At 44.3% G+C, this 144,179-nt stretch overlaps 1 protein-coding gene and 1 pseudogene across 1 annotated transcript; one reads left to right on the top strand and one right to left on the bottom strand.

Annotated features, from left to right (window-relative positions):
• Window positions 1-48,325: 48,325 nt before the first annotated feature.
• Window positions 48,326-124,717, bottom strand: LOC144326264 (ras-related GTP-binding protein A-like). Its single transcript, XM_077922816.1, is given in 11 exon segments — window positions 48,326-48,558; window positions 49,196-49,311; window positions 50,495-50,586; window positions 51,656-51,778; window positions 56,120-56,215; window positions 60,470-60,559; window positions 60,561-60,693; window positions 89,805-89,871; window positions 96,637-96,736; window positions 98,686-98,719; window positions 124,609-124,717. Coding segments are annotated over 10 exon segments (942 nt in total). The 5' UTR covers window positions 98,713-98,719; window positions 124,609-124,717; the 3' UTR covers window positions 48,326-48,460.
• Window positions 53,816-56,050, top strand: LOC144326425 (uncharacterized; annotated as a pseudogene).
• Window positions 124,718-144,179: the final 19,462 nt, after the last annotated feature.

The following is a 144,179-nucleotide window of genomic DNA, read 5'->3' as shown; positions in this document are numbered from 1 at the left end:
AAAGCTTTCTGGGAGACGATATATAATGAATTGAAAAAGGTATTTAAATATACCTTCTTGAAGAAACCAGAGGCCTTTCTCCTGGGCATAGTCGGCCAATTGCTGTTAAAGAAGGATATAACTTTCTTTATGTACGCTACAACAGCAGCAAGAATACTTATTGCAAAGTATTGGAAGACACAAGACATACCCACTCCGGAAGAATGGCAGATGAAGGTGATGGACTACATGGAATTGGCGGAAATGACTGGCAGAATCCAAGACCAGGGAGAAGAGTCGGTGGAAGAAGACTGGAAGAAATTTAAAGACTACCTACAGAAATATTGCAAAATTAATGAATGTTAGAATGATGTTGGATTGTAATTAAGTGGTTTCTAGCTGTAATGGTATAAAAGAATATGAAAAAATGGTTTTTTATAAGTAAAAATTTAATGTTATAGTAATTTAAGATTAAAGATCAGGATAAAATAAAGAGGGAAAGAAACTGCTGAACTAATAAATTGAACTGGAATACAAAAAAGGGAGGTACGAGGAGGTCCGGGAAACAAGTAAATGAAAGATAAGTAATGAAAAGATTGATTTGTTTTTAACTATTTTTCTTTTTTCTTTTTCTTTTTGTAATATTGTAAAAACTCTAATAAAAATTTATTAAAAAAATAAAAAATAAAAATAAACTCGCCCTTTTTCTGGCAGGTTAAACGATTAAAGTTGACTTGATTAACTTCATCCGCCAACTACCCTTCTAAGCAACCAGAGCAATTACAAATAAAAGGCTCTCCAACCGTGCGCTATCCCTATCTGCAAGCAAGCTCTCCCACAAAGTGTCTATGAGACACATGAGCCAAATAGCCGAGGAGACAGTTTTTTAGCTGCCTGTCATTCATACACTTTATACTGAAAGGATTTCAGGGGCAGATGCTCTTTTTCTGCATGGAGGGTGGGGGTTTCCAAAGGAGCACTATTCAGACCTGCATTCATGGCTTATGAGTCGTAGCCGTGTGACAACTGCACATCATGCTGATGTGTTGAAGGGCTGATGTTGCACTTCCAGGTAGAAGAGCTCGTTGGCATTATTTTAGGCTCTGTGTCAATTGACTTTGTGACATGATGGGGGGGGGGAGTTCTTATTTTTAGAGTATTTACCTGCAACCAGGGGCGCCGACTTATAAAAAATATTGGGGGGGCCCATACCGGGGTCCTGCCCCGGGAAGTTTTCTAAGTTCCAATGTCAGCGGCGCCCAGCAGAGCAGCCCTCTCGGCCACGGCAGCCCGGCTCTCCCAGCCCCCGGGGGCCGCCCTCCTCCCTCACGCACCCGCAGCGTTCCCGCCCGGGGAGGCGGCGCCCCCAAGGACTCAGGTTCGGTTGTACCTGAGAAGCCGAGCACCTTGGCTCCCAAACAAATCGGCTTCTGGACAATCGAAACCCGGAAGTGAGTGTTCTGGTTTTCAAATGATTTTTGGAGGGCGAACATCCGGTGCGGCTTCCGATTGGCTGCAGGGGGCTCCTCTGGCAGAAGCCGCACTCTGGTTTTCAAATGGTTCCGGGAGTCGAATGGACTCCCGGAACGCATTCTGTTCGAGAACCAAGGTACAGTGGACGCTCGGGTTGCGAACGTGATCCATGTGGGAGGCACGTTCGCAACCCGCAGTGTTCGCAACTCACATTGCTGCGTCTGCGCACACACAGGTTGTGATTTAGCGCTTCTGCGCATGCACAAGTGCCGAAACCTGGAAGTAACCCATTCCGGTACTTCTGGGTTTCAGTGCATCCATAACCTGAAAATGCTTAAGCTGAAGCATCTGTAACCCGAGGTATGACTGTATGTACCAGTCCTAAGGAACTGGCCAAGTAAGGCAATCAGCATCTGCAGGTCCCTTGACAGACAGGAGAGAAGCCACACTCTTGGATTTCTGTTGGTAGATGCCTCTTCCTGAGATGCTTGTATTATGCTAATCATAGAATCATAGAGACAGAAGGGACCCCAAGGTCATCTAGTCCAGCCCCCTGCAATGCAGGAATCTTAGCTCAAGCATCCCTGACAGATGGCCACCTAGCCTCTCCCAGGGAGCAGAGACCGTCTGAACAGCTCTTATTGTCAGAAAGCTCTTCCTGATGTTGAGCCGGAAAAGTCTTTCAAAGCTGCTGCACACCTTTGTTTGGGGTCCTCCCCTCCTTGCAAATGTCAGTGGGAAGGAGGGCTCTGTTTCAACAGAAAAATAAGATTCCCCCTTTCTTCCAGCTTCCACTCATTCGTCTCCGACTGATAATGGACTTTGGAGGCTTTGAGCCCCTTGGGGAGCTGAGCTGTAAAGGACAACCTCCAATGTTCATGCATCAGAAGGAGCCCAGGAGCCCCATCGGGGCTTACCCTGCGCAGGCTGGTTCCCCCCCCCCCACACAAACACACACACTGGGTTGCAATTTTGTGGGTCAGCTTTGGCTGGGAGAGGCAGCCCCCCGTTAAGTCTCTGCCAGCCCAATAGCACAGCCCCCCCCCCGCCAAGTCCATGGCAGGAGACAGGCAGCAGCACCCAGACCCCAGAGGCTGCCCTTGGGACTGGCGTTCCCACACTGCCGCCTCCGCAACAAAGGCCAGCGGCCAAGTCCCCCCCCCCCAGCCGCTTCCTTGGTCCCACAGGAAAGCCAGGCAGGGGCTGCACATCCTGCCCTCTGCCTCTTCCTGCTGCCCCCAACAGACAACCAGGCCTGCAAGCTTCCTCTTCTGACATCGCCCAGGCCCCCACGCAGCCCCCCACCAGCAAAACGCCCAGGAGTTTGAAGGGACCTGAGGGCCACGCAGCCAAGGGGTCTAACTCTGCAGGGAAAAGCTTCCTGTCTTTCCTCTGCCCCCTCCCCACCGGAAAGGGATGGTGGCTGCAGGCTCTGCCCCCCCCCCTAACATCTGCAAAATGATTAAGGCTGATACATTGTGTTACAGGATTTTATCTAGGTAACTTCCCTGAGCTGTCAAGTTGAAAGGGTACATTCAGGCATAATATTTGCAACATTTAACAACTTTAAAGATGTGCCCCCCCCCCCTGTAATTTCCATAACAGTTGGAAGGACAAAAATATAACCTCCTATGACAACTCCTGCAACCCATGAGCTTTCAGACAAAGATCATGCATGGACAAATGTAAAGATCTTTGGAAAGTATTGATCGAAACCACAGTAACAAACGAATCAATGTATCTTCAAGGGAAAGAATAAGTAGATCCATTTGCATATATAGCTCTGTAGGCTTTAATGAGATTCCCACAAAACATTAGGAAGGCCTTTCTGGTGGTGAGAGCAGTCAGACAGGGGAAGGGGCTTTTAGGGAGAGGTCGGGGGGGGGGGCATCTGCCAGGGATGCTTTAGCTGTGAGTCCTGAATTGCTGGGGGTTGGACTGGATGACCTTTGGGTCCCTTCCACCTCTATGATTCCATGACCTTTAAGGGAAGTCACCTCCATCTTCCTCTCAGAGCAGATGCCCACAAGCCCTGGGCGGGAAGAGCCCGAGAGAGAGAGAGAGAGAGAGAGAGAGAGAGAGAGAGAGAGAGAGCCCGAGAGAGAGAGAGAGAGAGAGAGAGAGCCCGAGAGAGAGAGAGCCCGAGAGAGAGAGAGAGAGAGACCGAGAGAGAGAGAGAGAGCCCGAGAGAGAGAGAGAGAGAGAGAGAGAGCCAGAGAGAGAGAGAGAGAGAGCCCGAGAGAGAGAGAGAGAGCCCGAGAGAGAGAGAGAGCCCGAGAGAGAGAGAGAGCCCGAGAGAGAGAGAGAGAGAGAGAGAGAGAGAGAGCCCGAGAGAGAGAGAGAGAGAGAGAGCCCGAGAGAGAGAGAGCCCGAGAGAGAGAGAGAGAGAGCCCGAGAGAGAGAGCCAGAGAGAGAGAGAGAGAGAGCCCGAGAGAGAGAGAGAGAGCCCGAGAGAGAGAGAGAGAGAGAGAGAGAGAGAGCAGCCAAGCCCCCTTCACCGCCTGCCCCCCCCCGCCAGCCCCCTCTCCCCTCCTCCCTAGGCGGCAGCTCCGCCATGACCACAAACGGCGGCGGCAGCAGCAGCAGCCGCGCGCGGCCCGGGCTCCCCTCGCCGGCCGCAGGAGCCAAGGCGCGCGATAATTTGCTTAAATTATGTCAGCGGCGCCCGGCAGAGCAGCCCTCTCGGCCACGGCAGCCCGGCTCTCCCAGCCCCCGGGGGCCGCCCTCCTCCCTCGCGCACCCGCAGCGTTCCCGCCCGGGGAGGCGGCGCCCCCAGGAGAGGCGGCGGCGGTAGCAGCAGCCGCGCGCGGCCCGGGCTCCCCTCGCCGGCCGCGGGAGCCAAGGCGCGCGACGAGGGAGCCAAGGCGCGCGAAAAATTTTTTAATTATTGGGGGGGGGCAGAGCCCCCCCAATAAAATTTTTGAGGGGGCTCGGGCCCCCTCAGGCCCCATGGAGTCGGCGCCTATGCCTGCAACCTATTATGTGGGAATCTCAAGGTACTTTACAACTAGCTCCGAAAATAGGCAAACATTGAAATGCAGCAGAATAAACAGGCCTACAGTAAAAAAATATCCTTCAAAGCCCATATTGGCTGGCAGCAGCATCCCCCCAAATCCATGATGGATAAACACTTTCCCCACATGGAGCAGAATTGCACCCATGTTGGCAAAGGCCTCCTTTCTAGAAGGGGGAGCAGAGGCTGCCCCCACCCACTGCTCTCTTCTCCCAGGCATCTGAAGAGACAAACAGCTCCCCTTCTCTACCTGTGTGCCACAAGCCTGAATTGCAAGACAGTTCCCACTTTGGGGCAACAGGGAACAAACATGCAGAGGACGAGTTCTGAGGCTCCCCCAACAAAGCCATTTCCCTAGGCCCACCTGCCAGCCTGCTGCTGGCTGGCTGCCCACCCACAGGAAAAAGGCACGATTCTCCCCACCAACAGGACATAACAAGAAGATGGGCACTATAACATAGGACTTCCTAACTTGTGAGTTCCGATGAGCCGCTGCTGCTTCCCCAGTTTAAAGGATGGCGGCTCAGGTGAGCCATTAAGCTAGAAGCTGCCTTTCGGAAATGTGGCACGCAGGAGGAAAAGGACCGACCCCGGGATGGGCTGTCTGCCTTCCTTTTGCCTTCCACCTCACGACATCCCCAGCCTGGTGCACTCCAGGTGTTCTGGGGCTCCATCTCTCACCAGGCCCAGGCGGTATGGCCAGGGGTCAGGGATGGGGGCAGTTGTCCAAACCAGCTGGAGAGACTCAAGGAGGGCATTACAGCCTCAAAGCCCTTTCCCTACCTCTCAATCTGGACTTACCTGGCCTTGCCCCTGCCGCCTTTAGCCAGATCAGCTGTGCTCGGAGCTGGGACAGACCCCTCTGGAGACTTAGAGGTAGAGGAAACAGCCTGGGTCCCCTGGAGAGCACTCTCAAAGGAGATGACAGCAAAGCTGATCATACTTTTCCTATTCCCCGACTGCAAGCTAGAGAACGTCGCTGCACGCTGGTAACCCATTCCCTGGGAAGAAGAAACCTCATCCAGAGATGGGAGGGAAGCACTTTGGCCAGTGCCATGGGGCCTTTCTTCGGAAAGCTGCTCGGGGACCTGCAATGGAGCACTGCCCAAGGAGGAGGAAATGTGGGAGGCCTGCTGGGAAGGCTGCTGGGACCCCGACTCTTCCTGGCTAAGGGAAGCAGCTCTTCCAGTGGTATCTCTGGGAACAGAGGGCATCGAAGTGAGCTGGCAATGAGAAGGCTCAGCCAGGTGGGAGCCGGAGGTCTCTGGGGTCGCACCCAGGAATTCATTGGGCGAACTTTTCTTCTCCATTCTGTGGACACGAAGGCAAGTCTTCTGACCACTGTACCAGCTGGTTTCAAAGGCTATTTTTTATGAAAGCTTGAAAAACAAAGAAAACACAATATACAGAAATCAGTGTCAGATATCAAGCATTTTGAAAACATAAAAATGAAAAGAAACAGAAGACGAAAAGCTTTGTTCTTTGTTGCAAAGTAGTTCCCAAGAATAAACCCAGAGTAGGTAGGCCTTTTTACTCCTGGGGAAATCACCGGCAATCACCAACAATTGCTAAGGAAATCCAGAACAGTCACATTTGACTTCAAAAGAGGAGACTTCCTCAAAATGAGGGATTGGGTAAAAAGGAAGTTGAAGGGGGAAAGTCAAGGATGGTGAGCCCTTCTGTGCTCCAGAGGGCCTGGGTGGCCTCATTCCCCTCTTGTTCTGAGCACTGCAGAGGGAGGCAAACATGTCCTTCCTGGGGGCTGGTCCCTCCCCGCCCTGTTCCTGGAGGGCAGCAGGAGGAGGGGGCTGCTGCAGCTGCCTCCTTTGGGGGGCATGGCTCACCTTGCCTGCTCCTGCCCTCCTCCAACACAGACAACCTTACCTGCCTCAGCCATCCATGGGGGCTTGAGAGTGTGTGAGCAGACTTTGTCATGGGAGGAGGCAGGCCTTGCAGAGGAGGAATGCTGGGGGCAGGCATTCAAACTCAGCCCTGAAGCTCACTGGGTGACCCTGGGCCAGGCACTCACGCTCAGCCTAACCTACCTCAAAGGGTTGTTGTGAGGATAAAATGGGGGGGGGGAGAACTCTGCACACCAACTTGACCTCCTTGCAGGAAATGGGGGCTATAAATGTAATTGTGTTATTTGTACCCCACCCACCTCACTGGGTTTCCCCAGTCTCTCTGGGCGGCTTCCAACACATATTAAAACAACAAACATTCAAAGCCTGCCTATAAAGGGCTGCCTTCCAGAGGTTTGATAGCTGCTCATCTCCTTGTCACCTGTAGGGAGGGCGTTCCACAGAGAGGCTGCCACCACCGAGAAGGCCCTCCCTCTGCCTGGTTCCCTGCAACCTCGCTTCTCGCGGGGAGGGAACCACCAAAAGACCCTCGGAGGAGGACCTCCGGGCTGAAGGATGGGGGTGGAGATGCTCCTTCAGGTATACTGCGCTGAGCTTCCTGACCTAACATTTGCCTCGCTTAACATAATTAATTAGTAAGTGAATTTTTTCTCTTCCATTCAAACAGTACAGGAAGTAAGAACGTGCAAAAAGGAGTACTACTTCTAGAATTCCCAACTCCTGACATAAAACACCACAAAGGTTGCCTTTTCTTGACCATCGATCACCGGCGCAAAGTCCCTACGCCACCCCCTATTGTGCTTCAATACAGCCCCATCAGTCAGCCCGGACACTGAGGTCCAGCGCTGAGGGCCTTCTGACTGATGTTTTAATGTATTTTTTATCTTTTCCTGGAAGCCGCCCAGAGTGGCTAGGGAAACCCAGCCAGATGGGCGGGGTAGAAATAAAAAAAATTATTATTATTAAATCATTGTACGTGTTAGAAACAGAATTTGAAGGGGCAGTCTTTTCTGGCAGTGCCAAATGAAGCTACTGACCCATTTCTAACTCCTAAAATCCACAATTTATCTGAATACTTGAAAAACCCAGTGGTGCAGGACCTCCTAGCATGCCATCTGCTGGGGAACATTTCCGAGGACTTGGCTGGGAGCTGCTGCAGCGCTATAGTCAGGAAAGGCTTTCTGTATATCGGCAAGTCCCAACAGTTGAATAGGAACCTTCAAAAACAATGTATGTATTTGTATCTCATGTTTTAAGCTATTTCACATGTCCACCAAGCACGAGAAAATGTCCCTTCATCTTCTTGACATTTCCAACAAACATTTGGTATGTTTTCATGTATTCTAAATAAATTCTCGGGAGTTAGATACTAACAATAATTATATATATATATATATATATATATATATATATATATATATATATGTCTGCAGGTTTTGGTGTCCTCGGGTGTCTTCCCGTGTAAAAGTTGGGGTGTCTAGGCGACGTTTCGACGAGGTCTCACTCGTCATCTTCAGGCTGGTGCTTTCGGCTTCTTGTTACTGGAACAGAGCCGGATCTCAGTGTTTGAGTTCCTATAAATACTGTTGAAGGTGTGGTGTATAGCCTCCAATGTTCTGGGCAGAGAGGAGGTTCCCAGGCTAGTGTGCCTTTTCTTCTTTTGTTCCTTAATTACTTGAGGGATATCTTGAGTGATTTCTTGAGTGATATCCTGAATCCCACTTAGGTGGGTCATTAGGTGTGGATTAGTTGCTCAAGCCTTTGTGTCTTGAACTCTTGAACTTTGTGAAGAGTTTTTCTGAGAAGATGGCTGTACTGCATTTGGTTGTGCTCTGGCTTGGCTTCGTGTATAGGGGCGAGCTGTGGTTTTGTGGCCTGTGCCAGCCAGATCTGTGTAGGGGTTGCGGGGGGGTGCAGCATCCGGAGGTGCCACCATGGTTTGGCTACTGGATGGTGTCTGTAATTTATCTGTGGAGAGGGTCTGGGTTTGGGTCTGGTGTGGTTGATTGGTGATGGCGTTCTGTGTGCCTCTGGATCTGGTGTCAGATTTTGTGGGGAGGGCTAATTTCCAGATGTCTGGCAAGCGGGATGTGTCGTCACGCTTGTTCATGTTGTGAGGGTGTTTCTCTATCTCGATGGCTTCCATGATTATTCTCTTGTGGTGATGTTCCATGTTAAAGAGCAATTTGGAATCTGCAAAATTAATTTCGTGTCCTGTTTCTTTCATGTGTTGGAAAAGAGAGGAAGTTTTTTCTTCTTTTTTGACGGCATTCTTGTGTTCTGCGATACGTGCATTTATTCGTCTGTTTGTTTGTCCAATGTACGTGGCTGGGCAGACTTTGCAGGGTATTTCATAGACCCCTTGGTTTTCCAACTGGATTTTATCCTTGGGGTTTCTGAGGATATTGGCTATTTTTTGGTTGGTGCAAAAGGCTGTTTTGATATTGTGTTTATGGAGGATTTTGCTAATTTTATCTGTAGTGCCCTTGATATAAGGAAGGAGGGCCATGCCATTGTTTTCTTCTGTGTCTTGGTTTTTGGGGGGTGTTTCTTTTTGGATTAGCTTCGTAACCCTGTTTTGCTGGTATCCATTGGCAATTAACACATTTGAGAGATTCTGTAACTCAGTTGTCAAGTGGTCTTCGTCAGCCAGGCGTTTGGTTCTGGAGATGAGAGTCTTGGCTACGGAGTTTATTTGTGCAGGGTGGTGGTGTGATTGTGCATGTAAGTAGCGGTTGGTGTGTGTTTTTTTCCGGTAGATAGTGTGTCCTAGGGAGCCATCAGGTTTTTTGTAGATTAGGACGTCAAGGAAGGGAAGTTGGTTGTTGGCTTCTATTTCCATAGTGAATTGTATTTTGGGGTGTAGGCTGTTGAGATGTGTGAGGAAGCTATCCAGTTTTTCCTTCCCGTGTGGCCAAATTACAAAGGTGTCGTCAACATATCTGAGCCAAAGTTTGGGTTTGTGTTCTGACTTGTCTAAAGCATTGGTTTCAAAGTGTTCCATGTACAGGTTAGCGATGACCGGTGAGAGGGGTGATCCCATAGGTGCTCCTTCTATCTGTTTGTATCTTTGTCCATTGTGGATGAAGTACGTGTTGGTTAGGCAGTGGTTGGTCAGGTCCAAGATGTATTCGGGGGGATTGTATTTGTTTTGAATGGCTGTCAAGGCTTCATTAATGGGCACTTGTGTGAAGAGAGATACAACATCGAAGCTCACAAGTAGGTCATTGGGTTGTAGGTTTTGCTTCTTTATTGTTTCTATGAACTGGAAGGAGTTTGGAACGTGTGAAGAGATGGATTCTGCATAGGGCTGAAGTTGCTTGGCGAGAAATTTAGCGAGATTTTGTAGAGGTGAGCCTATGGAGCTGACTATTGGTCTGAGTGGTGTTCCTTCTTTGTGTATCTTGGGGAGGCCGTAGAGTTTGGGGCATCTGGATGATTTTTCTCTGGGGATGATTCTTAGCTGGATTTCTTCACTGATAGGAGAGGCTTTTATTTTGGATTTGGTGGTTTTTTCCAGATAGGTGGTGGGATCTGTTTTTATAGGTTGGTAGGTAGGGTCTTGGAGTAGATTTGATAGTTTTGCTTGGTAGTCCGATGTGTTCATCACAACAGTGGCATTACCTTTGTCTGCTGGGAGAATGATTATGTTGTTGTCTTTCCTCAGGTTGGTGAGTGCTTTCTGTTCTTCTTTGTGTAAATTGCTTCTGGGTGGTTTGCTGGAGCAGAGGATGTTGGTGACTTCAAGTCTGATTTTATTGGCTTCATCTGGGTTGATTTTGGTTAGGCTAGCTTCGACTCCGCATATGATGTTTTCCGTGGGGATGCGTCTCGGGGCGACTGCAAAGTTGAAGCCTTTGGAGAGTACTTTGGTTTCAGTTGAGGTGAGGATCCTGTCTGATATGTTATGTACTGTTTGTTTCATGGGTTGTTGTGGAGGGTGGCTGGGCTTCTGGCGTTTCTCTAGTTTGTGGAGTTTGTTGGTGTGTGTGTCTGTCTTGTGTGAGGTCAATATCCTCAGAAACCCCAAGGATAAAATCCAGTTGGAAAACCAAGGGGTCTATGAAATACCCTGCAAAGTCTGCCCAGCCACATACATTGGACAAACAAACAGACGAATAAATGCACGTATCGCAGAACACAAGAATGCCGTCAAAAAAGAAGAAAAAACTTCCTCTCTTTTCCAACACATGAAAGAAACAGGACACGAAATTAATTTTGCAGATTCCAAATTGCTCTTTAACATGGAACATCACCACAAGAGAATAATCATGGAAGCCATCGAGATAGAGAAACACCCTCACAACATGAACAAGCGTGACGACACATCCCGCTTGCCAGACATCTGGAAATTAGCCCTCCCCACAAAATCTGACACCAGATCCAGAGGCACACAGAACGCCATCACCAATCAACCACACCAGACCCAAACCCAGACCCTCTCCACAGATAAATTACAGACACCATCCAGTAGCCAAACCATGGTGGCACCTCCGGATGCTGCACCCCCCCGCAACCCCTACACAGATCTGGCTGGCACAGGCCACAAAACCACAGCTCGCCCCTATACACGAAGCCAAGCCAGAGCACAACCAAATGCAGTACAGCCATCTTCTCAGAAAAACTCTTCACAAAGTTCAAGAGTTCAAGACACAAAGGCTTGAGCAACTAATCCACACCTAATGACCCACCTAAGTGGGATTCAGGATATCACTCAAGAAATCACTCAAGATATCCCTCAAGTAATTAAGGAACAAAAGAAGAAAAGGCACACTAGCCTGGGAACCTCCTCTCTGCCCAGAACATTGGAGGCTATACACCACACCTTCAACAGTATTTATAGGAACTCAAACACTGAGATCCGGCTCTGTTCCAGTAACAAGAAGCCGAAAGCACCAGCCTGAAGATGACGAGTGAGACCTCGTCGAAACGTCGCCTAGACACCCCAACTTTTACACGGGAAGACACCCGAGGACACCAAAACCTGCATTCCTGTACCCGTGAAAATCTACGAAAGCAAATATATATGTCTATTTCAAGTCATAACTCAATGTATATTTTAACTCTTTAGTCCACATATGTTACCACTATTCCAACTGTACAATATAACCAAAAAAATAGAAAATCCAGCCTCTTTAATCATGCACTTTTTAATCTGTTCCTCTTCCATTTAGGATTTCAACAAAAGTTTGTACATGTTTGATATCACATGATGTGCACAATTGTATCTCAAAACCCGTCTCACACTCTTCCATACCCCAAGTCTTCATTTCCAACTAGAATCTCTCAATCAATCAATCAATCATTTATTTATTTGTATGTTGTCTTTCCAAATTTCAAACCATGTGCAAGGCAGCTTACAAGAAAAATAAAATATTAGATAACTGCAAACATAACAAAACTAGTCGTAAACAATGAACAAAATATCAAAAAGTACACAACGAAATTGAAAAAAAAATTCACATAAATAATAAGATTCATATAATCCAAACTAAAGAGGAAAAAAATTAACATCAGCAACAGCAAACCCCCCCCCCCCCGGAAAAAAAACCCATTAACAACACCCCAACCCTCTTTTATTAAGTGTAAAAGAGAAACCCCTTGTTTAAATTTTACAATCTCCCCGTTTCCACTTTAAGAACTCTCAATAGATTAACCATTTCTCTTTATCCGTCACCCTTTTGTCTATAAAAAGTGTCTTCTGGTGAAACCCAAAATAGAGTCTTTGTGTATAAACTAACTTTATATCTATTTTCAGATTCTTAATACGCCACACACATCTAATACAGTGGTTCTCAAGGTGCGCATTTTCTCTGATTTTATCTACCACAAATATCCAAGCCATCTAACCGTGAAATCCTAACCTTCTAATTCCAAGTCTCTTCTTTCTCAATATCCCCCATTCCGTTAACCGCACCAAGCAACAAGCTGTAAAATGCAAGTTTAAAACGCAAGCTTTCCTTTGCATCTCGCAGAACTTTAAATGTAATTTGTGGGTTTTTTCACCTGTCCTCCAAACTTAGGTCTTTTTGCCATCCTTTAAATGGAAAATCGGTAGTCGAGCCATCCTTTTTGGTAAAACGTTCGTCTGGATCCCGGAATCCACTCCGCCACATGCAGCTGCTGTGCGACCTTGGGCCAGTCACACTTCTGTGAAGTCTCTCAGCCCCACTCACCTCACAGAGTGTTTGTTGGGGGGGAGGAAGGGAAAGGAGAATGTTAGCCGCTTTGAGACTCCTGAAGGGGAGTGAAAGGCGGGATATCAAATCCAAACTCTTCTTCTTCTTCTTCTTCTGGGCTGCCTCAAAGCCCATCAAGACCACAGGCTGCTAGCATGACTCATCCCGGCTTTCTCATCTGAGGGGAAAGGGTGCATGGTCTAAAAGCTGGCCTTGGCAACTTGGCTGAGCTACCTTGGGCCAGTTCTTGGGCCAGCTTAGCCTCCCTCACAGAGGGTTGTTCTGAAGATACACTCAGGAAAACACCCGAGGCATGGAGAAGAACGAGAGTGGGGTCTGGAAAGGGGGGTGGGGAGCGCCCCCCCCAGCCGCTCCAGGATGGGAAGTGCGTCCCAGGGGAAGCGGGATTCAGGCGGAGGAGGACGTCGGGTTGGGTGGGGGTTGTCAGGAGCAGCACGATGTCCCTCCAACCCCCGGCTTCCACTCTCCAGGCAGGCGCCCAACGTGGCCAGCTGGCACTCCAGCCTTGGCGTTCAGATCCCGGGTTCAGCCCCAGATCCAGGTTCTGATATTATGAGGGAGAAAACATCGCTCTGCACCTTTCCCACATCATGCATACTTCTATGATGTCCCCACTTTCCCCCCTCTCGCAAAGCCCCAAAGCCTCCTACATTGTAAGCCTTCCTTACAGGGGAATCATCAGAGCCACCTGTGCTGCAGAGCTTCTGGCTGAAAGGCGACTCATGGAGATTTGCAATGACTGCTGCAATGCACCCCTAATGATTCAGATTGTATCATTATAGCCTTATTGTGTTTATTTGTTATTGGTATATTAATTTTTTTTAAAAAATTTTTTAATTCAAAATTGTAACAAGACATATTATCCAAAAACGTATCATCCTTGTCCCCCCCCCCCATTTTTCCTCCCTCCCCCCCTCCCACACAGAACCCACCCACCCCCACCCCGGACTTCCCTCAGTTCCAGTCTTTGGTTTCTCTAAAAATGCTGTTTTCTGCATGTTACAAACTATTTAGCTGATTATTATCAATAAAAAGTTTGTGAATGTTTATTCAAAACCTGCCAAGGAGTCCAGTTCGCTTTGTTGCGTCTTCAGATACTTTGTAAAAGGTTCCCATTCATCCTTAAAGTCACAGTTATCCTTGTCCCGTAGCTTATATGTCAGTTTTGCCAGTTCTGCATACTCCATCCATTTTTCTTGCCATGATTCTTTAGTTGGGGTTTCTTCAGTCTTCCATCCTTGTGCTACCAGAACTCTCGCAGCCGTTGTCGCATACATGAAGATGTTTTTCAATTTTTTTGGCAAGTCTTTCCCTACAATCCCCAACAAAAATGCCTCAGGTTTTTTAACAAATGTTAAATGGAACATTTTCTTCAATTCGTTGTATATCATTTCCCAAATTTTTTAAATTACCTTACAATCTCACCACATATGATAAAATGTCCCCTCCTTTTCACTTCCAACATATATTTAAACTAGTTTTGTACATTTTCCCTAACTGCACTGATGTTGTGTACCATCTGTACATTATCTTCATGTAATTCTACTTCAGTAGGGAACAATCTGTAAATTTTAAGTCAGTTTTCCATAATTTAACCCAATCTTCCATCATAATGTTGTGACCTACATCTTGTGCCCATTTAATCATAACTGATTTTACCTCTTCATCTTTCATCTCCCATTCTAATAATATGCTGTATGCGGCCTTCAGTAGTTTCACTTTCCCTTCAATCACTTCCGTTTGAAACCTAGATCTAGTATAACTAAATCCTTTCTTGCTGTCTTCTTTATGTGTTTCATATAGTTGTCGATAATGCAACCAACTCTGAAAGTGGTCTTTGATCTCAAATTTGTATAATCTTAGAAGCGGTGTGGCTGTGAGTACCATGAAGGGAGCCTGCACTTTGTGATTTGCCAGGGCACTACTGCAGGTTAGGAAGGAGGAAGAGGCAAAGATCCTTCCCCCAGTAAAACATGTTTGCACCCAGGGTGTTTCCAGACTGTCAGTATTTTGTGGAAGGGATTCAGGTCCAGCCCGGAACTTCAGCTTTGCCAATGAGAATGGATTAAAGCACTCTGACCATTCCCTTAGTAGAGTCTAACCACTGTTGTAAGTTTTGGGTAAGCAAGACATGAACGCAAAACAAACAAGTGGTCGTCTCCTCCGGAGGAACCCCTGCACTGTAAATATATTGACAGCACACTTCCAGGTCTTTGGCATTGGCATCCCAGAACTGTGAAGGTTGCCTCAACTGTTGAGCAACACAGCTAAGGAAGAAGGAGTGGAGTGTCTCCGGGGGGAGCATAGCTCCCATTCCCTTCCAAACACACAGACAGGACAGTGTGGTGGCACCCAGGGAATAGTTGCAGCAGCCGGATGGCTGGCTGAAACACACACCACTGCACTCTTTTTGAATGGGATTCACTCTGAATCAGCCAGTTAGTGAACTTGGTGCTCCTGTGCAACAAACCCACTACAAAATTGCTCTTCCCCGCACACTTCCAGGTCCCTCCAGCTGGGCTTTTTGCAAGAAGAAAAGTGATAGGTAAATGCCCTGGAAAACTTGACTGCATGTAGTATCACCACCCCACAAACAAATCAGGATGAATGCTCAAGAAACAGGTCTCCTGGAATGATCTTTCTGCATATTCTTCCTTCTGAGCACCTCACAAGTAGCATACTGCACGCACTTTGTCCCCCGAACCTCTATGTTACACACACACGTGTGAGTCTAGGCAACCCTAGTCATTGTTGGAATGGGGTCATCCAGAGTTTTGGAGTACATTGTCAGCAATATGTTGCTGATACACAGCTCTGCTTCATCTTGACACCTGTGGCTGTGGCAGAGGGTGCAATGTTTTAATCTAATCGTCAGCTCTACTTGGAGAGACCGTGGGAAATGAGCTCTCTGCATTTTCTTCCTCCTGAACACCCAGAAGTAGACCCAAATTTCTATATCCTGCGCGCAAGCACATATGCACACACACGAGGTTCCAGGGCTTCCAGGCACTTTCCCAGGATTCCCGTTTCCTTCAGAATGAGGCACAGCAGAGACGTGCATTGTATATTACATTGAACTCTTTTAATAAAAATTGATTTTTAAAAAAGAACTTTGAGAAAGGGTTAGCGTCCTTGAGGTCCTGAACATCTGCAGGTGGGCGGGTGCTGTAGCATGAGAAGTTTTTATCTCACTCAGTTTCCAGACAAAACAAAATCAGGCAGAAGCACAAGAAAGATGTTGTACAGGAATAGCAAGCAGAGAGTTAGACCTTCACCACTTTGGATTCAATTTCAAGAGAGTTCATTTCAATTTAATGTAACTTAATTCAACCTAGAACATTTCTACCCCACTTGATTGTCAAAAAAACTTAAAGCAAGTTTACAAAAACTCCTCATGGAACTGTTTAATGATCCAGTGAAATACAGGCACACATTTCAAAATATTGCCATGACAATTAAACTCAGCAGTAAGCAAAAGGCTTTCCACACCCTGCAGCCTTCCACATGTCTTCCAAAGGCCCCTAAACCTGAAGGCTTTACGGAGGTGTGGGGGAGAGTACAGTGAAGGCAGCTGCCTGGGGTCCCTAGGCAGGGAGTTCCAAAGTGTTAGCGCTGTTGCACTAAAATAGAGATTTCTTGCAAGTGTGAAATGAGTCTTACGTGGCAGCTAGAACAGTCCTACTTGTGCAGGTTGAATTGGTTGAGTAGGCACACAAGGCGTAAGGCGATCCCTCAAGTGTAGAAGATGCTTGAAATACCTGCAGCGCCACATCTGCATCTCCTCCACAGGTGTCTCAAAAGACCCCTCACCTGTGCTATCTGTATATCACAAATGACCAAGCATCAGCAAAGCCTGCACACTCTCTCCATCCCTGGAAGTCACATTTCACCATGACACCAACCTGGGAAGGGTAGCTCATGCTGCAGAATGAATTTCCAAAGCTTCTACACTTAGGCAGGAATAAGAAGATAGATGCACAAATATAGGATGGGGACACCTGGTTTGACAGCAGCGCATGTGAAAAAAATCTAGGGGTCTTCTTGGGCCTCAAGCTTAACCTGAGTCCTCATCGTGGAGCAGCAGCAGAAGCGCTAATGCAATTCTAGATTTTATCCACAGAAGTCTAGCGTTCAGATCAGGAGAAGTAACAGTACCCCTCAATTCTGAGCTGCTTCCCTTCATAGCACTGAGCTCCAGTGCAACTCCTTCCTGACCCAGGAAGCAGACGCCAGCTTCCCAACAGCCCTGGAACTGCCCCCATCTCCCCTCCGATCTCTTGTGGGCCTGGCCCAGTTCCATGCTGTTAGGACCTCCGTGTAAAATTGTTGCTCCAAGACACAGAATGCCACTGGAGATGAGTTGTTGGGGAGAAGCAGCATGTGGGGAGGTTGCTTTCCTGCCTGGCTTGTGGGCTTCCCAGAGGCATCTAGTCAGCCAGTGTGTGGAACAGGAGATTGATGTGTTTTATTACATCATCTCCAATGGCTAGACTTCACTCCGAAGGGGGCTCCCAAGCCAAAGTGGATGGGCATTGCCCTACAATTGGTGTGTGTGATTGATTATGCAGGGAGGGGCTTAGCTCTCCCCCCCCCCCCCCATTTTTTTATTCATGTTAGCAACCCTGGTGGAGGTCAAGCATTATTCTCCCACCGTTCCTCCATGGAGCTCAAGGGTCTTCCCCCTCCTCATTTTATGCTCACAACAACCCTGTGAGGCAGGTTAGGCTGAGAGGCAGGAACTGGCCCAAGCTCACCCAGACAGCTTCATGGTTGTGTGGGGATTTGAACCCTGGCCTTCTAGGTCCCAGCCCAACACTCTACCCACTACACCACACAGCCAGTCAGGAGTCCAATTCCCAGAAGCCTCAGCCAGTACTGCCCTGTGATGCTGGAGCTGTGGAAATGCATTGCCACCCATTGGGACTCTTTTTCTGCTTCAGCAAGACGGTCTCCTAGGTTCTCCTTGAGGGCTTTTAGGCCAGAATAAAGGAAAGTCCAGTGGACAAATAACAGCAGGAACCTAGGCGAATGGCTAGAGGAGAGGATTGCTGATGGCTCTAGATATAATGACTAGGCTCTGCCTCCATTGCTGGAGGCAGTGGTGCCTCTGCATCCTAGTTGCTAGAAACCACAGGAGGAGAGAGCGGTCTTGTGTGTGAATCCTCCTTGTGGGTTGGCCTCTGGGTGAACAGGATGCTGGACTGAATGGGCCACTGGCCTGATCCAGAAGACTCTTTGGATGTTCACTGCTGAGGATCTCATGAGAGATCTTCCACGATGCAGCAGGAAGGGTTCTGGAACTGGGATGAAGGACATTGCAAGATGTTGGCCAGTACAAACGTTTAGATCATCATGCACTTTCCCAGCTGCACACAGATGGTGAGGTTTAACTCTGCTGAAAACAGATCATTTGCATTCTCCCACAAATGAGAAAGAGGAAGGATAATGGCAAAATAAAGTATCTTCTCCTAGTTCTCTAAATCCGTCCAAAAGATTATTGGTATAGGAGCTCCAGAGTGGCTGGTGAGAGCCATGTGGTTGAGCTGGAGCAACTAGCTCAACTCTCTCTGCAAGCTGAGTTTCTCAGGTACACCAGGGGTGAGGGGACAATAGCCTTGACTACCTATTTCCTCCCAAGGTAAGGGGAAGAGGCATGGCTAAGATGGCAGGACAGCTTACCGTACTCTATGATGTTAACCCCTTCATGCACTAATTAGACTGAAGCATGTTGGTTATATGAGACTGGTTATCCCACACAACATGTTCTCACGCAACCCATGCCCTCCAACTGAAAACCCATTTCCTGGACAATATCAACATTGTGTTTCCTGCACAGTGAACTGCACAGTGAATATTTTTATTAGGAAGGAAAACAGCCCGGTGTTTCAGCTTCTCAGAGTTGTTTTATTCAGTGCGCTGCTACAGCTTTGTTGTTGTTGTTTAGTTGTTTAGTCATGTCCGACTCTTTGTGACCCCATGGACCAGAGCACGCCAGGCACTTCTGTCTTCCACTGCCTCCCGCAGTATGGTCAAACTCATGCTGGTAGCTTCGAGAACACTATCCAGTGAGCACTCAGAGCTGATTTCCTTAAGAATGGATAGGTTTGATCTTCTTGCAATCCATGGGACTCTTAAGAGTCTCCTCCAGCACCATAATTCAAAAGCATCAATTTTTCTGCTACAGCTTATCACACCCAAATCCTCCAAAGGAATCTGCCAAAGTGCTTTTCCAGGCAAAAGGGGGCAGAGGGAGAGAAACCAAGAACCTTAATTTCACTAGACCGGGGGGGGCTTCCGGTTTCCGTCGCGAACAGAAAGGGAGCGTGTTAACCCTCGGAGAGGTTTTCAGAGTAATACAGGGGCTTGGGGGAGCCGCAAAGGCACTGCGCCCCCCCAAAAATCTCAAGGGGGATACCCTTGAGGGATAGGACATCCAGCCGCGCGGGAGCGGTTTCGCTGCTTTTTCGAGTTTTTTTTTCCATGGAAGAACCCGAGGGCGGCGAGACTGCAAGCGCAAAAGGAAAAGTATCGACCCTGTGTTACGATGCCTCTGGCTCTCTCTGAAGAGTGCGACTGTCAGAGCTGCCTCAGGTCCCAGCTCACAAAGGACCAACGCCAGTGCCTCTTTATATACAGAAGTCTTTATTGAAGATCATTATTGGTTTGACAGCCGTGGCGCGCAGCCCTACGTCTGAAACTCTAGACCGTCGAAGCTCCATCTGAGTCTCCTCCCCCCATACACCAGTTTAAGACCCTAGCCTTGCTCCACCTCTTCCTCTGCTCCCTCTTCCTCTGGGTCCGCTTGTCCGCCGAAGTCTTGCCCTTCCTAGACTCTTCTGAGGCTGACTCCCCTGAGTCTTCCCCCTCCCTCCGGCGAGCTTTAGGACCTGGTTCCCAATCCGTGCTTTCTGCTGTCCCGCGCGCCTGTACATTTGAACTTGGCGCGCGCGCCCAGCCTGCCACCTTCCTCCTGACCGTTATACTGCTCCTGTCGCTGCTTCCCTCTTCGGGGATGCCAGCTGGGCTAGACTCCGCCTCCCTGCTTGCCGTAGGAGACGCTGACTCTGTCCTATGAGACTCTTCCCCCCCACTACGCTCCGGTGGGGAAGCTGGCCCTGATTTCCAGCTACTGCTCTGGGAGTCTCCGCTGGCCCCCTGCTTCTGGTGTGTCCCCCCTGGGACCCCCCTAGCCCTGGCCACCGGCGCTCCCTTCTGGGAATCTTCTGATTCACTGGAGAGGCTCATAGAATCTCTCGGGTCACTGTCATTCTGCCCTCCGCTGCCCTCAGATTCTTCCCCTTCGCTCTCCATTTCCTCTCTCCCCTGCGCCTCTGCCCCTGAGCCCCTGACAGCGACGAACCTCCAAAATTGCAAGAACGGAACCCTTAGTGTGAGTAGAACCTTTTCATACCATAAAATTGGAAAATACACTAAGAGAACGTCGTATGTTAAAGGATTTAAGCAAGGAATTCAGTTCAGTAGAGGATTAAAATGGTGCAGGATACAAAGTTGCAGGGAGGAGGAGGAAGTACTATTTTGCCTGACTGAGTGAATACAAAGTAAAACGTTCTTGACATTATCGACGAGACTAACGAATTTGAAATATAAAGTAACAAACAGCAGACCGTCTGGAAACTTTGTTATACCTTTTTGGGGGAATAAAGATTAAGGAATAGATATGGAACTATATAGAGCCGTTTAAAAGAACAGCTTGAAAGAGCAGGGAAAAAAGAGAGATAGAAGGAAAGTTTGAAAAACGGCTCTAAGAGACAAAAGAGAAATCTGGAAAAGGACTTCTTTTTTCCCCCACTCCGGGATATTTTTTTACAAACGTTGGAGCGGCTTGGATAGAAGATTTAAGAACCTTTTGAACTTTAAAAGACATCCAGAACCCATTGCAAAGTTTTCAGTCTTGCTTGGTCTCCAAGGATTTGTCTCCTTCCATTTCTTCTCTCTTCCTTCTCTCTCCCTCTTTATTCAACTTACAATTTTCCTTATATAATTTTTTGAATTACTATGTTACCCCTCTTTTCTTGTTGGTACCAAATTTGAGAGGGGGGTAAATTTGTTCTCTTCTTTTTCTTTTCTTTCCTCCTTTTCTTCCCCCTTTGTTTTCCACCTTTGTAACATAATATTAACAACTCATCTTTCCTACTCTCAGTCTTGACAACAATACAAAGATTTATAAAATTTAAGTTGATCCCACCAATTTTGGCAGGATTTGCATTCAAGCCAGGACATCTCTTTTCATTCCAAGTTGAACTATTATTTGAACTTTAATAAATCTGAAAGGCTGCAAATAACACTCATGGAGTCTATATTACTGAATAACTTCAGGTCTTGAAAGCTGTGCCTTATCTGACTATCTACTGGAGATTTATTTAAATACATTTTCTCCCCCAGGATTACAAAGATTGAAAATAAGGGACTAGATTTAATAATAAAACTTGGGACTTGAGATACAAGACTGTAATAAACGCTGGAAAACTCCTTTGGACTAAGCCGACAAGTGGCTGAAGATTATAAAAACTTGATTGGGACTGGACATCCTTCTTTAGACTTTTTTTAAAAAACGAGAGACCACTACTTTTGCTTTTTTGCTTTTTGCGTTTGAAAACTTGCTTCCTTTGCTTTTTGCGTTTGAAAACTAACATACTAACATACTAATATAATTAGATTTAATATGACATAAGGCCATTGACAAGGCTACTGAGAGTTGAAAATATTTTAAAGGGTATTGAAGGGCTTCTCTTTTCTTTTGGTTGTGAAGTCTTGATTGAAATCAAGGGGGGTACGATATTAAGAAAAATAAGGTGACATAAGGAAAGTGGTAAGAAAATAGATTTGTAAACGTGTTAAAATCTGTTAAAGATACAGAAAGGGTAAGAGAGAGATTGTGCGCCCTCTAGGGGAGAGAGTGGAAGTTAAAACTGATAATTGAGAAAATAACCGCAAAATGTCGGGGGGAAATGGAAAAAAAGTAGGAGGGACGCCAGGAGATAGAAAGGCATTCCGACAAGAGGAAATTAAAGACTTAGACATTCTGTGGTTAAAAATTAAGGAGGAATTTAAGCAAAGTGAATTACATATGGAAAGCAAACTAGGAGAGATCCAGGAACAGATAGATAGAAAGATAGAAGGTGCTGTAGGAGAACTCTCTAGTAAGATACAAGATTTGACAGTTAAGTCAAAAGTTATTGAAGAGACAAATAAAAAAATTCAAAAAGAAATGAGAGACCAAAAGAAAGAGACAGAAAAAATAAAGGAAGAGATAAAAGATTTAAATAAAACGCAAGATCAAATTTGGGATAATTTAGCCATGGCAGAAATGCGTCAGAAACAACTTAACTTGAAATTTAGAGGTGTGGGAGAAGAAGTGAATGAGAACATAAAAGAAAAAATGATTAAAGAACTTGCAAAATGGCTGGAGATAAAAGAAGATCAGGTAGCATACACGGTAGAAAATGCATTCAGAATAAGAGTGAAATCCCAACAAACTAAGTCAAAGAAACTTCCTGGTGACTGTTTAGTCATATTTAACTCAATTGAAATGAAAAACACAATATTAAGAACAAGCTATCAAAAAAAATTAATGATTGGAGGCCGACCAATTATTATTTTTAAAGAAATTCCAATTAGGATTCTGCGCAAAAGGGAAGGATACAGACAAATAACAAGTGTTCTAAAAAGAAATGTAATACAATATAGATGGGAGTTCCCAGAAGGAATTTCCTTCTATTACAAGGACAAAAGATTTAAACTGACAGACACGCAAGAAGTGAAAAAGTTTTTGAGAAGATATGAAAAGGAACTTGGAAAAGAAGAAGAAAGACCTGGAGGAAGAGAGATAAGCATGGAGGAGAAGAGAGGAAGAAAGGGAAGAGAGGCTGAGGGGATGGAGAGGAGAGAGAGAGAGGCAGAGGAAGACGGAGAGGAGGTGGAGACAGGGGAAGGGGAGGAGGAAGAAGACGAAGAAACCGTAAGAGGCGGGGCCAAGATGGCGCCGGTAAGGGCAGCCCTGCTCTAAGCGCTATGCTAGTAGTGCAGCTTTTATCAGTTTTTTAACAGTTTTATTACTTTTTTTTTTTACCGGTTTTAATTGCTACCTAAGGTATTTAAACCTTAGCATTTTATCTATAAGTGACTCAGCAATTTGTCTCCCTTGCTGGAAGGACACCGAATCACCGGATACGCAAGGAACTAGAAGGCAAGCGTTGGTTAAAATTACTCCCGGGCGCTGGATCACCTCTGCTGTAGCTGTAGCTGTAGCTGTAGCTGTAGCCTGGAGACAGGGTCTGAGCGGAGTTTCAATACTTGGGGAAGGGAAAGAAGCCAAGCCGAAGTTTTGAAGCCAGGCCAGAGAGGACCAGAGGAGACCATAGGAGTCCTCAGGTGCCTGGACGGGCAGTTGAACCCGACGGGCTTGAGGACCCAGCCTCCCTCTCGAGCCGTCTTCTCCAGCTGCACTTCGTCATCCTAACAGCGAGTGTGGAAAGCTGCGAGGCTGCGAGGCTTCACGTTGCTGAAATTACACTCTGAGAGGCGAAGAACAAGTCTTCGGCAGAGAGAGGTGAGGAGAGAGGAGACGGAAGTTTAAATTAAACAAAACAAAAGCCTGGAAGTTCACAAAGCGGTGAGACCCTTCTGTTTTAAGTAAAGCCTGCCTGCACTTTTCCCGGAGACCGAATAGGGGAGGGACGGGGGACTGGATAAAGATTCAAATTGAGAGCCCTTCCCTTGAACAATTAATCGTGAAGAGGGCTGAGCTGAGATGATCTACTTGAGCCCTCACCAGGGGTAAATCTTTATCGGAATTTGACTCTTATTATAGCTCTTCAACGAACTGCGGAGAAATCCCTGGAGTTAAATACTCAGCTGTATAGCTAAATCATTGACTGTGGTAGGAAGTCCCCTTCTTCTCTCCTGTATTATTTACATTATTTAGCTCATATCTACTGTGGCGATGGGCAAGAGGAAACGCCTCAGAGAAGCAGAGGAATTACTGCTTCTCCCTAGCCCCAAGCTACAAGCTAAAGAAAGAAGAGACCAGCCAAATTTTCAAACAGCAGTTACTACATACAATAGATTTCTTCCACTAAGTGACTTGGATGTAGCTAATAACATTCCCAAGTCCCAAAATACCATCTTACACACTTGTAATCTAATGAGCACTCCCATCAAGGGTGGGTCCGATGTGGAGGAAAAAAAGATCCAGGATAAAGCGAACCAGCTGGGAAATGAGTCCTCCCATTTACAACTAGTCATTAGGACACTGGACTGTATATTTAAAAAGATAGACTTTCTGACGTGCTCAATTTCCAAGCTAACTGAAAAAGTGATGGATATAGATGCCAAAATTGCCCTCAAAAACAACTATCAGAGGGGACCTCCAGTGATAGCCCCACCAAAATCTGGGGCAAAGGGGACGAGAAAATACAAACTAAACAATCTTATGTGTAAGCAAAATCTAACACTGCAACCAAAGAAGGTGTGCCTAACGATAAAGTCTGAGATATGGGACTGGTCAAACTTGGAAGGAGCTAAAATTGCCCTAAGTAAAATCCTGAGAATAAGCAAAGTTCATATTGATCTTTACGCTTTACTTCCGCTAACTCAATCAAATGGCCCTTACAAAGTTATTTTAGCCTTCCGTTCGCTGAGATTACCCTTATTAATAATAAGACAAAAATGGAAATTCATAAAAACAAAAATCATACCCACAAGGGTTTTTGGGGACAGCATAGTAAAACCACTACTTGTGGAAAAAGAAAAAGAGATATTAGATTCAGAAACAAGCTCTACAAAATCGCCAGACAAAGAGATGTTGCTTTCCCCACAGAGAACGGAGGAGATCGCCTGCAGTCCACAACCAGGAATGAACTTGGGTAGTTCCAGAATATCCAATGATGAAAGTGCCCTTATGAATTCATTTGACGAATTGCAATCACAAGAAAAAGAAAAAATAATAAATAAATTAGATAAATTAAGAGAGAAGATGTTTCAGGCCAAAAGTAAAATAGGAAACAAAGAAATTCAAACAAACAGGGCCATTGAAGGCTCAGTGGACCTTCTCAAATTTAGCCCACAGCCCCAAAATACGTCTATAAAATCCAAGGCAACGATACAGACAATCGTCCAGCCACCCTTATTAGTTAATCTGGAACCAGCTCTTCCTGCACCAGCCGGAATGGTTATACCTACTAAAGAACAGCAAAATGTAAACAAAATTTCGACACACTCCTCAATGCCTGACCTGGAGTCATCATTATCGGACGGAGAATCCCTAGCTGATGATTTAGAAGTTCAATCTGTTATCGATACGGACTGGACAGAAGACCCCTTGGGCCATATAAATAAGATGATATACCCACAGAAGGATAATCTAATAATAGTTAAAACTTGTACCGACTTAATCTCTGCTCCCTTAGGTGATAAGCTCTCTGATAAAACAAGGGATTTCGGAGAGGAGACCAGACCAAACCAGGACACTATCCCTACAGGTTCGGGTGAGCAGAGTAAAATTACAAACAGCTCAAGAGGCATACCTGCGTCAAAAGGAGAGAAGTCATCTACTATTAGTCAAAGGAAAATTACTGACTTCTTTAAATCTGACAACCCACCAAGATCAGTGTTCCCCCCTTCTCCATTGTGACTACCCAAACCTCAGTCAAATCTCCCCCCATTCTCCTTTTTAAGCTGGAACATAGCAGGTTGGAAGGGGGAAAAATCCGACCCGGACTTTGTAAAACTAATAAACTTACACCAAGTAATTCTCTTGCAAGAAACATGGGAAGAGGGGAGGGTAGATATTAATGGTTTTGATGTTACATCATTGCCGGCATGCCCGTCTACTAAAGGAGGCCGGCCCAGTGGAGGACTAGTTATAGCAATTTCCTTGAAAATACAGGCAAAACTTACGCTTGTAAATGCTTCCACCTTTGCAATTACAGCCCTGATTATGGGGAAAAATTTTGAACTTGTTATAACAAATGTCTATCTTCCTCCTGGAGGCAACACTGCAGACTTATACAATAAATGGGGAATTCTGGAGGAACATCTCACTCTTTGTCAATCCAAATACCCCAATATACCCAATGTTATAGCAGGGGACTTCAATGCTCGCTGTGATGGCCTGGGATTCCGAGTCTGAGAGCGAACCGGAGGAATCCCAGCCGGCACAGGAGTCCCCGCCTCCAGGGCCGGCTGAACTGGGGCAAGGCCTAGATGCTGAGGAGCCTGCACCTGTGCCAGATCCTCAAGAGCAGGCACCAGGTGAAACCATTCTGGCCCCAGAGGTGCTGGAGGACTCAGTGTCTACAGGTGAGCCTCCCCCGGGGCCCAGTAACCCTTCGGCCTCTCCTGAACTGCAGAGGCTTAGGGCAGAGAGGCGAAGGGAACTGGTGTCTCCCAGGAGGAGTGCTCGCCTTAAGGCCAAGAGAGGCAGGGCTTCTGGGGGCCGGGACCGCCCCCGGCCTTAGAAGAAGATAAAGGTCAGTCAGCCCGGTCCCAGGTTGCGGGAGCAACGTCGTTGTGGAGTACCTGCTTTACCCAGTCCTAGATCTGCACTCCCAGTGTGCCTGTTCCTCGCCCGGCTTCCTGTTTCTGACTCTCCGGTGTTCCTGTTCCTCGCCTGGATTCCTGCTTCTGCCCTACCAGCGTTCCTGTTTCCCCGCCCGGCTCCCTGTCTCGGACCTCGCGTCTCATCTAGTGATCGTCTACCCTGCTAGAGACTCTGGACTGAACTTGGGCTACGGTAATAGTACCTTTTCCCCCCCTGGGACCAGCACACTCGCATTGCAACAAACTGGGAGTCTTTAATCAAAGCCAAATGGTGGATAACCCCAGAATTCATTAATGACCTCGCCCTCCATACTCAAAGACTTTCCAAAGACAAAAGGGTAAATGAAGCAGGAACCCTTCTTTACCAACTGGTACTACGTCTAAACTTAGTGATTCTAAACGGGAACTGCCCGCCAGACGTACCGGGTGATTTTACACACATAAGCTCCTCTGCAAACAGTGTCCTGGATTACATGTTAGTATCTCATGACATATTCCCCAAATTTTTCCATTTTAAAGTTGAAAATACTCAACTGAGCGACCACCTACCGTTGGTCGCCACAATGACTATAGATTGGACCCCAGATGGAGACAGGCACCCAACACATCTGATTACGAACTCAGTATTGCAAATCAAAAGTGTAAAATGGTCCGAACTACAGGCCCAAAAATACTCAGCATACTTCCAACAAGGGCTAAAACAAGTATATTCAGGCTTAATCGAGGATCATTACGATTATGACCAAACTCTAAGACTATTCTCGAATCTGTCGGAAGATCTAACGTCTTTTTTCTCTGTCCCGACGCATAAAATAAATCGAACACAAAGGAAGATAGGTGCATTGTGGTTCAATAGTGCTTGTAAACAGGCTAGACAACTTCTTCGTAACATCTACAAAGAGTATAAAGCCTCTGGGGCAACGGTCCTGCCAAAAGAATACTTCCAAGCAAAATCGGCCTACAAGCAAATTCAAAAGGGAGCTAGACAGGAATGGCAAGCGAATCAATGGCAGGCAATCATAGAAGCCTCATCATTACGGAACTCCAGACAATATTGGCTTCCGGAGGCGGCGCGAAACGGCAATGGTGGTCCTCCTCAGCTGCCGAAGAGGGGCTCCGCGGAAAAGGGTCGTGCGCTGCGGCACAGCGACGACCCATCCAGAAAAACCACGGGTAGAGTGAGCCCGTGGCCGTGGGACTCGGCGGGCACCAAGAGCGACCTCGGAAGCGTAGAAGGGACCCCGTAAGGGGCTCCGGAACGTGGAGGGGGTAGCGGTGCTGTGAGTTCATCGCTCTTTCCGCGGAAGTGAAGCCGCGCGGCTGCTGCTGATGAGCGCTGACCTTTCTTCTTTGACCATTTGATTGAAAACAACATACTCGTGAGTAAGAGACCTAAGATCTTTGAGACTTTGAGACTTAATTCTGGAAATTCGGCTGAAAGCGGGAGACGTTAAAAAGGAAGTCCGTCTCCCGACTCTGCTTAAAATAGCAAGCAAAGAGCTGTCAAAGCTGAAGCGCTGACAGGGGTTTTAAAAGAAACTGGAATTTACCCTGCAGATTCGGACTGGAATATTTAAATATTTAAAAGTATTCCTATAAGTGGATACAAATCGCAACCTTTTTTCCTTCTTTCTGTGGATTATAAAGTTCTGAAACCCAGCTCCCGGGTTGCCTGGATACAAAAGAACCATCAGACTGCGGTAACTGTGTATAAGGTTTTAAAGTTACTTTGGGGCTTTTCTGTAAGATACAAATAAGGAACTGTTGCATGCACCATTGTTAAGAACTTTCACTCTCTGCAGTTTAAAGTGAGTTTTGAAGGTTCTCTCCTTCGTTTTGTTTTCTTACTGGGTTTTTATCTGACTGTGCATTGGGAATTTAATGGCGGAAACTTTTTTCTCTCTTTCCTTTCTTTTTTGTTAATCTTTGGGGAGCTCCCCCTACTGGATTGTGGAATTGCTAGTCTCTGAGAACTGCTGGCTGCTTTGCAAATTTTGTGGTTGGATGTTTACATCCTGGATTGCTTTTCCCATGGGATTTACAATTTGACCTTGACACTTGGACAGCTGTGGAATGAGTGGTGTACCAAAAACAAGGGCTGCCAAAAAAGCAAAACAAGCTGAGCTGTTGCAATTAACTTTGCCTGTGCAGCCACGTAGATCATCGGTCCCAATTGTTACAGGCCTGCAAGAAGGACAACCAAAACAGCCAGCTTTTGGGGATATGGCTGCAGGAGGGCTAGACCCAGTTTCTAAAGAAATATTGGACCAGCTGGCTGCTTTAAATAAGAAAGCTGACGAACAAGCGGCTAAATTCGACCAAGTGACAGCTACAATTAATAAATTGACTGACCAAGTTTCTCAAAATACACAGGCCATAGGAAATATTCAAACAACAACAACAGAAAATCGAAAATTAGCCGAAGAAGCAAATTTAAAAGCGGAACAAAATAAAAAGAGAATTGAGGAATTAAGAGGGGAAGTAAGACCACTGGGCAGACAGATCAATGAACAGCAAGCTTATCTGTCCATGGCGGAATTGAAAAATCGGGAAAGCAATCTCAGGCTTAGGAATATCCCAGAATCTGAGAAAGAAGATTTGATCGGCTTCCTGACAGCAGAAATATCTAAATTCTGGGGTTTGGCAGAGGAGAAGGACTATAAAATTGTCACCGCCTTTAGACTGGGAAGAGTGGTTAAAAAAGATAAACCAAGGGACTGCTTGATCATCTTGAGATCAAAGCAAGAAAGAGACAACATACTCGGCCTACACTTTAAAAACTCATTGGTGATTCAAGGAAAGACAGCAGAAATCTTCAGAGATATACCGAAACAATTGTTGGATTTAAGAGTAACATATAAAGACCTCGCAAGTCTACTGAGGAACAACACAATTCCTTATAGGTGGGAATTTCCTCAAGGATTGTCTTTCAATCTGAAAGGGAAAAAAGTAAGAATCAGATCAGCAGAGGAGCAAGAAAAGTTCCTAAACGACTACGGGGAGGACCTTCGGAAAGGAGTAGCAGGCGCTTGGTCACTACCTCCGCCTGGCCCAAAACCGGATCCACCTCCAGACATAGACGACAAGGGAGACAACCCTACCGGTTGATAAATTGATTCAGGATGTCTCTGCAGCTTCTTAGTTGGAACATTCATGGCGCAAATTCCCCCGAAAAAAGAAGAAGGATCTTTCATATATTGAGGAAAGAACAATTGGATGTTATCTGCCTGCAAGAAACACATGTGACTAGGCTCCACAGGAGGGTGTTAATCAATAAGAGACTAGGCCAAGAATTTATTTCATCAGACAAGGTAAAAAAAAGAGGAGTAGTGATTTATGCAAAGGAGAACCTAGCACCGAAGTTTGTTTTTAAAGATGAACATGGAAGAATTTTGGCGATTGAAATACAATCACAAGGAGAAAAATTTTTGATAGTAGGAATATACGCACCAAACGAGGGGAAATCGGAATTTTACAAAAAGCTGCATGAGATAATGCTGGACCACATTGACTATACTAACATCATTTTGATGGGAGATATGAATGGGGTTGTCTCCACATACATGGACAAGTCACAAAATCAAAACTTGACTAAAGATGGCAGACTACCTAAGACTTTCTTCGAATTAACAGACAATATGGATTTGATTGACATTTGGAGGATAAAAAACCCTCTAGGAAAAGAAGGGACATTCTTTTCTGAGGCCCACCTATCATGGACAAGAATCGACCAAATCTGGATAACTAGAGGACTGGCACCTAAGACAAAAAAAAATAGAGATCTGCCCCAAAACCTGCTCCGACTATAACGCCCTGAAAATGGACTTGAGACTTACACCAGCTGGATCCTTCAGATGGAGAATGAATGACACTTTGTTTAGAGATCAGGAGATTGTGAAGAAGGCCCAAAAAACGCTGAAGGATTATTTTGAAATAAATTTGAACACTTTGGTGGAAAAGAAAACAATCTGGGACGCGAGCAAAGCAGTGATGAGAGGGTTTCTGATACAACAGAACGCTATTAAGAAAAAACTCTGGAATGGTAAAAAGGATAAGATTTTGGAGAAGATAAGAGATGGAGAGAAAAAGTTGAGGTTAAATCCAAAATCAAAAGAGATTTTAAGAGAAATAAAATTCCATCAGGCACAATATGCGAAATTGATCAATCAAGAAGTTGAATGGAAAATCAAGCAGATGAAACAAAGATCATTCGAATCGGCAAATAAATGTGGGAAGCTGCTGGCGTGGCAGCTGAAGAAGAGGCAAAAATTGAATTTTGTCACCAATCTGGAGGTCGAAGGAGAATGTATTCAGAAACCAGAAGAAATTAGAAAGTGTTTCCAGAGATTTTTCAGAAAATTGTTCACTCAAGGACCTCAAGTAGAGACTGAGATAAACCAATTTATAAAAAGTCATGGTTTACAGAAATTATCTCAAGATAAACAAACAATCCTGAATTACAGAATAACACAACAGGAAATTGAAAGTGCCATTCAGAATATGCAATTAGGCAAATCCCCAGGACCAGATGGACTTACTTCCAAATATTATAAGACATTGAAGGACTATTTGATCCAGCCGTTAATGGAGGTGTGTAACCAAATTATGGAAGGGAAGGGGGCACCAGAATCGTGGAAAGAAGCCTTCATCACTTTGATACCAAAATCGGAATCTGAAAAGACTCAACTCAAGAACTACCGTCCCATCTCACTCCTAAACGTGGATTACAAAATCTTTGCTGACATTTTGGCAAGTAGATTTAAAAAAGTACTAAAGGAAGTAATTCATAAAGACCAAGCAGGCTTTCTCCCTGGTAGACATTTGTCTGACAACACCAGGAATATTATTGATGTTTTGGAGTTACTGCAGACAAATTTGAATACGAAAGCAGTTTTGATTTTCATAGATGCCGAGATGGCCTTTGACAATATATCTTGGAGATTTATGAAGAAAAATTTGGAAGGGATGGGTGTGGGAAGGGCGTTCCAAAATGGGATTGAAGCAATCTATTCAGAACAAAAGGCCAAATTGATAGTGAACAATGTGGTGACAGAAGAGTTCAAAATTGAAAAAGGGACACGACAGGGGTGCCCCTTATCACCCTTGTTATTCATCTCTGTCCTGGAGGTGTTGTTGAACTTGATTAGGAGGGATCAGCTGGTGGAAGGAATACAGGTCGGAGGAAAACAATACAAACTGAAAGCCTTTGCAGATGATTTGGTTTTAACATTGCAGGAGCCAGAACCTAGTACAAAAAGAGTTTTAGAACTAATCTATGAGTTTGGTCGGGTGGCGGGATTCAAGCTAAACAAACAAAAAACTAAGGTCTTGGCAAAAAACTTGACTTTTTCAGAAATAGAGGGGTTTCAGAAGGAAACGGACTTAAATGTGGTTAAAAAAGTGAAGTACCTGGGGGTTAATCTGACTGGGAAAAACTTGAATTTGTTTAAAGATAATTATGAAAAATGTTGGTCTGAAATTAAAAAGGACTTAGAAACTTGGTCAAGATTGAAACTTTCCTTGTTGGGAAGAATTGCAGCTGTAAAGATGAATGTATTGCCAAAGGTGTTGTTTTTGTTTCAAACCCTGCAGATCGTGGACAGAGTGGAATGTTTTGGAAAGTGGCAGAAGGACATTATGAAGTTTGTCTGGCAGGGCAAAAAGCCCCGGATAAAATTTAAAATACTAACAGATGCAAAAGAAAGAGGGGGATTTGCCCTGCAGGACTTAAGGTTATATTATGAAGCTGCGTCCTTCTGCTGGATGAGGGACTGGTTTTTACTAGAAAACACTGATGTCCTAGATCTGGAGGGGTTTAACAATGCGTTTGGGTGGCATGCATATCTGTGGTACGACAAGGTAAAGGTTCATAAACTGTTTAAAAACCATATTGTCAGAAAAGCTTTGTTTAATGTCTGGATCAAATATAAAGACTTACTGGAAAATAAGATTCTGAGGTGGCTATCACCAATGGAGGCTAAGGCCTCAAAAACACTTAACATGGGGGGTGGCTGGGCAAAATATCGTGAGATAATAGAAAGAGATGGAGACAATTGGAAGTTGAAGAGTTTAGAAAAAATAAAAGACAAGGTGCGAGACTGGTTACATTATGCCCAAATACAAGAAACTTTTAAAAAGGATAAAAAAATTGGCTTCCAGGTGGAGAAATCGAAATTAGAGACAGAATTACTTGAACCTAAGACGAAAGTGCTTTCAAGAATGTATAACTTGTTGCTTAAATGGAACACACAGGATGAGACGGTTAAATCAGCCATGATAAAATGGGCACAAGACATTGGGTACAACATTATGTTTGAAGACTGGGAAAAGTTATGGACCACCGGTATGAAATTCACGGCATGTACTGCCCTGAAAGAAAACATTATGAAAATGATATACAGGTGGTACATGACCCCAGTCAAACTTGCAAAGATATATCATTTGTCTGATAATAAATGTTGGAAATGTAAGGAGGCTGAAGGAACATTCTTTCACCTCTGGTGGACATGCCCGAAGGTGAAGGCTTTTTGGGAAATGATTTACAATGAGTTGAAAAAGGTATTTAAGTATACCTTTCACAAGAAACCAGAAGCCTTCCTCTTGGGCATTGTGGGCCAGAGAGTGTCAAAGAAGGATAGAACTTTCTTTTTATATGCAACCACTGCAGCAAGAATCCTTATAGCTAAATACTGGAAGGCACAGGAGTTACCCACGCTGGAAGAATGGCATACGCAACTGATGGACTATATGGAATTGGCCGAAATGACTGGCAGAATACGGGACCTGGGAGAAGAGGCAGTGGAAGAGGACTCGAAAAAATTTAAGGATTATTTACAAAAACATTATAAGTTATATGAATGTTGAGAATTTGCTAAGTTTTTTTTGGAATAACATGCTTCAGTATTGAGATTTGAAAATGGTGGAAATTAAGTTATGACTGTGAAAAGTCCAAATTTCAGAGTAAATGTTCCTATTTTTGGGATTGATGATGGAAAGAAGTTAACCAATAATACGTACTCTAAATCTAAAATATAATTAGATGAAAGTACAAAAACGCATGAAACAAGGTATTAATTTGCTGATATTTGTTTATTACAAAGAATGCAGGGTGCGGAGGATGTGGGGAAGTCCAGTGGATTATGAAAAAATGTTTGAAATTGTGAATTTTCTTTTTTCTATTTCCTGTTTTTTCTTTTTGTAAAACTGCTTTCGCTGAGTCATTGATGATGTATTTGACCTGGGAAAAAAGCAATAAAAAATATTATTAAAAAAAAAAAATAAGACTATTCTCGAATCTGTCGGAAGATCTAACGTCTTTTTTCTCTGTCCCGACGCATAAAATAAATCGAACACAAAGGAAGATAGGTGCATTGTGGTTCAATAGTGCTTGTAAACAGGCTAGACAACTTCTTCGTAACATCTGCAAAGAGTATAAAGCCTCCGGGGCAACGGTCCTGCCAAAAGAATACTTCCAAGCAAAATCGGCCTACAAGCAAATTCAAAAGGGAGCTAGACAGGAATGGCAAGCGAATCAATGGCAGGCAATCATAGAAGCCTCATCATTACGGAACTCCAGACAATTTTGGCTCCTGGTAAATAAAAGAACTAAAAGATACCCTTTAACTACTATTCCTGCCCCGGTTTGGGAATCTTACTTAAAAAATTATTTTGCCACAACTGACTGTATTGCTAACACAAGAGATGAATTTCAAGAACAGCTTCCTCTCTGGCCCCCCACCGATCCGGAAGACATCCATGATTTGATCGTTAAACTCAAAACGGGGAAAGCGCCTGGGCCAGACCTGATCCCGGCAGAAGCTATAAAAAACCATGCGGACTGGTGGGCCAAAGTCCTGGCGACCATCTTCGATGCCGTTAACAACTCTGGAATGATCCCGGAAGTATGGAAGGACGCTATTATCGTTCCAATCCACAAAAAGGGCTCACCAGATGACCCGGGGAATTACAGAAATATCAGTCTGCTCTCAATAGTGGGGAAACTGTATGCCCGCTTCCTGTTGAACAGACTTAACCAATGGGCCGAAGAGAAAAAATTAATTGGGCCCGAACAAGCTGGATTCCGCCCAAAACAGTCAACAATTAATCATATTCTAATTTTACAGCATCTTGCCTGGAAATATTCCACCCCAAAGGGTGGCCAACTCTGTGTGGCATTCATTGACCTAAAGGCAGCATTCGATAGTATCCCCAGGAGCATCCTCTGGGAAAAACTCACCCGCTGGGGCATCGACAGAAGGCTTCTCTGGCTAATAATCAAACTCCATGAGAACTCAGCGGCTAGAGTGAGACTCACCCCGGAGGGTGATCTCACCAATCCAATTCCCATTAACAGAGGTGTCTGACAGGGTTGTATATTGGCTCCATTCCTGTTCAATTTGTTCATAAGCGATATGAGGACTCCCCTAATGGAGGCTCAAGAAAGGATCCATGCACCCCGCCTAGCACTTTATCGCTGCCCTTTGTTACTATATGCGGATGACGCAGTCATACTTTCCTTTTCTAGAGTAGGTCTCAGGAGGGCCTTAAATTTTTTGGATCATACTGTAATGCAAATTCCCTCACAATTAATTATGGAAAATCTAAGATCCTAATTTTCTCAAAGAGCCGGAAACTCCATAATTGGAGAATTGATGGGAGAGTCATCGAACAAGTCTATAGATTCCAATACTTGGGAGTTTGGTTACAACATAACCTTAGATGGAAGGCCCATGTAGCTTATGTTACAAATAGAGCTAAAGCTATCTCCTTGGCGATCTTGCGATTCTTCTTCACCGATGGGGCCCTTCACATCCCATTGGCGTTGAAAGTGTTCAAGGTCAAGGTGATCCCGACAATTGCTTATGCCATCTCATCTTGGGGGACTTTTGTCAACCTATCTCACCTAGAGGTTATTCAAAATCAGTTTTTAAGAGGGATATTGAAACTGCCCAACTGTGTAAGTAATACAGCATTACGCATGGAACTTAATACTGTATCCCTGGAAAGTGCCCTGTGGAAGTACATACTTTGTCACTGGTTATCTTTATGGCACAATCTCCCAAACTTGTATTTGATACAATGTATGTGGAGGGATGATTTCCAGAGCCCATGGGTAAAAAATTTACAGCTGAAAATTACGGCAATGGGAATCTCCCCATCCAAATTACTAGAGCAGGACATAGTACCAGCTAAAAGAACAGTAACCTGTAAACTAGAGGAGATGGACTTGCAGCAGAAAATGGTGTTGGGCAATGGTACCTGCTCACCTCTAAACCTTGGTTTATTACCCCTCTTAAGGCTCCCAAATTATTTGAATTCCTTAACTTCTTCGGCTCATAGATATGCCTTTATAAAGGCAAGATTCAACACCTTCCCATCGAACGTGCTGAGAAATAGATTTTCCAATGGGCAGATATCGCTCTTATGTGACTGTAATTGTGGGGCACCGGAATCGTTGCATCACATAATTATTGATTGTGCTTTTCACTCGTCGGCCAGGAGCAAGTTTCTTGCTCAATATCTAAAGGGAATCGCCGATGATACGAATGAAGCCAAACTGAGATATTTACTAAATGATGAAGACCCCCTAAGATCACTCACAGTTGCCAGATTCTTGATCAGCGTCCTATCCCTAAAGAAGAAAAATAGACTCCTGTGCGGCTCGGATAACCCTTTTAATCCATGATCTATGTTTTAGGATGTAATTAGGTGATATCACCATTGATGTCTTTTATTAATTTAGGAGCAGAGGGCGATGTTTATGTGGCAAATTTATTGTAATGCATGATGTTGGTCTTTTGTTTTTGCTTTGCTTTGGTTCTTGTCTGGTTGTTTGTTTGTTTTTTGTAAGTTTTGGGCGGTTTTAAATTTGGAGGTTTAAGTACATATATGTTGGTATGGGAAATTGTCGTGTAACGGGCCAATGGCCGTAATAAATATCAAGTCAAGTCAAGACGAAGAAACCACTGAAAATAGAAGTACTAGAATATAAGTCAGGAAAATAGGGTAAAGTGAGCACTGGTTAAATTTAACAATGACTCTTAAGTTTTTGTCCTGGAATGTGAATGGTTTGAACGAAAAGTCTAAGAGAAATAAAATTCAGAAGGTTTTAAAGAAAAAGAATATTGATGTGATTTGTTGTCAAGAAATGCATGTAACCAAAAGACACAAACATATTTTAATAAACAAAAAGTTGGGAACAGAGTTCATTAATTCAGATACAGAAAAAAAAGAGGGGTAGTGATCTATGTGAAGGATAAATTGGAACCTAAATTAATATGTAAAGATGAGGAAGGAAGAATTTTAGGAGTACAAATTAATCATCAGGGAGAAAAATTCAATGTGGTAACGGTCTACACGCCAAATGCAAATAAAATGGACTTTTTAAAGAAATTGGAACAAATATTATTAGATCTAGAGAATAATAAATTGATTCTACTTGGAGATTTAAATGGAGTGCCAATACCAGAACTAGATAGAAGCTCGAAAAGGAAGAATTTAAACCAGGGGAAACTACCAAGATCGTTTAAGGACCTCGAGGAAAACTTAGATTTAATAGACATATGGAGGCACAAAAATCCTATGATGAAACAATTCACTCATTTTTCAGAGCCACATCAGAGCTGGAGTAGGCTGGATCAGATAGGGATCTCAAGAGGGGGGCCACCAGGTGGCGTGTTGGAAGATGGCTGACAATAACATCTCTCTGACCCATACGAGGTACTAAGGGGCTGCTATGGGAAGTATGCAGCCTTCCTAAGCCCCCCCCCCAGGATGCGGGGGGGGGGGGCTCTGCCCTGCCAGCGGTGTTCACAATGCACCCCCTGATACAAGTGATGGGGGTGCCGAACACTTGGCAAAAGGCCCTCGGTGAAGTCAGATCTTCCTGACGCCGATTCCAATCAGCGCGTGCTGGTTGCTTCAGCTTGGAATTATAATTGGAAACGTACGATTGGAACTGAAGCTGAAAGCACATACATCAAGTAAAGCTCGAAGATAAGACTGCTGATTAATGGATCTCTGCGACCAGGAGTGACGGACGGATAAGTAAATCTTCTGATGAATTACCACAAGGAGACTGTATGTTTGGAACGAAGGGGGGGGTGGAGGAAAAAAACTCTTCCCCCCCCCGCATGATGTGACATAAATAACCCTTCACCCCAGATAGAAACAAGATCGTTGCGTTTTTATGAATCACAGGCAGGATTTTAAGAACTATGTGGGATGGATTAAGACTGGAGAATGGTGAGAAAAGTGGGAAATTCTTATGACGCAGTTAAAATATGGCGTCTCGCTAAGACAGGCTTGTCGGAGGAAGAAGGACTGGGGGAGGAGAATCAGGAATGTTCGAGCGAGAAGGAATGTTGGAATGCAAGTTTGACGTGACAGAGCCCCCAGACTCATTTGATTTATTTGAAAAATAAAGGACAGATCGGAGACTAATCTTGTGTATGGAAGCGTTGTACAGAGGCTGTCCCTGATTGATATGATTTTTGGAGGAGTACAAAAATCCACATAGAATGCCAGCTTTCAACCTGCTTGTGTAAATCATCAGAGATCGCAAAGAAAGGAATTTATGATAACAACAAGAAGAGAAAGGAAGTAATAAAGGACTATCCGGATCAAACTGGACAGAACTGTCTAATGAAAGCAGTAAGATAAGTGATGCTGTTTTGGACTCGAGCCGAGCTTGATGTATGGGCACCCCCAACAAAATTTAAAATTTGGCTGTATAATTTGGAACTAATGTGATATGATAATGTGATGTGGTTGGCCTGTTAATAAAAAATATATTTTTTTTAAAAAAAGATATGGATCTCAAGAGAATTAACAATAAAAGTGGTGAATTGTGAGATATACCGTATTTTTCGCACCATAGGACGCACTTTTTCCCTCCTAAAAAGCAAGGGAAAATGTGTGTGCGTCCTATGGAGCGAATGCAGGGGGGAGGCAGGCGGGAAAAGCCCCCAAGAGCCGCACACAAGCTCCGTGCGCTCTTGCGGGCTTTTCCACAGGAGGGAGAAGGGACTGACTGGCTGCATCAGTCCCTTCTCCCACCTCCCAGGAAAGCCAGGAAAAGCCGCGCAGCCCCTTTAAAGAGCTCACGGCTTCTGCGGACTTTTGCGAGAGGTGAGGGAATCCCCCCACCTCCCAGGAAAGCCAGAAGAAGCCGTGCAGCCCTTTTAAAGTGCGCGCGGCTTCTGCCGGTTTTGCGGGAGGTGGGGGAATTCCCCCACCTCCCAGAAAAGCCAGGAAAGCCCTGCGCAGCATCTCCCGGCAAGGAGAGGCTCCGCGGGGCTAAAGGGGAAGGCAAAACAGCGAGCGGGATCCATCCCGCTCGCTGCCTTGCCTTCTTCCATAGCCGCGCGCAACCCCTCCGCAAGGAGAGGCTGCGCGGGGCTAAAGGGGAAGGCAAAACAGCGAGCGGGATCCATCCCGCTCGCTGCCTTGCCTTCTTCCATAGCCGCGCGCAACCCCTCCGCAAGGAGAGGCTCCGCGGGGCTAAAGGGGAAGGCAAAACAGCGAGCGGGATCCATCCCGCTCGCTGCCTTGCCTTCTTCCATAGCCGCGCGCAACCCCTCCGCAAGGAGAGGCTGCGCGGGGCTAAAGGGGAAGGCAAAACAGCGAGCGGGATCCATCCCGCTCGCTGCCTTGCCTTCTTCCATAGCTGCGCGCAACCCCTCCGCAAGGAGAGGCTCCGCAGGGCTAAAGGGGAAGGCAAAACAGCGAGCGGGATCCATCCCGCTCGCTGCCTTGCCTTCTTCCATAGCCGCGCGCAACCCCTCCGCAAGGAGAGGCTCCGCGGGGCTAAAGGGGAAGGCAAAACAGCGAGCGGGATCCATCCCGCTCGCTGCCTTGCCTTCTTCCATAGCTGCGCGCAACCCCTCCGCAAGGAGAGGCTCCGCGGGGCTAAAGGGGAAGGCAAAACAGCGAGCGGGATCCATCCCGCTCGCTGCCTTGCCTTCTTCCATAGCCGCGCGCAACCCCTCCGCAAGGAGAGGCTGCATGGGGCTATGGCTTCTTTAGCCCTGTGCAGCGTCTCCCGGCAAGGAGAGGCTGCATGGGGCTAAAGGGGAAGCCAAAACTTGGCTTGCTCCATAGCTGCTCGCAACCCCTCCGGCAGGGAGAGGTTGTGCGCACCCTGTACGCTGCTCTTTGGGGCTGGGGGGGGGGAAAGATTTTTTTCTTGATTTCCCCCCCTAAAAACTGGGTGCGCCCTATGGTCCGGTGCGCCCTATGGTGCGAAAAATACGGTAACCTAGAACCCTATCTGATCACAGTGCAATAGTGTTACAGTTAAAATGTGAAACCCAGGGTACGTACAGATGGAGAATGAATGATTATCTATTTCAGTGTTTCCCAACCTTTTTTGGGCAAAGGCACACTTGTTTCATGAAAAAAATCTCGAGGCACACCACCATTACAGCCCCGTGACGTCAGCGCGCAGCGTCACGCCGGGAGGGACGCACGAAAGTGTAAGATTCAATTTTTCCCCTCCCCCTTGCCTTCCTTCTGTGCCAACCGCCAAAAAGCCAAGAATCGCGGGACCGCCGGCGGAGGGGGGGAGGGCGAGCAGAGGCAGCGGCGAGCCCCGTTCCTCCCCATCCGCCCCATTCCGTGCAAGGAGCGCGAACAGGTGTGAGAAGGGGGTCAAACCTGCGGGTCGGCGCCGGGGAACCTCCAAGCTTTGGGGGTGGGGGGGAGGAGGCAGCAAAGCGAGGCAGGAAGGAGAGCGCGGCTTGGCGAAGTACTCGGCGGCGAAGGCCAGCAGGTCTGGCGGCCGGTGCCGCAGCACCTCCACCGTGTAGCCCTGCAGCAGCTCAGTCAGACCCGGCGGGATCTCGATGCTCATCTTGTAGCCGAGGCGCGCGGGAGACTCAACGGACGGGCCCGGGAGAGAGAGAGAGAGAGAGAGAGACACGACGGAGAGAGAGCGGGAGTCCCTGCTCGCCGTCGCCACCGCTACAACTACTGTGGCGGTTGGTCGTGGCCGTCGCCGCCGCCGCCCACCTCTATCTATCTCTCCCCCTCAGCTTTCTACGCGGGCCTCGAGCCGGAGGTGGGGGGTGGCCGCCGCCGCTTTCTCCGCCTCCACGTCCTGCCTCCTCCTCCTCGAGCCCTCCGTCAGCCCTGAGGGAACCGCCGCGCTCGCGCCGCCGCTCTCTGACACGCGAGAAAGAGAAAGGAACGGAGCGGCGGGGTAGTCGGGGGAAGGAGGGGCCGGAATGGAAGCGCGAGGCGAGCTGCGCATGCCCAGCAGGAAGCGGCGGAAAACGCCACAGAGAGAGAGAGAGAAGCAAGGGAGGGCGGGGAGTGGGCGGGAACACGCTTCATGCGTCACAATAACGGACAAGAGGCGCTCGAGGGATAGATTAGGACCTAATTTGACTTTTACAAAAAAAAAAAAATCTTTCGAATTTTCCCCACGGCACACCAGGCAACATCTCGCGGCACACTAGTGTGCCGCGGAACAGTGGTTGGGAAACACTGATCTATTTGAAAATGAGGAGGTGATTGAAAAAGCCAAATCCACCTTGAAAGAATACTTTGATTTAAACATTAACAAAGAAACAAATATGAATATAGTTTGGGACGCCAGCAAGGCAGTGTTAAGAGGTTTCCTGATCCAACAAAATAGTTATAGGAAAAAGGTTAGAGAACAAAACAACAACAACAACAACAACAACAAAATAGATACTTACTCAATTAAAAGAATGTGAAAAGAGTTTAATAATGAAACCGAATGAAGAAAGAAATAAGCAACTGTATATGATGTTACAAACACAGTATTCAATATTAATAAACCAAGAGGTGGAATGGGGAATTAAGTCAATGAAACAAAAAATTTCCGAGTCAGCGAATAAAACTGGAAAATTTCTGGCGTGGCAATTAAGAATAAGGAGAAAACAAAATGTGATTAACAAAATAAAAACAGAAGAACAACTCTTGGAGGATCCTAATGAAATAAAAAAAAGCTTCCTTAAATTTTATGAAAAATTGTGTAAAAAAGAAGAAGATGTAACAGAAATAGGAAGATATTTACAAGACAACAGAGTTAAATGTTTATCGGAGGAGGAGAAAAGTCTATTAAACAAACCTATAAAAACAGAGGAAATTCAAGAGGTGATAAAGAAGATGAAATTAGGGAAAGCTCCGGGGCCTGATGGTTTATCGGCCAAGTATTACAAAGTCCTAGAAGAACTCTTAACTCCGGTGCTTTGTGAAGTAATGAATGAGATTTTAAGAGGAGGAAGAATACCAGACTCCTGGAAAGAAGCATACATTACGCTAATACCCAAACCAGACTGGGATAAGCTTAACATTAAGAATTATAGACTGATCTCATTATTAAATAATGATTATAAAATCTTTGCAGAAGTAATGGCGAATCAGTTTAAAAAGTGTTTAGTCAATTTATTCATAATGATCAAGCCGGATTTCTACCCAATAGGCAATTAAAAGACAATATAAGACATATAATAAACATTATCGAATACTTGGAATTCAAAAATGAAATTCCCGCGGTGTTAATGTTTATTGATGCCGAAAAGGCTTTCGATAATGTATCCTGGCAATTTCTAATTAAATGTATGGAAACAGCAGGGATAGAGGGCACATTCCTGGAAGGAATAAAAGCAATCTATTCGTACCAAAGAGCCAAATTAATTACTAATAATAACCTAACTGACTCTTTTGAAATTTTGAAGGGTACAAGACAGGGGTGCCCTCTGTCACCTCTTTTGTTTATTATGGTGTTAGAAATAATTGCAAATAAGATAAGGAAAACTTCAGAGATACGTGGAATAAGAATTGGAGTAAAAGAATATAAACTCAAAGCATATGCTGATGATTTGATGTTGTCATTAGAAGATCCACAAAAAAGTGTTGGTAAAGTGTTAGAATTGCTAGAGGAATTTGGAAAGTTATCTGGTTTAAAATTAAACAAAATAAAAACTAAAATGATGACTAAGAATATGAAGGAAGAATTAAGAAATCATCTTGAATTACAGACTGGGATTAAAGTAATAAAAAAAAAACCAAAATATCTGGGAATTTGGCTAACTACGAAAAATATAAATTTAATGGAAGATAACTATACAAACACCTGGAAAGAAATAAAGAAGGACTTGGATACTTGGAACAGGATAAAACTCTCTTGGTCGGGAAGAATGGTGGCAATTAAGATGAGTCTGCTGCCAAAATTATTGTTTTTATTGACAGATGCCGAAGATGGCGGCTGTAACAACTTCTCCTTCGTGAATCCTCCGGATTACAAACCTTTTATAGCCTTTTATAGCCTTTTACAGCCGTCTTTATAGCTGTTTTTATTAGACTTTTAAATTATTTTACCCCTGTTAGAAGTTTTTAATCGTTTTACTTCTACAGTTGGCCTGTCGGGGCCAATATACGTATCAACAAGGATATTCAAACCTTCTGCTGAGAAAGCCTGCTGTTGATTAGTAACGCCGCCTTGAAGACTGGGTTATGTTGAGCAGTGGAGGAGGAGTAGCAGAGGAGTTGCGTCCATAAAAGATAAGTTCTCTTTTATCTCCGTTTATCTCTACTTTGAACCTCCGTAGTTAGTGAGACAGAGACAAATGGGTCATGGCAAGCGACCAAGATCTGCTGAGAAAGGTTGTTCACCTCCAAGAGTAAAGCAGTCAAAGCTTGAATCTCCCCCACCATCTACTAACAATAACAGCAAAACAGAGCAAGTAATTGTTCCTGCGGTCGAAACATACAACCGCTTTTGGCCTCTGTATGATCAAGGAGAGTTGGAAAAGCTAGCTGATCCAGCGGGGGATGGAAGCCATAGGGAAGCCCTCCTCCCTGACACCTTAATTACACCTCCGTCACTGAAATGGGACGCATTAGGGCAAACTGCCCATGAATTAGTACCTGATCAAATACAACTGGTAATCAGGACTTTAAGCTTCATTTTCAAGGAATTGGAGGGGATTTCTTTGTCATTGAACAAACTTTCACGGGCCCTTCTGGCTCATCTACCTTCCTCAACTGAGCTATCTAATTTGCATCAATCTCCTGTGCAGCTTGTAAGTGCCTTAAAGAGACAACTTGACCAGAAATCTCACCTTAAGGGCTCAAGATGCAGGCTGCCACTGCCCCAAAGGAATAAGCAATCCTTGATTTTTCAACCTAATAAAATATGTCTATCCATTTTTTCCCGTGACGCCCCCAGACTTAGGTGGAATAACCTGAGGATGGCTAAAGGGTACCTACGTGATTTGTTAAATATTCCTTTTTTCCAGATAGATCTTACATCTGTAGTACCCCTAAATGCCACGCCCTGGCCAAGGAAATTTATGCTCTCCTTCCAGTCTGCAAGGATCCCACATCTTCTTGCAAGACAAAAAGATCGGCTGGCACCCTGGGAGATTGTAACAACAAGAGTCTTTAAGGACACAAGTGTTAAACCTCTTTTTGCCAACATCTTAACCGGCAATGAACGCTCGTTTCCTCCTTCTGTTCCCATAATAAAGGGAAAAACACCTAGCCGGGTACCCCCTATTCCACCTGCGATCCCAAGTGCCCATCTAGTTACGCTGAGGAATGATCCAATTGCAAGCGGAGATTGCGATAAGTATTCTTGCTGCTGTTGTGGCATACATAAAGAAAGTTCTATCCTTCTTTGACACCAATTGGCCGACCATGCCCAGGAGAAAGGCCTTTATTTAAATACCTTTTTCATTTCATTATATATCATCTCCCAGAAAGCCTTAATCCTTGGGCACGTCCACCAAAGGTGAAAGAATGTACCTTCAGTTTCTTTACATTTCCAACATTTATTATCGGGCAAATGATAGATTTTTGCAAGCTTGACTGGTGTCATGTACCACCTGTATATCATTTTCATAATACTCTCTCTTAAGGCATTACATGCCGTAAACTTCATACCTGTAGTCCATAACTGTTCCCAGTCAGCCATCATAATGTTTTGTCCAACATCCTGTGCCCATTTAATCATAACAGATTTCACTGTTTCATCCTGAGTATTCCATTTCAACAGCAAGTTATACATCCTTGACAAAATCTTAGTCTTGGAATCTAACAATTCTGTTTCCAATTTTGATTTTTCCACCTGGAATCCAATTTTTTTGTCCAAGTTGTATGCCTCCATTATTTGATAATAATGAAGCCAATCTTGCACTTTGTTTTTTAGTTTTTCATAACTCTGCAATTTCAGTTTGTCTCCCACTTGTTCCAAAATTTCCCAATATTTCGGCCATTTGGCCTCCATATTGAGCTTTTTCTGAGCCTTCGCTTCCATCGGTGACAACCACCTTGGGGTTTTATTTTCAAACAAGTCCTTATATCTTATCCAGACATTAAACAATGCTTTCCTGACAATATGGTTTTTAAATGCTTTATGTGCTTTGACCTTGTCATACCACAGATATGCATGCCATCCAAATACATTATTAAAACCTTCCAAATCCAAGATGTCTGTATTTTCAAGAAGTAGCCATTCTTTCAACCAGCAGAACGCTGCTGATTCATAATAAAGTTTAAGGTCTGGCAGGGCAAATCCACCTTTGCATCCGTTAATATTTTAAATTTTATTCTGGGAGTCAGTTTTTCCCTGGACCCTTCTCCTTGTATCCTCCATTTTCACCACCTTTCTTCCCCACTCCAAGACTGCCATGTCCACACAAACCCAACACGTTTCATGTCCAAGATTACAAATCGAACAGCGACATCTTGATTTTGGAATTGTCAACATGGTAAAGAAAGGGTCGTTAGATGGCCTAGGTGACTTTGACTTTTGCTTGCTGGAAACCCGTGTCCTCCTTCGCTATTCCGTTTTACCGACCCTTACAGCCCATCAGACCTGGGAACTATTCATCCGCTCACCAGCTTATACCCTCCTTGGGAAACTTATCCTCACCCGAGATGGCACCTGGAATCGAGCCCGCTGCTTAAATGGCTCCTACACACTTTTCTCTGACGCCGTTACCCTCCAACCACTAAACTGGACAGTATTGGATAACGGTGGAGGGGAGTCAGTATATATGGACCGCAATCACCCAACAGACCGCCTAATCCACGGATTCTATTGTCAATGTGTCGACTCCATACCCCGCCCCACCACCCTCCAAGGAGTCTGTCTACGAAGGTACTGTTGCGTATGGGACATTGGCCTCGCCTCCACATGGGGCGGCAAAGCCTATCTAGAAGGGTGGCACCACTCCACCACACTGCCCACAGAATGGGACACTACCGGCCCACAAAAGTGTGGAGGACTAGCTATAAACCTTACCTACCTACACCATCAAGACTCTCTACACCCTGCAGGTACAGCACCTTGACAAAGGAAATCACTAAACAAACAACCTCGGACAACTGCTGGATTTGTGCAAATGCCCCAGCCCAACTCCGAAGTGTCATCCCCTTTCTTGGGGTGCCCCTCACCCTACAACAACATCTTTCTGCCTACGTGGAATTCTGGAACTTAACAGCGGTAAACTTGACCCATCAATACATTTACTTGACTGGACCTACCAAAGGAGACCTGTGCCGGAAATTCAGCAGCGAAGACAGGGTGATCGGAGACAGTACTTGTAAGTACATCATTGATATTACCTTGACCGGTAGAATAACTTTGTGGCAACAAGACATCCCCACTGTCCACCCAGACCTACTGTCCCCTTGGAAACGAGTAATGAACTTGCCCAATTCCTGGACCCCCTCACCTATTTCCCAGTGTTTTTTCTGAGCATTCGTCACGGGCCGCATAGGCTCTTGCCTACAAGGACTGTTCTGGGTGTGTGGCCATCGTGGCTACGTATGGGCTAGCCCTCACTCCCGTGGCACCTGCTACCTTGGGTTAATCTTACCCGGGGTCAGGGTCACCCATGACGTTCCCTCAGGAAGGAGATGAAACAAGAGGGAGAAGGACCTGTCAGAAATGTCAGATGTGTCTGCAAATGGAGAGACCTATGGCAGAGCCCTCTTCCCGGTCTACGAAGAAGGTCTAACCATGTAGATATTCTTAAATTGACTGATATTCTGTTAACGTTTATGGAGGAGTCCATTGCAGCCACCCAGTCTATTTTAACGGAGCTAAGAGAAGTCAGGTGAATGACGATTCAGGACTGACTTGCTTTAGATTATATTTTGGCCTCGACCGGAGGCGTTTGCACCCTTGTGGGGACAGAATGCTGCACATATGCCTCTGACCAAGCCTTAGACATCAAGGGCCGTTTAAACAACATTCACAAATTGACCGACGAACCTAGGAATATCCAGCATGAAGGCCTCTCTGACACCCAATTCTGGAGCTGGTTACCCGGGTCCGGGTGGATAAAACAACTTTTAGGAAACAGCCTCATGATCTTGATCGCTGTGGCAATTTGCATTACTTTGTTCTGCTGCACTATTCATTGTTTTCCGCTCTGCTGTCAAATGTGCAACACTTGCGCTCCAGTCATTCAGCTGTGCACGTCCACCCGCCCCAGGACACTCCCTCAGCCATCAGGTGTCCCTTCTGCCTGCATTGAAATGAGACCCTTCAGAACCCAGCGGAACACAGACTTCGGTTATGACATGTCAGATTTTTACTAACTTGTGTGGAGAAAAGGATTGCATGGTGCCCACCTTTGCAATCTTATCTCCAAAGGGGGGAACTGTTGCAGGAGAAACGCCCCCCCCCATGTTCCTTTAGTGTTCAGTTCTGCACAAGCACAACACACACACACACCCCTCTCAACCACTCCCGACCCCGGGGATGTCCCTTTTAGAGAGACATCCCCGAAAAGCCTTCCGTAAATAAGGAAGCGCTTGAATTGACAGCTCGCCTCAATGACAGCCCGTTATAGCCCTATGTTTGCCTGGGTTGACCAGTTCCCTGAACTTAGGTGAACAAGCTGCCGCTTCAGTCAATCAGTGTTACCGAACAGCGCCCCTTGTGGTGACTACGCAGGTACTGCAGGGGCTGCACCTACTTCCCAATGCTTTTGACAGCTGTTAATACAATGTATCTGGATTTAATTGACCGTGACTAATCCAATCAAAATGTATCAAGGTGCTTCCGCCAAGTGAATGTGCTTTTGACTTCTAACGGGTTTCTGTTATAAATTCATAGTAAATCAACTGTACATCGGATTTGCACCGGACCACTTTTATTTTGCTCCATGAAGGAAGGACTATCAAAGGGGGGTGGTTTGATCCAGGACAGCCATAATCCCTTGAGCATACCAACACGTACACAGGAGCCCTGCCCGGTTGGCATGCCAACCTTAATGGTCCTAGACAGAAGACCATCAAGGACACAAAGAGCCTGCATATGGGAGTGGATTCAACTCAGACTGAACAACAAAGGACAATGATCAGCTCTTCCCTCTGGGGGCAGGAAACTGCCACTTCCCTTTGTCCCCTGGAAAGTACTCATGGGGAGGGGGAAAGGAGGGACCAGCCAGGTGACGAGATGCTCAGGTTACCTCCACAAACTCCTCCCGCAACCCCTCCTATTTGTGATGTATCACTGATGTAGTTGTGATGTAGTTTGGGGGATTAGCAACTAATAAAAATTGGGGGCTTCTTTGGTTCTGGGCTTCCATCTTGCTTCATCTTGTTGTGGGTGGGAGTCCTGTCGCGACAGTCTTAAATAAAGACCAAGCCTACAGGCTGCTGTTTGCTCCAATTATCCTGGTTGGTGTCTTTGCTTTTGTCCAAGGGAGCCTTCGAATTTCTCCATTAACACTACCCTTCCCCTTCCTTTCTCCTTCCCTTCTCCTTCCTTTCCCTGGGAAGCAGTGCCTAGTGGTTAACGACTTGTAAGCATCACCTAGTGGTTCAAGCGAGGGGCTGGGAAGCATCGTCTAGTGTTTAGAGCAAGGGGCTGGGAAGCAGCGCCTAGTGGTTAGAATCGGTGACTTAGAAGTAGTATCTAGCGGTTATAGCAAGTGCCTAATGGTTAGTGACTGGGAAACAGCAGCTACCAACATCTAGTGCCTGGGAAGCAGTGCCTAGTGGTTAGAATCCTGGACAGGGAAGCAGTGGCTAATGGTTAAAGCCGCTGACTGGGAAGCAGCACCTAGTGGTTAGAGCGAGGGGCTGGGAAGCAGTGCCTAGTGGTTAGAATCCTGGACAGGGAAGCAGTGGCTAATGGTTAAAGCCGCTGACTGGGAAGCAGCACCTAGTGGTTAGAGCGAGGGGCTGGGAAGCATTGCCTAGTGGTTGGAGCTCTGGCATTTCGACCCACAAAAACTGCAGCCGAGTCGTCAGGAAGTGCATTTATTATCTTATAATGTTCTGTATCTAATTGCCGTTTCCGCAAGCGGCAGACCCGGAGGTTGCGCTCTTTTCCGCATCGGCCGAACCTCCCCAGGCAGGAGCAGTCGGTAAACCACCGCTCAGTGCATTAGCAGGCTGTGCTTAGGCCCATCCACCCTCTCCAGCTTCTCAAAGTGCTTGCGGGCGTTGCGGATGTTGATCAGGGTGGCGGTAGAAGCTAGAAGGGAGCAGAGAGATGAGGGGTGAGCTTCCCTGCAGAAGTCCCCGCCACTGGATCCCCCAACATCAGACCTTTCGCAGGAGCTCATTCCAAATTTCCCCATACTGGTGGAACTCCCTGCCACTGGATTCCCTCGGCATTGGACCACTTTCTCACCTTCCCGATACCCATGGAACTCCCCGCTGCTGGATTTGTGGAGGATTCGAACCTGAGCCTTTGCTTCCCCTGCCCCCGAGCAGTCCGGCGGGGCAGCAGGAAGGCAGGGATGGAGAGAGCTCCAACCACTAGGCTTCCTCTACCCTTTCAAACTTATGTATGGAAGGGGAAAGGAAAGGCGGAAGGAAGGGGGAAGGGAAAAGGGAAAAAGGGAAAGGGGAAACGGAAGGGGAAGGGAAGATAAAGTGGAAGGGGATGGGGACGGGGAAGGGAAGGGGAGAAGGGGAAAGGGAAGGGAAGGAGAAGGGAAAGGGAAAGGAAAAGGAAAAGGAAAAGGAAAAAGGAAAGGGAAGGGGAAAGGAAAGCGAAGGACACTGGATTCCCCCGGCATTAGAGCGCTTTCCCACCATCCCCACACCCACGGAACTCCCCGCCACTGGGTTGGCAGAGGAACTGAACCCGAGACTTTGCAACTTACGTATGGACGGGTCGGACATGACAACCATCACGTAGGTGTTGGAGGAGAAGATGTCTATGAAGGCGGCAAAATTCGAATTGCGCACCTCCATGCTCTGGAAGGAGGCAGCCAGTTTGCTGGGGGAGTGGGGAGGACATTTATGAGCGTGGCTCGACCGTTCCAGGATTCAGATTTGCAGTTTTGATTTTACAAATTGATATTTATATGGATTTTAATGTTATAAATTCAATATAAATAGTAGGTTATTTTCACATCAAATTGATAAATATTATAAATACAATATAAATACTTTATTAAATCGGCATGAAATTTATAAATATGTTAAATTGATATCAAATTGATAAAGATTACGAAATAAACATATATTAAATCTATTATTACAAATTGTATTATACAATGAATATATATGTTATATTAAATCTGCATTAGATTTATACATAGAATAAAATATAATTATTGTATTTATATCAACTTTATAAATATTATAAAATAAATAAGAATATTAAATCTATCAAATTTATAAATTAAATATAACTTTATTAGATTTATATCAAATTTATAAATTATACTATAAAATAAATAAAATTATTATATTAAACCTGCCTTACATTTATAAATAGAATTAAATATAAATATTATACTATATTTCAAATTTATCAATATTATAATATAAATATTAAATCTGTTTTAAATTTATAAATAGTGCAAATTAAGCATAAATATTATATCAAATTTGTAAATATAAATTGAATTATAAAACAAATATAAATATTATATTAAGTCTGTATTAAATTTATAAACCAAATATAAATACTACATTAAATCTGTATTAAACTTAGAAATATCGATCAATCGCCAATGTTGTGAAGTGTATTTTGGGGGAAAGTTTAAATTGACATTTTAGACTTGTCAATTAATCAACTACCCTCCCTCCTGCCTCATGGTTACCATATTTCCTTTCTACGTCATAGCATTTGTATTTTTTCCTACTTATCTTTCATCATTTCAATTGTCACATTTTAAAATAAATATAAGATATGAATCATAAAAAAATTACATTTTAGACTTGTCAGTTAATCGACAACATTATCGCCTCATTTTATTTTATTTTATTTTTAAATTAAAAAATCATTTTAAAATTTGAATTTTAATAATTTTAAATTTGAGGATTATAATTTTAGGCTTGTAATTATAAATAATATTTGATGTCATCAATTAAGTTTATAAATAATTATATTTATGAACCCCCCCCCCCCCCGAAACAGCTGTCTAAACTTTAGACAGTAACATATTTCTCACCTGCAGCTCAGTTTGAATTGTTTGATGATATTGCTGATTTTCTCGAATCGGTGGATATCGTGCTGCTGTTTGCACTGATAGTGGGAAATCACCTGCATGGAGGGGGAAACCAAAATAAACAAGTTTTATTTCTACAGAAAGCATTTGTTATGGGCTTGGTCTCTCCTACAAACACAAGACGACTCTGGCTGTTAATTATTTCAGATTTATTGCTAAAACAACAAACTAGGATGGAGCTCCTCTACTCATCCTCCTCCCCAGAAGATGGAATTGCCCAGACTGAGCTCTTTCCCCTTCCCCAGCACAGAAGCCCCCACCTTCTCTTCCAGTATCTTTTGCCTAAGAGATTTGGGAGAGAATGCTCCCTGCATTCCAACGTCTGACTCACTATTGGAGCTCTCACATAGCTGCCTGTCACTCTGGCCCTGTTTTTCTCCTCCCCTTTGTTCTGAGCTCAGATTGCAGCTGCTCTCCCCCTCCTCTCTGCCTTCGGCTTTTAACTGTTCTCTCACTATGCCTGCTTCTTCTTCTCCTGTCAGCATCTGAGCTTCGCTGACATCACTGCCCAACTCCTTTCCCAGAATGCTTTCCTGGAGAGGCAAAAAAAATTTTATATACTGTATTTTTTTTTTACAGAAAAGGTTCAGCCTTTTAATATCGACAAGCGAAGGAAGGTTTTATTTTCAGGATAATACATTTTCAGAGCAGGGTGGATTTGATTTGAACCAAATCAATTTAAATCATGGCTTAGATTGCTCGTCAGTTAAGGATCTCCTCTGATTGTTGATATTAAGAGGGGGCCGGCAAGGCTGAACCTTTCCGTAAAAAAGGATTTAAATGAAGTTTTACTTTATTGGGAGAAAAACAAGCATTTCCTTAATAGCAATTTAAACCATTTATTTAACTATTTGTTACTATTAATAATAAGAAATAATGTTGATGATAATAATAACAACAACCCTATCCCTAATAATAATAATTATAATTTATTCTTTATACCCTGCCTATCTGGCTGGGTTTCCCCAGCCACTCTAGGCAGCTCCCAACATCATCATCATCACCCTATCCCTAATCCATATTCCTATCCCCAATAGTATTAATAACAACAACCCTATCCCTAATCCCTATTCCTTTCCCTAACAACAACAACAATAATCTTACCAGGAAAGTCGCCCGCTCGAAAAGAAGGACCTCGTCGGCTTCAATGATCTGTGCAAAATTCCTCAGGTTGGTCTCTAGTTCCTGAACGTTGGGGATCAGCTGGTAGACTATGCTGGACCATGCCTTCCCCGCGAAAAATTGAACGAAATTGAATGAATTTGTGTTATTAAATCGAATTAACGAATGAAATTGAACGAATTTGTGCTAGTAAATGAAACTCCATCGAACAAAATTGAATGAATTGGTGTTATGAAATTAAACTAAACTGAATTCACTTGAATTAAGGCGTGTGTTTTTTTCCTTTGAAAAAATGAGTCGCACGTTGGCAAGTTGAACAGAGTCTGTTCCGGAAGTCCGCACGAAAACCAAAGCGCAGGGAGCTCCTAATAAAATCCATTTTGACTGCTGCTGCTGCCATTGTGAGTGCTGGGGAAGGCTGCTCCCTCATGCAGGCCAATTCCACAGGGCCTAGGGGGCAGGGCCCACACTCACCACCGCCACAGCTTTAAGAGGCTCCAGCCTCAGGACACTGGTGTTGCTGCTACTGCTGCAGCAAATGTCAAAAATGTTTTTACATATTTTAAAATGTTTTAAACGTGTTTTTACTTTGTTGCACCACTGTGAACGGTGGCTTTTATTTATGTATTTTTATTTTATTTTATTTTATTTTATTTTGGGGTGGAATAAATGTTGAGTGGGGTGGGGATTAGTTTTATTTTAGTATAATTGTTTTTGGCTTGTTTTGCTTTTACTATTTTGTTTGGCCACTGTAAAGTTTGTATTTTGCTTTTTAAGGGGAAAGGGTCAGGGCTGCCTGGGAGGGGGCCTCAGCCAACAGAATGGCTGGGGCAGGTTCTGCAGGGGCAGAAGCACCAGTGTAGCACCCTGCTTGTGGTTAACGCTTAGCTGGAATGAAATATTCAACGCAGCAATAGAGAAATTAAAATAATAATTTATTTGTCAGACAAATAAATGAGAGGCACAGTGGTATATGGTTACCAAGCTCTGGCCTGGCCTCCTGCCATTATGGCCAGCACTTATATTCCCTCAGCCCAGCTCCCTTGCTCCTCCTTTGGCTGCCTCTGTCCAATCAGCCTGGTTGAAATTCCTATTGGCTGCCTGCTATATCCAATCCTAAAAGATACACCCATATCCTCCTGTCCTTATATGGAACACAAAGAGCTATATATTGTTACATCTATAAATGACAAATAAGTAGTAATATATCTTACATGTGTCTCAACAAGGAATCTTAATTACCAGCTCACCTCTTGCCCTCCTTGCCCTATTGCCTTCTAAAACAAATGGTTAATCTTAAATTTTTATCTTAAACATATGTCAAGGATCTTGAGTTCACATCAACATTGAAAGATCTCCTTCATTTGAAGGTTTCTAAACAAATGCCTGACAACTATATATCAGGAGTGCTCAATGGCGTCTCCTGTCTGGCAGGGGGGCTAGGCTGGTGGCTGACTTAATTTCAGGATAAATACAACTCTTACAACTATATGAAATAAGAATCTAGCATTTCTTAAATCCTTTGCATAATTACATTTAAGCCAATATATTTAATACATAACATAGGTAGCCTTTTAAAAGGAATAAGGCCTTTGTAAAGTAAAAAAGGAACTCAGCAAAAAACAGCTTCAAAAGAAGCCTCTTCAGTTTACACCCCCCCTTCAGCCAGCTGCTTTTCCCATTAGCTCTTCCCAACATTTATTGCCCTTTAACTCTCTCAGTTTAAGAAAGAAACAGCTTTAGAAAAGACTTCCCAAAAATGCTCTCTTTCTGCCAGCTAGATGCTTCTCCATTGCTCTTGGCCTTTTTAACCTTAGGAAGAAGATCTGGCTCATTTTACTGGGAGGCACATTGGTATTATTTTACTATTTACTCATTCCTAATTATGTTTATCTCTGCTTTTTTTATCTTCTGTAACATGTAGGGTAAGTGTCCTCGCTCTTAGCCTGTAATTCCCCCTTTTACGACTTTGAGAATTGTTTTCTGCTATAAATCAAGGGGCCCCTTGTCTAGGAGGAAAACATTGCCAAGGTTCTCTAAGCAGCTGGTCTTCTGCCTGGCATGAAACATTTGAAAATCTTTAAGCTCTCTTTAATATACAAGCCCTGATCAAACATTAATAAAATGCAGGCTTATGATTAGATGCCTCACCAGAACACCCGATCTCAGTGATCACTGGCAGGAGGAGGAGCTACGCTAAGACCAGACCATGTCATTACAGAGAAGGCAGGTTTAGTCGTTGTCTGAGGACTATCCCTGCCTCCAGGTCTGGTCCTGACCGGAAGGATACTAGAATCAGCAGGAGAAACCCACATGACCTGAAAGTGTTGCTGTGCAATGCCAGGTCAATGATGAATAAGACCACTGCCATCCATGACCTGATTGTGGATGAAGGATTTGACCTGGCATGTGTGACAGAGACTTGGTTGGATGAAGCACATGGGCCTGTCCTTGCCGCTGCTTGTCCACCAGGTTTCTCTTACGCACAGCAACCCAGGCCTTGTGGGTGGGGAAGGGGGGTTGCAGTGATTTTTAGGTAGTCATTAGTTTGCACCAGGCATCCTATTGGGAAGACCCAGTTCTCTGAGTGCATGTTCTGGAAGTTGGGCAATAGGGGCAGTACAGGCTTTCTTTTGGTGTACTGACCTCCCCGCTGCACCAAGGATTCCCTGCCCAAGCTGCTTCAGGTCGTGGCGGATGTTCTCCTGGAGACACCTAGTTCGGTTGTCCTGGGGGATTTTAACATCCATGCCGACACGACCTTACAAGGGGCCGCTTGGGACTTCGTGGAAAGCATGGCCTCCATGGGGCTGTCCCTGAATAAGTCTGGCCCAACCCATAGCCACGGACATGCCTTGGACCTGGTGTTTACCTCTATGGATGTTGGTGATCTGACACTAAGTAAAAGGGAAACGAAAGAAGTGTCATGGTCAGATCACTTCCTTGTGCAACTGGACTTCTCTGCGACCCATCCCCTCTGCAGGGAGGTGGGACCGATTCGGATGGTCCGCCCCCGCCACTTAATGGATCCAAATGGTTTCCAGAGAGTGGTAGGGGATGCTTTATCCCATGCTGATGCCCTTTCAACTGATTCCCTGGTGACTCGCTGGAATACGGAGTTAACCAGGACTATTGACTGTCTGGCTCCGAAGCACCCTCTCCGATTGCATGGAGCCCGAACAGCCCCATGGTTTTCCCCGGAGCTGAGGGTGATGAAACAATCGCTGAGACGGCTAGAGCGTCGGTGGCAAAAAACTCACTCTGACTCAGACCGGACACGGGTTAGAGCTCAAGGTCGAGCCTACCAAGTGGTGATGGCAACGGCGAAGAGGACCTTCTTTGCCGCTTCTACTGCATCTGCAGAAAACAGCAGCAGGAGACTCTTTCAGGTGGTTCGTAATCTATCGGAACCACCTTTGTCATCGGGGCCTGGTAGGGACCCCAAGATCTCCTGAAATGCTTTTGCAAAGTTTTTCGCAGATAAAGTCGCTCAGATTCAGGAGGTAGACTCCACCGTGGTAGCAGGGCCAGGGCGGGAGAGTGTTAGAGTCCTGTCTAGTCATGTTATATGGGATCAATTTCAATCTGTTACCTCCGAGGATGTGGACAGGCTGCTTGGACAAGTGAAACCAACCACCTGTCTTCTTGATCCTTGTCCATCCTGGCTGATAAAAGCAAGATGGGAAGGGCTGGGCAATGGGCTCCGTGGGGGGGTGAATACTTCCCTCTGCGAGGGAGCCTTCCCAGACCCACTGAAAGAGGCGGTCATTAAACCGCTTCTTTAAAAAATGTCTTTAGACCCAGCCAATATGGCCAACTATCGCCCAGTCTCAAATCTTCCATTCTTGGGCAAGGTGATTAAGCGGGTGGTTGCTGAACAACTCCAAGCACGCCTGGAGGACGCGGACCATTTGGATCCCTTCCAATCGGGATTCAGGCCTCATCATGGGACTGAAACTGCCTTGGTCACGCTGGTTGATGATCTCCGGCGGGCTAGGGACAAAGGTGAGAGCTGTTTCCTAGTTCTGCTGGATCTCTCAGCGGCCTTTGAGACCATCGACCATAACATCCTTCTGGACCGTCTTGAGGGGCTGGGAGCTGGAGGCACTGTTATACGGTGGTTCCGCTCCTTCCTCCTGGGCCGTGTACAGAAAGTGGTGGGGGGGGATGAGTGCTCAGACCCCTGGGTTCTCACTTGTGGGGTGCCTCAGGGTTCCGTCCTCTCCCCCATGCTTTTTAATATCTATATGAAGCCGCTGGGAGAGATCATCAGGGGGTTTGGGCTGGGTGTTCATCAGTATGCAGAATTAAGTTGAATGAAATTGAACGAAATTGTGTTATTCAATTGAATTGAATAATTGAAAGGTCCAAGTTTGAGGGCGTTCGGGAACCAAGGTACGACTGTATGGGCAAAAAAAGAAAGAAAAGGAAAGATTTTGGGCGCACCTTGTAGAGAGTTTCGTCCCAGATGGAGGTCCGGAAGCAGGTGCACTCCAGCGGGCGCGAGAGCTGCTTCAAATCCTCTTCCCTCTCCTTGAAAATCTGCAGGAGAAAAAAATCCGTTCTGGCAGCGGGTTGGACTAGATGACCGCAGAGCCCCTTCCCCATTTAAATCCCTCGCCCATCAGACTTGATTTAAACCTTTTATTTACAGGAAGGTTCAGCCTTGCTGGCCTCCTCTCAATAGGGATAATGATTTTTGGAATAATAAAACCCCGTTTTTACAGGTTCAGCCTTGCCTGTATCCTCTTAATATTGGCAAGCAGAGGAAGGTTTCCTTTCTGGAATAATAAAATCCCTTTTTACAGGAAGGTTTAGCCTTGCTGGCATCGCCTCAATACATTCAATACTTTTCGGAATAATAAAATCCCGTTTTACACAAAGGTTCAGCCCTGCTGGTACCCTCTTCATATTGACAATCTTGGTTTCATTTATTTGCTCTTATTTTTACCTCTATCCCGAATTCCCCATTTGCTTCTCCTCTTAGAAAGACGTAATTCGGACAATAGGTTGAGGTTTAAGAAGCCAGGCATTTCAAACCAGTTTTAATGCATGAAATTGCATGAAATGGCCTCAAATTCTTCACCATTTGCTCACCAGTACAGAAAATCAGTACTGAAATTGCATGAAATGGCATCAATTGGTTCCCCATTATGGAAAACTGATCATGAAAGTGATAATAGTGATAATAGTATTATTATTATTATTATTATTATTATTATTAGCAGCAGGGAAGTTGGCCACAGTGATAACAGGATAATTATAATAATTATTATCATGATTAGGGAAGTTGGCTAGAGTGACAATAGTCTAATAAGTAGTAGTAGTAGTAGTAGTAGTAGTAGTAGTAGTAGTAGTAGTATTTGGGGGGTTGCAACTCCAGTCCTTCCCCAGCGCAATATTCCCCCCAGGAACCTAAGCGCCTCTGAGTAAGTGCAGAGAGCTTCCTGGCTCTTGGGAAGCCGACCCCCCCCCCCCCTTCCCACACCCTCTTAATACAGACAATTGGAGGGAGGTTTCCTTTTGGAATCCGAAAATCCTTCCTTTTACGGAAAGGTTCAGCCTTGCTGAAATAGTTATAAGAGTTAGGAATACGGATAGGGTTATTATTATTCTGTTGGGAGCCACACAGAGTGGCTGGGGAAACCAGATGGGTGGGGTATAAATAAATTATTATTATCATAATAATAATAATAATAATTTATTATTTGTACCCCGCCCATCTGGCTGGGTTTCCCCAGCCACTCTGGGCGGCTTCCAACAAAGATAAAAAATATATGTCACATATTAAAAACTTCCCTGAACAGGGCTGCCTTCAGATGTCTTCTGAATGTCAAGCAGTTGTTTATCGCTTTGACATCTGATGGGAGGGCGTTCCACAGGACAGGCGCCACTACCGAGAAGGCCCTCTGCCTGGTTCCCTGTAACTTGGCCTCTCGCAGTGAGGGAACCGCCAGAAGGCCCTCGGAGCTGGACCTCAGTGTCCGGGCAGAATGATGGGGGTGGAGACGCTCCTTCAGATATACTGGACCAAGGCCGTTTAGGGCTTTAAAGGTCAGCACCAACACTTTGAATTGTGCTCGGAAACTTACTGGGAGCCAATGTAGGTCTTTCAAGACCGGTGTTATATGGTCTCGGCGGCCGCTCCCAGTCACCAGTCTAGCTGCCGCATTCTGGATTAGTTGTAGTTTCCGGGTCACCTTCAAAGGTAGCCCCACATAGAGCGCATTGCAGTAGTCCAAGCGGGAGATAACCAGAGCATGCACCACTCTGGCGAGACAGTCCGCAGGCAGATAGGGTCTCAGCCTACGTACCAGATGGAGCTGGTAAACAGCTGCCCTGGCTACAGATTTGACCTGTGCCTCCATGGACAGCTGTGAGTCCAAAATGACTCCCAGGCTGCGCACCTGGTCCTTCAGGGGCACAGTTACCCCATTCAGGACCAGGGAATCCTCCACACCTGCCCGCCTCCTGTCCCCCAAAAACAGTACTTCTGTCTTGTCAGGATTCAACCTCAATCTGTTAGCCGCCATCCATCCTCCAACCGCCTCCAGGCACTCACACAGGACCTTCACCGCCTTCACTGGTTCTGATTTAAAAGAGAGGTAGAGCTGGGTAACATCCGCATACTGATGAACACCCAGCCCAAACCTCCTGATGATCTCTCCCAGCGGCTGCATGTAAATGTTGAAAAGCATGGGGGAGAGGACTGAACCCTGAGGCACCCCACAAGTGAGAGCCCAGGGGTCTGAACACTCATCCCCCACCACCACTTTCTGAACACGGCCCAGGAGGAAGGAGCGGAACCACTGTATGACAGTGCCCCCAGCTCCCAGCCCCTCAAGACGGTCCAGAAGGATGTTATGGTCGATGGTATCAAACGCCGCTGAGAGATCCAGCAGAACTAGGAAACAGCTCTCACCTTTGTCCCTAGCCCGCCGGAGATCATCAACCAGTGCGACCAAGGCAGTTTCAGTCCCATGATGAGGCCTGAATCCCGACTGGAAGGGATCCAAATGGTCCGCTTCTTCCAGGCGTGCCTGGAGTTGTTCAGCAACCACTCGCTCAATCACCTTGCCCAAGAATGGAAGATTTGAGACTGGGCGATAGTTGGCCATCGTGGCCGCATCTAAAGATGGTTTTTTAAGAAGCGGTTTAATAACCGCCTCTTTCAGCGGGTCTGGGAAGGCTCCCTCACGGAGGGAAGCATTCACCACCCCACGAAGCCCATCGCCCAGTCCTTCCCGGCTAGCTTTTATAAGCCAGGATGGGCAAGGATCCAGGAGACAGGTGGTTGGCTTCACTCGTCCAAGCAGCCTGTCCACATCCTCGGAGGTAACAGGTTGGAATTGATCCCACACAACTTGACTAGACAGGACTCTAGCACTCTCCCGCCCTGGCTCTGCTCCCACGGTGGAGTCTACTTCTTCCCGAATCTGAGCGATTTTATCTGCAAAAAACTTTGCAAAATCATTGCAGGAGATCATGTGGCCCATACTGGGCCCAGATGTCGCCGGTGGTTCCGCTAAATTGTGAACCACCTGAAAAAGTCTCCTGCTGCTGTTTTCTGCAGATGCAATAGAGGCGGTGAAGAAGGTCTTCTTCGCCGTCGCTATCGCCACTTGGTAGGCTCGACGTTGAGCTCTAACCTGTGTCCGGTCAGATTCGGAATGAGTTATCCGCCACCGGCGCTCTAGCCGTCTCAACGATTGTTTCATTGCCCTCAGATCTGTGGAGAACCACGGGGCTGTCTGGGCTCCATGCAATCGGAGAGGGCACTTCGGAGCCAAACAGTCAATAGCCCTGGTTAACTCCACATTCCAGCGGGCCACCAGGGAATCGGCTGAAAGGCCATCAACATGGGATAAAGCATCCCCTACCACTCTCTGGAAACCATTTGGATCCATTAGGTGGCGGGGGCGGACCATCCGAATTGGTCTAGCTTGTTGGTCTCTATCCCTAACCCTAATATTGTTATCAATATTAGGGTTAGGGATAGAGGTTAGAGATAGGGATAGGATGATGATGATGATGATGATGATGATGATGATGATGATGATGATGATTATGTTGGGAGCCGCCCAGATGGGCAGTGTATAAATAATAGCATTATTATTATTATTATTATTAATAATAATAATAATAATACCACTACTGCTACTATTATTATTGAGGGTGGATTTGATTTCAATTGAATTGATTGAAATTACAATTTAAATCACGAGTCAGTAAGACTTGATTTAAATCCTTCTTTTTTACAGAAAGGTTCAGCCTCGCTGGCACCCTCTCAATATGGCTAATTGGAGACAGGTCTCCTTTCCGGAACCCTAAAACGCTGGCAATCCTCCTAAGACCGATAACCTTAGTCTCTAACCCCTATCCCTATCCCTAATAATAATAGCCCATCCATCCAGCTGGGTTTCCCCAGCCACTCTGAGCGGCTCCCAACATCATCATCATCACCCTATCCCTAATCCCTGTTCCTATCCCTAACCATAATAATAATAATAACCCTATCGCTATCTCTAACCCCTATACCTATCCCTAATAATAATACCCCGTGGCTCCGAACACAGTAGTAGTAGTAGTAGTAGTAGTAGTAGTAGTAGTAATAATAATAATAATAATAATAATAATAATTTATTCTTTATACCCTGCCCATCTGGGCGCCCGCTCGGGGCGGCTCCCATAATAATAATAATAATGATAACAACAACAACAACAACTCTATTCTGATACTGACAACCTTTGGAAGAATTAAAGGCCCCCTCCCCCCCAGGGTCCCCTTTCGCTCACCAGGTCACGCTGATCCTCCTGGACCAAGTCCATCTTGTGGACCAGGCAGAAGACCTTGGCGTCAGGTGAGTTTTGCAAGATGGCCTCCAGGACACGACTGGTAGTAGTGCATGTCCTTCTCCAGCTCCCGACTCTCGACGTCAAAGACGTAAATCAGGACCTCGACATTGCGGAAGATGTTGTCCCTCTGGCTGGTGAAGTAGTTCTCCATGAAGGTATCCTGGCTGAGGAAACCGGGGGATAGAAATCAATTTAGGGACCCTCAGGGGTCATCCAGACAGACCTGCCACAAGGCAGGCATCTCCCACAAAGGCTTCTGGGAAAGGAGGTGTGCCAAGTCAAAAAAACGGGTGATAATTTATCATTTATACCTTCCTCTCGCTGCTGCACTGCTTCTTCTGACTATCTTACTAGTTGTCCATATGGTGCTGGCAGGGCCAAACCTTTCGGTGAAAAAGGGATTTTTATTATTGCAAAAAAAGGAAATCTTCCTCCGGGTGTCAATATTCAGCAAGACTGTAAATTATTCCAAAAATGAAAACTTCCTCCACTTTTCAATATTAGGAGGATGCCAGCAAGGCTGAACCTTTCTGCAACTAAAGTATTTTTTTTTAATTGTTCTGAAAAGGAAACTTTCCTCCAGTTGTCATTAAGACAATGCCAGCAAGGCTGAACCTTCCTTTTCTTAAAAAAATAAAATGATTTTTTTTTTTTTTTGCCTCTCCAGCAAAGCATTCTGGGGAAAGAGTTGGGCCAGGTTGCCTTTCCAGGAAAGCATTCTGGGAAAGGAGGTGGGCAATGCTGCTGGCTGCTGAAGGTGTCCTGCCTGAGAAAAGTCAATTTTATCCCAGTTAAAAAAACAGTTTCAAATTTCAATTCTATGCCAATTAAAAACGGGTTTGACCGGTCTCAGCCGGGGAGAGCGGGATACAAATAAAACTATTATTATTATTATTATTATTATTATTATTATTATTATTATTAATCAATTTTCCATGCTGGGGAACCAACTAATGCAATTTCATGCCATTTCATTACCAGTTTCCCACACTGGTGAGCAAATGGTGATGAAATTGAGGCCATTTGATGCAATTTTGTCTATTAAAACCAGCTGGAAATGGCTCACTTATGAAACCTCAACCTTGGACTACTGCAATGCGCTCTACGTGGGGCTACCTTTGAAGGTGACTCGGAAACTACAACTAATCCAGAATGCGGCAGCTAGACTGGTGACTGGGGGCGGCCGCCGAGACCACATAACACCGGTCTTGAAAGACCTACATTGGCTCCCAGTACGTTTCCGAGCACAATTCAAAGTGCTGGTGTTGACCTTTAAAGCCCTAAACGGCCTCGGCCCAGTATACCTGAAGGAGCGTCTCCACCCCCATCGTTCTGCCCGGACGCTGAGGTCCAGTGCCGAGGGCCTTCTGGCGGTTCCCTCATTGCGAGAAGCAAAGCTACAGGGAACCAGGCAGAGGGCCTTCTCGGTAATGGCGCCCGCCCTGTGGAACGCCCTCCCATCAGATGTCAAAGCGATAAATAACTACCTGACATTCAGAAGACATCAGGGAAGTTTTTAATCTGTGATATTTTACTGTATCTTTGGTTTCTATGGAAGCCGCCCAGAGTGGCTGGGGAAACCCAGCCAGATGAGCGGGGTACAAATAAATTATTATTATTATTATTATTATTATTATTATTATTATTATTATTATTATTATTATTAATGTCATAATGATGTCTTTCAATCTAAGAGGAGGAGGAAAAGGGAAATTTGGGATAGAGTGGTAAAAAATAAGAGTAAATAAATGAAGCCTATGTTGTGAACATGAAGAGGATGCCAGCAAGACTGAATCTTTCCGCTAAAAAATATATATGGATTTTTATTATTCCCAAAAGGAAACCTTCCTCTGATTGTCAATATTAGGAGGATAACGGCAAGGCTGAACCTTTCTGTGAAAAAAAAGGATTTTTTGATTTCAAAAAGTATTGTCCCTATTCAGAGGGTGCCGGCAAGGCTGAACCTTTCTGCAAAAAAAGGATTTGATGTTTTCAAAAAGTATTGTCCCTGACTTCCGTGTTGGCTGCCCGTTCTGCTGGAAGGGTGAGCTCTTTCGCTGCAAAGAGCACCGGTGCTTTGAAGGTTGGGGAAACCGCTAGAGCGACGCGGTACCCCTTAAAAACCTCAGATTGAGCATTCCGAGGACTTGGTATTCCTGCGGAGCCTGGAATGACTCCCTCACCCCCCCCCTAAGCTCTTGATAAGGGCTCCGAGAGCGGGTGGGGTTGGAGACGGAGGCACTTGGGTATAGACTCGCTTGCTTCATCGCATGAAGCTCCGAGTCCGGCGATCGTGAGCGGCCAATTTCTCCAAGTAACTTTGATTGGAAAAGAGTAATAAATTAAAAATTTGGACATTCATTTGGAACGGACAGGGGCTTAAAAAAACAACGGAGGTCAGTCCCTTCCTCTGATTAAGAGACAAAACAGCTACATTAGCCGAAGCCGTGATCTAAAATTTACGACTTTCTAAAGACTTTCAAGTTAACCTTTGTATTCCTCCTGCTAGCAGGGGGGAGATACTTTTCAGAGTGTTTTAATCCTTGCAGATAGTTTGGATTTACGAGGTATTTTCTCTGTGGAAGCGGACTACTCAGTCGGGAAGACTAGACTCCATTGTGACGTCGTAAAGAAAAGGACACTTTCAACTTTCGTTTTCCTACTTGGGGCAAAAAAAAAGTAACTGCAGCTGCCCGAGCTCAAAGGTTTTTCTTCTCCCTTTCTCTTTTAAACAGTACCTCTACCCCCAGATATAAATTGTAAATTGTGACTGTGTTATTAACTTCTGGGGAATTAAGAAAGGATTACAAGTTAGAGAGACTGTTGACTGGCATATTAAGACTGGTGGAGAGGCTTGAGAAGAGAAACTGTCTGTCTCCTTATCTCCCCTTTGTGTTTGAGACTGACCTTGAACAAAAGAACTGCAAGTTATGGATGGGGGAGAGAAAGGAGAGAGGACAGAGAAAACAAAAACCAAAGCAAGGAGGGATTCTAAGTCACCGTCTTTTGAGGACTCTGTGTTGCAATTGGTTCAGAAAATTAAAACAGAAGTAAGAGGAAATCAAAAGTTAATTAAATTAAATTAAATTAAATTAAAAAGTGACTTTGCTCAATTAAGACAAGATTTGACGCAAGTTAATTCAGATGTATCAGCACATGAGTCAAGACTGGCGCATTTGGAAACTGTGAGAATTCCTTACTTAGAGGAAAATCAGCGACAATCTCAAATTTCAATTGCGTCCCTGCAGCTAAAACAGAAGGAATGTAATCTGAGATTGAGGGGCATACCCCAGAAAGAGCGGGATAATTTGAAGGATTGGTTAATTGAAGAATTTGCAGCGTACTGGGGCCTCTCAAAAGAAGAATTAAATTCCTGGATAGACAAGGCCTACAGATTTGGACCTAAAAAAGATACTAAGATCACACATGACTGTACAGTGGTGCCTCGCAAGACGAAATTAATTCGTTCCGCAAGTCTCTTCGTCTTGCGGTTTTTTCGTCTTGCGATGCACGGTTTCCCATAGGAATGCATTGAAAATCAATTAATGCGTTCCTAGGGAAACCGCCTTCAGACCAGGTCCGGGGACAGTCTGTCCCCGGACCTCTTCTGAAGGCTGGGGGGGGGGGGGGACAAGGGCTTTTCTTCCCACCCCCAGCATTTTAAAAAACCCTGGGACAGCGGAGGACTTCTCCGCTGTCCGGGGCGATCTTAAAATGCTGGCGGGCTGCATTTTAAAATCGCCCCGACAGCGGAGGACTTCTCCGCTGTCCGGGGCGATTTAAAAGCCCCTGGGAAGGCAGGCGGGGGGACAAAGACTTTCGCCCCCTGCCCGCCTTCAGAAGGTGTTCCCGCCCCCCGCCCCGCTTCGGAACAGCGTTCCGAAGTGGGGCGGCTGGGGCAGGTGTCCCCGCCCCCCCTCCCCGCTTCGGAACAGCGTTCCGAAGTGGGGCGGCTGGGGCAGGTGTCCCCGCCCCCCCTCCCCGCTTCGGAACAGCGTTCCGAAGTGGGGCGGCTGGGGCAGGTGATCCCGCCCCCCCTCCCCGCTTCGGAACAGCGTTCCGAAGTGGGGCGGCTGGGGCAGGTGATCCCGCCCCCCCTCCCCGCTTCGGAACAGCGTTCCGAAGAGGGGCGGCTGGGGCAGGTGATCCCGCCCCCCCTCCCCGCTTCGGAACAGCGTTCCGAAGTGGGGCGGCTGGGGCAGGTCTTCCCGCCCCCCCTCCCCGCTTCGGAACAGCGTTCCGAAGTGGGGCGGCTGGGGCAGGTGATCCCGCCCCCCCTCCCCGCTTCGGAACAGCGTTCCGAAGTGGGGCGGCTGGGGCAGGTGATCCCGCCCCCCCTCCCCGCTTCGGAACAGCGTTCCGAAGTGGGGCGGCTGGGGCAGGTCTTCCCGCCCCCCCTCCCCGCTTCGGAACAGCGTTCCGAAGTGGGGCGGCTGGGGCAGGTCTTCCCGCCCCCCCTCCCCGCTTCGGAACAGCGTTCCGAAGTGGGGCGGCTGGGGCAGGTGTCCCCGCCCCCCCTCCCCGCTTCGGAACAGCGTTCCGAAGTGGGGCGGCTGGGGCAGGTGTCCCCGCCCCCCCTCCCCGCTTCGGAACAGCGTTCCGAAGTGGGGCGGCTGGGGCAGGTCTTCCCGCCCCCCCCTCCCCGCTTCGGAACAGCGTTCCGAAGTGGGGCGGCTGGGGCAGGTGATCCCGCCCCCCCCCTTCGGAACAGCGTTTTAAAATGCTGGGGGTCGGGAGCGAAGCGCTGCCGACCCCAGCATTTTAAAATCTCCCCGTGTCCCGGGAAGGTTTTAAAATGCTGGGGGTCGGGAGCGAAGCGCTGCCGACCCCCAGCATTTTTAAATCTCCCCGGGACACGGGGAGATTTTAAAATGCTGGGGTCGGCAGCGAACGCTTCGCTCCCGACCCCCAGCATTTTAAAACCTCCCCTGGACACGGGGAGATTTTAAAATGCTGGGGGTCGGCAGCGCTTCCCTCCCGACCCCCAGCATTTTAAAATCTCCTCGGGACAGAGACTTCTCTGCTGTCCCTTGGAGATTTTAAAATGCTGGGGGTCGGCAGCGAACGCTTCGCTCCCGCCCGCCAGCATTTTAAGATCGCCCGGGGCAGGCGGGGGGAAGGCAGGCGGGGGGGAGCAAAGACTTTTGCCCCCCACCGGCCTTCAGAAGAGGTCCTCTTCTGAAGGCCGGCTGTGGGCGAAAGTCTTTGCTCCCGACCGCCAGCATTTCCCTATGGGCTTTCGTCTTGCGATGCAAGCCCATAGGGAAATTCGTCTTGCGAAGCGCCTCCAAAACAGAAAACCCTTTCGTCTTGTGGGTTTTCCGTCTTGCGAGGCATTCGTCTTGCGGGGTACCACTGTATGGTGATTTTTAAAACTAAAGAGCAGAGAGACATTATTTTAGGCCACCATTAAAAAAAAAATTTAAAGATAGATGAGAAGGGAATAATTCTGTTTAAAGATATCTCGACATACTTTTTGGCCCTGAGAAATAATTATACGGATTTGGCCAGTGCCCTAAGAAGAAAGAACATTTTCTTCAGGTGGGAGTTCCCGGAAGGACTATCTTTTAAATTTCAAGGAAGGAAACAAAGAATAACAACTGTCTGAGAGAAAGAAAGATTTTTGAAGAAAAACGCAAAAGAGCTCAGACTGGAAAGTTCTCCTTCATCAGGGGCAGGGTCAGTGAGCCCCTAAAAAATCAGGATGTCATTGAAAATCTACTTCTGGAATGTGAATGGTCTAAATTCACGTTTTAAGAGGAACCAAGTTTATCACGTACTGGCAAGACAGAATTTGGATATAATTTGTTTACAAGAAACACATGTTATAAGACTTCATAGAAAAATTCTTCAAAATAAGTGAAGAAAGATCTAGAAATATGGTCAAGGTTGAGACTTTCCTTGTTAGGCCGAATTGCTGTCATCAAGATGAATGTATTGCCTAGAATGTTGTTCTTATTCCAGACACTCCAGATCCTGGACAAAATGGACTGTTTCAAGAGGTGGCAAAAAGACATATCAAAATTTGTCTGGCAGGGCAAAAAGCCCAGAATAAACTTTAAGATCTTAACTGATGCAAAAGACAGAGGGGGGTTTGCCCTGCCGGACCTGAGACTTTATTATGAATCGGCAGTGTTTTGCTGGCTGAAACAATGGCTGCTTCTTGAGAACACAGACATTTTGGATCTGGAAGGGTATGACAATAGATTTGGTTGGCATGCATATATATGGTATGACAAGGTAAAAATACACAAAGGTTTTAAAAACCATATTGTTAGGAAAGCACTATACAATGTTTGGATAAGATACAAAGATCTATTGGAAAGTAAAACTCCCAGGTGGTTATCACCAATGGAAGCTAAAGAGACAAAAAAACTTAATATGGAGCCCAAATGGCCAAAATATTGCGAAATTTTAGAGCAAGATGGTGAAAGGGTCAAATTACAGAGTTATGACAAATTAAAGTCTAAAGTACGAGATTGGTTGCACTACCTTCAGATAAACGAGGTATTCAAACAGGACAGGAAAATAGGTTTTCAGATGGAGAGGTCGAAATTGGAAACAGAATTGTTAGAACCCAATACTAAGAACTTGTCAAGAATGTATAATTTGCTGCTGAAATGGAATACACAAGATGAAACAGTAAAATCAGCTATGATCAAATGGGCACAAGACATAGGTCATGACATTATGTTTGATGACTGGGAAAGGTTATGGAATACTGGTGTTAGATTTACGGCTTGTAATGCTTTGAGAGAAAACATAATGAAAATGATCTATAGGTGGTATATGACCCCAGTCAAACTTGCAAAAATTTACCATTTGCCCAATAATAAATGTTGGAAATGTAATGAAACTGAAGGTACTTTCTATCACCTTTGGTGGACCTGCCCGAAGATTAAAGTCTACTGGGAAATGATCTATAATGAAATTAAAAAGGTCCTTAAATGGACATTTTCTAAAAAACCAGAGGCTTTTCTCCTGGGCATGGTGGGCCAATTGGTGCCAAGGAAGGACAGAACTTTCTTTATGTATGCTACCACAGCAGCAAGAATTCTTTTGGCAAAGTATTGGAAGACGCAGCAGCTACCCACTCTGGAAGAATGGCAAGCGAAGGTGATTGACTACATGGGAATGGCAGAGATGACCGGCAGAATCCGTGACCAGGGGAGTGAGACAGTGGAAGAAGATTGGAAGAAATTTAAAATATACCTTAAAAATTGTTGTAATATTGAGGAGTGCTGAGATGCTATGGTGTTAAGAAACAGAGAATTGCAGCTGTATATCATAAATTTAAGGGAATTATAATGAAGATGAGCTAATTAATTGAATGGAGGGTTGCTGTCAAAAAGGAAAAATAAGGATGCAGAAAAAGGGAGGTATGGGGAAGTCTGGGAAATAAGGTGAAGGAAAATGAGTTTATGAAATTATACATGTTTATTTGTGTGTATGTTTTGTTTTGTTTTGTTGTTTGTTTTTATTACATGTTTGGAAAATTAATAAAAATTATTAAAAAAAAAAAAAAGAAAAATTCTTCAAAATAAGAAACTTGGGCAGGAATTTATTTCATCCGACCAAGTGAGAAAAAGAGGCGTGGTTTTTTATGTTAAAGAAAAATGGAACCCCAAATTGTTGTTTAAAGATGAGGAAGGGAGGTACATTGCAGTTGAAATTACGGCACAAGGCGATAAATTTCTTTTGCTGGGAATTTATGCACCAAATGATGGCAAAGTGGAATTCTTTAAGAATCTGGACTTAAAACTCATGGATTATATGGATTACAAATTGATTTTAATGGGAGACCTGAATGGAGTAGTGTAATGGTTCTAGGGGTTGCTCGTGCGTAAGCCGGTGCCCACACCTGGCTGGGTTGCCTAAGTGAACCTTTTCTGTCCGGACAGCCACTCACCCGTGGCTGTCTCAATCGCTGGCAGTTCCCTGACATCCAGCTCCTCCTCAGGACCCCTCCCACCCCCGGCGCCATTTTCCGACACAACCTCCTCTCTCTCCTCAGCCGACGATTCGGGGAATCCCCTGAACGAGCTACCATCCTCTTCTGAGGATTCAAAACCAGCCTCCCATCCGCTGGGATCTCTTCCCGCTGTTTGAACTTCCCAGTCTGATTCTTCTCCCTCGGACACCTCCTCTCCCTCCTCTTCTGAGGCAGGAAAACCCACAAAGTCCCCTTCGTTGTCTGTGGGTCCAAATTCTTCCTCCCAAAATCTAGCTAATGGTTTGGGCTTATCCGGGAACAAACTGTGGAATTCTTCCACCAGATACTCGCCAGTGATTGATTCAGCCGGGACCCACGTGTTTTCCGACCGGGGTTCCCCCTCCAAGGCTACCAAGTACTCTACCTGGCGACCTCGCCACCTTGAACCGAGTATTTCTGTGGCTTCATTACAGTGTTCCCTCTCCTCAACCCGCGGGTGGGTGGTAACCCCTCCCTCCCGTCCCAGGAATTCCCGCCCCTCCCTGTACGGTGAAAGTAGGGACCTGTGGAACACCGGATGTATCTTCATGCTGTCAGGCAACTTGAGTTTAAATGCCACTGGGTTCACCTGCTGTATTACCTCAAAAGGCCCCAGCCGCCTAGGCTGCAACTTCTTGCACCCTCCCTTTAGGGGCAACCCTTGGGATGATAACCACACCCTGTCTCCCACCCATATAGCCTCCCCCTCCCGACGGTGCCTGTCTGCCTGCCTCTTGTAAACTTCCTTGGCCCGCTCTAAGTTCATCCTGAGTTGCTGGTGTAAGGCCTCCATTTCCTCCACAAATTGCTCAGCCGCAGGTACGCTCCATCCTTCCTCCCCCCGCCCCGGGAAGGCCCTGGGGTGACACCCGTAATTGGCCATGAAAGGGCTCATTCCCGTGGACACGTGTTCAGCGTTATTGTACGCAAATTCAGCCAAAGCTAATTTCTCTACCCAATCGTTCTGTCTCTCGCTGGCATAGCAACGTAGGTACTGCTGGAGTATGCCGTTCGCTCTTTCGGCTTGTCCGTTGGTTTCCGGGTGCCTCGCCGTCGAGAAGCTCACCTCGACCTGTAGCAAGCTCATGAGTTTCCGCCAGAACCGGGAAGTAAATTGTTTCCCGCAATCTGAGATTACCCTCAAGGGAGCCCCATGCAGTCTGAAAATGTGATCCACAAACAGTCTGGCTGTCTCCTCTGCCGTTGCTGCATGTGAGCACGCTACGAAATGGCACATTTTTGTCAGTAGATCGACTACTACCATGACCGCTATCTTTCCCCTTGACTTGGGCAGACCTGTCATAAAATCAATGGACACCACCTCCCAGGGCCTTTCCGGTGTGGGTAAGGGTTCCAGTAACCCCGCGGGGGCAGCCCTTTCCCCCTTAGCCCTCTGGCATCGGTCGCACCCCCGTACATATTCTCTTACGTCTTCCCTCACCTTTGGCCACCAGAACTGCCTGGTGACAAGTAACATGGTCTTGTGCTGTCCAAAGTGCCCAGCTGTTGGATGGTCGTGGAGTTGTTTAAGTACCTTCCCCCTCAAAGTCTCCCCCGGTACATACAGCGCCCCCTTATAGTACAATAGCCCTTCCTTTTCCTCGGACCCTCCATTGACTTCCCTTCCGTCCCTGAGTTCCCTGATTTTCGCCTGAGCAAACTCATCGTCTCTGGTGAGCCCCGCCAGTTCTCGTTTCCCAACCAACGCTCCCCCACACACCCACCGGTCCTCAGGGAACACATGCCTGGTCTCTGGTGGCCCCTCTCCTTCCATGTACTCCGGTTTCCGGGAGAGAGCATCTGCCCTTACGTTTTCCTCTCCTGGCACGTATCGGATCTCGAAGAAAAACTTGGCGAACTCCTGGGACCATCTGATCTGTCTCTGGTTGAGCACTCGCGCAGTCCGCCAGTATTCCAAGTTCTTGTGGTCAGTTCGGACCTAGATCTTGTGCCGCGCCCCTATCAACAGATGTCTCCATTGCCGAAATGCTGCATAGATGGCAAGCAGTTCTCGGTCATACACTGTGTAGTTTTGTTCTGACTTGCTCAGCTTCCTCGAGAAAAAGGCACACGGCATCCAGTTCTGCTTGTCCCCGGGCTGCAAAAGGACCGCTCCAATGGCGTGGTCGGACGCGTCCGTCTCCAGCCTCATGGGCTTCTCCAGATCCACGCGCAGGAGCTGTTCTTCCGAGGCAAACGCCCTCTTCAGTTTTTCAAAGGATTGCTGCGCTCCCTCTGTCCACGCAAACTTCTTTTTGCTACTAAGACAATCCGTTATGGGCGCTGTCAAGTGAGCAAAGTTCCTTATGAACTTCCTATAGAAGTTGTTGAAGCCTAGGAACCTTTGCACATCCTTTCTGTTTTGGGGGGCTTTCCATTCCAGCACTGCCTTTACCTTGCCCGGATCCATGGCTAGTCCCTTGTCTGACAGCCTGTATCCCAGGAACTCGACCTCCCTGGCGTGGAATTGGCATTTTTCCAGCTTGACCCACAACTGATGCTTCTTCAATCTCTGTAGCACCTCCCTGACGTCTCTGACGTGTTGCCTTTCATCGTCCGAATAGATTAAGACATCATCCAAAAAGGCTTGAAAGCAGGCCGAGCCCGATTGTAATCCAAATGGCATCACTAAGTACTCAAAACCCCCAGGGGGGTGAACATAGTCGTTTTCCATTCATCCCCCTCCCTTATCCTAATCAGATTGTATGCTCCCCTGAGGTCCAGCTTGGTAAAAATCTTCCCCTGCCTCACACGTGTCAAAATATTGTCAATCCTGGGCATTGGGAAAGTAACGGGTTCTGATACCAGATTCAGGGCCCTGTAATCCACGACTAATCTGGGCTGATTATTCTCTTTTTTGTCCACAAAGAACACTGGACTGCCCCCCACCGCCTTAGATTCCCTTATGAAACCTCTCTTCAGATTCTTGTCAATAAACTGCCGCAGCTCCTGCAGCTCCCGGTCGGACATGGCATACATGCTCTAAGATGGCGGCTGTAACAACTTCTCCTTCGTGAACCCTCCGGATTACAAACCTTTTATAGCCTTTTATAGCCTTTTACAGCCGTTTTTACAGCTGTTTTTATTAGACTTTTAAATTATTTTACCCCTGTTAGAAGTTTTTAATCGTTTTACTTCTACAGTTGGCCTGTTGGGGCCAATATACGTATCAACAAGGATATTCAAACCTTCTGCTGAGAAAGCCTGCTGTTGATTAGTAACGCCGCCTTGAAGACTGAGTTATGCTGAGGAGTGGAGGAGGAGTTGCAGAGGAGTTGCGTCCATAAAAGATAGGTTCTCTTTTATCTCCGTTTATCTCTACTTTGAACCTCCGTAGTTAGTGAGACAGAGACAAATGGGTCATGGCAAGCGACCAAGATCTGCTGAGAAAGGTTGTTCACCTCCAAGAGTAAAGCAGTCAAAGCTTGAATCTCCCCCACCATCTACTAACAATAACAGCAAAACAGAGCAAGTAATTGTTTCTGCGGTCGAAACATACAACCGCTTTTGGCCTCTGTATGATCAAGGAGAGTTGGGAAAGCTAGCTGATCCAGCGGGGGATGGAAGCCATAGGGAAGCCCTCCTCCCTGACACCTTAATTACACCTCCGTCACTGAAACGGGACGCATTAGGGCAAACTGCCCATGAATTAGTACCTGATCAAATACAACTGGTAATCAGGACTTTAAGCTTCATTTTCAAGGAATTGGAGGGGATTTCTTTGTCATTGAACAAACTTTCACGGGCCCTTCTGGCTCATTTACCTTCTTCAACTGAGCTATCTAATTTGCATCAATCTCCTGTGCAGCTTGTAAGTGCCTTAAAGAGACAACTTGACCAGAAATCTCACCCTAAGGGCTCAAGATGCAGGCTGCCACTGCCCCAAAGGAATAAGCAATCCTTGATTTTTCAACCTAATAAAATATGTCTATCCATTTTTCCCCGTGACGCCCCCAGACTTAGGTGGAATAACCTGAGGGTGGCTAAAGGGTACCTACGTGATTTGTTAAATATTCCTTTTTTCCAGATAGATCTTATATCTGTAGTACCCCTAAATGCCACGCCCTGGCCAAGGAAATTTATGCTCTCCTTCCAGTCTGCAAGGATCCCACTTCTTCTTGCAAGACAAAAAGATCGGCTGGCACCCTGGGAGATTGTAACAACAAGAGTCTTTAAGGACACAAGTGTTAAACCTCTTTTTGCCAACATCTTAACCGGCAATGAACGCTCGTTTCCTCCTTCTGTTCCCATAATAAAGGGAAAAACACCTAGCCGGGTACCACCCTGTTCCACCTGCGATCCCAAGTGCCCATCTAGTTAGGCAGAGGAATGATCCAATTGCAAGCGGAGATTGGAATATCCCTGAAGAGAGAAATCTTATCTTCTCTTATGGAAAACTCCCTTCAGAAGAACAGCAGGCTATTCTCGATAGATTGGATCTACTCAAACAAAGACTCCTATCGCAAGGGGACCCCTCTATGCCGATGAGAGAGGAGAGCAGGCGCTCCACATCCCACAAGGCGTCTCCATCAAATGCCTTGATAACCTCTCAACCTGCTACTTTGTTACCCCCTACTGATCTGAATCAGCAGTCATCTGTTGACCAACAGCAACATTCTACCGTGGAGGAAGTCGATAAACTCAATACTCCCGTCTCAGACCTTATGTCCAATCAAAATATGGAAGTTGATGATTCCTTTGCCTCAATGCCTGAGCTAGAATCTACCCTGTCTGAAGATCACCAGGAAATGACTATGCATGCACCATCCCCACGTCCACGTCCTTCTATACATCTGCGGGATAATTCTTCTCCATCTGCGCAGCAACTACAAGTGATGGCTGGAACACCTCTTAGCGCTACCCTGGTTAAGACTGACAACTCTGACGGATCTACTAGTATAGCCCATCAAAGACTTGCTACTACTCACCTCAATGAACAGCATCCGACTTCACCAACTTTGCCTAACTCTTCCTCCCCGGCAAAGCCCTCCCTGCCTGTTAATGTTACCAAATCATGGATTCAATCAACACAGAAGAAGACCTTATCCGCACAAACTAAAATTACTGATTTCCTTATGGGTCCTCGTTCTACCTCCAAGAACCCATTAAACAACTCAAAGTGACAATCAGCTACAAAGACCCGACATTATCAATACTTAGCTGGAACATTGCTGGTTGGAGAACCAAAAAATCAGACCCCGAATTCAGGAAGTATATAAATTCATTTAATATCACTCTATTCCAAGAAACATGGGATGAGGAAGAGATTACCATAGATGGCTTCGATCTTCTAACACTTCCGGCCTCCCCTTCCTTGAAAGGTGGTCGCCCCAAAGGGGGTCTTTTGATTGGGATCTCACTCCAACTTCGCGCCAAATTCACTCTGGTACGGGCTTCCCCGCCTTTTGCTCTATCTGGACTGATCGCAGAAGGGAAGTCCTCATTACTAATTACTAATGTTTATCTTCCCCCTGAAGGCTCAGCACCTGATCTTGATTGGAGATGGGAATCATTTGAAAACCACCTATTGTCATGTCATACCAAATGCCCTAACGCGTACTCCTTAATTGGGGGAGACTTTAATGCTCGTATTGCCACAAATTGGGACCTACTAACCAAGTCCAAATGGTGGACTCCCCCATGTTTGGACAACTTTGACTTGGAACATACCAGAATTAGAACTTCAAAGGACAACAGAGTAAACAAAGCAGGAGTGACCCTTTACCAAATGGCCATTCGCCTGAATCTAGTATTCTTGAACGGCACCCTCCCCCCTGATATACCGGGGGAGTTCACTCACCTGGGACCAGCATCTAACAGTGTTATCGATTACTTCTTGATCTCCGCAAATTTGGCCGTTAATGTACTTTCCTTCCAAGTTGAAAACCAACATTTCAGTGATCACCTCCCAATAGTGACCACTTTGTCATTGTTCCGGTGCCAGAAGGACTATAAACACTCAGTCCCTCTGGAAACCTCATCATCGATCAAAATAAGAGGGATCAAATGGTCGGAGGCTGTGGCCCAAAAATACCAGGATTTTTTCCATAGGAAAATCACTGCCTATTTACCTCAAATAACTACTGATTTACAAGATTCCAATTCGGTTTTGAAACTTTTTAACCTTCTTATAACAAACCTTACCACTTTTTTTACATCACCTCCTCAAAAGGCGAAAGTGGCGCATTGCAGTGCTGGGGCCCCTTGGTTTAACACCTCTTGCAAACAAGCAAGATCCCTTCTTCGTTCCATCTATAATGAATACAAAAACTCTAATGCCCAGGCTCTACCATCCTCCTATTTACAAGCCAAAAGAGCATACAAACAGACTTTAAAGCTGGCCAAACGCGAGTGGTATCTAAAGCGTTGGCGAGCCTTGATTGCGGCCTCTAGATCCCACAGACCACAGGAATTTTGGGCTCTGATAAACAAAAGAGGAAGGAAGTACCCGCTGACGATTATCTCTGCGCCCACATGGGAACAATTCTTGAGTAAATATTTCTCCTTGGCGGAGGAATCCAACTCATCCACGGAAATCCGAGCCGACCATCTACCTTTGTGGCCCTCTACCGACCCAGACCTGATAATGGACTTGATATTAGATCTGAAAACGGGCAAAGCCCCCGGGCCGGATCTAGTCCTTGCTGAAGCTATTGTTGCGCAACCGAGGTGGTGGGCTGAAATTCTGGCCAAAGTCTTTGACGCAATTAATTCTACGGGGCTTATCCCTAGGTCATGGAAGGAGGCCGTGATCGTGCCAGTCCATAAAAAGGGTCCCCCTGCTGACCCGGAGAACTATCGAAACATCAGCCTTTTGTCTATCATCGGGAAAATCTATGCAAAATTTTTGCTGTCTAAGTTGTCCCATTGGGCAAACGACTCAAATTTGATTGGCCATGAGCAAGCGGGTTTTAGGAACAATTATTCGACCACTGACCATATGGTAATTATGTATCATCTTGCCAGGAAATATTCTGCCCCGAGTCGGGGGCGCCTATGTGTCGCTTTCATAGACCTAAAGGCCGCCTTCGACAGTATCCCAAGAAATTGTCTATGGAAGAAATTAGAGAGATGGGGCATAGATAGAAGGCTGTTATGGCTTATAACCCAATTACACCACGGGTCGTCGGCTAGAGTGAGACTCACACCGGCGGGAAACCTATCCAACGAGGTCCCAATAAATAGAGGTGTGCGCCAAGGCTGCATTTTGGCCCCACTCCTCTTCAACCTGTTTATTAGCGATATGAAGCTCTTTCTGAATGAGCCTCAAGCCAACATTCATGCCCCCCGCCTAGCTGATTTTCGCTGCCCTTTGCTCCTATATGCCGACGATGCAGCGATCCTTTCCTACTCTAGAGTCGGTTTATGCAGAGCTTTAAAGATTTTTGCGGCTTATTGCAAACTCAACCATCTGACAATTAATCATGGGAAATCTAAAGTCCTGGTCTTTACCAGGTCTCGGAAAACTTACAGCTGGAAGTTAGATGGAGTCCAATTAGAACAGGTTTTCAAATTTAAATACCTGGGAGTCTTTTTTCACTACAACCTAAGCTGGAAGCCACAGATACAGTATCTACTAAACAAAGGGAAAACAATACTTTATACTCTACTCCAATTTTTTGCGGCCGACGGAGCCTCCCACATCCCTTCTGCATTGAAGGTATACCACGCAAAAGTGGTTTCCACCCTCTGTTATGCTGCCCCGCTCTGGGCCCCAGGGTCCAATTTAACATCGCTGGGGACATTGCAGAATCAGTTTCTCCGTCGCCTCCTGAAACTCCCCATGTGTGTGAGCAACGCAGCCATACGTCTGGAGCTAAGGATTGCATCATTGGAGACTGTCATCTGGAAGCGAGTCTTTGGCTATTGGCTGTCCAGCTGGCATAGGCTTCCCGACCATTACCTTTTTCAGTGCCTCTGGCGGGACGACTTTGTCAATCCGTGGGTAGGAAAAATCCATGCCAAACTTCTGAGCATCGGAATTTCCCCAGCGGACTCCTTAAAGATGAACTTACGCTCAGCCAAAAGCCTTATCGAGCAAAGATTAGCAGACATTGAAAATCAACACAACCTCGCCAGGGGCGGGGGTGTCTGCTCCCCCAGGTATCACGGAATAACCCCACCACTTGGCCTTCCATCATACATGTCATCTCTTTCATCTGTACCACACCGACTTGCATTTATTCGTGCAAGGTTCAATGTTCTTCCATCGAACCTGCTGAGCCACAGATTTTCCAAGGGTTTGGTGTCTCCGCTATGCGTGTGTGATGGGAAAACTGTTGAATCTCTTCCACATATAATGTTCAACTGTCCCCTACATAGCATAGCCAGGACTAAATTCCTGGGCCCTGCTTTACTGCGCTTGGTTGGCAGGCCTGTTGAGTCACACGCCGCACTGCTTTTGCAGGATACAGATCCTTCTGTAACTCTGCAGGTGGCGAGATTCCTGAATGCGGTTATCTCACACACAAAAATCACCAAAAAACAACAACAACATCAAAAATTAATCGGACAGTTATGATGAGAGTGCATGTCGGATCTCGTCTTCAGTTTTCCTTTTTCTGTGAACCGTCCCTTGGAGCTCTCCGGGCCCCAAGCTGTTATTTGGCTCTGCTCAATGACCCTCCCTTGCATCGTGGTGTTCACCTTCTGTTGTCGGATATATCGGTCTTTATGCCTCTGTGCTTTTATGTTTGTACATACTTTATGGGCTAATAGCCGTAAATAAATAAATAAATAAAAATAAATAAAATAAAAACATGGCCTACAGCTTACCCACTGGTAACTGAGCCCCTGGAAGCAGGTTGATTTGGCAGTCAAAGGGCCTGTGGGGGGACAGTTTGTCTGCCTCCCTTTCACTGAAGACCTCCTTCAAATCTGCATATTGTGGTGGCACCTGCCCCTTTTGCTCCAGGGCCAACCCCGCCACCCCTGGCTACAGTCATTCTTGGTTCCTTCCCTCCCAGACAGTGTTCTGAGCAGTAAGCTGACCCAAAAGTGACCGACCGCTGATGCCATGACACCACCGGGTCATGTAGTGCCAGCCAGCTCATTCCTAGTATAATTGGGGGTCCTGCCAGCGTGGCCACGTGAAAGGCAATGGTTTCCGTGTGCCTAGCAACCCTCATTCGCATTGGCGTTGTCTGGTGCGTCACTTCCCCTCCCAGGAGCTCCCTGCCATCGATGGTGGTCACCTGCAAGGGAAAATCTAGTGGCAACAGGTGGAGTTGGTGCTCCAGAGCGAAGTCTCTGCTGAAGAAATTACACGAGCTGCCAGAATCTAGCAGTCCCTCCACCTTGACGGGGTGCCCGTTTGGGAGTTCTAGCACCACCTCTATGGCTACCGCTGAATTGGGGGGGTCAGGCTGGGGCACTTCTATTGGTTGCTGGCCTGGCTGCTGGCCCCGCTGGTTGGCAGCCAGGTGTTGGCGTTTCCCTGCGCCTGCCCCTCCTCCCCCTTCTCGTCATGGCCTGCAGCCCCCATCATGCCTTGCCAGGCCTTTCGTTGAGGGCAGACCTTTGCAAAATGTCCCAGTCGCTGACAGAGGAAACACTTCTTGGTAGTTTTCCACTCCTTCCCCTCCCTTTTCCGACCTTCACCGGCGTTTGAAACTTCGCACGCGCGCCCTGCATGAATTTCCATCAGCTCCGCCGCCTGGGAAGGCTCCCTCGGCATTTCAGGAATGTGGTTGTCATGGAAACGTTCCGCCCTTATCTCCCGCTTCTCCTGAGCCCGCGCTTCCTGGCGTACTTCGATCACAAGCACAGTCTTTGTGAGTTCATCCATCGACCGCAGGTGGGGCGCTCGGGACAATTCGTCTTGCACTTCAGGGGACAAACCCCCCTCGAACAACATTTGCATAGGTTCAGAGCCGAGATCCCACCGGAGCTTGTGGACTAACATCGCGAACCGCGACCAGTAGTTTCTGACGGAAAGGCTCCCCTGCTTGCACCCCATCAGCTCCCGGCGTGTCACGCTTTGCTCAACCTCGCTGGAGTACATCGCGTCTATCGCCTGGTAGAATTTCTTGAGATCTTTCAATGCATCATTCTACGTCGCCATTAGGGGCCTGATCCATTCACGCGCCCAATCCTGCAGATTTCCCACAATGTAAGCCACCCTCTCCCCGTCATTGGCAAAGTCATCTTTCTGCAGTTCCAAAGCGTACTGGATTTCCATTCGGAATGCATTGTAGTCCTGGGGCTTTCCACCAAATTTGTGTACCAGCCCCTGAACCTTCCTCCCTATCGGGGTGGCTCTGACCTGTGCATCCTGAGCCCGTCTCTCCTCCAGCCTCGCCGTCAGGGTAGCTACATGCGCCTCCAGGTCTGGGTTCCTCTCGACCAGACCTCGCATCAAGGCTTCTTGCTCTGTTCCTCTGGCCGGCTCTGTTTGGCTCATCGTGCTGCCTCTCCGGTACTGTGCACAAGCAACGTCAGTGACTGACGGATTGCTGTAATGGTTCTAGGGGTTGCTCGTGCGTAAGCTGGTGCCCACACCTGGCTGGGTTGCCTAAGTGAACCTTTTCTGTCCGGACAGCCACTCACCCGTGGCTGTCTCAATCGCTGGCAGTTCCCTGACAAGTAGCATCAACATTAATGGATAAAACACAGGGACAGAAAAATCCAAGTTCCGGCAGACTACCAAAGATTTTCTTTGACATGACTCATAAATATGATTTATCGGACATATGGAGGCTATGAAACCCAATGGAGAGAGATTTCACTTTTTTCTCAAATTCAAATCAATCTTTCTCGAGAACCGACTATTTATGGGTATCCAGAGATTTGGTTCCTAAGGTTACTAAAACAGAAATTTGCCCTAAGACTTGCTCAGATCATAATGCAGTGGTTTTGGAGATGAAATTATACCTGCAGGGTTCCTTTAGATGGAGGATGAATGATGAGTTGTTGAGGAATGAACAGATGATTAGTAAGGCCCAAAAGACTCTAAAAGACTATTTTGAACTAAATATGAACACAGAGGTTGAAACAAGAGTCATTTGGGATGCAAGTAAGGCAGTAATGAGAGGTTTCCTCATACAACCGAATTCAATAAGGAAAAAGATACAGAATGAGGAAAAAAGAGAAAATTCTGTCTCAAATAAAAGACAAAGAGAAAAGTTTAAGATTAATGCCAAAGAGTCAACAGATTCCAAAAGAAATTAAAGCATTGCAGATTCAATTTTCGCAAATTATTAACCAGGAAATAGAATGGAAAATTAAAATGATGAAACAGAGAAATTTTGAATCTGCAAATAAATGTGGGAAATTGTTGGCTTGGCAATTAAAAAAGAGACAGAAGCAAAGTACTATTACAAACATTGTATCTGATGGAAAATCTATGGAAAACCCTGCAGATATAAGAAAATGTTTTCAGAAATACTTTAAACAGCTGTATAAAAAAAGGTAAAGAAGATAAGGATAAAATTGAGCAATTTCTTGTGGCGAATGAAATGCAGAAAATTCCCGAGGATAAAAGGTTCCTACTAAATGGCGTGATTACAAGACAGGAGGTTGAGATGGCAATAAATAACAACTTCCGGAGGCGGCGCGAAACGGTAATGGCGGTCCTCTTTAGTTTCTAAAGAGGGGCTCCGCAGAAAAGGATCGTCCGCTACGGCTCAGCGACGATCCATCAAGAAAAACCACGAGCAGAGTGAGCTCGTGGCCGTGGGACTCGGCGGGCACCCGGAGCGACCCCCGAAACAAAGAAGGGACCCCGTAAGGGGTTTCGGAAGCGCAGAGGGGAAGCGGTGCTGAGAGTTCATCGCTCTTTCTGCGGGAGCGAAGCCGCGCGGCTGCTGCCGATGAGCGCCGACCTTTCTTCCTCAACCATTGGATTTTAAATCATCTACTCGCGAGTAAGTGTTACTCTATTTTGGATTTACAAACTCAGAAATTCGGCTGAAAGCGGGAGACGAAAAAGAGGAAGTCCGTCTCCCGGCAAAGCTTACAGATCAAAGGCAAAGGAACTGACAGGCTGGAAGCAGTAGAAAAGGATTTTAAAAGTGGAAGTATTACGCGTCTGACAGAACTGAGGTTTGAAATGAAAGGCAAGTTTTCTTTTTAATTTAATTTACTCTACAGTGTGGAAGTAATTAGGGAACCTTCTCCTTTGATGGACTTTAAAGCTTAAAACCCAGCCTCGGGATGGCAGGGGAAAAGAATGTCTTTTGCGGATACAATCTATAAAATTGAAATAGATACATAGAGGCAACTCTGGACTACATAACTAAGTAACTGTATCCTGCGCCTAGAGAGGTGACATTTGTGGCAATTTTGGAAGGGCTCTGCTTGTGGAAAAAAGTTTTAAGGACTATTGGTAAACTATTTAGCTGCAGGAACTTTAATGGCGACCAAAACTTTTTTCCTTCTCTCCTGAACTCCAACAGTACTCCCTCTAACTGTACTCCCTCTAGTGGAGACTGGGATTTACAACTTCTTGGGAACTAACTTTGTTTTGTCTCTCCGCTGTTGTTATCTACACTGAGGTCTGTCCTTCCCATGGAACATTGGACAGCTTGACCTTGACTCATAGACAGGTGGGGAATGAGTGGCCAACCGAAAACAAGATCTGCAAAAGCGAAAGCAGCAAAAGGCCAGCTTGTGCAAACAACTTTGACTTCTCAGTCACGTAGATCATCAGTTCCTGCTGTACTGAAGGGAATTGAACTTCCAACAGTAGCTGAATTGAAGGGAACTGAACCTTCAACAACAGCTGAACTAAAGGAAGCTGAACAACCAGCAATAGAGGATATGGCTGCAGGTGGATCTGATGTACTTCTGAAGGAAATGCTACAACAATTTGCAATTTTAAATAAGAAGGTTGATGACCAAACAGCAAAAATTGACTTAGCCACATCCTCCATTACAAAGCTATCTGAACAAGTGGCACAGCACTCACAAGCAATTGGGAATCTAAAAGACGCTACTTCTGAGAATCGGAAATTGGCCGAAGCTGCGAACGAAAAAGCTGACCAAGCAATTCAAAAAGTGGACGAATTGAAAGGAGAGGTAAGGCCACTACATAAGCACATCAGTGACCAGCAGGCCTACCTGTCTATGGTGGAATTGAGAAACCGGGAAAATAATTTAAGATTACGCTCTATCCCAGAGCTTGAAAAGGAAGATTTGACTGGTTTTTTGACAGTAGAATTTTCCAAATTCTGGGGAATAAAGGAAGACGAAGACTTTAAAATAACAACGGCATTTAGATTGGGAAGTGTCACCAGGAAGGACAGACCCAGAGACTGCCTGATTATCCTAAGGACCAAACAGGAGAGAGACAAAATACTTGACCTTCATTTTAATAAATCACTTGAGATCCAGGATAGAAGAGCGGAAATTTACAAGGATATACCAAAACAATTACTGGATCTCAGAGCCATCTATACTGACCTAGCAAGACTTTTGAGAGGCAACGGAATACCTTATAGGTGGGAGTTCCCACAAGGCCTATCTTTTAAATACAAAGGAAAGAAGGTTAGAATTAAGACAAAAGAGGACAACCAGAAGTTCCTGCACAACCACGGAGAGGATCTCCAGAAGGGAATAGCAGTCCCTTGGCCTCCGCCACAGACTGGATTGGAACCAACACCATCTCCCTCGGACTCGGACAAAAAGGAGGACACCCCATAAAGAGCAACAACAGATTGATACAGGATGTCTCTGCAGCTGTACAGTTGGAATATTAATGGCGCAAATTCCCCGGAAAAACGAAAAAGGATCTTTCATATTTTGAAAAAGGAAAATTTGGATGTAATTTGCTTGCAAGAAACGCACGTGACTAGGCTCCACAGGAAAGTACTAATTAACAAAAGACTAGGCCAAGAATTTGTTTCATCAGACAAAGTAAAAAAGAGAGGCCTGGTGATCTACGTAAAGGAGAACCTAGCACCGAAATTTTTGTTTAAAGATGAGCAAGGGAGAATCTTGGCAATTGAAATACAATCTCAAGGAGAAAAAGTTTTGATATTAGGAATTTATGCACCAAATGAGGGGAAAGCAGAATTTTACAAGAAGCTACATGAGACATTACTGGACTATCTGGACTATTCGAACATCATTATGATGGGAGACATGAATGGGGTGGTCTCCACTTTGATGGATAAGTCACAGAGCCAAAATTTAACTAAGGATGGCAGACTACCGAAAACTTTTTTTGAACTGACAGACAATATGGATTTGATTGACATTTGGCGGACAAGGAACCCCCTAGGTAGAGAGGGAACTTTCTTTTCTGAGGCCCACTCATCATGGACGAGAATCGACCAAATCTGGACAACTAGAGGGCTGGCACCGAAGACTATAAGAGTGGAAATCTGCCCAAAGACTTGCTCCGACCATAACGCCCTGAAAATGGAATTGAGACTTACTCCAGCCGGATCCTTCAGATGGAAAATGAATGACACCCTCTTTAGAGATCAAGAGATTGTAAAGAAGGCCCAAAAAACATTAAAGGACTATTTTGAAATCAACCTGAACACTTCAGTGGAAAAAAGAACAATCTGGGACGCTAGTAAAGCTGTAATGAGGGGGTTTCTGATACAACAAAACACAATTAAGAAAAAACTCTGGAATGGGAAAAAGGATAAAATATTAGAGAAGATAAGAGATGGAGAGAAAAGATTGAGATCTAAACCAAAATCCAAAGAGATCTTGCGAGAAATCAAATTCTATCAGACACAATATTTGAAATTGATAAACCAAGAAGTGGAATGGAAAATTAAACAAATGAGACAAAGATCCTTTGAGTCAGCAAATAAATGTGGAAAACTGCTGGCATGGCAGTTGAAAAAAAGACAGAAATTTAACTACGTTACCAATCTAGAGGTGGAAGGGGAAAATATCCAGAAACCAGGTGAAATTAGAAAGTGTTTCCAGAAATACTTCAAAAAGTTGTACACACAAGGGCCTGAGGAAGTGTATGAGATGGAACGATTTTTGAAACTCAACGGCTTACCAGAACTATCTCAGGAGAAGAGATCAATCTTGAACTGTAAAATAACACAACAGGAAATTGAGGATGCCATTCAGAATATGCAGTTGGGCAAATCTCCAGGCCCAGATGGGCTCACCTCCAAGTACTATAAGATACTAAAAGACTACTTGATTCTTCCATTAATGGAGGTTTGCAATCAGATTATGGGGGGAGGAAGGGCACCGGAAACGTGGAAAGAAGCTTTCATCACATTGATACCCAAAGTGGAAACTGAAAAGAATCAACTTAGGAACTACCGTCCCATCTCACTCCTAAATGTGGATTACAAAATATTTGCAGACATTTTGGCAAGTAGATTGAAAAAGGTTTTAAATGAAGTAATTCATAAGGACCAAGCAGGCTTTCTTCCTGGTAGGCATTTGTTTGACAATACTAGGAATATTATCGATATTCTGGAACTTTTACAAACAAATATTAACACTAAAGCAGTGTTAATTTTTATTGATGCTGAGAAGGCCTTTGACAACATTTCTTGGAAATTTATGAAGAAAAACTTGGAAGGGATGGGAGTGGGACGGGGGTTTGAAAATGGCATAGAAGCAATTTATTCAGAACAAAAAGCTAAGTTGATAGTGAACAATGTGGTGACAGAGGAGTTCCATATTGAAAAAGGAACACGCCAGGGGTGCCCCCTATCCCCACTATTATTTATATCAGTCCTGGAGGTTTTGCTGAACATGATTAGGAGGGACCGGCAAATACAGGGGATTACGGTTGGAGTGAAACAATATAAATTGAAAGCATTCGCAGATGACTTAGTAATAACACTACAGGAGCCAGAATCTAGTACAAAAAGAGTTCTGGAATTGATACAAGAATTTGGTCGGGTGGCAGGATTTAAGTTGAACAAACAAAAAACTAAAGTTTTGGGGAAAAACTTGACGCCTTCAGAAATAGAGGGGTTTCAGAAGGAAACAGAGTTAACTGTGGTTAAGAAAGTGAAATACCTGGGGGTAAACTTGACGCCTAAAAATTTGAATTTGTTTAAGGACAATTATGAGAAATGCTGGTCAGAAGTTAAGAAAGATTTGGAAACTTGGTCGAGACTGAAGCTTTCCTTGCTGGGCCGAATTGCTGCTGTTAAGATGAATGTCTTGCCAAAAATGTTGTTCTTATTTCAAACCTTGCAGGTCGTGGACAGAGTGGAATGTTTTGGAAAGTGGCAGAGGGATATATCAAAGTTTGTCTGGCAGGGCAAAAAGCCCCGAATAAAGTTTAAAATACTAACTGATGCAAAAGAAAGAGGGGGGTTTGCCCTGCCGGACTTAAGGTTATACTACGAGGCGGCAGCCTTCTGCTGGTTGAAAGATTGGATCTTATTAGAGAATACAGATGTCCTAGACCTGGAAGGTTTTAACAATTCGTTAGGATGGCATGCGTATCTGTGGTACGGCAAGGCAAAAACACATGGAATGTTCAAAAACCATATTGTCAGGAAAGCAATCTTTATGGTCTGGATGAAATACAAAGACTTACTTGAAAGTAAGACTCCGAGGTGGTTATCACCAGTGGAGGCCAAGGCGTGGAAAAAACCCAATATGGAGGCCGGTTGGCCGAAATATTGGGAACTAATAGAAAAAATTGGTGACAATTGGAGGTTGCGGAGCTTTGAAAACTTAAAAGATAAGGTGCAAGATTGGTTTCACTATGCCCAAATTAACGAGGTTGTTAAGTTAGACAAAAAAACAGGATTCCAGGTGGAAAAATCGAAACTTGAGACAGAGCTGTTAGAACCAAAGACCAAGGTATTATCGAGAATGTATAACTTGCTGCTTAAATGGAATACACAGGATGAGACAGTTAAATCAGCCATGACAAAGTGGGCTCAAGACATTGGTTACAATATCATGTTTGAAGACTGGGAAAGGTTATGGACCACCGGTATGAAGTTTACGGCATGTAATGCCTTGAAAGAAAACATCATGAAAATGATATACAGGTGGTACATGACCCCAGTCAAGCTTGCTAAGATATACCATTTGTCTGATAATAAATGTTGGAAGTGCAAGGAGGCTGAAGGAACATTTTTTCACCTTTGGTGGACTTGCCCAAGAGTGAAGGCCTTCTGGGAAATGATCTACAACGAGTTAAAAAAGGTGTTTAAGTACACCTTCCCTAAAAAACCGGAGGCCTTCCTCTTGGGTATTGTCGGCCAAAGGGTGTTAAAGAAGGATAGAACGTTTTTTATGTATGCCACCACGGCAGCAAGAATTCTGATCGCCAAATATTGGAAGACTCAAGATTTGCCCACACTGGAAGAGTGGCAAACGCAACTGATTGACTACATGGAGTTGGCCGAAATGACTGCCAGAATCCGAGACCTGGGAGAAGAAGCAATGGAGGAGGACTGGAAAAAATTTAAGAACTATCTGCAAAAATTTTATAAGTTATATGAACTATAAAATGACGCATAATTTGAAATGCTAGCCCCAGCAATGAGTGTGTAACATTTATGAAATTGGATAACATTATTGAAAGAATCAAAGTTTAAATGTTAAAAACGATAATATGTTTTGTTTTCAGAGTAAATGGGCAATAAGGGATTTAAACTTAAACTGCAATTGAAAGTACAAAAGAAACACATGAAACAAGGTTATAACTTGCTGATAAATTTATTGTTAAGAATGCATTGTGCGGGAGATGCGGGGAAGTTCGATAGAAAGTTGAAATAAGTTGTTGAAGGGTTATGATTCTTTTTATCTTCTTTTTGTCTTTTTTTTTCTTTTTTCTTCTTTCTTCTGTCTATGTCTGAAAAAATACAATAAAAATATTAAAAAAAAAAAAAGAGAGATGGCAATAAATAAGATGCAGTCAGGCAAAGCCCCGGAACCGGATGGTCTTTCTGCAAAATATTATAAAATATTGAAAGATTGGCTAATTCAACCGTTGGCAGATGTGTGTAATAAGATTCTAAGAGGGGACAAAGCTCCCGAAACCTGGAAAGATGCATTTATCACTCTGATTCCAAAAACAGATCAAGATAGATCCGATGTAAAAAATTATAGACCAATCTCATTACTTAATGTGGATTATAAAATCTTCGCAAACATTTTGGCCAATAGATTAAAAAAGGTTCTATCAAATTATATACATAAGGACCAGGCAGGATTTCTGCCTGGGAGACATATGAAAGATAACATAAGAAATATAATTGATATAATAGAAAGGTTGGAAGCGAAAAGAAATTGTAAAGCAATGTTAATGTTTATTGATGCTGAAAAGGCCTTTGATAATGTTTCTTGGTTATTTATGATGAAAAACCTAGAAAGAATTGAGGTTGGCCAGGAATTTTTAAATGGTATTAATGCGATCTATTTTGAACAAAAAGCAAAAATCATAGTTAATAATGTGGTCTCATAGGAAATCAGAATTGAGAAAGGAACCAGGCAAGGGTGCCCGCTTTCCCCTCTGCTATTTATTTCTGTTCTGGAGGTTTTGTTAAACATGTTGAGGAAAGAGGAGGAGGTTAAAGGCATGGTAGTAGGATCCAAGCAATATAAATTAAAAGCCTTTGCTGATGATTTGGTTTTAACTTTACAAGATCCAGAAACCAGTGCAGTGAAAGCACTGGAGCTGATTCAAGAGTTTGGGCAGGTAGCAGGATTTAAATTAAACAAGAGCAAAACCAACGTTTTAGAAAAAAAACTTAGATAATGAGGAAAGAAAAAACCTTTTTGAAAGGACAGGCCTTGTTTCGGTGAAAAAAGTTAAGTATTTGGGTGTGAATTTATCGGTAAAGAACTTGAATCTTTACAAAGATAACTATGAAAAATTATGGAATGAAATTAAGAGAGATCTTGAGATATGGTCAAATCTAAAACTCTCATTGATGGGCCGAATATCGGTGGTTAAGATGAATGTATTGCCGAAGATGTTGTTCTTATTTCAAGTTTTACCAATCATTGATAATGTCAAACGTTTTAAAGAATGGCAGAAGGTATTGTCTAAATTTATCTGGCAGGGTAAAAAACCTAGAATTAAATATAAATTACTTACAGATATAAAAGAAAGAGGGGGCTTTCCCCTACCAGATTTGAAGATATACTTTGAAGCTGCTGCCTTCTGCTGGATCAAGGATTGGATTCAATTAGAGAATGATGATGTGTTAGACTTGGAGGGACTGGATAATCAATTTGGATGGCATGCATATCTATGGTATGACAAGGTAAAGGCCCACAGGGGTTTTAAGAACCATGTAATTAGAAAGGCATTATACAATGTATGGACGAGATACAAAGATCTCTTAGTAAGAAAAACACCAAAATGGATTTCACCAATGGAAGCACAGGCTCACAAAAAGTTAAATATGGAAAACAAATGGTTGAGGTATTCAGATTTGTTGTTAGAGAATCAGGAAGGTTTTAAATTAAAACCATTTGAACAAATTAAAGATAAAGTGAATTGGTTGCAATATTATCAAATTAACGAATTATATAAGATGGATAAGAGAAATGGTTTTGCAACAGAAAAAACCAAATTGGAAACGGAATTGTTAGATACTAATGATCAGAATATGTCTAAAATGTACAGTTTGTTGTTGGAGTGGCATACAAAGGATGAACAAGTTAAATCGGTCATGATTGATTGGGCAATGGATGTGTGACATAATATAATGATGGAGGACTGGGAGAGGCTATGGAGGAAAGGGGTTAAGTTCACTGCATGTACGATGTTAAAGGAAAACATTATGAAGATGATGTATAGATGGTACTTGACCCCTGTAAAATTAGCAAAGATTTATCACAAAAGTGATAATCTTTGTTGGAAATGTAAAGAAAAAGAAGGTACTTTTTTCCATATGTGGTGGACTTGTCCCAAGGTGAAAGACTTCTGGGAGAAGATTTATAATGAACTGAAAAAAATGTTGAAATATACATTTATTAAGAAACTAGAGGCCTTTCTCCTTGGAATAACAGGTGTAGAATTACCCAAGAAAGATGTTAAATTATTTTTGTATGCCACAACGGCCGCTCAAATATTACTTGCTAAAAAATGGAAAACACAAGAACTACCAACAGTGGAAGATTGGCAGATGAAGATGATGGACTTTTCGGAGCTAGCTGACCTGACTGGAAGAATCCGCGACCAGAAAGTAGAGGAGCTTCAAGAGGACTGGAGGAAATTCAATGACTATTTGAACAAATATTGTAATATAAAAAATTAGAAATTACTTGAAAGAAACAAATAGGCCTAGGACAAATTAAGTTATAATTAAATAAATGGGATTCAGAATGTCAAGAAAAGTGAATAAGATTACTATAATTGGAAATTGTTTTAGTTTAATAATAATATTGGAAAGCTGTTACTTTTAAATTACAAGGAAACTCAGAAGGGAGGGATTTGAGGAAGTCAATCAAGATGTTTAAAAAGTTGGATTTGTGAAGAATTAAGTTTGTTACTATTGTCTATTTGTTTATTGTTCCCCCCTTTTCCCCCCTCCCTTTTTTTCTTTTTTTCTTCTTCTTTCTCTCTCTCTCTCTCTCTCTATTTCTCTCTCTCTCTCTTTTTCTCTCTCTCTCTTCTTCTCTTTTTCCTTTTCTGTTTTTGTGTATTAATCTGCTTTGTGGTTTGTGTTATTATGGTGGGAAAATCTAATAAAAATTTATTTAAAAAAAAACACCACAAAAAGTATTGTCCCTATTCAGAGGGTGCCAGGGTGTCAGCAAGGCAGAACATTTCAATTGGATTTAAATCAAGTCATAAAGAACAAGGATTTAAATGGTGAATTGAAATGGAGATTTAAATCAAATCCACCCAGGATATCAGTGTAAAAACTACACTGGAAATTGAGGACTCCAGAAAGAAAACGTTTCTCTGCTTGTCGATAGTCAGAGGAGGCCAGCAAGGCTGTCTTCTTGTAAAAAAACAAACCCGGGATTTTATTCTTCCAAAAAGGAAACTTCCCTCTGCTTGTCCATATTAAGAGGAAGCCAGCAAGGTTGAACCTTTCGGTAAAACAGGATTTAATTCCTTACTGACTAGTGATCTAGATCGTGATTTAAATAAATTTGATTTAAATAATAATATTAATAATAATTTTATTTATATCCCGCCCATCCGGCTGGGTTTCTCCAGACATCTGAAGGCAGCCTTGTTTAGGGAAGTCTGGCTGATTTAAATTGGGATTCGAACTGGACGAGGGGTTTAAATGGCAATTTCCATTGACTGGATTTCAAGTGGAGGCTGGGCGGCTGTCTGTCCTGGCTGCTTGTGCCAAGATTCCTGCCTGGCGGCGGGTCAGACTGGATGACCGCTGGGGGTACCTTTTGACTTGGCGAGGGGGGGCAAGAGGTACTTACCCGCCGCAATCCCAGAGGTTGAGGACCAGGTTGCCCAGGAAGCGGACGTGTGAGTGCTCCACATCGACTGCAAGGGGGAAAATGAGATGATGATGATGATTATTATTATTATTATCAGCAACACCAGAAGAAGAATGAGCTTGAATAAGAAGAACAAGTTGAAGAAGAAGAATAGATTATTATTCCTATTATTATTATCATTATTTTCATCATCATTTGGCCAAGAACAGCAGCATCAGAAGAAGAATGAGCTTGAACAATAAGAATGAGCTGAAGATGGAGAAGAAAATGAGATTATTATTCCTTTTATTATCATCATTATTATCATCATTTGGCAGAGGACAGCAGCAGAAGAAAAAGAATGAGCTTGAAGAAGAACGAGCTGGAAAAAAGAGGAAGAGGAAGAAGAGATTATTATTCCTATTATTATCGTTATTTTCATCATCATCTGGAACAGAATGAATGAGAATGAGCTTGAATAAGAATGAGCTGAAAAAGAAGAAGACGAGATTATTATTCCTATTCCTATTATTACCATTACCATTAGCATTATCATCATCATCATCACCATTTGCCCAAGAACAGCAGCACCAGAAGAAGAATGAGCTTGAATACAGTAATAAGAATGAGCTGAGGAGGGAAGAAGAGAAAAAGAAGAAGAAAATGAGATTATTATTCCTAACATAATTGTTATTTTCATTATCATTTGGCCAAGAACATCAGCACCAGAAGACGCAGAAGAATGAACTTGAATAATAAGAACGAAATGAAAAAGAAGAAAAAGCTCGTCCTTATTCTGGCACAGTTCTTTTCATAATACTTACTTATCAAACCTTTATTAGGCATTATGCAAATAAAACCATAAAAGAGAAAATAGCATATAAAAGCCTTAAAATATATACAGAAAGGCAGCAGTTGGCTACATACATATTTATATATATACATATAAAATCAGTGGTTTTCCTTGTTAACCTGCTCCTTGGAGGACTGCTACCAAAAACTCGGCTACCCCCGCCGTTACCCTTTGGTCAACGTCGGATAGGCAGAATCCCACACATTCACCTTGCTGGGGTTCCAGACCACCCAAAAGAGGGGACAGCACGCGTTGACGGAGCGTACTGTACAATGGGCAGTGAAAGAGAATATGCTCTACAGTGTCCGGGACATTCATAGAACATCTGCAGAATCTCTTGTTTCTGGGAATGTTTTGATATCTTCCCCTGACAAATGCTGAGGGAAAAACATTCAAACGGGCCAGCATAAAAGCCCTACGTTGGGCTGGGATTATTAATTTAGTGACATAATTGGCTCTGCTATCTAAGATATTTAAATCATAGAATATGGGGGAGCAAATTTTGTTTACAGCTGCCATAATATTTTGTCTCTCGACATCCTTTAGTCTAGTTAGGATATTATGGAAAATGTATTGCTCATTAGAATTGTACAGGGGCTCCAGCTCGATGCCTAAAGATTCAATCTTTTTTTTGAGGTACTGATACCATCTTGATTTATAGGAGTCTTTGAGCAAATCAGCGAGCAGACTTGATGGAGGGCAGCGAAAATGGCAGCGTAACCAGTACTTTATTGAGGTGGACCAGGCCCAATATTCCATTGTGTGTATGCCTATTTCTGCACACATTGTTTCATATTTGATCACAGCTGGGAGTCCAAGAATACGCCTCAAAAAGCTGGAGTGAATCTTTTTTAAATCACTGTTATATGCTTGGACCCATAGCGGGATTCCATAGAATATCTGGGATTGCACTTTTGTTTGAAATATCTGATTGGCCGCAGGAATAAATTGATTACCTTTCTGATAATAAAAACGGGCAACTGCTGATGAGGTGCACTTTGCCTGTTTTATGGCATTTGTGCGATGATTTGCCCACCCTAAATTGCTCTGGAATAAGATTCCCAGATACCTATAGATTTTCACTTGTTGGATTTCTTGCCCTCTTATTTTCCATTTCTCTAATTTCCAACCATTCGAGAAGACCAAAATTTTTGTCTTCTCATAATTTATAGAGAGTTTGTTACATTCACAGTAAAGGATCAGAGAAGATATAAGACGTTTCAGACCCAAGCTCGTTAATGATAGTAGGACAGCATCGTCTGCGTATAATAAGAGAGGGACTGGTTTCTGATTAAGTTTAGGGGCATGTGATTCTATTTTTTGAAGGTGATCTGGCAAGTCTGATAAAAATAAATTAAATAGAAAGGGGGCAAGAATACACCCTTGTTTTACCCCTTTCGAGTTTGGGATGTCTGATGAAAGGTGACCTTTGGTGTTAAGTTTGACTTGACAGGTATTGGAAGAGTATAGATTTTGTATTAGAATCAATAAACGCTGATCAATTTTTAATTCTGCGAGTTTCCTCCACAGCTTTGGGCGGTCAATTGAGTCGAATGCACCACGAAAGTCCACAAAAGCAGCATATATCTTAGATTGCCTTTGGGATCTGTATTTTTCAACCAAATGCATAAGTATAAGGCAGTGGTCTAATGTAGAGCAACCTTTGGAGAAACCTATTTGTTCTTTCCCTGGTAAATTTAGGTTTTTCATCCAGGTAAGGAGTTTAGATAAGAGGTGCTTAGCGTAGATTTTCCCTATCACTGATAGTAGGCTTATCGGTCTATAATTCCTTGGTTCTTTTGGGTCGCCATTTTTAAAGATTGGGATAATTATTGATCTTAGCCATATCTCAGGTATGATCCCATGTTTATCTATGAGAGTAAACAATTGAGCTAAGGGTTCTGCCCACCAATCTATATAGGTCTTGAATAATTCTATTGGTAGACCGTCTGGCCCAGGAGATTTCCCCGATTTGAAATTTTTAACTATCTCTCTAATTTCCTCTTCTTCTACCCTTGGCCACTCCTGGAGTTTATTGATTTTATTTTTAGTGGTCTCATTTCCTTTAGGTTCACTGTGTAGATTGTTAAATACAGATGTAAAGTATTGGGACCATTTGGATTCTGCAATTGGTGGTAGAGTTAGTTGATTTTCGGCTTTCAATCCTCCGTACACTAGGTTCCAGAACGCTTTGTTGTTTTTACTCTGAATTGAGTCGAATAATTGTAGCCATTTTTGGGTTGCATATTTCTGTTTCTTTTCGGCCAGAATGTAGTGATATTTTCTTTTTTCATCAAGATAAGAGGGCTCTAGTTTAGTGCGATTATTTTTAAATATTTGGCGCAGTTTTCTTTTTAGCTGGAAACATTCATCATCAAACCAAGGGCTAGCGCTATGTTTAAGTACCCAAACTTTAGGTGGAGTACTAAGCTCTACGAACATTTGGAAGATTTCATTATAAATTTTCGGAATATCACTGTGGGAATTAGTGGTCTTTAAGTTGGATAATATTTGTTTTCTCAGGTTGGCTGTAAGTTTTTGCCCCACTGCTGCACTCATTTCCTGGGACCATTTTAATTGGGTCATTTGCTTGTATTGAGAAGGTTCTATGATATTGTACTTGGTTATTTTGGTTTCGACCTTTAAGTTAATAGACAACGATAATGGCTGATGGTCGCTTTCAGTACGCGTTCCAATTTTGAGGTCCATGATCGAATTTATAATATTATAAGGGACAAGAATATAGTCGATGACACTGCATCCTCGGGGGGAGAAGTATGTAAACTCCCCGCTTCTGTCGCCTTTTGTTGAACCGTTCACAATCTGCAAATTAAAGTTGTTACATAATTCAAGTAGGCGTAGGCCTTCGTTGTTTACAACCCTATCTCTGGAGAATCGTCCTATTTTCAGGGCATGTGCGATATCATTATCAGTATTCCAATTTAGTTTGCTACATAGTTGTTCATTGTTGGTTCCCACTCTGGCATTAAAATCACCTGCTATTATCAGTGAGGCGTTTGGGTATTTATCGGTCAAATTTTCTATATAAAAGGTTAGTTGTGACCAATTTTCACTGCTGCTGTTGTTTTTAGTTGGGGGGAGATAGACATTTACAAGTAGCAAAGTATCGTCTTTTTGGGTTAAAAGTAGAGCTTGTGCAAGTGGTAAGCATTTTTCTAGCTGCTTGATTTCAAACCCTAAGTTGTCTTTGATCATACAACAGAACCCTGCTTTCGGCCGGCCCTTCGTGTTTGTTTTCAGTGCGGGTTTCGTATAGGAGGTGAATCCATTGATTTTAATATCTCTAGTTGACCATGTTTCTTGTAGAAGTATTAATTCAAAATCTTTAAAGAAGTTCATTAGGTCTGGGTCTCCGTCTTTGTTTCCCCACCCTGCAATATTCCAGGACAGCAAGCGTAGGATCCGTTTTTGAGTTGGTGGCTGGTTGACAGCATTTAGTCATTCTAGTTCTGTTATTGAGTCCAGCGAGGGATTTTGTCTTGTGCAGATACAGCCATTTGTCGCTGCTTTCGGTGGGGAACATAATGGTGGATCTTTTAGACTCTTTTTTAAAGTGCGGGAAATTAAAATTTCCTCCCTTTCTTGATTTTCTTCCTTAGCTGTTCCTTGTTCCTGAGAAATTTCTGTGGTTGGTGGACTGTTATGGACAGTAGGACTGTTTTCAGTCTCTACTTCCATTTCTTTGGCCTCATTTGGTGTTGAGCTCAGTGTGTCAGGTCTGTTGGAGGTCATCTTTTGTTCAGCAATGTTAGAGTCCTTTGTAGTACTTAAATAAGGGGTACCTATTTCGTTTGGAGCTAGTATTTGATATCTCAGCCAGGAATTTGTGGTCTCATTGCTGGAGTTTTTCCTTGCCATTTCATATTCTAAAGGAGGCTGGATTTGAAGCTCTGCATCTATACATTTGAAAGTTCCATTAGTAGCTCTCTTTTTGACTATGCATTTTGGGGAGAAGGCTGGTAAGTGTAAAGTTTGATTGTGTATTGTTTCTACTGCATTTTGTTGACCTTGTTGGTGAATTTCGGTCAATCTGGCCTGTAGTTTCGTCAATTTACTGAGTATGTTTATTTGTTCTTTATCTGGTAGCTTGGTAAAGTTACTCAGCAGATCTTCTTCTTCTGGGACTGTCCAGTCTATTGTGTCAAGGGCGAGGCTGTTATTTGATGCTACAGTCACATGGTTTGGGAGCTTGGATTTTTCTTGCGTGATTTCCCGGGTAGCTGGCTGCGGTTTCTCCCATCTACTGGGTTCTTCCACGGGAGTAGGGCAGATGTCGGCTTCTGGTGGAATGGCCTTGTTCATCTTGTTCTGTCTTTTAGATGCAATCAATGGTCTGAGTGATATATCTTCAAAGTGTCGACGCGGAATAATTCCTTTCTGGGCTAAATGAGCCTTTTCCCTTAAGATTTTGGTTGGAATTCTATGACTACCAAATCTTAGTAGTACTTTTTTGGAGTATCCATCGTTAGTGAGCCTCTTGACTGCTTTTAAGTCGATGCTTCCACCCTCAAGGCCTAGGAGCAGATTTAGATGATGTCTGGCCCAGAAGGATGACTCCCAGTAAGGTAGGGGCCCTCTATATGGAAAAATGTGGAGAACGATCTCACATGGCCTCAGTATCAGATTGACTGAGTGAGGGGGGCTTCCTCTGGTTTTTGGCTGGTTTAGAGGTATAAATTTGTATTTGTTCTGTTTATCTCCAGGGCTTGTTAAGGATGGCAAAAAGGGAGTAAGTTGCCTCCTTTCATCTGGGTTATCCAGCTTCTTGGAGATGTTTTGTAATTGTTCAAAGATTTTTTGAACTGTTTGAGCAGTCAATAGGCAGCATTCCTCCAGCAGCTCCACCTTTCTATCAATTAGTGCTTGTGCCTCGATTATGGGAGTAGTAGCCTTGTCCTCATTTATTCCTAGGGATATCTCTTCAACTGTCTTTCCATGTAAAGAGTTGAGGAAGGTTTTGGGAGGAGATATGTGCTGTTTTTGAGGTAGCAGGTAATTATCTAAACTACTCTGTTTGAAACCAGAGGGCTCTGCGTCAGTTTCTGTATCAGAACACCTGAGTCTTTTGGCTCTTCTCATTGCTAGATTCTTCTTAAATCAATGAGATCAGACTTCTAAATAGAGTGATAGAGTGCTAAAGTTCTCAGGTCGCAATCTCATTCAGTCCTGGCTGGGCTGCTGCGAGGAGTTTAAAAACTGGGTCCAATTGGAGCACTCCTTTGAAGTATCCCCCCCCCCCCTCTTCTCAGTTTGTTAAAACAACTGAGATGTTTGGGGGTCCACGAAGTTAGAGGTGGTGGGAGAAATTTGTGGTTTTATGAATTTGTAGTTTTTAGGGTTAAAAGCCCATTAGAAGTCCTTAAAGATCCTTGGAATAAGTTTGTCACGAGGAGTCAACGAGAAACTGGGAGGGAGTGCCTTAATGCCCGGGAGGGAATGTCTGAGAGCCTTCGTTAAAACTTCATTAACTTCATTAAGTCCCGGCACCGAGGAGGATAAGATAAGATGTTCAAAAGCACAGCGAAGTAGTGAAAGGAAATAAAATCCAAAAGAAGGAGGAGAGCCAGCAACAAGGGCATTCAGTTAAAAGATTTCTTTGAGCTCCGATAAGAGCGTCTTACCTCGGCGCCATCTTAGTAGAGTTCTTTTCATAATAATAATAATAATAATAATAGTTTCTCTTGACAGACCGAGATGAGCAAGCGACAGCGAAGGTTGCAAGGTTCTTAGTAGTAGTAGTAGTAGTAGTAATAGTAATAACAATAACAAGAAATTGAATTAACTTGAATGAAATCGAATGAATTTGTGCTATTAAATTGAATGAATTTGAATGAAATTTAATTCACTTGAAATCGAATTAAATCGAATGAATTTTGGGGAAAATTGTAATAAAACCTGGTTCCGCCCCGCCCATTTCCCACCCCACCCCCCATCTCTACCCAGCACCCTTCGTCTTACTTGTGGCGCCCAGTCGGCGGGTGTCGCGGGCGATGTAGTTGGCAAAGATGATGGACCTCATGCTGGTCTTTCCGGAGCCGCTCTTGCCCATCAGGAGAACCTGGGGAGGAAGAATAAATAATAAGACTATTGTTGTTGTTGTTGTTAGAGTTTAGAGAGAGAGGGACAGGAGTTAGGGATATGGTTATTATTATTATTAGGGATAAGGATTAGGGATAGGGTTGTTGTTGTTATTGATAGGGATTAGGGATAGGGTTGTTGTTATTATTATTAGGGTTAGGGATTAAGGATAGGGTTATTACTATTATTACTATTATTATTATTCTGTTGGGAGGCGCCCAGAGTGGCTGGGGAAACCCAGCCAGATGGGTGGTTTATAAATAACAAAATTATTTATTATTGAGGGTAGATTTGATTTAAATCAAATCGTTTTAAATCACAACTTTTAAATCACTCATCAGTAAGACTTGATTTAAACACTTTTTTTTTTTTACAGAAAGCTTCACCCTTGCTGGCATCCTCTGAAATTCTGGTGAGGTTTCATCAGTTAACAGCTTCTATTTGGACCACTTTTCTGCTGTCCTTGATTGGAAGGAGAAAATGAATCATTTCCTTCCTAACGAAACAATTTATTTCACTAAAACGAGAACATTATAGCGTCACGATTTAAATCACGATTGAAACCACAAGTCAGTAAGACTTGATTTAAATCCTGTTTTTTGTTGGATTTTTTTACAGAAAGGTTCAGGCTTGTAGGCATCCTCCTAATACTGACAACCAGAAGAAGCATTTCTTTTTGGAATAATAAAAAGGTAAAGGGACCCCTGACCATTAGGTCCAGTCATGACCGACTCTGGGGTTGCGCCGCTCATCTCGCTTTATTGGCCGAGGAAGCCAGTGTACAGCTTCCGGGTCATGTGGCCAGCATGACTAAGCCGCTTCTGGCGAACCAGAGCAGCACACGGAAACGCCATTGACCTTCCCGCCAGAGAAGTACCTATTTATTTACTTGCACTTTGACGCACTTTCGAACTGCTAGGTTGGCAGGAGCAGGGACCGAGCAACGGGAGCTCACCCCGTCGCGGGGATTCGAACCGCCAACCTTCTGATTGGCAAGTCCTAGGCTCTTGCGGGCATCCTCTGAATATAGACAATTAATGTTCATTTTTGGAATAATAAAATCCCTTTTTTACATCCCTTTTTTGTTGGCATCGTCTTAATATTGACAACCGGAGGAAGGTTTCCTTTTTGGAATAATATATTTTCAGTCTAGTTTTCATAGTTATATCCAGGGTGAATTTGATATACAGTTATCTCAAAGGTGACTGATAACTATGAAATGATGGTGAAATTTAATAAGTCAACTACTTATATTTAGACAAAGTGTTTTTGCTGTACTTGATTGGAAGGAGAAAAAACATCATTTCCTTCATAGCAATTGAAACAATTTATTTTGCCGAAACAAAAACAGGATTGCATATGTATCCATGTTTGTTAACTGATGCGCTTAAACAATTTTTTAAAAATAAAAAAACACTTAAGACTGAGTTTTAACACACATGAAAAACTTTAAACAAATCCTTCCTGTATTTATTTCCCCCCATTTGAACTATAAATTGGTGGTTTTCTGGAGTCAAAATGAGAGTGCCCCTTAATTTATTTCTTTTTTAAAAACTGCGTTTTAGCCCACGTGAAAATCTTTAAACAAATCCTTATTCCCTGATGAACAGCCTTTGCACTAGAATGTAACTGAAAAGAGAAAACCTTGAGAAATATTTTTTCCTCCAAAAGCATTTCACTTTAAAAACCCAATTTAAATTAAAAAAAAATCTGATTTAAATAAAAAAAATCTCATTTCTTTGTTGTTGCTTGTAAAAAAACATTGATTTTTAGCCTTCCTTCCTGTCAGACGTCCGGCTTCCGAAAACCAGAGCATTTCCTTACGGGGTTTTTTTGGGGTTTGGGAGCCAAAACATTCCAAAACGGAGGCGTTTGGGATTCGAGGTTTAACTGTATAAGCAGCAGGCCGAGAGAAACTACAGCCCTCACCTTCTTCTTCATGGCTGAGTTTGGCATCACACGCCTGCAAGGGGAAAAAATATATATTTTATAATAATATAACAATATAATATAACACTAATAATATAATATGACCCCACCCATTATCAACTTTATTACAGTGGTACCTCGGGTTAAGAACTTTATTCGTTCTGGAGGTCCGTACTTAACCTGAAACTGTTCTTAACCTGAGGTACCACTTTAGTTAATGGGGCCTCCCGCTGCCACAGCATGATTTCTGTTCTCATCCTGAAGAAAAATTCTTAACCCAAGGTACAGTGGTACCTCGCAAGACGAATGCCTCGCAAGACAAAAAACTCGCTAGATGAAAGGGTTTTTTGTTTTTTGAGCTGCTTCGCAAGACGATTTTCCCTATGGGCTTGCTTCGCAAGACGGAAACGTCTTGCAAGTTTGTTTCCTTTTTCTTAACACCGTTAATACAGTTGCGACTTGACTTCGAGGGGCAACTCATAGAACGCGGTGTGGTAGCCTTTTTTGAGGTTTTTAAAGACTTTGGTGATTTTTGAAGCTTTTCCAAAACTTTCCCGACACCGTGCTTCGCAAAACGAAAAAAATCGCAAGACAACAAAACTCGCAGAACGAATTAATTTAGTCTTGCGAGGCACCACTGTACTATTTCTGGGTTAGCGGACTATGTAACCTGAAGCGTCTGTAACCTGAGGTACCACTGTAAAATTATTAATATTATTGAAGTCACCTGGTGTGGAAAAGGTGAGGCAAGAATAGCAGTCCCTCAGCAAGTGACGTAAGATGATGATGATGATAACCCTATCCCTATCTCCTATCCCTATCCCTAATAATAATAATAATACAGTGGTACCTCTGGTTACATACTTAATTCGTTCTGGAGGTCCATTCTTAACCTGAAACTGTTCTTAACCTGAAGCACCACTTTAGCTAATGGGGCCTCCTGCTGCCGCCGCGCCGCCAGTGCACAATTTCTGTTCTCATCCTGAAGCAAAGTTCTTAACCTGAAGCATTATTTCTGGGTTAGCGGAGTCTGTAACCTGAAGCGTATGTAACCTGAAGTGTATGTAACCTGAGGTACCACTGTATAAGAATAAAAGAAAAAAGATGGTCCCTGTGTGGATAGTCATGTTTGCATGATGGGGCCACCTCCAGTGACCATGTGGCCTGATATAAGAGGGTTCTAAAATCAGTCCTGAAAGTAGACTGATTGAGAATGACACACGCATAGCTTTTGCTCTGCCATTAACAAGGTGAGCTGAAGCAAATTCTTGCCTCCCTTTGGGCTTAGCAATATTTCCTACAGCATTCTTGTTGAAGGGCATTGGAGAGTTAGGTGAGGGTCACTTTTCTGTTTTTCCATCAAGCCCCCAGACAAGAATGCTGCAGCATAAGCCCCAAATGCTCAGTCTCATAACAAAAAAAATACTCAACAGAGTTAGGGCTGAGGGTAGGGAAAGTACAATCATGATCTTTCCAGTCCTCTAGAAGCTGACCCTTTTGGTCATTGTGGTCATGGAGCCAAATATCTGTTCCCAAGTTTAAAGATCTAAACAAGTAAAGAACAAGCTTGCCCTTTACATGCAAAAGCCCTGAAATTCAGCCCATTGGGCAACTGATCATGGGGCTGGGAGGAGGGAGGTAAGGACTAGCACCTTCTCTGCCCTCCACCTCCAACAGCTACACCTGAAAGTTTCATGATGGGGTTCGATTTGAGAAGCTGAATGTTTATAAAGGCACTTAGCCAAATTCTGCCACGGAAATTCTGAACAGAAACACTCTGCAGGTTCAGCCCCCAAGAGAAACTGCTCTATGGTCTCTGTGTTGGGAAATGGGAACAGATCTTGCTCATCACCAACCTTCCCTCCACAAATCAGTATCACTATGAGGCCGAACTGAACAGCTTGCTCCAGAGTTTTAAGAGATACGTTTCTGTGGTGTTGTGGTTAAGAGCGGTGGACTCTAATCTGGTGAGCTGGGTTCGCTTCCCCGCTCCTCCACATGCAGCTGCTGGGTGACCTTGGGCCAGTCACACTTCTCTCTGAACTCTCTCAGCCCCACCTACCTCACAAGGTGTCTGTTGTGGGGGTGGAAGGGAAAGGAGATTTTTAGCCACTTTGAGACTCCTTCAAGTAGAGAAAAGCAGGATATAAAAACCAACTCCATGAATAAGAATTCTATGGAAAATGACCATCCCTGCCATGATGATGAAAACTATATGTTTGGATTTTGCTGTATTATACCAACCTGTGGAATATGACAGTTCGCAGATTCAAATCCTACAAAGTACTGAGTGCAAATATAACATTGAATCACAATGGTACAAAATAACTCAGCAGGCTGACATTTATCAAGAGTTAAACGAAGGTTAATGTACTAAATATTTCCAATTCTAGGTAGTGTGCTATTGGAGAAATACCATATATGATTATGAAAATCTAAAGCAAAATTATTAAAAAATATGATTTCATGTCTAGATCAGACAGAAAAGATTTCTTCTACTATATATTTCTTTATCATATACACACAAAGCTTCTATTTTTAAACAGAAAATATTTTTGTAACCTAAGGTCTATTATACAAATCCATACAGATGTTCATTTTGTTACAGTTCTGTTAAGTTGTATACAAATTACAAAGATTCCAAGTTTTGTTGATGTTCCTCCATGGGTCTATTATTTACTAAATTGGCGAGTTTTGCCATTACTGCATATTCTGATAGTTTCTCTTTCCATGCATCTATTTCAGGACATATGTCAGATTTCCATATGTTAGCCAACACACTCTGACTGGTGTGGTCATATAATTAAATAGTTCCACTGAAGATTTCACAATAGCTGAAGGAGTCATTCCCAACAGCATAGTTTGGGGGTCCAAGGCAAATTTAGGGGGGGGGGTTACATTTTTTGCATTGCTAAATGAACTTTCCTTCAAAACTTTTTGGTCTATTCACAGATCCATCATAAATGGAAGAAGGTCCCTTGAGGTCTATGATATTTCCAGCAATTTCCATTCATTTCATTATTCATCTCCTGTATATCTTTCAAAGTTAAGGTTAAGAACCGTTTCAGGTTAAGAACGGACTTCCGGAACGAATTAAGTACTTAACCCGAGGTACCAATGTACTGGATTTTAAGTTACAGTAACTTCTTTTAAAGCAGCTGTCAGTATATCACACTGTATTCCACTTGTCTTCCAAAGGAACACGTGGTTCTCTCCACGTAGTGGGTTAGGTTGAGACTGCTGATCCAAAGTGATCAGTAATTTTTACGGTAATTACAATCCTGCTTTCCCTTGTACCAGCTTACCTTGACTTCAGTAAGGCCTTTGAAAAGGTCCCCCATGATATTATTGCAAAAAAGCTAGTAAAATGTGGGCTAGACAAAGCTACTGTTAGGTGGATTTGTAATTGGTTGACAGGCCGAACCCAAAGAGTGCTCATCAGTGGCTCATCTTCATCCTGGAAAGAAATGACTATTGGGGTTCCACAAGGTTCTGTCCTGGGCCTGGTGCTATTCAGTATTTTTATAAATGATTTGGATGATGGAATAGAGGGCATGCTAATCAAATTTGCAGATAACACCAAACTGGGAGGGATTGCTAATACCCCAGAGGACAGGGTCAGAATTCAAAATGACCTGAATAGCCTAGAGAGCTGGGCCAAAACCAACAATATGGAGTTCAATAGGGAGAAATGTAAGATACTACACCTGGGTAGAAAAAATGAAATGCAGAGGTGGGGGACACTTGGCTTGACAACAGTACCTGTGAAAGGGATCTGGAAGTCTTAGTCGACCACAAGCTGAACATGAGTCAACAGTGTGATGTGGCAGCTAAGAACGCCAATGTGATTCTGGGCTGCATCAATAGGAGTATAGTGTCTGGATCAAGTGAAGGAATGCCACCACACTATTCTGGTTGGTCAGACCACACCTGAAATACTGTGTCCAGTTCTGGGCACCACAGTTGAAGGAGGTTATTGTCAAGCTGGAGCATGTCCAGAGGAGGGTGACCAAAATGTAAAAGGTCTGGGATCCAAGCCCTATGAGGAGAGATTTAGGTAGCTGGATTTGTTTAGTCTAGAGAAGAGAAGATTAAGGGGTGACATGATAACCATGTTTAAATATTTGAAGGGATGTCATGTTGAAGAGGGAGCAAGCTTGTTTTCTGCTGTTCTAGAGACTAGGATGCAAAATAGTGGATTCAAACTATGGGAAAAGGGATTCCACCTAAACATTAAGAAGAACTTTCTGACAGTAAGGGCTGTTGGACAGTGGAATATGCCACCTCGGAGAGTGGTGGAGTCTCCTTCTTTGGAGGTTTTTAAGTGGAGGCTGGCTGGCCATCTGTCAGGAGTGCTTTGCTTGTGTGTTCCAGGATGACAGGGGGTTGGACTAGATGGCCCTTGTGGTCTCTTCCAGCTCTATGAGTTTATGATTCTATGACACTAGCTAGTACACTGCACTGTTCCATTAGATAGATATTGTTGCTATTTTTTAAGCTAAAGGTTATGTATAGCTGGCATCTATTAAGTTTTTGAGCCAGCGTGGTGTAGTGGTTAAGAGCGGTGGACTCGTAATCTGGGGAGCAGGGTTCGCTTCCCCGCTCCTCCACATGCAGTCTCAAAGCATCTCACAATCTTCTTTCCCTTCCTCCCCCACAATAGACACCCTGTGAGGTGGGTGGGGCTGAGAGACTTCAGAGAGAACTGTGACTAGCCCAAGGTCACCCAGCAGCTGCATGTGGAGGAGCGGAGAAGCGAACCCGGCTCACCAGATTATGAGTCCACCACTCATAACCACCACACCACACCTGAAGTGCCTTTTCCAGTTGTCAATAATGCTCTGTTGTTATCGTTTTTGAAACATTAGTGTTATGGTGGCACCTAAAGCCGGAAATATCTTCCTAAAAGATAAGACAAATGTTTAGGAAAAGTTGTTATGAAAGGAGGAATGAAGAATGTAAGTTCAGCATATAATTCTCTGCATTATGCTTTCAGGTCTCCATATGATGAGCATGTGGACAGACAGGAGAAGGCTGCATGAGGCTGATAGTTAATTGCAGGATGACCTCTGCAAAAGAAAGTTGTGCACATTTGATCTTTGTGACTGTTAAGTAAATGTTTAAATTATAGTTTTTTAATATCCAACCCAAGCTCTGACTTTCTCACTTCTCCCTTCACCTGTGTGTATCCTGCTAGTTCTATCCATTTCGCCTTTCTCTTGACACAAACGTATATAAAATTATACAGGAAAATGTTAAATGATCAGCTTTAATGCAGTGTCTCTGTCTCTACCTTTCTGTGCAATTGCTCAATAATGTCACTAAGAAAGCTCTATATATTGGAGTGGTCTCTTTTATTGGAATAATTTCCCAAAGTTAATTCTAAAGGGGTGCATAAGACCAGTGGGCCAGAATTTTTGTCCAAATAATATTTTTATTTTTTTCCTGTGGCCATCATTAAATCTTCATGCAGTTAACTCCACAGTTTAATCTCTCATGGAGTAAAGTGGCACTTCCTTTTACTGGGTGCCCCTGAGGTCAGTACAGTGGTGCCTCGCAAGACGAAATTAATTCGTTCTGCGAGTTTCTTCGTCTTGCGAATTTTTCGTCTTGCGAAGCACGGTTTCGGAAAAGTTTTGGAAAAGCTCCAAAAATCACCAAAGTCTTCAAAAACCTCAAAAAAGGCTACCACAGCGTGTGCTATGAGTTGCTCCTCGAAGTCAAGTCGCAACTGTATTAACTTTTTTAAGAAAAAGGAAACAAACTTGCAAGATGTTTTCGTCTTGCGAAGCAACTCGAAAAACCAAAAACCCTTTCGTCTTGCGAGTTTTTCGTCTTGCGAGGCATTCGTCTTGCGAGGTACCACTGTATTATGGGAGAGGGACGAAAAGTTCTCTCTATCCACTTTATCTTCTTAAATTTTTAAACCTCTATCATGTCTGCTCCCCACTTAGTCACCTTTTATAGACTGAACATTTCCAAGCTCTTCAGCCTTTTCTCAAAGGAAAAGCACTGTTACCCCTTAATCGTTTGGTTGCCCAATTCTAGATGTAAGAGCAATCTGGTTGCCACATCTATCACCCTGTTAATCACCAGGGTTGATTTGGCTGATCAGACTGGCAAGAAATGTGTCTGCCATCTCCATCACTGTGCATCCCTCCCTATGCCACACACTCCATGGAAGAGAACGACCATCCCACACAGAACGAGAACACCCTCTTCTGCACTTTTCCCAGCTATGCCAAAACTCTACACAGTATTTCAAATGGGACCACACTATAGAACTGTACAGGGACATTACAATACTGACCATTTCATTTTCAGTTCCTTTTTCAATAGTCTCCAGCACGGAATTTGGTTTACCAACATAGCCACTATACTGCTCAGCACTAATTCCAGATCATGCATGAATAAATGAAATAATAGCAGTTCTGATCCTTGTGGGACCCAACTGCTCACTTTCTTTCACTGAGAGAACTGTCCATTTGTTCCAACTTCCTGTCGCTTGACCAATTTGTAATCCCCCAGTGGGCCCAATCTTTGGTCCCATTGCTGGTAAGATTACTCTCAGTAGTCTGGTGAGGTTTCTAATCAAAAACCCCTTTGGTAGTCTAAGCATATCATGTCTAACAGCTCACCCTCATGCAGGTGCTTGTAACTCTTCTCAAGGAACTCCAAAATGTTGGTGAGCAGGACTTCCTTTTGCAGGAAAGCTATGGAATGCACATGATATTTCAAACAGTGGCTCATTACGCACTCACCCTTGTGGTGGGTGAGTGCGGGTCCTCTGCACCCTCCCAATGCAGACAATCAAAAAGGGACAAGAGCAAGTGCAAGGATTGTTGATGAAAGGGGATCTCTTCTGATTAAGTATATCTCATGGCCTGTGGGAATGGGAATTATCAGATGTTTCTGAGGCATATGACATCACATTAAAAATCAGGTGCAACCACCACTTAGTCCTGTTATAAGGCAATTGAGGAAAAGCAATATTCTAGCGTTGCAAAAGTATGCAAGTATGCCATCAGTTTTATGGGCAAATCGAGACTGCGAAACACAAGATTGCCACAGGGACTTGAAGCAGGGCAGCAGTTGTGACCTCCTTGTGGGAAAAGCACCACGGGGGCCAAATCTGGATTGGTACCACAGTGAAAGGGGAGAATGGGCTTCAGCCTTTGCCCTGGCCCTTTTTAAACAACAACAACAACAACAATTCTTATTATTTATTAGATTTTTAAGCTGCTCTCCTCACCAAAGTGGGCTCAGAGCAGTGTACAACATCAGAAATTCAATAAAACAGATAGATTAAAAGACAATTCGACTCCAATAACTGAGGCACCCTGATTACCAGCTACTAGCCCAGCAAGGGGAAGGATAAAAGGGGAAGAGGGAAAGGACCAGCAGGAAGAGGGAAAGAGTGAGAAGAAAATAAAAAGGGAAGGGAAAGGGAAAGGTAAAAATAAAACCATTGCTGCCCTTAACCTTAGGACTGGTGAAACAACTCGGTCTTAAAAGCACTACAGAACTGAGATCCTCTTCTTCTTCTTCTTTTCTTCTGCGATCACTTGTAGCCGAGTAAGATTGTCTTCCATAAACACGGTTTTAACAATGAGTCCGTAAGTGACTGTGGAGGCCAATTCTGGACCCACATGTCCTTCCACAGTGGGGACATTGGTTCCCGGGCAGGAGTTGATCATGGTGTGGATTTGCCAAGCGTGCCTTCCTCTTAGCACGTTTCTCCCTTGCATCCTGAGTTTGAGTGTCTTCAAAGTCCATGACACCTTTGGTAAAGGCTATTCTCCAACTGGAGCGCTCGCAGGCCAGTGTTTCCCAGTTGTCGGTGTTTATACTACATTTTTAAAGATTTGCCTTGAGACAGTCTTTAAACCTCTTTCGTTGGACTTCCGGAGGCGGCGCGAAACCGTAATGGCGGTCCTCTTCATCCTCTGAAGAGGGGCTCCGCGGAAAAGGGTCGCACGCTGCGGCATAGCGGCGACCCATTAAGAAAAACCACGGGTAGAGTGAGCCCGTGGCCGTGGGACTCGGCGGGCACCAGAAGCGACCCCGAATACGCAGAAGGAACCCCGTAAGGGGCTCCGGAGTGTTGAAGGAGTTGCGGTGCTGTGAGTTCATCGCTCTTTCCGCGGAAGCGAAGCCGCGCGGCTGTTACAGATGAGCGCCGACCTTTCTTCCTGAAAACATCAGGCTGCAAGCAACATACCCGTGAGTAAGGGGCATTAATTTGGAAACTAAATTGTTGAATTTGGCTGAAAACGGGAGACTAAAAATAAAAGGAAGTCCGTCTCCCGACATTGCTAGCAAGATCAAAGCAAAGACTCCGAGAAGCGGGAAGCGCTTTGAAAGAGAGCTGTCAAAGTTGGAACTTTCGTGCATTTATGGACTTGGTTGTTAAAAGGAAAGAATAGATCTTTTTTAAGTTAAAGGGACTTTGAATTTGAGCTATCCTCTTGCTTTTGGATTACTTAAGATAAAGAGCCAGATCGTCGGGCTGCCAGACAGGAGAGAACTGTTAAACTGCGGAAACTGTTACTGCTCAATTGTTACTTTTGAGCACAAATAGACTGGATTTGACATTGTTGCAGGCACCTTTATTGAAACCTTGTTAAATATAAAAAGAGCTCTGGGGAACCTCTCTTTTGCTCCGGACTATAGAGCTTTTGGACTGGGATTAAAGGGACTTTAATGGCGGAAAACTTCCTTCTTTGTCTTGAATTTTGGTGGCACTCCCCCTAGAGGATTTTGGAATTATAAAAGCCTGGGAACTGCTTTTTATTTTGACTTTCTCTCTACTGATTGTTTACAAACTGGATCTGCCTTTCCCATGGGACAATAGCTAAGTTGACCTTGAACATTGACAGATGTGGAATGAGTGGTACAGGAAAAACAAGAGCCGCTAAAGCTAAGGAAGCCAAGGAAAAAGAAAAGGAAAAAAAGCCTGGACAACTGGTACAAACAACTTTGATCCAAGGACGCAGATCATCGGTCCCAGCTGTGCTGGTAGCACAGAAGGCGGAAGCAGAAAAGTTTGCAGAGGAAGATATGGCAGCAGGAGGTTCTGAAGCAGTTTTAAAACAAATCTTGGAACAACTGTCAACCTTAAATCAAAAGGTTGATGACCAATCATTAAAAACTGACCAATCTATATCCTTGATCCAGAAACTGACCGACCAGGTTTCCCAGCATACACAAGCAATTGAAAACCTACAAGGAGCAACAGCTGAAAACCGTAAACTAGCTGTGGAAGCCTCTCAAAAAGCAGAGCAAGCGAATAAAGGGGTCGAGGAGATTAAGGGAGAAGTCAAACCCCTGCGCAAACAGATTGGCGAACAACAAGCCTACCTGTCAATGGTGGAATTGAAAAATCGTGAGAATAACCTCAGACTGAGAGCTATTCCAGAACTTGAACAAGGAGATTTGATCGGCTACCTGACAACAGAATTTTCCAAGTTCTGGGGTATAAAAGAAGATAACGACTTTAAAATTGTTTCGGCATTCAGACTGGGAAGAGTGGTAAGAAAGGACAGATCCAGAGACTGTTTGATAATTTTGAGATCAAGGGAAGAGAGAGACAAGATACTAGGCCTTCACTTCAAAAATTCACTTGAAATACAAGATAAAAGGGCGGAAATTTACAGAGATATACCTAAACAACTATTGGACCTTAGAGCAGCCTATACAGAACTGGCAAAACTTTTGAGACACAACGGAATTCCTTATAGGTGGGAATTCCCACAAGGACTATCTTTTACATACAAAGAAAAGAAGGTTAAAATCAAATCGACAGAAGACCAGCAAAAGTTCCTAGACGACCACGGAGAAGACCTCCAAAAAGGAGCAGCAGCAGCTTGGCCACTACCGGGCCCAACACCTGGAGCTGGACCATTGCCCATACCCTCGGGAGCAGAAGAAAAGAAGGAGATCCCATAATAGGACCAACAAATTAGTACAGGATGTCTCTGCAGCTATTAAGTTGGAATATAAATGGTGGAAATTCCCCGGAAAAAAGAAGGAAAATATTTCACATCTTGAAAAAAGAACATTTGGACATTATCTGCTTGCAAGAAACCAATGTGACTAGGCTCCACAGGAAAGTACTAATTAACAAAAGATTGGGCCAGGAATTTATTTCATCTGACAGAGTCAAGAAAAGAGGAGTGGTAATCTACGCAAAGGAGAGCCTCTCACCGAAATTCTTATTTAAAGATGAACAAGGAAGAATCTTGGCGATCGAAATTCAAACACAGGGAGAAAAATTCCTGATATTAGGAATATATGCACCCAACGACGGGAAATCGGAATTCTTTAAGAAGCTGCATGAGACTATGCTGGACTATTTGGATTATTCCAACATCATCATGATGGGAGACATGAATGGGGTTGTATCTACAAATATGGATAAGTCACAAAACCAAAATTTGACAAAAGATGGCAGACTGCCTAAAACCTTTTTTGAAGTAACTGACAATATGGACTTGATTGACATATGGAGGACAAAAAACCCCTTAGGTAAAGAAGGAACTTTTTTCTCTGAGGCCCACCTGTCATGGACAAGAATCGACCAAATTTGGACAACTAGAGGGCTGGCACCTAAGACTAGAAAAGTGGAAATCTGCCCAAAAACCTGCTCCGAACATAACGCCTTGAAAGTGGAATTGAGACTTACTCCAACCGGTTCCTTCAGATGGAAAATGAATGACACCTTACTAAGAGACCAGGAGGTGGTGAAGAAGGCCCAAAAAACCTTAATAGATTATTTTGAAATAAATTTGAATACTACGGTAGAAAAAAGAACTATCTGGGACGCAAGTAAAGCAGTTATGAGAGGGTTTCTGATACAACAAAATACGATCAAGAAAAAACTCTGGAATGGAAAAAAGGAGAAGATCTTGGAGAAGATAAGAGAAGGAGAGAAAAAATTGAGAAGTAATCCAAAATCGAAGGAGGTGCTGAGAGAAATTAAATTCCATCAAGCACAATATTCGAAATTGATAAATCAAGAGGTTGAATGGAAAATTAAACAAATGAAGCAAAAATCGTTTGAATCAGCAAATAAATGTGGAAAACTGCTGGCATGGCAGTTGAAAAAGAGACAAAAATTAAATACAGTTACAAATCTAGAGATTGAAGGGAGAATTGTTCAGAAACCGGAAGAAATTAGAAAGTGTTTCCAGAGATACTTTAAAGAACTTTATGCACAGGGGCCACAGAAAGAGTTTGACTAAGACCGATTTTTAAAAACCAATGGACTACCAAAAGTAACTCAGGAAAAGAGAACAATCCTGAACTGTAAAATAACGCAACAGGAAATTGAAGGTGCCATTCAGAACATGCAACTAGGTAAGTCTCCAGGCCCTGATGGACTTACCTCCAAATATTACAAGACTTTGAAAGACTACCTAACACAACCTCTGATGGAGGTACGTAACCAGATTATGGAGGGGAAGAAGGCACCGGAGTCGTGGAAAGAAGCTTTCATCACATTGATTCCAAAAGTGGAAGCTGAAAAGACTCAACTTAAGAACTACCGTCCCATTTCACTCCTAAATGTGGATTACAAAATTTTTGCAGACATTCTGGCAAGTAGACTTAAAAAAGTTTTGATTGAAGTAATTCATAAAGATCAGGCCGGCTTTCTCCCTGGTAGGCACTTGTTTGATAACACTAGGAACATTATTGATATTTTGGAACTTTTACAAACAAATATCAACACGAGAGCAGTGTTAATTTTCATTGATGCGGAGAAGGCCTTTGATAACATTTCTTGGATGTTTATGAAGAAGAACTTGGAAGGCATGGGAGTGGGACGGGGGTTTGAAAATGGTATAGAAGCAATTTATTCAGAGCAAAAAGCTAAATTGATAGTGAACAATGTGGTGACAGAGGAGTTCAAAATTGAAAAAGGGACACGACAGGGGTGCCCACTATCCCCTCTTTTATTTATTTCAGTACTGGAGGTCCTTTTGAACATGATTAGAGAGGACCGGTTGGTGCAAGGTATACAGTTCGGAGTGAAACAATATAAACTGAAAGCATTTGCAGATGATTTGGTTTTAACATTACAGGAGCCAATATCTAGTACAAAAAGAGTTCTAGAACTGATTCATGAATTTGGTCGGGTGGCGGGATTTAAGCTGAACAAGCAAAAAACCAAGGTTTTGGCTAAAAATTTGACACATACAGAAACAGATGGGTTCCAGAAAGAAACAGAACTAAGTGTTGTTAAAAAAGTGAAATACCTAGGGGTTCATTTGACTGTTAAAAATTTGAATTTATTCAAGGACAATTACGAAAAATGTTGGTCGGAAATTAAGAAGGATTTGGAAATTTGGTCAAAACTGAAACTTTCCTTGTTGGGCAGAATTGCAGCTATAAAGATGAATGTATTGCCGAAAATGTTATTTTTGTTCCAGGCCCTACAGATCGTGGACAGAGTGGAATGTTTTGGAAAGTGGCAGAAGGATATATCTAAATTTGTCTGGCAGGGCAAAAAGCCCCGAATAAAGTTTAAAATACTAACTGACTCGAAAGAAAGAGGGGGGTTTGTCCTGCCGGACTTGAGGTTGTATTATGAATCTGCAGCCTTCTGCTGGTTGAAGGATTGGTTTTTGCTGGAGAACACTGATGTCCTGGATCTGGAAGGGTTTGATAATGCTTTTGGTTGGCATGCATATTTGTGGTACGACAAGGTTAAAGTTCATAAACTTTTTAAAAACCATATTGTCAGAAGAGCAATTTTCGCGGTCTGGTCAAAATATAAAGACTTATTGGAGGGCAAGACCCCGAGGTGGCTATCACCGGTAGAGGCCAAGGCTAGAAAAAGACTCAATATGGAGGCCTATTGGCCAAAATATTGGGAAATAATTGAAAAAACTGGAGACAATTGGAGGCTGCAGAGCCAAGACAAGTTAAAAGATAAGGTGCGAGACTGGCTACACTATGCTCAAATTCAAGAGGTGTTTAAAATAGATAAAAAAGTTGGTTTCCAAGTGGAAAAATCGAAATTAGAGACAGAATTGTTAGAACCAAAAACTAAGACACTATCGAAAATGTATAACTTGCTGCTTAAGTGGAATACACAGGATGAGACAGTCAAATCTGTCATGATAAAATGGGCACAGGATATTGGACACAACATAATGTTTGAAGACTGGGAAAGGTTATGGAACACCGGTATGAAGTTTACGGCATGTAATGCCTTGAAAGAAAACATTATGAAAATGATATACCGGTGGTACATGACCCCAGTTAAGCTAGCTAAGATATACCATCTGTCTGATAATAAATGTTGGAAATGTAAGGAGGCAGAAGGGACATTCTTTCACCTATGGTGGACCTGCCCAAAAGTGAAGGCCTACTGGGAAATGATTCACAATGAGTTAAAAAAGGTATTTAGGTATACCTTCCCTAAGAAACCAGAGGCCTTCCTACTGGGCATGGTGGACCAGAGGGTGTTAAAGAAGGACAGAACTTTGTTTATGTATGCTACCACAGCAGCAAGAATTATTCTCGCAAAGCACTGGAAGACTCAAGATCTACCTACGTTGGAGGAGTGGCAGACGCAGTTGATGGACTATATGCAACTGGCTGAAATGACTGGCAGAATCCGAGATCTGGGAGAGGAAACAATGGAAGAGGACTGGAAAAAATTTAAGGACTATTTGCAAAAACATTATAAGTTGTATGAATGTTAAGAAATATGCACGATTAGGAAATTTTTGCTTTAGCAACTTGATTAGGTAAATTGAAAATTAAGACAAGAAAAAAGAGGTGGTAATATGAAACAACTTTATTATGTTAATTTTAAATGTACAAAGTTTGGGATATGAGATTGTGAATTCGGAAACATAATAACTGAAAGATACAGTAAGTTAAGAAACAAGGTAACAAATTGCTGAAACTTTTATCGCAGAGAACGCAGGGTCGGGAGGATGTGGGGAAGTCCACCTGGAATATTGAAAAAAAAAAAAACTATTGAAAGTTGGACAGAAATAACCTTTTTTTTTGTTCTCTAATATTTTTTTTTGTATTTGTTTCTTGCACTTTCATATTGTTATCCTGTGTTCATGAACCTAAGAAAAGAAACTCAATAAAAAATATTTAAAAAATAAATAAAATAAACCTCTTTCGTTGACCACCAGCATTACGCTTTCCATTTTTAAGTTTGGAATAGAGTAGTTGTTTTGGAAGATGATGATCAGGCATCAGCACAACATGATCAGTCTAACGAAGTTGATGTTGAAGAATCTTTGCTTCAACACTGGTGATCTTTGCTTCATCTAGTACACTGATATTAGTTTGCCTGTCTCCCCAAGTGATGTGTAAAATTTTTCGGAGACACCGTTGATGGAATCTTTCAAGAAGTTGGAGAAAGCCGCAGTTGCAATCGGGAGAAAGCCGCAGTTGCAGAGCTCAGGTGATGCTGGATTTCGGCATTAATGTTGGCCCTTGTGGAAAGATAACTGCCTAGGTAGGAGAAGTGATCGACATTTTCCAATGTTACACCACTGAGTTGGATTTGTGGCGCTGCAGAGGGGTTATTTTGTACTCATTGGTGCAGCACTCTGGTTTTTTGGATGTTGAACGACAGGCCAAGCTTTTCGTAAGCTCCTGTGAAGATATTTAGGATGGCTTGGAGGTCATCCTTCCGAGTGTGCACACAATACGTTGTCATCAGCATACTGAAGCTCTGTGATGGAAGTTACAGTAACCTTACTCTTTGCTTTCAGCCTGCTCAGATTGAAGAGCTTTCTTTCCATCTGTTCGATATATGATTTCTACCCCAGTGGGGAATGTCCCTTCGACAAAGTGTAGGATCATGGCAATGAAAATAATGAATAGAGTTGGGGCAATAACACAACCCTGTTTAACACCTGATCCCACTGTGAATGGTTCACTTTGAGAGCCATTGTTATCCACGATTGTTGCTGTCATATTATCATGGAGGAGCCAAAAGTTTACAAATTCATCTGGGCAGCCAATTTTCAGAAGGACAGTCCACAGGGCATTACGATTTACAGCATCAAAAGCCTTAGTCAGATCAAGAAATGCCATATACAGGGGTTGGTTTTGATCTCTGCATTTTTCCTGAAGTTGTTGAGCTGTTAAAATCATGTCCACTGTCCCCCTAGAAGGCCGCAAACCATTTTGGGATTCAGGAAGGGTCACCTCGGATATTGTTAAGAGACGGTTTGCTAAGATCCTTGCAAGAATTTTGCCGGCCACAGCTAATAGAGAGATGCCTCGATAGTTTCCGCAATCAGTTCTGTCACCTTTTTTAAAGAGATTGATAATTTTGGCATCCCTGAAGTCTGCTGGGATCGCTTCTCTTTCCCGGATTTTTTTGATGAGCTTGTGAAGTTGTTGTGTAAGTTCAATTCCACCCACTTTGAAGATTTCAGCAGGTATCCCATCAGGTCCACTGGCTTTGTTGTTTTTCACTTGGTTAATAGCTGTACACAACTCTCCCAGATTTGGAAATACTGCAAGCTCATCTCTAATTTGTTTTTGTGGGATTTGTGAGAGGACCTCAGCAGCTATGGGGGAGTTGCGGTTAAGGAGATGTTGGTAGTGCCCTTTCCAGCACAGTACAATAGTTTACCGTACTTTTCGGACCATAACACTCAGTCCCCCCCCCCAAAAAAAAAAGATAAAGGGAAATGTGTGTGCGCGTTATGGAGCGAATGCAGGCGGGAGGAGCCGCTCTTGCTGGCTTTTCGGCAGCCTCTCTTCCTCCATCGCTGGGAAGCCGGCAACAGCTCTTGCCTGCTTGCCTGCTCTATGGCTTTTAGGCAGCCTCTCCTCTCCTCCTCCGTCACTGGGAAGCCGGCAACAGCTGAGCGCAGCGTGTCTGCCTGCTTGCCTGCTCTATGGCTTTTCGGCAAGGTGGGAGAAGAGAGGCAGCTCGGAAGCCGGCAACAGCTGAGCGCGTGTAAAAGCCAAGGTCGGAGAAGGAAGACAGCCTCTCTTTCTCAGTGTCTGCCTGCTCTATGGCTCTCCCTTACACACATGTAAGCGGCTCTTACTCTGCTTTCTTTACAATGAGCCGGAAGGAGGGACAAAGAGGGCATCCCCTTCCGTTCATCCCCCAGCACCTCACCGGTAAATTCAAACAAAGCGGCTTACAAGGCTCGTGTCCCTGCGTCTCCTCCTCCTCTTTTTGCTCTCGTTAGAGGCAAGGCAGCTACACAAATGTGAGTTCCCCCTCTCTCTTCCTTCCCTCCCTCCCTCCCTCCCTCCCTCTTCCAACTTCAAACAATATTGGGGGGCAGCCAGGTAAGCCCCACCTCACATACCACAATGGGGGGTGGGGGATGACTCCCTCAAATATTTAATGGGGGGGTGAAGGCACCTAGGCCCATAGGAGTTGGCTGCTTTGCCTAGGACAAATGTGAGCTCTCCCTCCCTCTTCCAACTTCAATAAAATATTGGGGGGGGGCAGGTACAGGTAAGCCCCATCTCACAGACTGCAATGATCTCAAGACAAAGTGCATGCACACTGGTACCTTATATGAATGGCAATGCCCATCAGCATGGGGGGAGGATGACTCCCTCAAATATTAATGGGGGGGGGAGGCACCTAGGCCTATAGGAGTTGGCTGCTTTGCCTAGGAGAAATGTGAGCTCCCCCCCCTCTTCCTTCATCACTGTATTGGAGATACCATACATTACTGACAGTTCCTTCATCATTTTCTTGCAGAAAACCTCCCCCGTTCTGATAAGGATGATAAAGCAGAGAAGACTAACATATAAGATTCCTTTTAAACTAGAGGTAGTAAAATATGCTAAGGAGCATGGAAACAGAGCAGCAGAGAGACATTTTGGGCCACCTCCAAAAGAAAGAATGATAAGAGATTGGAGGAAACAGGAGGATCAGCTGCAAAAAGCAGATAAAAATAAGCACACTTTTCGTGGACATGCTGCAAAGTGGCCACAGTTGGACGTGGCCATGAAAGAATGGATCACACATCACCGGAATAATGGCTTCACAGTCTCCACAAAAATGATAATATATGAAGCCAAACGCATTGCTTTAGAGAAAGGCATTCATGATTTTACTGGCTCACCATCATGGTGCTACAGATTTATGAAGTGATGTGGCCTTGCTATGCGCACGGAAACTAGAATTGCACAAAAAATACCAGAAGAATATGAATCTAAGATTCTGTCTTTTCATAAATTTGTAATTGATGCTAGGAAGAGAAATGGATTTGAAATTGGCCAGATTGGGAATATGGATGAAGTCCCGCTAATCTTTGATGTGCCATCTAATAGGACTGTTGATCTGAAAGGTGCCAAAACTATTGCTGTGAAAACCTCCGGACATGAGAAAACCCATTACACGGTTGTGTTGTCTTGCTGTGCAGACGGCACCAAATTGCCACCCATGTTAATTTTCAAAAGGAAAACATTTCCAAAACAAGTGATTCCACGAGGAATTGTTGTACATGTCCATGAGAAAGGATGGATGGACGAAAATGGAATGAGAGTATGGGTTGAAAAAGTGTGGTCCAAACGTCCTGGAGGGCTTTTGAAAAAACCTGCCTTATTAGTACTGGACCAGTTTAGAGCACATATTAGCGAAACTACAAAAAAAAGTGCTTTAAAGAAGCGAAGACTCATCTAGCTGTAATTCCTGGAGGTCTTACCAGCCAGTTGCAACCTCTCGACGTTTCCATCAACAAGCCATTTAAGGTCTTTATGCGATAAGAGTAGAACAAATGGATGGCTGCTGGTAATCATGATCTGACACCTACTGGACGAATGAAGAGGCCCACTATCACTCAAGTTTGTGAATGGGTGAAAACATCATGGCACTCAGTGAAGGAGGAAATCGTTGCACAGTCATTCAGAAAATGTGGCATTAGCAATGGTTTGGATGCAAAAGAAGATGACATTTTATATGAAGATGGCGAAGAAAGTGATGCCAGTGATTGTGAGCAGCTGAACTTCATAAATTCTGACTCTGGCACTGATGAGTTCTTGGGGTTCACAGAAGACTAGAAGAGTACTCGAACCTAAAATTCTCTCTTCATTTGTTAATGACAGTGATGATGGTTCTTAATGCCACTGTGGACTGCTGTTCACTTTACATGGTTGTAATATGATTCTGATATACCGGTTGTTTATTAAATAGTTTAGTACAACATTTGATTCAGAATATTTTTTTTCTTGTTTTCCTCCTCTAAAAACTACGTGCGTGTTATGGTCAGGTGCGTGTTATTTATCTTTTAGAAGTGTGGTACCATCTGCTGAGCATAGGGGGCATATGCCATGATTTATTGGTCCATAAATGGTCTTTGTGACCTTAAAGAAACTCTGTGCATCATGAGTGTCAGCTAAGTACTGGATATCTTGAGCTTTTTTTTTATCCACCAGGTGTTTTTTAGTTCTCTGGTTCTTAGCATTGGCATAGGTTTTTTTCTTAGTGGCCCAGTTTCTATCTCTTTGCTAGATCTGAAATGTCTTCCCTTTCTTGTCAATCATGCGTTCAATCTCAATGTCATTCTCATCAAACCAGTCCTGGTGTTTCTTGGTTTGGTATCCAATAGTTTGTTCACAGGCTGCAATAATGGATATTTTTAGTTTGGTCCAGTGTTACTCGATGTTATCAGGGAATTCTGAAAGTAGATGGTCCTTAAGAATCGTTTGGAAGCAACCCATCTTAATGGGATCTTGAAGGGCTTGAGTGTTCATTTTGTGCCTTGGTTTCCTTCCTTGAAGCCTGCGTTGAGGTATAATCTTGATAGCCATCGTGGAGTGTATTAGTCGGTGATCTGTCCAGCAGTCGTCGGCGCTCATCATAGTTCTGGTAAGGAGCACATCATGTTGATCTTTAGCACGGACAATAACATAGTCTAAGAGGTGCCAGTGGTTTGACCGAGGATGCCTCCATGAAGTTAAAAAAAAAAAATCTGTCGAAAGAGTGTGTTGGTAATAACAAGGTTGTGCGCTGCACATATCGTCAAAAGTAAGATTCCGTTCTGGTTGCTGTTGCCAACTCCTTCTTTCCCAATAGTCCCAGGGCACAGATCGAAATCTCGCCCAACTCCTGCGTTAAAATCACCCTGGAGGATAAATTTATCTTCCTTAGGCGTCTCTGATAGGATGGTATCCAGCTGAGAGTAAAAACTTTCTTTAATGTCTTCATCGGCATCCAGTGTTGGTGCATAAGTGCTTATAATAGTAGCCTGTTGTTTTTTTGTGAGCTTTATTCGAAGGGTTGAGAGTCGCTCATTAATGCCAGTAGGGACTTCTGACAGGAGCTTCACAACGTCATTTTTCATAGTGAAGCCTACCCTATGTATTCAATGTTCTTGCTCAGATAGACCTTTCCAGAAGAATGTGTTGCCTCCTTTTTCTTCCTTCAGTTGTCCCTCGCCTGCTCTTCAAGAGTCTTGAAGCGCTCCAATATTGATCTTAAAACGTCACAGCTTTCTTGCAATGATGGCAGTTCTGCATTTAGGACGTTCGCTGTCTGTGTTATCTGACAAAGTCCATATATTCCATGTTCCAAAGTTCAATTGTATTTTACAACCCCTGGGTGGTGACCCCACTGGGCACGGTAATCCAGTCAGGGGAAAAGGGAGGCAGACCATGTTTAGGGCACCTTTTCTAGCCCCTCCCCCTTTTCGGGGTGAGCAGAGTGGATCCTAAAAAGGGCTGCTCAGTCATGGATACAGCTGCCAAGCTGCTCAACTGCCTCGTTCCTTGAGTCAGAACGACTGAATCTGTATCCACCGCCCATGTGCCAGTTCATGACCAGAGGCTTCCAGATTTCACAATCCTGCCCCTGTAACCTTTTGCCGATCGCCATGGGACTTTTGGGGCTTGGATTGGGTTTTTGGAAGACGCCTGTGTGTGAATTTGTTTTATGTGTGTAGATCAGTAAAGCTGTGATGAGAAGTTTCCTCATACAACAGAATTCGATTAAGAAAAAGATGCAAGATGAGAAAAAAAGAAAAAATTCTATCTCAAGTAAAACACAAAGAAAAGAGTTTAAGATCAAGGCCAAAACGCCAACAAATACAAAAAGAAATTAAAGCTTTGCAGATTCAATTTTCTCAAATTATAAATCAAGAAACAGAATGGAAAATAAAATTAATGAAACAAAGAAATTTTGAATCTGCAAATAAGTGTGGAAAATTGTTTGCCTGGCAATTAAAAAAGAGACAGAAACAAAATACTATCACAAACATTGTATCGGATGGAAAATCTGTGGAAAACCCTGCAGACATAGGGAAATGTTTTCAGAAATATTTCAAACTGGATAAAAAAGGTAAAGAAGATACGGATAAAATTGAGCAATTTCTTAAGGTAAATGAACTGCAGAAAATTCCCGGATATAAAAGATCCTTACTCAATGACATGATTACAAGACAGGAAGTTGAGACAGCTATAAATCAGGTGCAATTAGGCAAAGCCCCAGGACCAGATGGTTTATCTGCCAAATATTATAAAACTTTGAAAGATTGGCTAATTCAACCGTTGGCAGATGTATGTAATAAGATTTTAAGAGGGGAGAAAGCACCTGAAACCTGGAAAGATGCATACATAACTCTGATACCGAAACCAGAACAAGATAAATTGGATGTTAAGAACAATAGACCAATCTCATTACTTAATGTGGATTATAAAATATTTGCAAATATTTTGGCCAATAGATTGAAAAAGGTCTTAATAGAATATATACATAAAGACCAGGCAGGATTTCTGCCTGGGAGACATATGCAAGATAATATTAGGAATATAATTGACATATTAGAAAAATTAAAGGCTAAAAGAAAACTGTAAACCATTATTAATGTTTATTGACGCGGAGAAGGCCTTTGACAATATTTCTTGGCTTTTTATGGAAAAAAATTTAGAAAAAATTGAGGTTGGTCAAAAATTCTTAAATAGTATTAAGGCGATCTATGCTGAACAAAAAGCTAAAATTATTGTCAATAATGTGGTATCAGAGGAAATTAGAATCGAGAAGGCAGGTGCCCACTTTCCCCTCTATTATTTATTTTGGTTCTGGAGTTATTGCTAAATATGATGAGGAAAGAAGAGGAAGTTAAGGGCATTGTAGTAGGATCTAACCAGTATAAATTAAAAGCCTTTGTGGATGATTTGGCTTTAACTCTACAGGATCCAGAAACCAGTGCATTAAAAGCATTGGAGATGATTCAGGAGTTTGGGCAACTGGCAGGATTTAAATTAAACAAGAGCAAAACCAAAGTTTTGGATAAAAACTTAGATAATGATGAAAGGAAAAGCCTTATTGAAAAGACAGGCCTGGTCTTTTCGAAAAAGGTTAAATATTTGGGTGTGAATTTAACGGCGAAAAATTTAAATCTATATAAGGATAATTATGGAAAAGTGTGGAATGAAATAAAAAGAGATCTAGAGATATGGTCAAATTTAAAATTTTCACTTATGGGCCGAATATCGGTGGTAAAGATGAATGTATTGCCAAAAATGCTGTTTTTATTTCAAACCTTACCTATTATTGACAATGTTAAATGTTTTAAAGAATGGCAGAAGGCGCTCTCCAAATTTATATGGCAGGGGGGGAAACCTAGAATCAAATATAAACTACTTATGGATGTAAAAGAAAGAGGGGGTTTTCCCCTGCCTGATTTGAAGATATACTTTGAAGCTGCGGCCTTCTACTGGATTAAAGATTGGATTAAATTAGATAATGAAGATATTTTGGACCTGGAGGGATTGGACAATCAATTTGGTTGGCATGCATATCTATGGTACGATAAGATAAAGGCCCATAGTGGTTTTAAGAATCATATAATTAGAAAAGCGCTATACAATGTATGGAGTAAGTATAAGGATCTCTTGGTACGAAAAACACCCAAATGGATTTCACCAATGGAAGAACAGGCCCCAAAAAAGCTAAATATGAAAAATAAATGGTTGAGATATTCAGATTTATTGTTAGAGGACAATGAAGGAGTTAAATTAAAACCGTTTGAACAAATTAAAGATAAAGTGAATTGGCTTCAATACTATCAAATTAATGAACTATTCAAGATTGATAAGAGAAATGGTTTTGAAACAGAAAAAACCAAATTAGAAACGGAGTTGTTAGACCCTAATGTTAAGAATATGTCTAAAATGTATAATTTGTTGTTGGAGTGGCATACAAAGGATGAACAAGTTGAATCGGTTATGATTGACTGGGCACAAGATGTGGGGCACAATATAATGATGGAGGATTGGGAGAAGTTATGGAAGAAAGGGGTTAAGTTTACTGCATGTATGATGTTAAAGGAAAATATTATGAAAATGATGTATAGGTGGTACTTAACCCCTGTTAAATTAGCTAAGATTTATCATAACTGTGATAATTTATGTTGGAAATGTAAAGAAAAGGAAGGTACCTGTCAGAGAACTGACATCGGAGCAAAATAGAGAGGCGAGGCTCTCCAATGATGCCAGAGAGGGAACCAGTACAGGAGGAGAGAGGGCTCCCGCGGGGGAAGAAAAATCAGGTGACACCAGGAAGAAAGGAGGGTTGGAGAGCACTTCGGAGGGGAGGCTCCGAGACTCTTCAAGTGAGGTCAGTGAGGAGAGTGGAGGACCACCGATAGGCACGCCCACTCTGCGCAGAAGGCTGCCGCGCAGAGAGGCGAGAAGGAGGCTGTCCGTTAAGGAATTTTTATGTTGGAAGAAGTTTAGGAAACGCCCACTGACGGATTCTGCCAGCGACTGAAGCAGTCGTGCCCAAGGGGGACTGCTCAGCCGGGGAAAACGCAACTGCCTCACGCAGTTTGGAGCAGGTGGAGGTTTACACACAAGCAACCCCAATTCCCACGATAGTACCTTTTATCACATGTGGTGGACCTGTCCCAAGGTGAAGGACTTCTGGGGAAAGATTTATAATGAATTTTAAAAAATGATGAAATATACATTTATAAAAATACCAGAGGCCTTTCTACTTGGAATAATAGGTTTTGAAATACCCAAGAAAGATGTAAAGTTTTTTTTGTATGCCACAACTGCTGCCCGAATTTCAATAGCCAAGAAATGGAAAACACAAGAATTACCAACTGTGGAAGAATGGCAGATGAATATGATGGACTATATGGAGTTGGCTGACCTTACTGGAAGAATCCGCGACCAGAAAGAAGAGGAATACCAAGAAGAGTGGAAGAAATTTAAAGTCTATTTGAATAAATATTGTAATATTAAAAATTAGAACTTGCTTTAAAGGACTAAATAGGCCTAGGATTAAATTAGGAGTTAATTAAATAAATGAGATCTAGAACTTTAAGAAAAGTTAAGAAATTGGACTTTAATTGGAATACTGTGTTTTAATAATGATATTAGAAAACTGCTACATTCAAATACAAGGAAATTCAGATGGGAGGGCCCAGAGGAAGTCCAAAATATGTTTATAAGGCTAGATGTTTAAACTACTACTAAGTAATTTGTGTTATGTTGTTAGGTGTTTGTTGTTATGTTTTTATTTTTTTATTTTTGCTTAGGTTTGTGATTCAGTTTCTTTTTTCTTTGTTGTAGTATGTGCTATATTTGTAAAAAACCTAATAAAAATTATTTTTTTAAAAAGGGAACACCAGTAGGTTGCTGTTAGATGAGCGCCACGCTCTTTGGGGGGGGGTGTAGTGGAAGATAATTCCCACAGATAAGAAAGGTCACAGACTGTTTAGTGCTTTAAAGGTTAGCACCAAAACCTTGAACCTGATTCGATACTCCACCTGGAGCCAATCCAGCTGATGAACAACCAACTGAATGTGGGCTCTCCACAAAGTCCAAGTAAGAACTCATGCATCTGCATTTTAGACCATTTGGAGTTTCTGGAGCAGTCTCAAGGGAAGCCCTGCATATCTATCTATCTATCTATCTATCTATCTATCTATCTATCTATCTATCTATCTATCTATCTATCGCATTTATACCCTGCCCTCTCCAGCTCAGGTGTAGAGTCCAGTCTGCAGGTGACTGCTGCATGGATCACCATGGCTAGGTTGGAAAGGGACAGGTATGGTACCGATCGCCTAACCTGGCATAGATTAAAAAATGCCCGTTTGGCTACATTTGTGACCAGTGCCTCCATAGAGACAGAAGCGTCCAGGATCACACCAGGACTCCTCATGGCGGCTACAGGTGACTATTGCGCCCCATCAAGAGCTGGGAGCTGGCAAACCAAACCGAAATCATTCTGGCCCAGCCATTGGACCCCCCATCTTTAATGGAAAGAGATTCAGCCGACGTCCGTTTCCTCCATCCCAGCACACCCACCTAAAAATTGCCCAATATATTCAGGGTAGCATCTGGCCAGGGCCACGTAGCAGTAGATCCATAATGTTTGTGGTCAGATCTGTGGTTATGTACAAAATATTTGAATAAAGGGTGAATTTGGGGTTCCCCAATGCAATTTCCTTAAGAATGGAATAGGGTTTCCCCAATTCCATTCTTAAGGAAATCAGCCCTGAGTGCTCACTGGAAGGACAGATCGAGAAGCTGAGGCTCTAATACTTTGGCTACCTCATGAGAAGACTCCCTGGAAAAGACCCTGATGTTGGGAAAGACTGAGGGCACAAGGAGAAGGGGACGACAGAGGATGAGATGGTTGGATGGTGTTCTTGAAGCTACCAGCATGAATTTGATCAAACTGCGGGAGGCAGTGGAAGACAGGAGTGCCTGCCGTGCTCTGGTCCATGGGGTCAGGAAGAGTCGGACACGACTAAACGACTAAACAACAACAGCAATGCAAAAACTCTGAGGATCCATGAGGATCCGTGCTTCGGAACCACGTTTTTGTGCCATGGAGTTTCCAGGAAGCCGTGGATCCTAGATTTTTGTGGTGCAGGCTGTGACCCTGGCTATGATATGTGATTTGACAGTGAGCTTGGGATGGCCCAATGCAAAAAGTGTGAGGATCCATGTTTTTTAACCATGTTTTTGAGCCACTGTGGCCCCATGAAACAGTGGTTGAATGGTTTTTTTTATGCTGCCTACAGAGTAAGACGTGGTCTACAGTATCATGGTGGTTTTAGTTACAGTGGTACCTCGGGTTAAGTACTTAATTCGTTCCGGAGGTCCGTTCTTAACCTGAAACTATTCCTAACCTGAAGCACTACTTTAGCTAATGGGGCTTCCTGCTGTCACCGCGCCGCCAGAGCCCAATTTCTGTTCTTCTCCTGAAGCAAAGTTCTTAACCTGAAGCACTATTTCTGGGTTAGCGGAGTGTGTAACCTGAAGCATATGTAACCTGAAGCGTATGTAATCCGAGGTACCACTGTAATTTCAATGAAAAAATCATATAAATTCATGAGGATCCGTTTAAAATCAGTTGGATCCGCCTTTTACCCTTTTCATAATAATAATAATAATAATAATAATAATAATAATAATAATGGAAGTTGGCTAGAGTTATTATAGTATTATTATTATTATTATTATTATTATTATTATTATTATTATTATCATCATCATCATCATCATCAGAGAATTTGGCTACAGTGGTAATAATATAATTATTATTATTATCATTAGGGAAGTTGGCAAGAGTTATAATAGTGTTATTATTAATAATAATATGGACGTTGGCTAGAGTTATAATAGAATAGTAACAATAATAATAATAATAATGAATTAGTAGTAGGAGTATTCGGGGTGTGGCGACTCCGAGCTCCAGGCCCTCCAGTCCTTCCCCAGCGCCACATTCCCCTCAGGAACCAGAGTTGCTCTGAGCAAGTGCAGAGTGCTTTCCGCCTCTTGGGGCTTCCGAGGCGCTGGGGTTGCTCCGGGGACCCCCCAGGGACCAGAGTGCCTCTGAGCAAGTGCAGAGCGCTTCCCGCTTCTCGGGAAGCCGAACCCTCCCTTCTATTTTTCTTTTCCCGGCTAGGCCGCAAAAGCCCCGGCCTCGCGTGATCCACTCACCCGACGACAGGCGGCCGCGCTGGGGGAAGAATCGGCGGGGGAGACGCTGCGGCGCGAGCGACCTCTCCCTCGGCGTCGCTGGAGGGTCAGGTGACTTCAAGCAAACGGCAGCGTGACGAAGCCACGTAAAGGAAGGGCAGGGGCAAGTGCTGCGAGCGGACGTCGCGGAGTCGCGAAGCGGCCATGTTTGGGAAGGGCATGGAGAAAAGGAGCTCTTTGAATGCCAAGACTGATGTACAGAGAATGGAGCCCAGGGGTCATCTAGTCCAACCACATGCCAGGCACCAATCCCAGCTCTAGAATGCCGGAATGATTGACAGGGAGAGAAGCACAGGGTCATCTGGGAAGAATACTGCGCGGGGCAATGCAACCATAGGTGGCAAAAGAGTAGCAGCTCATTACAGTTTCCCATATGGTCTAGCAGTTAGGATTCTTGGTTTTCACCCAGGTGCCCTGGGTTCAACTCCCCGTATGGGAAACTGGCTTTTTTTAAAAAAAAAAAATTCCTTTTCTGAAATAAAACAATTAAAAGCAGTGGAAGATGAATAACAATTAATTAGAGCCCCTACGGTTCGACTACCCCATTTCAGAGACTATAAACACAGGTCACAGTCACGTGGTGTGAACTCGCTCGGCCTAACAGCCTACCTGGCAGGATTGTTGTGAAAAGGGCTCCAAGACAGGGAAGGATTGGGAGCTCCTGTGGCTGGGCCGAGGGGATGGCGGCGGCGGGGTGCGGAGGCTGCCCATGCCCGGCCAGGCGTCAGTGGCGGCGTCGGCGCTGCTGCAGTGGCTGCTCCTCCTGCGAGCAGTGAGTGGAGCGCAGCCGCAGCAGCGGCGGGGGGCGCGCGCACGCTAGGGCGCAAGGCTGGGGGTGGCGGCGGGGAGCCCGGCGGAGGAAGGAACTTGTCCCTTCCCTCTGGACTCGCGCCCCCCCCCCCAGATGTTGCGCCCGGTGCGGCCGGCACCCCTGGCACCCCCCACGCTACGCCACTGCCACAGCCCCCCCAGTTCTCTATTGCCCCCAAACTCCTTCCAGTGTCCTACTAATATTGATACCATTTATTTAACTTATGTTCCCCCAGGCCCCCCCTCCAGTTTCCTACTAATATTAATATTACTGTCCTTTATGAAATTTATTTTGCCCCAAAGACCCACTCTAGTTCCCCATTGCCCTCCAAACCCCCTCCAGTTTCCTATTAATATTAATATTACTATCCTTTATTAAAGTTATATTGCACCCCATACCCTCCTCCAGTTTCCTATTATTAATATTTTTATATTAAAAAATTATTAGGAATTTCAACATAACATTTTATCAAGAATACATCATCCTCATCCCCTCTCCCATTTTTTCCTCCCCAATAAGGAAAAAACCCACTCTCCAACCCCCCGTACTTCCCTCAGCTCCTCTCTCTGGTTTTTCAGCATACGTTATTCTCTGCATGTTATAAAATTGTAAACATCCTTAATTTATCTATCTATATATTACCAATAAAAGGTTTGTGAATGTTTATTCAAAACCTACCAAGGAGTCCAGTTCATTTTGTTGTTTCTTTAAGGAAAAAGGTAAAAGGTGGATCTAGACGGATCCTCGTGAATTCATATGATTTTTTCATTCAAATTAAATAAAACAACCATGATACTGTAGACCACGTCTTACTCTGTAGACAGCATCAAAAAAATCATGCATGCACTATTTCGTGGGGCCGCAGGGGCGCAAAAACATGGTTAAAAAACACGGATCCTCATGGATCCTCATGATTTTTGCACTAGATCAGCCCAAAGTCACCATCAGATCAAACATCATGGCCATGGGCACAGCATCCACCACAAAAATCACGGATCCACGGCTTCTTGGCAACTCCATGGCCCAAAAACGTGGTTCCGAACCACAGATCCTCATGGATCCTCACGCTTCTTGCATTGGGCCAACCCAAACTCACTGTCAAATCACATATCATAGCCAGGGGCACAGCCTACACCACAAAAAAACTCAGATCCACACCTGCCTGGCCATACTGTGGCCCAAAAAACATGGTTCCGAAGCATGGATCCTCATGATTCTTGCACTAGATCAGCCCAAAGTCACCATCAGATCAAACATCATGGCCATGGGCACAGCATCCACCATGAAAATCACGGATCCACGGCCTCCTGGTGAAACCGTGGCCCAAAAACGTGGTTCCGAACCACGGATCCTCATGGATCTTCACGCTTTTTACATTGGGCCACCCCAAACTCACTGTCAAATCACACATCATAGCCAGGGGCACAGCCTGCACCACAAAAAGCGAGGATCCATGGCTTTCTGGCAACGCCATGGCCCAAAAACATGGTTTTGAAGCACGGATCATCATGGATCCTCATGCATTTTGCATTGGGCCAACCAAAGCTCACCGTCAAATCGCACATCATGTCCAGGGGCACAGCCTGCATCACAGAAAACTCAGATCCACTGCTCCCTGGTCATACCGTGGCCCAAAAATGTTGTTTTGAAGAATGGATCCTCATGGATCCTCACTCTTTTCACAGCTTTCCTGGAGTCCACCACATGTTTTTAGAAAAAGAACAGGATTAGTGGTGAATTGTGCCCAGCATGACTTCAGATTGTTAATAGTACATTTGACTGACTGCAGGGGCATACGAAGGGGCAGCGGGGTGATGGTGCCCCGGGGTGCCATGCTGGGGGGAGGGTGACAGTACGGTCGCTGTACTGGCTGCCGCTTGTGCGGCGTCCGTGTGGGCTGCCGCTCTTGCAGCAACTGTACAGGCAGCCCCTCTCGCAGTGACCGTATGGGCCATATGGGCAGCTGCTCTCGCGGCGACTGTACAGGCTGCTGCTCACGTAGCGTCCATACAGGCAGCTCCTCTCATGGCGGCCGTACAAGCTGTATGAGCAGCCGCTCTCCTGGTGACCATACGGGCTGCCACACACACGGCGTCCATATGGGCTGCCATGCATGCACAGTCCGTACAGGACATTGTGTGCGCACCCATCAGCCAGGACTTGTTACCATATTATAGCTGCCACAAAATCTATCGGCATGCCACCAGAACCAGGGAAGCCTCGCCAGTTGCAGCTCACACAGTTGAAGCGAAATAAAAGACAGAAGAGTAGATCGGGAAGAAAGTTCCCCAGACTGCAGGAACAGATAACAGTAGCTCCAGCATCTGATTCAGTGCAGGCTGCTGAGGGGTTGGACTCCTTAAGATCACCAACTGACTATGAGACACCTGGAAAGCACTCAACCTCAGATGACCTCCACTCCAAAAAGTGGGAAAGAGGATTTGACAGTGACCAATATTGATTCTTTTGATAGCAGCCCCATATTCTCAACACAAAGTGAGAAGTGTTTGGACAAATCACTGATTTGTACATCAGTTCCCCCATGGCACAACTGTACCTTCCCCACAATCAGTCTACAAAGCATGGGACTTGTGGGTTCAGTTGGCAACATCTGTGTGTATGACTATGACATAAACACACTGAAAGGATCAAACTGGATAAATGACCGCATAATAGATGCCTTTCTTGCCTCCAGGGTGATCATGGCCAAAGAGCTAGGTCATGATGGAACAATTTTCCCACTTACCATACTTGCCACTGTTCAGATATTTATGTAACTGTATGTCTGGAGCCCACACGCTTCCCTCTTGCGCGCTCCCCTCAGCTCTCCGGTCAGCTACTTGTAGCAGAGTGTACGCAGCGTGAAACTGTTGCTGTGTGTGTGTGTGTGATAAATCAGGCTTCACGCAAGCGTTCCTTCTTATCTGTTTCTGGTCTTTATTCGTGTAGAAAAACAACTCATTAATCTCCCGGAGACAAAGCGCACATCTTGCTTCTCTCTCCGTTGTGGCACGGAACAACAATGAGACACAGAGCAAACACTTCCCTCTGTGTACTAAACCACGCCTCAGAATGTGAGACGTCACTCAGAACTTCTTAACCCTGTAAGTTCTGATTCTCTCCACAGCCACTTCATGCAGATATGTCAAAGATTGCCAGTGCAAGCTCTGAAGAACTGTTTGAGATTTGGAGTACTAAAGAAAGATGTTTTGATTATTCCAGTAAATGACAGAGAAGTCCACTGGATACTGATAGTAATCATTTTTAAAAGGAAGACCATGCTCTATCTAGATTCCAAACATGGATTGAACCACTCTGTGATTGATGCAATAACATCCTTCTTAGCATGTCTGTATGAGATGGATTCAAAATATCCCTATAGTTTTGCGGACTGGTCATTTTTTGCACCAACTGATATACCCAGGCAAGGTAATTCCAGTGACTATGGTCCTTTCACATGTACCATTGCTCATCTGATTGCTTCTGCTGCCCAATTACAGTTCATACAAAAGGATATGGCTGCCATTAGACCCTGGATTGCAAAAGAAATAATACAGTACTTTGGAAAACCTATTTTGAGGGACAAGACAAATATTTTCAAGTGGAAATTGATGCTGTTCCTCCCAAGAAGAGACAAATCTTGAACGAGAGTCACATTACTGTGTCTCGATCATGCCCAGAGGGATGGAAGGATACACTAGCCTATTGCTCAGATATTTTACCTTCCTTGTTTGAAGGCTGCTGGTCACTATGTTTCTTGAAGGAAGGGTGCAGGAGGCCCAGTGGTGACCTAACTATGGTTTACTGTGAAGGAAACTGCAAGGACTGGTACCACTGCTTTTGCATAGGCATTGATTCAAAAGATCTTCCAGAGGTTTTCGTGAGTCCAGACTGTCAATCCACTGTGGCCAAATAGATTTTGAAACTGCAAACTGTCATATTCCACAGGTTGGTATAATACAGCAAAATCCAAACACATAGTTTTCATCATCAAGGCAGGGATGATCATTTTCCATAGAATTCTTATTTATGGAGTTAGTTTTTATATCCTGATTTTCTCTACTTGAAGAAGTCTCAAAGTGGCTTAAAATCTCCTTTCCCTTCCACCCCCACAACAGACACCTTGTGAGGTAGGTGGGGCTGAGAGAGTTCAGAGAGAAGTGTGACTGGCCCAAGGTCACCCAGCAGCCTGCATGTGGAGGAGCGGGGAAGTGAACCCAGCTCACCAGATTAGAGTCCACCGCTCTTAACCACTACACCACAGAAACGTGTCTCTTAAAACTCTGGAGCAAGCTGTTCAGTTCAGCCTCATAGTGATACTGATTTGCGGAGGGAAGGTTGGTGATGAGCAAGATCTGATCCCATTTCCCAACACAGAGACACAGAGCAGTTTCTCTTGGGGGCTGAACCTGCAGGGTGTTTCTGTTCAGAATTTCCGTGGCAGAAATTGCCTAAGTGCCTTTATAAACATTCAGCTTCTCAAATTGAACCCCATCATGAAACTTTCAGGTGTAGCTGTTGGAGGTGGAGGGCAGAGAAGGTGCTAGTCCTTACCTCCCTCTTCCCAGCCCCATCATCCGTTGCCCAATGGGCTGAATTTCAGGGCTTTTGCATGTAAAGGGCAAGCTTGTTCTTTACTTGTTTAGATCTTTAAACTTGGGAAAAGATATTTGGCTCCATGACCAAAATGACCAAAAGGGTCAGCTTCTAGAGGACTGGAAAGATCATGATTGTACTTCCCCTACCCTCAGCCCTAACTCCGTTGAGTATTTTTTGTTATGAGACTGAGTGTTTGGGGCTGATCCTGTAGCATTCTTGTCTGGTGGCTTGATGGAAAAACAGAAAAGTGACCCTCACCTAACTCTCCAATGCCCTTCAACAAGAATGCTGTAGGAAATATTGCTAAGCCCAAAGGGAGGCAAGAATTTGCTTCAGCTCACCTTGTTAATGGCAGAGCAAAAGCTATGCGTGTGTCATTCTCAATCAGTCTACTTTCAGGACTGATTTTAGAACCCTCTTATATCAGGCCACATGGTCACTGGAGGTGGCCCCATCATGCAGGGACCATCTATTTTAAAAAAATTTTCTGATACTGGATTTTAAGTTACAGTTACATCTTTTAAAACAGCTGTCAGTATATCACACTGTATTCCACTTGCCTTCCAAAGGAACATGTGGCTCTCCCCACATAGCAGGTTAGGTTGAGACTGCTGATCCAAAGTGATCAGTAATTTTTACGGTAATTACAATCCTGCTTTCCCTTGTACCAGCTTACCTTGACTTCAGTAAGGCCTTTGAAAAGGTCCCCCATAATATTATTGCAAAAAAAGCTAGTAAAATGTGGGCTAGACAAAGCTACTGTTAGGTGGATTTGTAATTGGTTGACGGGCTGAACCCAAAGAGTGCTCATCAGTGGCTCACCTTCATCCTGGAAAAAAATGACTATTGGGGTTCCACAAGGTTCTGTCCTGGGCCTGGTGCTATTCAATATTTTTATAAATGATTTGGATGATGGAATAGAGGGCATGCTAATCAAATTTGCAAATGACTGCAAACTGGGAGGGGTTGCTAATACACCAGAGGACAGGGTCAGAATTCAAAATGACCTGAATAGCCTAGAGAGCTGGGCCAAAACCAACAATATGGGGTTCAATAGGGAGAAATGTAAGATACTACACCTGGGTAGAAAAAATGAAATGCACAGGTGGGGGACACTTGGCTTGACAACAGTACCTGTGAAAGGGATCTGGGAGTCTTAGTTGACCACAAGCTGAACATGAGTCAACAGTGTGATGTGGCAGCTAAGAACACCAATGCAATTCTGGGCTGCATGAATAGGAGTATAATGTCTAGATCAACTGAAGGAATGCTACTACACTATTCTGGTTGGTCAGACCACACCTGAAATACTGTGTCCAGTTGAAGTAGGATATTGTCAAGCTGGAGCATGTCCAGAGGAGGGTGACCAAAATGTAAAAGGTCTGGAATCCAAGCCCTATGAGGAGAGACTTAGGGAGCTGGATTTGTTTACTCTAGAGAAGAGAAGATTAAGGAGTGACATGATAGCCATGTTTAAATATTTGAAGGGATGTCATGTTGAAGAGGGAGCAAGCTTGTTTTCTGCTGTTCTAGAGACTAGGATGCAGAATAATGGATTCAAACTATGGGAAAAGAGATTCCACCTGGGCGCGGTAATCCAGTCAGGGAAAAAGGGAGGCAGACTATGTTTAGGGCACCGTTTCCAGCCCCTTCCCCTTTTCGGGGTGAGCATAGTGGATCCTAAAAAGGACTGCTCAGTCATGGATACAGCTGCTGAGCTGCTCAACTGCCTCATTCCTTGAGTCAGAACGACTGACCGCCCATGTGTCAGTTCATGACTAGGGGCTTCACATTCCTGCCCCCGTAGCCATTTAGTGATCGCCATGGGGGGAGGGGTTGGGGGGTTGGGTTTTTGGAAGACGCCTGTGCGTGAATTTGTTTTATGTGTGTAGATCAGACTTCCGGAGGCGGCGCGAAACGGTAATGGCGGTCCTCTTCAGTCTCTGAAGAGGGGCTCCGCAGAAAAGGGTCGTACGCTGCGGCATAGCGACGACCCATCAAGAAAAACCACGGGCAGAGCGAGCCCGTGGCCGTGGGACTCGGCGGGCACCTAAAGCCCCCCCAGAAACGAAGAAGGAGCCCCGTAAGGGGCTCCGGAACGTAGAAGGGGGAGCGGTGCTGTGAGTTCATCGCTCTTTCTGCGGAAGCGAAGCCGCGCGGCTGTTACTGATGAGCGCCGACCTTTCTTTCTGAAACATCTGGCTACAAGCAACATACCCGTGAGTAAGGGGCTTTAAGATTTGAGACTAAATTGTTAAATTCGGCAGAAAACGGGAGACGAGAAACAGGAAGTCAGTCTTCCGCTTTTGTTTACAAGATCAAAGCAAAGACACTGAGAAGCGGGAAGCGCTTTAAAAGGAACTGTAAAAAGTTGGAACTATCGTGCATTTACCTAACTGGCAGAAAAAGAGGACTTTTCCTAAATTTGTGGGACTTTTAAGTTGGATTTATCCTCCTGACTGTGGGTTTTAAAGATCAAAGGAACCAAATCGGTGAGCTGCCAGACGTATGAGACTTGTCAAACTGCGGGAACTGATACATGAGTTTAAACTGTTACTGCGGAGCATTACTGATTGGATACTGTTGCAGGCACCTTTCTGGAGACTTTGTGTAATTTAAAGAAGAGCTCTGGAGGTCCTTCCTTTTGTATTGGAATTATAGGAGCTTTGTTTGAAATTGCAGGAACTTTAATGGCGGAAAAAGTTCCCTCTTTCTGTTAAACTTCTGTGGCACTCCCCCTAGAGGAGCTTGGATTTATAAGGGCTTGGGAACTACACTTTATTTTGACTTCTCGGTATTGGATTGTTTATACTTTGGACTTGTCTCTCTCATGGAACAATAGACAATTTGACCTTGAACAGAGGCTGGTCTGGAATGAGTGACACAGGGAAAACAAGAGCAGCTAAAGCAGCAAAGGCGGCTAAAGCAAAACAAACCGCACAACTTGTCCAAACAACGTTGACTCAAGCACGTAGATCATCTGTCCCAGCTGTGCTGGTAGCACAGGAGCTGGAAGCTGAACAATCTACAGCAGAGGATATGGCAGTAGGAGGATCTGAAGCAGTCTTGAAACAAATTTTGGAGCAATTGTCAATCTTAAATCAAAAGGTGGATGATCAATCAATAAAAATTGACCAATCTATATCCTCGATTGGTAAATTGACTGACCAGGTTTCCCAGCACACTCAAGCAATAGAAAACTTGCAAGGAGCCACGACTGAAAATCATAAATTAGCTGTGGAAGCTATTCAAAAAGCCGACTTAGCAAATAAGAAGGTCGAGGAGATTAAAGGTGAAGTTAAACCCCTGCACAAACAGGTTAGTGAACAACAAGCCTACTTGTCAATGGTGGAATTGTAAAATCGGGAAAATAATCTCAGATTGAGAGCTATTCCAGAACTTGAACAAGGAGATCTGATTGGCTACTTGACAACAGAATTTTCTAAGTTCTGGGGCATAGAAGAAGAAAAGGATTTTAAAATTGTATCGGCATTCAGATTGGGAAGAGTGGTACGGAAAGATAGATCCAGAGACTGCCTGATAATTCTGAGATCAAGGGAAGAGAGAGACAAGATATTGGGCCTACACTTTAAAAAATCACTTGAGATACAAGATAAAAAGGCTGAAATCTACAGAGATATACCAAAACAGTTATTGGACCTGAGAGCCACTTATACAGAACTAGCAAAATTGTTGAGACACAACGAAATTCCCTATAGGTGGGAGTTCCCACAAGGATTATCCTTTACCCATAAAGGAAAGAAGGTTAAAATCAAATCAACAGAAGACCAGCAAAAGTTCCTGCACGAATACGGTGAAGACCTCCAAAAAGGAGCAGCAGCATCTTGGCCACCACCATTACCTGGATCAACACCGCCTGGAGCTGGACCAACACCTGCACCCTCGGGTTCAGAAGAAAAGGAAGAGACCCCACTATAAGAATAACAAATTAGTCCAGGATGTCTCTGCAGCTACTTAGTTGGAATATAAATGGTGGAAATTCCCCGGAAAAAAGAAGGAAAATATTTCACATTTTGAAAAAAGAACATTTGGACATTATTTGTTTACAGGAAACCCATGTGACTAGGCTCCACAGGAAGGTGTTAGTTAATAAAAGATTGGGCCAAGAATTTATTTCATCGGACAAAGTTAAGAAAAGAGGAGTGTTGATTTATGCAAAGGAGAGCCTGTCACCGAAATTCTTATTTAAAGATGATCAAGGAAGAATTTTGGCGATTGAAATTCAGACACAGGGAGAAAAATTCCTGATATTAGGAATATATGCACCCAATGATGGGAAATCAGAATTTTTGAAGAAGCTGCATGAGATTATGCTGGACTATCTGGACTGTCCCAACATCATTATGATGGGAGATATGAATGGGGTGGTATCTACAAACATGGACAAGTCACAAAATCAAAACCTAACGACTGATGGAAGACTGCCTAAAACTTTTTTTGAATTAACTGACAATATGGACTTGATTGACATATGGAGGACAAAAAACCCCTTAGGTAAAGAAGGAACTTTCTTTTCTGAGGCTCATTTGTCATGGACACGAATTGACCAAATATGGACAACTAGAGGTCTGGCACCTAAAACCAGAAAAGTGGAGATCTGCCCAAAAACCTGCTCCGACCATAATGCCTTGAAAGTGGAATTGAGACTTACACCAACCGGTTCCTTTAGATGGAAAATGAATGACACCTTACTAAGAGATCAGGAGATTGTGAAGAAGGCCCAAAAAACTTTAAGAGACTATTTTGAAATAAACTTGAATACAACGGTAGAAAAAAGAACAATCTGGGACGCAAGCAAAGCAGTTATGAGAGGGTTTCTGATACAACAAAATACAATCAAGAAAAGACTCTGGAATGAAAAAAAGGAGATGATCTTGGAGAAAATAAGGGAAGGAGAGAAAAAATTGAGAACCAAACCAAAGTCGAAGGAGGTGCTGAGAGAAATTAAATTCCATCAAGCACAATATTCGAAACTGATAAACCAAGAGGTGGAATGGAAAATTAAACAAATGAAGCAAAGATCGTTTGAATCAGCAAATAAATGTGGAAAACTGCTCGCTTGGCAGTTGAAAAAGAGACAAAAATTGAATACAGTTACAAATCTAGAGATTGAAGGGAGAGTTGTCCAGAAACCAGAAGAAATTAGAAAGTGTTTCCAGAGATATTTTAAAGAACTTTATACACAGGGGCCACAGAGAGAGTTTGAAATAGATCAATTCTTAAAAACCAACGGATTATCAAAAATAACCCAGGAAAAGAGAACATGCCTGAACTGCAAAATAACGCAACAGGAAATTGAAGGTGCCATTCAGAATATGCAATTAGGCAAATCTCCAGGCCCTGATGGGCTTACCTCCAAATATTATAAGACTTTGAAAGACTATCTGATACAACCTTTGATGGAGGTTTGTAACCAGATTATGGAGGGGAAGAAGGCCCCGGAGACGTGGAAAGAAGCTTTCATCACATTGATTCCTAAAGTGGAAACTGAAAAGACTCAACTTAAAAACTACCGTCCCATCTCACTCCTAAATGTGGATTACAAAATTTTTGCAGATATCTTGGCAAGTAGACTTAAAAAAGTTTTGAATGAGGTAATTCACAAGGACCAGGCTGGCTTTCTCCCTGGTAGGCATTTGTTTGATAACACTCGGAATATTATTGATATTTTGGAACTTTTACAAACAAATATCAATACGAGAGCAGTGTTAATCTTTATTGATGCAGAGAAGGCCTTTGACAACATTTCTTGGATGTTCATGAAGAAAAATTTGGAAGGGATGGGAGTGGGACGGGGGTTTGAAAATGGAATAGAAGCAATCTATTCAGAGCAGAAAGCTAAACTGATAGTGAACAACGTGGTGACAGAGGAGTTTAAAATTGAAAAAGGGACACGACAGGGGTGCCCCTTGTCCCCTCTTTTATTTATTTCAGTCCTGGAGGTGCTTTTGAATATGATTAGGGGGGACCGGACGGTACAAGGAATACAGGTCGGAGTGAAACAATATAAACTGAAAGCATTCGCAGATGACCTGGTCTTAACATTACAGGAGCCAGAATCTAGTACAAAAAGAGTGTTAGAACTGATTCAGGAATTTGGTCGGGTGGCGGGATTTAAGTTGAACAAGCAAAAAACTAAGGTTTTGGCTAAAAATTTGACATCTACAGAAACGGATGGGTTTCAGAGAGAGACAGGATTAAGTGTGGTTAAAAAAGTGAAATACCTGGGGGTTCATTTGTCCTCTAAAAATCTGAATTTATTTAAAGACAATTATGAAAAATGTTGGGTAGAAATCAAAAAAGATTTGGAAATTTGGTCAAGACTGAAACTTTCCTTGTTGGGTCGAATTGCAGCTATAAAAATGAATGTATTGCCGAAAATGTTATTTTTGTTCCAGGCCCTACAGATTGTGGACAGAGCGGAATGTTTTGGAAAGTGGCAGAAGGATATTTCCAAATTTGTCTGGCAGGGCAAAAAGCCCCGAATAAAGTTTAAAATACTAACTGACTCGAAAGAAAGAGGGGGGTTTGCCCTGCCAGATTTGAGGTTGTATTATGAATCTGCAGCCTTCTGCTGGTTGAAGGATTGGTTTTTGTTGGAGAATACTGATGTCCTAGATCTGGAAGGGTTTGACAATGTCTTTGGTTGGCATGCATATTTGTGGTACGACAAGGTTAAAGCTCACAAATTGTTTAAAAACCATATTGTCAGAAAAGCATTATTCATGGTCTGGTTGAAATACAAAGACTTGTGAGAGGGCAAGACCCCGAGGTGGCTATCACCGATGGAGGCCAAGGCTCGAAAAAGACCCAACATGGAGGCCTATTGGCCGAAATATTGGGAAATAATTTAAAAAATTGGAGACAATTGGAGGCTGCAGAGCCAGGAGAAACTTAAAAATAAGGTGCGAGACTGGTTACATTATGCTCAAATTCAAGAGGTGTTTAAAATAGATAAAAAAAGTTGGTTTCCAGGTGGAAAAATCGAAATTAGAGACGGAACTGTTAGAACCAAAGACTAAGATACTCTCTAGAATGTACAACTTGCTGCTTAAATGGAATACACAGGATGAGACAGTAAAATCTGCCATGATAAAGTGGGCGCAGGACATTGGGCATAACATTATGTTTGAGGACTGGGAAAGGTTATGGAACACCGGAATGAAGTTCACGGCATGTAATGCCTTGAAGGAAAACATTATGAAAATGATATACCGGTGGTACATGACCCCAGTCAAGCTTGCTAAGATATACCATTTGTCTGACAATAAATGTTGGAAATGTAAGGAGGCTGAAGGGACATTCTTTCACCTCTGGTGGACCTGCCCAAAAGTGAAGGCCTTCTGGGAAATGATGCACAATGAGCTAAAAAAGGTATTTAGGTATACCTTTCCCAAGAAACCAGAGGCCTTCCTTCTGGGCATGGTGGACCAGAAAGTGTTAAAGAAGGATAGAACTTTGTTTATGTATGCAACTACAGCAGCAAGAATCCTCATTGCAAAGCACTGGAAGACACCAGATTTACCCACGCTGGAAGAATGGCAGACGCAGTTGATGGACTACATGGAACTGGCTGAAATGACTGGCAGAATCCGTGATTTGGGAGAAGAAATAATGGAGGAGGACTGGAAAAAATTTAAGGACTATTTGCAAAAACATTATAAGTTGTATGAATGTTAAGAATGTGTACGATTAGGAAACGTTTGCTTCAGCAACTTGAATAGGTGAATTTGAAATTAAGTCATAAGAAAGATGAGGTAGACAATATGAAGTAACCATACTATGTTTATTTACAGGATACAAATAACTGAGATACAGTATTTTAAATTTGGAAACATAGTATTTGAAAGATACAGTAAGACATGAAATAAGGTAACAAATTGCTGATGTTACAATTGCAAAGAACACAGAATTTGGAAGATGTGGGGAAGTCCGATTGGAACTGTTAAAGTACTATGGAAAGTTGGAATTTATGTATACTTTCTTTTTTTTTTTTACTTTTACTTTCTACTTTTTATTCTGTAAATTTCTGAATATTTGAAAGAAAACTTAATAAAATATTTAATATGTGTGTAGATCAGTGCACGCTGACCAACGCACAGTCTTCGCAGTAGGGCTCTGTTCTGATGGCATGAGTAGTCACGACGAACTGGTGGGTCCTATCTGCTGCAGCCTTCATTGGCCTTCACAGCCGTTGTAACACACTGCTTGTTATCACCTGCCTGTTCTGCCATTGAGGACTTCTTGGATCATTCTTTGTCTAGCTCCTTCCCTGTTATGTACTAAGCTTGGATCCTAGAACAATAGGCAAGGAGGATCCTAGAATGCAAGAACTGATTGGCTTGCAGGAAAAGACCAATCAGGCTCCAGGAGGGAAGCAGAATCAGCCAGTCAGACGGGACTCATTGTGTAAATAATGTATATAAAAGCCTGAGGTTTTGGGGGGAATTCAGTCACTGTTTTACAAGCTGCAATAAAGAGCATGAAATCACTACAGGACTCTGAGCATATTTCATTCCCTTTGACGCTACCGCCTTGGGTGACCCTGCTGGGAGTACAAGATTCCCAACGGCTTCGCTCACAAGGGTCATAGGAATGTGCAAGCCCACTCACCATGACAAGTGAGAGAACTGAGATAGATTGCGCTGAGCCCTGGTCTCATTAAACAAAGCGTTCCACCAAAAAGGCTCTGGCTCTGGTTGAGGACAGCTGGATATGTTTTGGGCCAGGGACCACCAGTAGGTTGCTGTTAGATGAGCGTCACACTCATGGGGGGGTGTATTGGAAGATAATTCCCACAGATAAGAAAGGTCACAGACTGTTTAGGGCTTTAAAGATTAGCACCAAAACATTGAACCTGATTCGATACTCCACCTGGAGCCAATCCAGCTGATGAACAACCAATTGAATCTGGGCTCTCCACAAAGTCCAAGTAAGAACTCATGCATCTGCATTTTAGACTATTTGGAGTTTCTGGAGCAGTCTCAAGGGTAGCCCTGCATATCTCTCTCTCTCTCTCTCTCTCTCTCTCTCTCTCTCTCTCTCTCTCTCTCTCTCTCTCTCTCACACACACACACACACACACACACACACACACACACACATTTATACCCTGCACCCCCCGGCTCAGGTGTACAGCAAGTTAAAGTAGTCCAGTCTGCAGGTGACTACTGCATGGATCACCATGGCTAGGCTGGAAAGGGACAGGTACGGTACCGATCGCCTAAGCTGACATAGATTCAAAAATTCCAATTTGGCTACATTTGTGACCAATGCCTCCATAGAGACAGAAGCATCCAGTTTCACACCGGGACTCCTGATGGCGGCTACAGGTGACTATTGCGCCCCATGAAGAGCTGGGAGCTGGCAAACCAAACGAAATCATTCTGGCCCAGCCATTGGACCCCCATCTTTAATGGAAAGAGATTCAGCCGACGTCCGTTTCCTCCATCCCAGCACACGCACCTAAGAATTGCCCAATATATTCAGGGTAGCATCTGGCCAGGGCCACGTAGCAGTAGATCCATAATGTTTGTGGTCAGATCTGTAGTTATGTACAAGATATTTGAATAAAGGGTGAATTTGGGGTTCCCCAATGCAAAAAGTGTGATGATCCATGAGGATCTGTTTCCCCAATTCCATTCATAATAATAATAATAATAATAATAATAATAATAATAATAATAATAATAATTTATTATTTGTACCCCGCCCATCTGGCTGGGTTTCCCCAGCCACTCTGGGCGGCTTCCATAGAAACCAAAAAACACTAAAATATCATACATTAAAAACTTCCCTGAACAGGGCTGCCTTAAGATGTCTTCTGAATGTCAGGTAGTTGTTTATCGTTTTGACATCTGATGGGAGGGCGTTCCACAGGGCGGGCGCCACTACCGAAAAGGCCCTCTGCCTGGTTCCCTGTAGCTTTGCTTCTCGCAATGAGGGAACCGCCAGAAGGCCCTCGGCGCTGGACCTCAGTGTCCGGGCAGAACGATGGGGGTGGAGACGCTCCTTCAGGTATACTGGGCCGAGGCCGTTTAGGGCTTTAAAGGTCAACACCAGCACTTTGAATTGTGCTCGGAAACGTACTGGGAGCCAATGTAGGTCTTTCAAGACCGGTGTTATGTGGTCTCGGCGGCCGCCCCCAATCACCAGTCTAGCTGCCACATTCTGGATTAGCTGTAGTTTCCGAGTCACCTTCAAAGGTAGCCCCACGTAGAGCGCATTGCAGTAGTCCAAGCGGGAGATAACTAGAGCATGCACCACTCTGGCGAGACAGTCCGCGGGCAGGTAGGGTCTCAGCCTGCGTACCAGGTGGAGTTGGTAGACAGCTGCCCTGGATACAGAATTGACCTGCGCCTCCGTGGACAGCTGTGAGTCCAAAATGACTCCCAGGCTACGCACCTGGTCCTTCAGGGGCACAGTTACCCTATTCAGGACCAGGGAGTCCTCCACACCAGCTCGCCCCCTGTCCCCCAAAAACAGTACTTCTGTCTTGTCAGGATTCAGCTTCAATCCATTAGCCGCCATCCATCCTCCTACCGCCTCCAGGCACTCACACAGGACCTTCACCGCCTTCACTGGTTCTGATTTGAAAGAGAGGTAGAGCTGGGTATCATCTGCATATTGATGGACACCCAGTCCAAACCCCCTGATGATCTCTCCCAGCAGCTTCATATAGATGTTAAAAAGCATGGGGGAGAGGACGGAACCCTGAGGCACCCCACAAGTGAGGGCCCAAGGGTCTGAACACTCATCCCCCACCACCACTTTCTGAACACGGCCCAGGAGGAAGGAGCGAAACCACTGTATAACAGTGCCCCCAGCTCCCAACCCCTCTAGACGGTCCAGAAGGATGTTATGGTCGATTGTATCAAAGGCCGCTGAGAGATCCAGCAGAACTAAGAAACAACTCTCACCTTTGTCCCTAGCTCGCCGGAGATCATCAACCAGTGCGACCAAGGCAGTTTCAGTCCCATGATGAGGCCTGAACCCCGATTGGAAGGGATCCAAATGGTCCGCTTCTTCCAGGCGTGCCTGGAGTTGTTCAGCAACCACACGCTAAATCACCTTGCCCAAGAATGGAAGATTTGAGACTGGGCGATAGTTGGCCATACTGGCCGGGTCTAAAGATGGTTTTTTAAGAAGCGGTTTAATGACCGCCTCTTTCAGCGGATCTGGGAATGTTCCCTCACAGAGGGAAGCATTCACCACCCCGCAGAGCCCATCGCCCAGCCCTTCCCAGCTTGCTTTTATTAGCCAGGATGGGCAAGGATCAAGGAGACAGGTGGTTGGTTTCACGCGTCCAAGCAGCCTGTCCACATCCTCGGGGGTAACGGATTGAAATTGATTCCATGCAACTTGACCAGACAGGGCTCTAGCACTCTCCCGCCCCAGCCCTGCTCTCACGGTGGTGTCTAGCTCCTTCCGAATATGAGTGATTTTATCTGCAAAAAACTTTGCAAAATCGTTGCAGGAGATCTTGGGGTCTTTACAAGGCCCCGGTGGTAAAGGTGGTTCCGTTAAATTGCGGACCACCTGAAAGAGTCTCCTGCTACTATTTTCTGCAGATGCAATAGAGGCGGTGAAGAAAGTCTTCTTCGCCGTCGCTATCGCCACTTGGTAGGCTCGACGTTGAGCTCTAACCTGTGTCCGGTCAGATTTGGAGTGAGTTTTCTGCCACCGACGCTCTAGCCGTCTCAGCGATTGTTTCATCGCCCTCAGCTCCGAAGAAAACCACGGGGCTGTCCGGGCTCCATGCAATCGGAGAGGGCGCTTCGGAGCCAGACAGTCAATAGCCCTGGCTAACTCCTCATTCCAGCGGGCCACCAGGGAATCAGCTGAAAGGCCATCAACATGGGATAAAGCATCCCCTACCACTCTCTGGAAACCATTTGGATCCATTAAGTGGCGGGGGCGGACCATCCGAATTGGTCCCACCTCCCTGCAGAGGGGAAGGGTCGCGGAGAAGTCCAGTTGCACCAGGAAGTGATCTGACCATGGCACTTCTTTGGTTTCACTTTTACTTAGTGTCAGATCACCCACTTCACTAGAGGTGAATACCAGGTCTAAGGCATGTCCATGACTATGAGTTGGGCCCAACATATTCAGGGACAGCCCCATGGAGGCCATGCTTTCCACGAAGTCCCGAGCAGCCCCTTGTAAGGTCGTGTTGGCGTGGATATTAAAATCCCCTAGGACAACCAAACTAGGTGTCTCCAGGAGAACATCCGCCACGACCTGAAGCAGCTCGGACAGGGAATCCTTGGTGCAGCGGGGAGGTCGGTACACCAAAAGGAATCCTGTACTGCCCCTATTGCCCAACTTCCAGAACATGCACTCAGAAAACTGGGTCTTCCCAGTAGGATGCCTGATGCAAACTAATGACTTCCTAAAAATCACTGCAACCCCCCCTCCCCGCCCACATGACCTGGGTTGCTGTGCGTAAGAGAAACCCGGTGGGCAAGCGGCAGCAAGGACAGGCCCATCTGCTTCCTCCAACCAGGTCTCTGTCACACATGCCAGGTCAAATCCTCCATCCACAATCAGGTCGTGGATGGCAGTGGTTTTATTCATCATTGACCTGGCATTACACAGCAACACCTTCAGGTCATGTGGGTTTCCCCTGTTGATTCCAGTATCCATCTGGTCAAGGCCAGACCCGGAGGCAGGGATAGTCTTCAAACAACGACTAAACCTGCCTCCTCGGTAATGACATGGTCTGGTCTTAGCTTAACTCCGCCTCCTGCCCATGATCACCGAGATCGGATGTCCCAGTGCTTCCGCCCCTGTGGAACTTGTCCCAGCCATCGTGTTGGCTGGGGCCCCACTCCCAGGCAGCCCTGATCCCGCCCCTTAAAAACAAAACACAAACTATACAGAACCAATAAAACAACAGAAAACAAAAACAGAACAATTATACTAAAATTAATCCCCAACCAAATATCCATCCCACCCACCCACCCCCAACAAAGGAAAAAAGGAAAAAAAGAAATACAAATTTAAATTGCCACCGACTGCTTGAGGACATTTTAAAACACATTAACCACTTGGAACAGGGAAGCAATTGCAGAACACTTCCCAGCTTCCCCAAAAGTTTGTTCCAAATAAGGGCCTGGGCCACGCCCCCTGGGCCAGTTGGAAAAGGCCTTGGAAGGGAGCAGGCCCTGCAGTCCTCCCCACAGCCGATGGTCCGAGGCCTCACCGCAGCAGGAGTCCCTTTATAGCCAGGAGAGAGGGCCTGGGCCACGCCCCCTGGGCCAGTTGGAAAAGGCCTTGGAAGGGAGCAGGCCCTGCAGTCCTCCCCACAGCCAATGGTCCGAGGCCTCACCGCAGCAGGAGTCCCTTTATAGCCAGGAGAGAGGGCCTGGGCCACGCCCCCTGGGCCAGTTGGAAAAGGCCTTGGAAGGGAGCAGGCCCTGCAGTCCTCCCCACAGCCGATGGTCCTTAAGGAAATCAGCCCTGAGTGCTCACTGGAAGGACAGTGTGATGGCCTGGGAATCTGATTCAGAGGCTGAACCGGAGGAATCCCAGCCTGCACAGGAGTCCCCGCCTCCAGGGCCGGCTGAACTGGGGCAGGGCCTTGTTTCTGAAGCGCCTGCACCTGTGCTGGATCCTCAGGAGCAGGCACCAGGTGAATCCACTCTGGCTCCGGAGGTGGTTGAGGACAGTGCCTGCAGGTGCGCCTCTCCCAGCCCTGTCAGGGGAAGGTGAGTCTCCCCCTGGGTCCAGTAACCCTCCAGCCTCTCCTGAGCTGCAGAGGCTCAGGGCAGAGAGGCGGAGGGAACTGGTTTCTCCCAGGAGGAGTGCTCGCCTTAAGGCCAGGAGAGGCGGGGCTCCTGGGGGCCGGGAGCGCCCCTGGCCTCAGATTAGATAAAGGCCAGTCAACCCGGTCCCAGGTTGCGAGAGCAACGTCGTTGAAGAGCTGTTTCGACCAGCACCCAGTCCTGTTCCTCCAGAGTTCCTGTCCTTGCCCGGCTCCTCGCTTTGGACCCCGCTTCGCCCGTGGAGGACTGTCTGCCGACCCTCGACTCAGGTCCTGGACCTCGCCCCATGGTAACCTCCCCCCGGGACCAGCACAGACAGATCGAGAAGCTGAGGC

This window comes from Podarcis muralis, chromosome W, assembly GCF_964188315.1.
Source record: "Podarcis muralis chromosome W, rPodMur119.hap1.1, whole genome shotgun sequence".
In the NCBI taxonomy this organism is placed as follows: domain Eukaryota; kingdom Metazoa; phylum Chordata; class Lepidosauria; order Squamata; family Lacertidae; genus Podarcis; species Podarcis muralis.
This window is presented reverse-complemented; position numbering and strand designations above follow the sequence as displayed.